Raw genomic sequence first — 144179 nt, 5'->3', positions numbered from 1 at the left:
TTTGTGATGATTGCATTCTACTCACAGAGTTGAACCTTCCTTTTGATAGAACAGTTTTGAAACACTCTTTTGGCAGAATCTGCTAGTGGCTATTTGGAGCGCTTTGAGGCCTATGTTGGAAAAGGAAGAATCTTCACATAAAAACTAGGCAGAAGAATTCTCAGAAACTTCTTCCGATGGGCACATTCAACTCACAGACTTGAAGCTTCCTTCTGATAGAGAGGATTTGAAACAATCTTTGTCCAGAATCTGCAAGTAGATATTTGGGGTGCTAAGAGGCCAAAACTGCAAAAGAAAATATCACCGCATGAGAACTGGACGGAAGCATTCTCAATAACTTCCATGCACTTTATGCATTCAAATCACATAGTGGAATCTTCCTTTTGATAGCGCAGTTTTGAAACACTCCTTTTGTAGAATTTGCTAGTGGATGTTTGGAGCGATTTGAGGCCTATGCTGGGAATGGAAATATCTTCACATAAAAACCAGACAAAAGCATTCTCAGAAACTTCTTTGTGATGAGTGCATTCAACTCACAGACTTGAACCTTCCTTTTGAAAGAGCAGTTTTGAAACACACTTTTTGTAGAATCTGCAAGTGGATATTTGGAGAGCTTTGAGGCCTATGCTGGAAAATGAAATATCTTCACCTGGAAACCAGACAGAAGCATTCTGAGAATCTTCTTTGTGATGAGTGCATTCAACTCACAGACATGAACGTTCCTTTTGATAGAACAGTTTTGAAACACTAAGTTTGTAGAATCCGCAAGTGTTTATTCGGAGCACCTTGAGGCTTATGTTGGAAAAGGAAATAACTTCACATAAAAACTAAAGAGAAGCATTCTCAGAACCTTCTTTGTGATGAGTGCATTCAACTCGCAGACTTGAACCTTCCTTTTGAACGAGCAGTTTTGAAACACTCTTTTTGTAAAAGCTGCAAATGGATATTTGGAGCACTTTGAGACGTATGCTGGAAAATGGAATATCTTCATCTAAAAACTAGACAGAAGCATTCTCAGAAATTTCTTCTCGATGCGTGCATTCAACTCACAGAGTTGAACCTGTCTTTTGATAGAGCAGTTTGGCAGCACTGTTTTTGTGAAATCTGCAAGTGGATATTTCCAGCAAATTGAGGCCTATGCAAAGAAAAGGAAATATCTTCACATAAAAACTAGGTAGCGGCATTCTCAGAAACTTCTTTGTGAGGAGCGTATTCAACTCACAGACTTGAATGTTCCTTTTGATAGAACAGTTTTGAAACACTCCTTTTGTACAATCTGCAAGTGTTTATTCGGAGCGCTTTGAGGACTATGTTGGAAAAGGAAATATCTTCACATGAAAACTAGACACAAGCATTCTCAGAAACTTCTTTGTGATGAGTGCATTCTACTCACAGAGTTGAACCTTCCTTTTGATAGAACAGTACTGAAGCATTCTTTTTGTAGAATCTGCAATTGGATATTTCGAACGTTTTGAGTCCTATGCTGGAAAAGGTAATATATTCACATAAAAACTAGACAGAAGCATTCTCAGAAACTTCTTTGTGTTGAGTGCATTCAACTCACAGACATGGAGCTTCCTTTTGAAAGAGCAGTTTTGAAACACTCTTTTTGTAAAATCTGCAAGTGGATATTCGGAGCACTTTGAGGCCTATGCTGGGAAATGAAATATCTTCACCGAAAAACTAGACAGAAGCATTCTCAGAAACTTCTTCACGATATGTGCATTCAACTCACAGAGTTGAATCTTTCTTTTCAAAGAGCAGTTTTGAAACACACTTTTGGTAAAATCTGCAAGTGGATATTTGGAGCGATTTCAGGCCTATGCTGGAAAAGGAAATATCCTCACATAAATACTAGACAGAAGCATTCTCAGAAATTTCTGTGTGATGAGTGCCTTCAACTCACAGACTTGAACGTTCCTTTTGAGGGAACGGTTTTGAAACAGTCCTTTGGTAGAATCTGCAAGTGTTTATTTGGAGCGCTTTGAGGCCTATGTTGGAAAAGGAAATATCTTCACATAAAAACTAGACAGAAGCATTCTCCGAAACTTCTTTGTGATGATTGCATTCTACTCACAGAGTGGAACCTTCCTTTTGAAAGAACAGTTTGGAAACACTCTTTTGGTAGAATCTGCAAGTGGATATTTGGAGCGATTTGAGGCCTATGCTGGAAAAGGAGATATCCTCACATAAAAACTAGACAGAAGCATCCTCAGAAACTTTTTCTGATGTGCGCATTCAACTCACCGAGTTGAACCTTCCTTTTGATAGAGAGGTTTTGAAACACTCTTTGTCTAGAATCTGCAGGTGAATATTTGGAGTGCTAAGAGGCCAACACTGGAAAAGGAAATATCTTCACATGAGAACTAGATGGAAGCATTCTCAGAAAACTTCCGTGGCTTTATGCACTCAACTCACATAGTGGAAACTTCCTTTTGATAGCCAGTTTTGGAAACACTCCTTTTGTAGAATTTGCTAGTGGATGTTTGGAGCGATTTGAGGCCTATGCTGGAAATGGAAATATCTTCACATAAAAACTAGACAGAAGCATTCTCAGAAACTTCTTTGTGATGAATGCATTCAACTCAAAGACTTGAACTTTCCTTTTGAAAGAGCAGTTTTGAAACAATCTTTATGTAGAATCTGCAAGTGGATATTTGGAGCGCTTTGAGGCCTATGCTGGGAAATGAAATAATTTCACCTGAAAACTAGACAGAAGCCTTCTGAGAAACTTCTTTGTGATGAGTGCATTCAACTCACAGACATGAACGTTCCTTTTCTTGGAACAGTTTTGAAACACTGAGTTTGTAGAATCCGCAAGTGTTTATTCGGAGCACCTTGAGGCCTATGCTGGTAAAGGAAATATCTTCACATAAAAATTCGACAGAAGCATTCTCAGAAACTTCTTTGCGTTGAGTGCATTCAACTCCCAGACTTGAACCTTCTTTTTGAACGAGCAGCTTTGAAACACTCTTCTTGTAAAATCTGCAAATGGATATTTGGAGCACTTTGAGGCGTATGCTGGAAAATGGAATATCTTCACCTGAAAACTAGACGGAAGCATTCTCAGAAAGTTCTTCTCGATGCGTGCATTCAACTCACAGGGTTGAACCTGTCTTTTGATAGAGCAGTTTGGAAACACTCTTTTTGTGAGATCAGCAAGTGGATATTTCCAGCGATTTGAGGCCTATGCAAGGAAAACGAAATATCTTCACATAAAAACTAGATAGCAGCATTCTCAGAAACTTCTTTGTGAGGAGCGCATTCAGCTCACAGACTGGAACGTTCCTTTTGATAGAACAGTTTTGAACCACTCCTTTTGTACTATCTGTAAGTGTTTATTCGGAGCGCTTTGGGGCCTATGTTGGAAAAGGAATTATCTTCACTTAAAAACTAGACAGAAGCATTCTCAGAAACTTCTTTGTGATGATTGCATTCTACTCACAGAGTTGAACCTTCCTTTTGATAGAACAGTTTTGAAACACTCTTTTGGCAGAATCTGCTAGTGGCTATTTGGAGCGCTTTGAGGCCTATGTTGGAAAAGGAAGAATCTTCACATAAAAACTAGGCAGAAGACTTCTCAGAAACTTCTTCCGATGGGCACATTCAACTCACAGACTTGAAGCTTCCTTCTGATAGAGAGGATTTGAAACAATCTTTGTCCAGAATCTGCAAGTAGATATTTGGGGTGCTAAGAGGCCAAAACTGCAAAAGAAAATATCACCGCATGAGAACTGGACGGAAGCATTCTCAATAACTTCCATGCACTTTATGCATTCAAATCACATAGTGGAATCTTCCTTTTGATAGCGCAGTTTTGAAACACTCCTTTTGTAGAATTTGCTAGTGGATGTTTGGAGCGATTTGAGGCCTATGCTGGGAATGGAAATATCTTCACATAAAAACCAGACAAAAGCATTCTCAGAACCTTCTTTGTGAGGAGTGCATTCAACTCAGAGACTTGAACCTTCCTTTTGAAAGAGCAGTTTTGAAACACACTTTTTGTAGAATCTGCAAGTGGATATTTGGAGAGCTTTGAGGCCTATGCTGGAAAATGAAATATCTTCACCTGGAAACCAGACAGAAGCATTCTGAGAATCTTCTTTGTGATGAGTGCATTCAACTCACAGACATGAACGTTCCTTTTGATAGAACAGTTTTGAAACACTAAGTTTGTAGAATCCGCACGTGTTTATTCGGAGCACCTTGAGGCTTATGTTGGAAAAGGAAATAACTTCACATAAAAACTAGAGAGAAGCATTCTCAGAACCTTCTTTGTGATGAGTGCATTCAACTCGCAGACTTGAACCTTCCTTTTGAACGAGCAGTTTTGAAACACTCTTTTTGTAAAAGCTGCAAATGGATATTTGGAGCACTTTGAGACGTATGCTGGAAAATGGAATATCTTCATCTAAAAACTAGACAGAAGCATTCTCAGAAATTTCTTCCCGATGCGTGCATTCAACTCACAGAGTTGAACCTGTCTTTTGATAGAGCAGTTTGGCAGCACTGTTTTTGTGAAATCTGCAAGTGGATATTTCCAGCAAATTGAGGCCTATGCAAAGAAAAGGAAATATCTTCACATAAAAACTAGGTAGCGGCATTCTCAGAAACTTCTTTGTGAGGAGCATATTCAACTCACAGACTTGAATGTTCCTTTTGATAGAACAGTTTTGAAACCCTCCTTTTGTACAATCTGCAAGTGTTTATTCGGAGCGCTTTGAGGACTATGTTGGAAAAGGAAATATCTTCACATGGAAACTAGACACAAGCATTCTCAGAAACTTCTTTGTGATGAGTGCATTCTACTCACAGAGTTGAACCTTCCTTTTGATAGAACAGTACTGAAGCATTCTTTTTGTAGAATCTGCAATTGGATATTTCGAACGTTTTGAGTCCTATGCTGGAAAAGGTAATATATTCACATAAAAACTAGACAGAAGCATTCTCAGAAACTTCTTTGTGTTGAGTGCATTCAACTCACAGACATGGAGCTTCCTTTTGAAAGAGCAGTTTTGAAACACTCTTTTTGTAAAATCTGCAAGTGGATATTCGGAGCACTTTGAGGCCTATGCTGGGAAATGGACTATCTTCACCTAAAAACTAAACAGAACCTTTCTCAGAAAGCTCTTCTCGATGCATGCTTTCAACTCACAGAGTTGAACCTGCCTTTTGATAGAGCAGTTTGCAATCCCTCTTTTTATAGAATCTGCAAGTGTATATTTGGAGCGCTTTGAGGCCTATGCTGCAAAAGGAAATATCATTGCCTAAAAGCTAGACGGAAGCATTCTCAGAAACTTCTTTGTAATGAGTGCATTCAACTCACAGAGTTGAACCTTCCTTTTGATAGACCAGTTTTGAAACACTGTTTCTGTGGAATCCGCAAGCGGATATTTGGAGCTCTTTGACACTTATGCTGGAAAAGGAGATATCTTCATATACAAAGCAGACAGAAGCATTCTCAGAAACTTCTATGTCATGTGGGGATTGAACTCACAGAGTTGAACTTTCCTTTTTATGGAGCAGTTCTGCAACACTCTTTTTGTGGAAACTGCAAGTGGATATTTTGTGCGATTGCGGCATCTAGTGGAAAAGGAAATATATACAGATGAAAACAAGAGAGAATCATTCTCAGAAACTTCTTTCTGATGAGTGCATTCAACTCACAGACTTGAACCTTCCTTTTCAAAGAGCAGTTTTGAAACACTCTTTTTGTAGGATCTGCAAGTGGATATTTGGATCGCTTTGACGCCTATGCTGGGAAATGAAATATCTTCACCGAAAAACTAGACAGAAGCATTCTCAAAAACTTCTTCACGATATGTGCATTCAACTCACAGAGTTGAATCTTTCTTTTCAAAGAGCAGTTTTGAAACACACTTTTGGTAAAATCTGCAAGTGGATATTTGGAGCGATTTCAGGCCTATGCTGGAAAAGGAAATATCCTCACATAAATACTAGACAGAAGCATTCTCAGAAATTTCTGTGTGATGAGTGCCTTCAACTCACAGACTTGAACGTTCCTTTTGAGGGAACGGTTTTGAAACAGTCCTTTGGTAGAATCTGCAAGTGTTTATTTGGAGCGCTTTGAGGCCTATGTTGGAAAAGGAAATATCTTCACATAAAAACTAGACAGAAGCATTCTCCGAAACTTCTTTGTGATGATTGCATTCTACTCACAGAGTGGAACCTTCCTTTTGAAAGAACAGTTTGGAAACACTCTTTTGGTAGAATCTGCAAGTGGATATTTGGAGCGATTTGAGGCCTATGCTGGAAAAGGAGATATCTTCACATAAAAACTAGACAGAAGCATCCTCAGAAACTTTTTCTGATGTGCGCATTCAACTCACCGAGTTGAACCTTCCTTTTGATAGAGAGGTTTTGAAACACTCTTTGTCTAGAATCTGCAGGTGAATATTTGGAGTGCTAAGAGGCCAACACTGGAAAAGGAAATATCTTCACATGAGAACTAGATGGAAGCATTCTCAGAAAACTTCCGTGGCTTTATGCACTCAACTCACATAGTGGAAACTTCCTTTTGATAGCCAGTTTTGGAAACACTCCTTTTGTAGAATTTGCTAGTGGATGTTTGGAGCGATTTGAGGCCTATGCTGGAAATGGAAATATCTTCACATAAAAACTAGACAGAAGCATTCTCAGAAACTTCTTTGTGATGAACGCATTCAACTCAAAGACTTGAACTTTCCTTTTGAAAGAGCAGTTTTGAAACAATCTTTATGTAGAATCTGCAAGTGGATATTTGGAGCGCTTTGAGGCCTATGCTGGGAAATGAAATAATTTCACCTGAAAACTAGACAGAAGCCTTCTGAGAAACTTCTTTGTGATGAGTGCATTCAACTCACAGACATGAACGTTCCTTTTCTTGGAACAGTTTTGAAACACTGAGTTTGTAGAATCCGCAAGTGTTTATTCGGAGCACCTTGAGGCCTATGCTGGTAAAGGAAATATCTTCACATAAAAATTCGACAGAAGCATTCTCAGAAACTTCTTTGCGTTGAGTGCATTCAACTCCCAGACTTGAACCTTCTTTTTGAACGAGCAGCTTTGAAACACTCTTCTTGTAAAATCTGCAAATGGATATTTGGAGCACTTTGAGGCGTATGCTGGAAAATGGAATATCTTCACCTGAAAACTAGACGGAAGCATTCTCAGAAAGTTCTTCTCGATGCGTGCATTCAACTCACAGAGTTGAACCTGTCTTTTGATAGAGCAGTTTGGAAACACTCTTTTTGTGAGATCAGCAAGTGGATATTTCCAGCGATTTGAGGCCTATGCAAGGAAAACGAAATATCTTCACCTAAAAACTAGATAGCAGCATTCTCAGAAACTTCTTTGTGAGGAGCGCATTCAGCTCACAGACTGGAACGTTCCTTTTGATAGAACAGTTTTGAACCACTCCTTTTGTACTATCTGTAAGTGTTTATTCGGAGCGCTTTGGGGCCTATGTTGGAAAAGGAATTATCTTCACTTAAAAACTAGACAGAAGCATTCTCAGAAACTTCTTTGTGATGATTGCATTCTACTCACAGAGTTGAACCTTCCTTTTGATAGAACAGTTTTGAAACACTCTTTTGGCAGAATCTGCTAGTGGCTATTTGGAGCGCTTTGAGGCCTATGTTGGAAAAGGAAGAATCTTCACATAAAAACTAGGCAGAAGAATTCTCAGAAACTTCTTCCGATGGGCACATTCAACTCACAGACTTGAAGCTTCCTTCTGATAGAGAGGATTTGAAACAATCTTTGTCCAGAATCTGCAAGTAGATATTTGGGGTGCTAAGAGGCCAAAACTGCAAAAGAAAATATCACCGCATGAGAACTGGACGGAAGCATTCTCAATAACTTCCATGCACTTTATGCATTCAAATCACATAGTGGAATCTTCCTTTTGATAGCGCAGTTTTGAAACACTCCTTTTGTAGAATTTGCTAGTGGATGTTTGGAGCGATTTGAGGCCTATGCTGGGAATGGAAATATCTTCACATAAAAACCAGACAAAAGCATTCTCAGAAACTTCTTTGTGATGAGTGCATTCAACTCACAGACTTGAACCTTCCTTTTGAAAGAGCAGTTTTGAAACACACTTTTTGTAGAATCTGCAAGTGGATATTTGGAGAGCTTTGAGGCCTATGCTGGAAAATGAAATATCTTCACCTGGAAACCAGACAGAAGCATTCTGAGAATCTTCTTTGTGATGAGTGCATTCAACTCACAGACATGAACGTTCCTTTTGATAGAACAGTTTTGAAACACTAAGTTTGTAGAATCCGCAAGTGTTTATTCGGAGCACCTTGAGGCTTATGTTGGAAAAGGAAATAACTTCACATAAAAACTAAAGAGAAGCATTCTCAGAACCTTCTTTGTGATGAGTGCATTCAACTCGCAGACTTGAACCTTCCTTTTGAACGAGCAGTTTTGAAACACTCTTTTTGTAAAAGCTGCAAATGGATATTTGGAGCACTTTGAGACGTATCCTGGAAAATGGAATATCTTCATCTAAAAACTAGACAGAAGCATTCTCAGAAATTTCTTCTCGATGCGTGCATTCAACTCACAGAGTTGAACCTGTCTTTTGATAGAGCAGTTTGGCAGCACTGTTTTTGTGAAATCTGCAAGTGGATATTTCCAGCAAATTGAGGCCTATGCAAAGAAAAGGAAATATCTTCACATAAAAACTAGGTAGCGGCATTCTCAGAAACTTCTTTGTGAGGAGCGTATTCAACTCACAGACTTGAATGTTCCTTTTGATAGAACAGTTTTGAAACACTCCTTTTGTACAATCTGCAAGTGTTTATTCGGAGCGCTTTGAGGACTATGTTGGAAAAGGAAATATCTTCACATGAAAACTAGACACAAGCATTCTCAGAAACTTCTTTGTGATGAGTGCATTCTACTCACAGAGTTGAACCTTCCTTTTGATAGAACAGTACTGAAGCATTCTTTTTGTAGAATCTGCAATTGGATATTTCGAACGTTTTGAGTCCTATGCTGGAAAAGGTAATATATTCACATAAAAACTAGACAGAAGCATTCTCAGAAACTTCTTTGTGTTGAGTGCATTCAACTCACAGACATGGAGCTTCCTTTTGAAAGAGCAGTTTTGAAACACTCTTTTTGTAAAATCTGCAAGTGGATATTCGGAGCACTTTGAGGCCTATGCTGGGAAATGAAATATCTTCACCGAAAAACTAGACAGAAGCATTCTCAGAAACTTCTTCACGATATGTGCATTCAACTCACAGAGTTGAATCTTTCTTTTCAAAGAGCAGTTTTGAAACACACTTTTGGTAAAATCTGCAAGTGGATATTTGGAGCGATTTCAGGCCTATGCTGGAAAAGGAAATATCCTCACATAAATACTAGACAGAAGCATTCTCAGAAATTTCTGTGTGATGAGTGCCTTCAACTCACAGACTTGAACGTTCCTTTTGAGGGAACGGTTTTGAAACAGTCCTTTGGTAGAATCTGCAAGTGTTTATTTGGAGCGCTTTGAGGCCTATGTTGGAAAAGGAAATATCTTCACATAAAAACTAGACAGAAGCATTCTCCGAAACTTCTTTGTGATGATTGCATTCTACTCACAGAGTGGAACCTTCCTTTTGAAAGAACAGTTTGGAAACACTCTTTTGGTAGAATCTGCAAGTGGATATTTGGAGCGATTTGAGGCCTATGCTGGAAAAGGAGATATCTTCACATAAAAACTAGACAGAAGCATCCTCAGAAACTTTTTCTGATGTGCGCATTCAACTCACCGAGTTGAACCTTCCTTTTGATAGAGAGGTTTTGAAACACTCTTTGTCTAGAATCTGCAGGTGAATATTTGGAGTGCTAAGAGGCCAACACTGGAAAAGGAAATATCTTCACATGAGAACTAGGTGGAAGCATTCTCAGAAAACTTCCGTGGCTTTATGCACTCAACTCACATAGTGGAAACTTCCTTTTGATAGCCAGTTTTGGAAACACTCCTTTTGTAGAATTTGCTAGTGGATGTTTGGAGCGATTTGAGGCCTATGCTGGAAATGGAAATATCTTCACATAAAAACTAGACAGAAGCATTCTCAGAAACTTCTTTGTGATGAACGCATTCAACTCAAAGACTTGAACTTTCCTTTTGAAAGAGCAGTTTTGAAACAATCTTTATGTAGAATCTGCAAGTGGATATTTGGAGCGCTTTGAGGCCTATGCTGGGAAATGAAATAATTTCACCTGAAAACTAGACAGAAGCCTTCTGAGAAACTTCTTTGTGATGAGTGCATTCAACTCACAGACATGAACGTTCTTTTTCTTGGAACAGTTTTGAAACACTGAGTTTGTAGAATCCGCAAGTGTTTATTCGGAGCACCTTGAGGCCTATGCTGGTAAAGGAAATATCTTCACATAAAAATTCGACAGAAGCATTCTCAGAAACTTCTTTGCGTTGAGTGCATTCAACTCCCAGACTTGAACCTTCTTTTTGAACGAGCAGCTTTGAAACACTCTTCTTGTAAAATCTGCAAATGGATATTTGGAGCACTTTGAGGCGTATGCTGGAAAATGGAATATCTTCACCTGAAAACTAGACGGAAGCATTCTCAGAAAGTTCTTCTCGATGCGTGCATTCAACTCACAGAGTTGAACCTGTCTTTTGATAGAGCAGTTTGGAAACACTCTTTTTGTGAGATCAGCAAGTGGATATTTCCAGCGATTTGAGGCCTATGCAAGGAAAACGAAATATCTTCACATAAAAACTAGATAGCAGCATTCTCAGAAACTTCTTTGTGAGGAGCGCATTCAGCTCACAGACTGGAACGTTCCTTTTGATAGAACAGTTTTGAACCACTCCTTTTGTACAATCTGTAAGTGTTTATTCGGAGCGCTTTGGGGCCTAAGTTGGAAAAGGAATTATCTTCACTTAAAAACTAGACAGAAGCATTCTCAGAAACTTCTTTGAGATGAGTGCATTCTACTCACACAATTCAACCTTCCTTTGCATAGAACAGTATTGAAGCACTCTTTTTGTAGAATCTGCAAGTGGATATTTGGAGCTCTTTGAGGCCTCTGCTGGAAAAGGAATTATCTTCACATAAAAACTAGACAGAAGCATTCTCAGAAACTTCTTTGTGTTGAGTGCATTCAACTCACAGACTTGAAGCTTCGTTTTGAAAGAGCACTTTTGAAACACTCTTTTTGTAGAATCTGCAAGTGGATATTTGGAACGCTTGGGGGCCTATGCTTTAAAAGGAATTCTCTTCACACAAAAACTAGACAGAATCATTCTCAGAAATATTTTCTGATGTGCGCGTTCAAATCACCGAGTTGAACCTTCCTTTTGATAGAGAGGTTTTGAAACACTCCCTGTCTAGAATGTGCAAGTGGATATTTGGAGTGCTAAGAGGCCAACACTGGAAAAGGAAATATCTTCACCTGAGAACTAGACGGAAGCATTCTCAGAAACTTCCGCGTGCTTTATGCATTCAAGTCACATAGTGGAAACTTCCTTTTGCTAGCGTAGTTTTGAAACACTCCTTTTGTAGAATTTGCTAGTGGATGTTTGGAGCGATTTGAGGCCTATGCTGGAAATGGAAATATCTTCACATAAAAACTAGACAGAAGCATTCTCAGATACTGCTTTGTGATGATTGCATTCAGCTCACAGACTTGAACCTTCCCTTTGAAAGAGCAGTTTTGAAACACTCTTTATGTAGAATCTGCAAGTGGATATTTGGATCGCTTTGAGGCCTATGCTGGGAAATGAAATATCTTCACCGAAAAACTAGACGGAAGCATTCTCAGAAACTTCTTCACGATATGTGCATTCAACTCACAGAGTTGAATCTTTCTTTTCAAAGAGAAGTTTTGAAACACACTTTTGGTAAAATCTGCAAGTGGATATTTGGAGCGATTTCAGGCCTATGCTGGAAAAGGAAATATCTTCACATAAATACTAGACAGAAGAATACTCAGAAATTTCTGTGTGATGAGTGCATTCAACTCACAGACTTGAACGTTCCTTTTGAGGGAAGAGTTTTGAAACACTCCTTTGGTAGAATCTGCAAGTGTTTATTTGGAGCGCTTTGAGGCCTATGTTGGAAAAGGAAATATCTTCACATAAAAACTAGACAGAAGCATTCTCCGAAACTTCTTTGTGATGATTGCATTCTACTCACAGAGTTGAACCTTCCTTTTGATAGAACAGTTTTGAAACACTCTTTTTGCAGAATCTGCTAGTGGCTATTTGGAGCGCTTTGAGGCCTATGTTGGAAAAGGAAGAATCTTCACATAAAAACTAGGCAGAAGACTTCTCAGAAACTTCTTCCGATGGGCACATTCAACTCACAGACTTGAAGCTTCCTTCTGATAGAGAGGATTTGAAACAATCTTTGTCCAGAATCTGCAAGGAGATATTTGGGGTGCTAAGAGGCCAAAACTGCAAAAGAAAATATCACCACATGAGAACCGGACGGAAGCATTCTCAATAACTTCCATGCACTTTATGCATTCAAATCACATAGTGGAATCTTCCTTTTGATAGCGCAGTTTTGAAACACTCCTTTTGTAGAATTTGCTAGTGGATGTTTGGAGCGATTTGAGGCCTATGCTGGGAATGGAAATATCTTCACATAAAAACCAGACAAAAGCATTCTCAGAAACTTCTTTGTGATGAGTGCATTCAACTCACAGACTTGAACCTTCCTTTTGAAAGAGCAGTTTTGAAACACACTTTTTGTAGAATCTGCAAGTGGATATTTGGAGAGCTTTGAGGCCTATGCTGGAAAATGAAATATCTTCACCTGGAAACCAGACAGAAGCATTCTGAGAATCTTCTTTGTGAGGAGTGCATTCAACTCACAGACATGAACGTTCCTTTTGATAGAACAGTTTTGAAACACTAAGTTTGTAGAATCCGCAAGTGTTTATTCGGAGCACCTTGAGGCTTATGTTGGAAAAGGAAATAACTTCACATAAAAACTAGAGAGAAGCTTTCTCAGAACCTTCTTTGTGATGAGTGCATTCAACTCGCAGACTTGAACCTTCCTTTTGAACGAGCAGTTTTGAAACACTCTTTTTGTAAAAGCTGCAAATGGATATTTGGAGCACTTTGAGACGTATGCTGGAAAATGGAATATCTTCATCTAAAAACTAGACAGAAGCATTCTCAGAAATTTCTTCTCGATGCGTGCATTCAACTCACAGAGTTGAACCTGTCTTTTGATAGAGCAGTTTGGCAGCACTGTTTTTGTGAAATCTGCAAGTGGATATTTCCAGCAAATTGAGGCCTATGCAAAGAAAAGGAAATATCTTCACATAAAAACTAGGTAGCGGCATTCTCAGAAACTTCTTTGTGAGGAGCGTATTCAACTCACAGACTTGAATGTTCCTTTTGATAGAACAGTTTTGAAACACTCCTTTTGTACAATCTGCAAGTGTTTATTCGGAGCGCTTTGAGGACTATGTTGGAAAAGGAAATATCTTCACATGAAAACTAGACACAAGCATTCTCAGAAACTTCTTTGTGATGAGTGCATTCTACTCACAGAGTTGAACCTTCCTTTTGATAGAACAGTACTGAAGCATTCTTTTTGTAGAATCTGCAATTGGATATTTCGAACGTTTTGAGTCCTATGCTGGAAAAGGTAATATATTCACATAAAAACTAGACAGAAGCATTCTCAGAAACTTCTTTGTGTTGAGTGCATTCAACTCACAGACATGGAGCTTCCTTTTGAAAGAGCAGTTTTGAAACACTCTTTTTGTAAAATCTGCAAGTGGATATTCGGAGCACTTTGAGGCCTATGCTGGGAAATGGACTATCTTCACCTAAAAACTAAACAGAACCTTTCTCAGAAAGCTCTTCTCGATGCATGCTTTCAACTCACAGAGTTGAACCTGCCTTTTGATAGAGCAGTTTGCAATCCCTCTTTTTATAGAATCTGCAAGTGTATATTTGGAGCGCTTTGAGGCCTATGCTGCAAAAGGAAATATCATTGCCTAAAAGCTAGACGGAAGCATTCTCAGAAACTTCTTTGTAATGAGTGCATTCAACTCACAGAGTTGAACCTTCCTTTTGATAGACCAGTTTTGAAACACTGTTTCTGTGGAATCCGCAAGCGGATATTTGGAGCTCTTTGACACTTATGCTGGAAAAGGAGATATCTTCATATACAAAGCAGACAGAAGCATTCTCAGAAACTTCTATGTCATGTGGGGATTGAACTCACAGAGTTGAACTTTCCTTTTTATGGAGCAGTTCTGCAACCCTCTTTTAGTGGAAACTGCAAGTGGATATTTGGTGCGATTGCGGCATCTAGTGGAAAAGGAAATATATACAGATGAAAACAAGAGAGAATCATTCTCAGAAACTTCTTTCTGATGAGTGCATTCAACTCACAGACTTGAACCTTCCTTTTCAAAGAGCAGTTTTGAAACACTCTTTTTGTAGGATCTGCAAGTGGATATTTGGATCGCTTTGACGCCTATGCTGGGAAATGAAATATCTTCACCGAAAAACTAGACAGAAGCATTCTCAGAAACTTCTTCACGATATGTGCATTCAACTCACAGAGTTGAATCTTTCTTTTCAAAGAGCAGTTTTGAAACACACTTTTGGTAAAATCTGCAAGTGGATATTTGGAGCGATTTCAGGCCTATGCTGGAAAAGGAAATATCCTCACATAAATACAAGACAGAAGCATTCTCAGAAATTTCTGTGTGATGAGTGCCTTCAACTCACTGACTTGAACGTTCCTTTTGAGGGAACGGTTTTGAAACAGTCCTTTGGTAGAATCTGCAAGTGTTTATTTGGAGCGCTTTGAGGCCTATGTTGGAAAAGGAAATATCTTCACATAAAAACTAGACAGAAGCATTCTCCGAAACTTCTTTGTGATGATTGCATTCTACTCACAGAGTGGAACCTTCCTTTTGAAAGAACAGTTTTGAAACACTCTTTTGGTAGAATCTGCAAGTGGATATTTGGAGCGATTTGAGGCCTATGCTGGAAAAGGAGATATCTTCACATAAAAACTAGACAGAAGCATCCTCAGAAACTTTTTCTGATGTGCGCATTCAACTCAACCGAGTTGAACCTTCCTTTTGATAGAGAGGTTTTGAAACACTCTTTGTCTAGAATCTGCAGGTGAATATTTGGAGTGCTAAGAGGCCAACACTGGAAAAGGAAATATCTTCACATGAGAACTAGATGGAAGCATTCTCAGAAAACTTCCGTGGCTTTATGCACTCAACTCACATAGTGGAAACTTCCTTTTGATAGCCAGTTTTGGAAACACTCCTTTTGTAGAATTTGCTAGTGGATGTTTGGAGCGATTTGAGGCCTATGCTGGAAATGGAAATATCTTCACATAAAAACTAGACAGAAGCATTCTCAGAAACTTCTTTGTGATGAATGCATTCAACTCAAAGACTTGAACTTTCCTTTTGAAAGAGCAGTTTTGAAACAATCTTTATGTAGAATCTGCAAGTGGATATTTGGAGCGCTTTGAGGCCTATGCTGGGAAATGAAATAATTTCACCTGAAAACTAGACAGAAGCCTTCTGAGAAACTTCTTTGTGATGAGTGCATTCAACTCACAGACATGAACGTTCCTTTTCTTGGAACAGTTTTGAAACACTGAGTTTGTAGAATCCGCAAGTGTTTATTCGGAGCACCTTGAGGCCTATGCTGGTAAAGGAAATATCTTCACATAAAAATTCGACAGAAGCATTCTCAGAAACTTCTTTGCGTTGAGTGCATTCAACTCCCAGACTTGAACCTTCTTTTTGAACGAGCAGCTTTGAAACACTCTTCTTGTAAAATCTGCAAATGGATATTTGGAGCACTTTGAGGCGTATGCTGGAACATGGAATATCTTCACCTGAAAACTAGACGGAAGCATTCTCAGAAAGTTCTTCTCGATGCGTGCATTCAACTCACAGAGTTGAACCTGTCTTTTGATAGAGCAGTTTGGAAACACTCTTTTTGTGAGATCAGCAAGTGGATATTTCCAGCGATTTGAGGCCTATGCAAGGAAAACGAAATATCTTCACCTAAAAACTAGATAGCAGCATTCTCAGAAACTTCTTTGTGAGGAGCGCATTCAGCTCACAGACTGGAACGTTCCTTTTGATAGAACAGTTTTGAACCACTCCTTTTGTACTATCTGTAAGTGTTTATTCGGAGCGCTTTGGGGCCTATGTTGGAAAAGGAATTATCTTCACTTAAAAACTAGACAGAAGCATTCTCAGAAACTTCTTTGTGATGATTGCATTCTACTCACAGAGTTGAACCTTCCTTTTGATAGAACAGTTTTGAAACACTCTTTTTGCAGAATCTGCTAGTGGCTATTTGGAGCGCTTTGAGGCCTATGTTGGAAAAGGAAGAATCTTCACATAAAAACTAGGCAGAAGACTTCTCAGAAACTTCTTCCGATGGGCACATTCAACTCACAGACTTGAAGCTTCCTTCTGATAGAGAGGATTTGAAACAATCTTTGTCCAGAATCTGCAAGTAGATATTTGGGGTGCTAAGAGGCCAAAACTGCAAAAGAAAATATCACCACATGAGAACTGGACGGAAGCATTCTCAATAACTTCCATGCACTTTATGCATTCAAATCACATAGTGGAATCTTCCTTTTGATAGCGCAGTTTTGAAACACTCCTTTTGGCGAATTTGCTAGTGGATGTTTGGAGCGATTTGAGGCCTATGCTGGGAATGGAAATATCTTCACATAAAAACCAGACAAAAGCATTCTCAGAAACTTCCTTGTGATGAGTGCATTCAACTCACAGACTTGAACCTTCCTTTTGAAAGAGCAGTTTTGAAACACACTTTTTGTAGAATCTGCAAGTGGATATTTGGAGAGCTTTGAGGCCTATGCTGGAAAATGAAATATCTTCACCTGGAAACCAGACAGAAGCATTCTGAGAATCTTCTTTGTGAGGAGTGCATTCAACTCACAGACATGAACGTTCCTTTTGATAGAACAGTTTTGAAACACTAAGTTTGTAGAATCCGCAAGTGTTTATTCGGAGCACCTTGAGGCTTATGTTGGAAAAGGAAATAACTTCACATAAAAACTAGAGAGAAGCATTCTCAGAACCTTCTTTGTGATGAGTGCATTCAACTCGCAGACTTGAACCTTCCTTTTGAACGAGCAGTTTTGAAACACTCTTTTTGTAAAAGCTGCAAATGGATATTTGGAGCACTTTGAGACGTATGCTGGAAAATGGAATATCTTCATCTAAAAACTAGACAGAAGCATTCTCAGAAATTTCTTCTCGATGCGTGCATTCAACTCACAGAGTTGAACCTGTCTTTTGATAGAGCAGTTTGGCAGCACTGTTTTTGTGAAATCTGCAAGTGGATATTTCCAGCAAATTGAGGCCTATGCAAAGAAAAGGAAATATCTTCACATAAAAACTAGGTAGCGGCATTCTCAGAAACTTCTTTGTGAGGAGCGTATTCAACTCACAGACTTGAATGTTCCTTTTGATAGAACAGTTTTGAAACACTCCTTTTGTACAATCTGCAAGTGTTTATTCGGAGCGCTTTGAGGACTATGTTGGAAAAGGAAATATCTTCACATGAAAACTAGACACAAGCATTCTCAGAAACTTCTTTGTGATGAGTGCATTCTACTCACAGAGTTGAACCTTCCTTTTGATAGAACAGTACTGAAGCATTCTTTTTGTAGAATCTGCAATTGGATATTTCGAACGTTTTGAGTCCTATGCTGGAAAAGGTAATATATTCACATAAAAACTAGACAGAAGCATTCTCAGAAACTTCTTTGTGTTGAGTGCATTCAACTCACAGACATGGAGCTTCCTTTTGAAAGAGCAGTTTTGAAACACTCTTTTTGTAAAATCTGCAAGTGGATATTCGGAGCACTTTGAGGCCTAGGCTGGGAAATGGACTATCTTCACCTAAAAACTAAACAGAACCTTTCTCAGAAAGCTCTTCTCGATGCATGCTTTCAACTCACAGAGTTGAACCTGCCTTTTGATAGAGCAGTTTGCAATCCCTCTTTTTATAGAATCTGCAAGTGTATATTTGGAGCGCTTTGAGGCCTATGCTGCAAAAGGAAATATCATTGCCTAAAAGCTAGACGGAAGCATTCTCAGAAACTTCTTTGTAATGAGTGCATTCAACTCACAGAGTTGAACCTTCCTTTTGATAGACCAGTTTTGAAACACTGTTTCTGTGGAATCCGCAAGCGGATATTTGGAGCTCTTTGACACTTATGCTGGAAAAGGAGATATCTTCATATACAAAGCAGACAGAAGCATTCTCAGAAACTTCTATGTCATGTGGGGATTGAACTCACAGAGTTGAACTTTCCTTTTTATGGAGCAGTTCTGCAACCCTCTTTTTGTGGAAACTGCAAGTGGATATTTGGTGCGATTGCGGCATCTAGTGGAAAAGGAAATATATACAGATGAAAACAAGAGAGAATCATTCTCAGAAACTTCTTTCTGATGAGTGCATTCAACTCACAGACTTGAACCTTCCTTTTCAAAGAGCAGTTTTGAAACACTCTTTTTGTAGGATCTGCAAGTGGATATTTGGATCGCTTTGACGCCTATGCTGGGAAATGAAATATCTTCACCGAAAAACTAGACAGAAGCATTCTCAGAAACTTCTTCACGATATGTGCATTCAACTCACAGAGTTGAATCTTTCTTTTCAAAGAGCAGTTTTGAAACACACTTTTGGTAAAATCTGCAAGTGGATATTTGGAGCGATTTCAGGCCTATGCTGGAAAAGGAAATATCCTCACATAAATACAAGACAGAAGCATTCTCAGAAATTTCTGTGTGATGAGTGCCTTCAACTCACTGACTTGAACGTTCCTTTTGAGGGAACGGTTTTGAAACAGTCCTTTGGTAGAATCTGCAAGTGTTTATTTGGAGCGCTTTGAGGCCTATGTTGGAAAAGGAAATATCTTCACATAAAAACTAGACAGAAGCATTCTCCGAAACTTCTTTGTGATGATTGCATTCTACTCACAGAGTGGAACCTTCCTTTTGAAAGAACAGTTTGGAAACACTCTTTTGGTAGAATCTGCAAGTGGATATTTGGAGCGATTTGAGGCCTATGCTGGAAAAGGAGATATCTTCACATAAAAACTAGACAGAAGCATCCTCAGAAACTTTTTCTGATGTGCGCATTCAACTCAACCGAGTTGAACCTTCCTTTTGATAGAGAGGTTTTGAAACACTCTTTGTCTAGAATCTGCAGGTGAATATTTGGAGTGCTAAGAGGCCAACACTGGAAAAGGAAATATCTTCACATGAGAACTAGATGGAAGCATTCTCAGAAAACTTCCGTGGCTTTATGCACTCAACTCACATAGTGGAAACTTCCTTTTGATAGCCAGTTTTGGAAACACTCCTTTTGTAGAATTTGCTAGTGGATGTTTGGAGCGATTTGAGGCCTATGCTGGAAATGGAAATATCTTCACATAAAAACTAGACAGAAGCATTCTCAGAAACTTCTTTGTGATGAATGCATTCAACTCAAAGACTTGAACTTTCCTTTTGAAAGAGCAGTTTTGAAACAATCTTTATGTAGAATCTGCAAGTGGATATTTGGAGCGCTTTGAGGCCTATGCTGGGAAATGAAATAATTTCACCTGAAAACTAGACAGAAGCCTTCTGAGAAACTTCTTTGTGATGAGTGCATTCAACTCACAGACATGAACGTTCCTTTTCTTGGAACAGTTTTGAAACACTGAGTTTGTAGAATCCGCAAGTGTTTATTCGGAGCACCTTGAGGCCTATGCTGGTAAAGGAAATATCTTCACATAAAAATTCGACAGAAGCATTCTCAGAAACTTCTTTGCGTTGAGTGCATTCAACTCCCAGACTTGAACCTTCTTTTTGAACGAGCAGCTTTGAAACACTCTTCTTGTAAAATCTGCAAATGGATATTTGGAGCACTTTGAGGCGTATGCTGGAAAATGGAATATCTTCACCTGAAAACTAGACGGAAGCATTCTCAGAAAGTTCTTCTCGATGCGTGCATTCAACTCACAGAGTTGAACCTGTCTTTTGATAGAGCAGTTTGGAAACACTCTTTTTGTGAGATCAGCAAGTGGATATTTCCAGCGATTTGAGGCCTATGCAAGGAAAACGAAATATCTTCACCTAAAAACTAGATAGCAGCATTCTCAGAAACTTCTTTGTGAGGAGCGCATTCAGCTCACAGACTGGAACGTTCCTTTTGATAGAACAGTTTTGAACCACTCCTTTTGTACTATCTGTAAGTGTTTATTCGGAGCGCTTTGGGGCCTATGTTGGAAAAGGAATTATCTTCACTTAAAAACTAGACAGAAGCATTCTCAGAAACTTCTTTGTGATGATTGCATTCTACTCACAGAGTTGAACCTTCCTTTTGATAGAACAGTTTTGAAACACTCTTTTTGCAGAATCTGCTAGTGGCTATTTGGAGCGCTTTGAGGCCTATGTTGGAAAAGGAAGAATCTTCACATAAAAACTAGGCAGAAGACTTCTCAGAAACTTCTTCCGATGGGCACATTCAACTCACAGACTTGAAGCTTCCTTCTGATAGAGAGGATTTGAAACAATCTTTGTCCAGAATCTGCAAGTAGATATTTGGGGTGCTAAGAGGCCAAAACTGCAAAAGAAAATATCACCACATGAGAACTGGACGGAAGCATTCTCAATAACTTCCATGCACTTTATGCATTCAAATCACATAGTGGAATCTTCCTTTTGATAGCGCAGTTTTGAAACACTCCTTTTGGCGAATTTGCTAGTGGATGTTTGGAGCGATTTGAGGCCTATGCTGGGAATGGAAATATCTTCACATAAAAACCAGACAAAAGCATTCTCAGAAACTTCCTTGTGATGAGTGCATTCAACTCACAGACTTGAACCTTCCTTTTGAAAGAGCAGTTTTGAAACACACTTTTTGTAGAATCTGCAAGTGGATATTTGGAGAGCTTTGAGGCCTATGCTGGAAAATGAAATATCTTCACCTGGAAACCAGACAGAAGCATTCTGAGAATCTTCTTTGTGAGGAGTGCATTCAACTCACAGACATGAACGTTCCTTTTGATAGAACAGTTTTGAAACACTAAGTTTGTAGAATCCGCACGTGTTTATTCGGAGCACCTTGAGGCTTATGTTGGAAAAGGAAATAACTTCACATAAAAACTAGAGAGAAGCATTCTCAGAACCTTCTTTGTGATGAGTGCATTCAACTCGCAGACTTGAACCTTCCTTTTGAACGAGCAGTTTTGAAACACTCTTTTTGTAAAAGCTGCAAATGGATATTTGGAGCACTTTGAGACGTATGCTGGAAAATGGAATATCTTCATCTAAAAACTAGACAGAAGCATTCTCAGAAATTTCTTCTCGATGCGTGCATTCAACTCACAGAGTTGAACCTGTCTTTTGATAGACCAGTTTGGCAGCACTGTTTTTGTGAAATCTGCAAGTGGATATTTCCAGCAAATTGAGGCCTATGCAAAGAAAAGGAAATATCTTCACATAAAAACTAGGTAGCGGCATTCTCAGAAACTTCTTTGTGAGGAGCGTATTCAACTCACAGACTTGAATGTTCCTTTTGATAGAACAGTTTTGAAACACTCCTTTTGTACAATCTGCAAGTGTTTATTCGGAGCGCTTTGAGGACTATGTTGGAAAAGGAAATATCTTCACATGAAAACTAGACACAAGCATTCTCAGAAACTTCTTTGTGATGAGTGCATTCTACTCACAGAGTTGAACCTTCCTTTTGATAGAACAGTACTGAAGCATTCTTTTTGTAGAATCTGCAATTGGATATTTCGAACGTTTTGAGTCCTATGCTGGAAAAGGTAATATATTCACATAAAAACTAGACAGAAGCATTCTCAGAAACTTCTTTGTGTTGAGTGCATTCAACTCACAGACATGGAGCTTCCTTTTGAAAGAGCAGTTTTGAAACACTCTTTTTGTAAAATCTGCAAGTGGATATTCGGAGCACTTTGAGGCCTAGGCTGGGAAATGGACTATCTTCACCTAAAAACTAAACAGAACCTTTCTCAGAAAGCTCTTCTCGATGCATGCTTTCAACTCACAGAGTTGAACCTGCCTTTTGATAGAGCAGTTTGCAATCCCTCTTTTTATAGAATCTGCAAGTGTATATTTGGAGCGCTTTGAGGCCTATGCTGCAAAAGGAAATATCATTGCCTAAAAGCTAGACGGAAGCATTCTCAGAAACTTCTTTGTAATGAGTGCATTCAACTCACAGAGTTGAACCTTCCTTTTGATAGACCAGTTTTGAAACACTGTTTCTGTGGAATCCGCAAGCGGATATTTGGAGCTCTTTGACACTTATGCTGGAAAAGGAGATATCTTCATATACAAAGCAGACAGAAGCATTCTCAGAAACTTCTATGTCATGTGGGGATTGAACTCACAGAGTTGAACTTTCCTTTTTATGGAGCAGTTCTGCAACCCTCTTTTTGTGGAAACTGCAAGTGGATATTTGGTGCGATTGCGGCATCTAGTGGAAAAGGAAATATATACAGATGAAAACAAGAGAGAATCATTCTCAGAAACTTCTTTCTGATGAGTGCATTCAACTCACAGACTTGAACCTTCCTTTTCAAAGAGCAGTTTTGAAACACTCTTTTTGTAGGATCTGCAAGTGGATATTTGGATCGCTTTGACGCCTATGCTGGGAAATGAAATATCTTCACCGAAAAACTAGACAGAAGCATTCTCAGAAACTTCTTCACGATATGTGCATTCAACTCACAGAGTTGAATCTTTCTTTTCAAAGAGCAGTTTTGAAACACACTTTTGGTAAAATCTGCAAGTGGATATTTGGAGCGATTTCAGGCCTATGCTGGAAAAGGAAATATCCTCACATAAATACAAGACAGAAGCATTCTCAGAAATTTCTGTGTGATGAGTGCCTTCAACTCACTGACTTGAACGTTCCTTTTGAGGGAACGGTTTTGAAACAGTCCTTTGGTAGAATCTGCAAGTGTTTATTTGGAGCGCTTTGAGGCCTATGTTGGAAAAGGAAATATCTTCACATAAAAACTAGACAGAAGCATTCTCCGAAACTTCTTTGTGATGATTGCATTCTACTCACAGAGTGGAACCTTCCTTTTGAAAGAACAGTTTTGAAACACTCTTTTGGTAGAATCTGCAAGTGGATATTTGGAGCGATTTGAGGCCTATGCTGGAAAAGGAGATATCTTCACATAAAAACTAGACAGAAGCATCCTCAGAAACTTTTTCTGATGTGCGCATTCAACTCAACCGAGTTGAACCTTCCTTTTGATAGAGAGGTTTTGAAACACTCTTTGTCTAGAATCTGCAGGTGAATATTTGGAGTGCTAAGAGGCCAACACTGGAAAAGGAAATATCTTCACATGAGAACTAGATGGAAGCATTCTCAGAAAACTTCCGTGGCTTTATGCACTCAACTCACATAGTGGAAACTTCCTTTTGATAGCCAGTTTTGGAAACACTCCTTTTGTAGAATTTGCTAGTGGATGTTTGGAGCGATTTGAGGCCTATGCTGGAAATGGAAATATCTTCACATAAAAACTAGACAGAAGCATTCTCAGAAACTTCTTTGTGATGAATGCATTCAACTCAAAGACTTGAACTTTCCTTTTGAAAGAGCAGTTTTGAAACAATCTTTATGTAGAATCTGCAAGTGGATATTTGGAGCGCTTTGAGGCCTATGCTGGGAAATGAAATAATTTCACCTGAAAACTAGACAGAAGCCTTCTGAGAAACTTCTTTGTGATGAGTGCATTCAACTCACAGACATGAACGTTCCTTTTCTTGGAACAGTTTTGAAACACTGAGTTTGTAGAATCCGCAAGTGTTTATTCGGAGCACCTTGAGGCCTATGCTGGTAAAGGAAATATCTTCACATAAAAATTCGACAGAAGCATTCTCAGAAACTTCTTTGCGTTGAGTGCATTCAACTCCCAGACTTGAACCTTCTTTTTGAACGAGCAGCTTTGAAACACTCTTCTTGTAAAATCTGCAAATGGATATTTGGAGCACTTTGAGGCGTATGCTGGAAAATGGAATATCTTCACCTGAAAACTAGACGGAAGCATTCTCAGAAAGTTCTTCTCGATGCGTGCATTCAACTCACAGAGTTGAACCTGTCTTTTGATAGAGCAGTTTGGAAACACTCTTTTTGTGAGATCAGCAAGTGGATATTTCCAGCGATTTGAGGCCTATGCAAGGAAAACGAAATATCTTCACCTAAAAACTAGATAGCAGCATTCTCAGAAACTTCTTTGTGAGGAGCGCATTCAGCTCACAGACTGGAACGTTCCTTTTGATAGAACAGTTTTGAACCACTCCTTTTGTACTATCTGTAAGTGTTTATTCGGAGCGCTTTGGGGCCTATGTTGGAAAAGGAATTATCTTCACTTAAAAACTAGACAGAAGCATTCTCAGAAACTTCTTTGTGATGATTGCATTCTACTCACAGAGTTGAACCTTCCTTTTGATAGAACAGTTTTGAAACACTCTTTTTGCAGAATCTGCTAGTGGCTATTTGGAGCGCTTTGAGGCCTATGTTGGAAAAGGAAGAATCTTCACATAAAAACTAGGCAGAAGACTTCTCAGAAACTTCTTCCGATGGGCACATTCAACTCACAGACTTGAAGCTTCCTTCTGATAGAGAGGATTTGAAACAATCTTTGTCCAGAATCTGCAAGTAGATATTTGGGGTGCTAAGAGGCCAAAACTGCAAAAGAAAATATCACCACATGAGAACTGGACGGAAGCATTCTCAATAACTTCCATGCACTTTATGCATTCAAATCACATAGTGGAATCTTCCTTTTGATAGCGCAGTTTTGAAACACTCCTTTTGGCGAATTTGCTAGTGGATGTTTGGAGCGATTTGAGGCCTATGCTGGGAATGGAAATATCTTCACATAAAAACCAGACAAAAGCATTCTCAGAAACTTCCTTGTGATGAGTGCATTCAACTCACAGACTTGAACCTTCCTTTTGAAAGAGCAGTTTTGAAACACACTTTTTGTAGAATCTGCAAGTGGATATTTGGAGAGCTTTGAGGCCTATGCTGGAAAATGAAATATCTTCACCTGGAAACCAGACAGAAGCATTCTGAGAATCTTCTTTGTGAGGAGTGCATTCAACTCACAGACATGAACGTTCCTTTTGATAGAACAGTTTTGAAACACTAAGTTTGTAGAATCCGCACGTGTTTATTCGGAGCACCTTGAGGCTTATGTTGGAAAAGGAAATAACTTCACATAAAAACTAGAGAGAAGCATTCTCAGAACCTTCTTTGTGATGAGTGCATTCAACTCGCAGACTTGAACCTTCCTTTTGAACGAGCAGTTTTGAAACACTCTTTTTGTAAAAGCTGCAAATGGATATTTGGAGCACTTTGAGACGTATGCTGGAAAATGGAATATCTTCATCTAAAAACTAGACAGAAGCATTCTCAGAAATTTCTTCTCGATGCGTGCATTCAACTCACAGAGTTGAACCTGTCTTTTGATAGACCAGTTTGGCAGCACTGTTTTTGTGAAATCTGCAAGTGGATATTTCCAGCAAATTGAGGCCTATGCAAAGAAAAGGAAATATCTTCACATAAAAACTAGGTAGCGGCATTCTCAGAAACTTCTTTGTGAGGAGCGTATACAACTCACAGACTTGAATGTTCCTTTTGATAGAACAGTTTTGAAACACTCCTTTTGTACAATCTGCAAGTGTTTATTCGGAGCGCTTTGAGGACTATGTTGGAAAAGGAAATATCTTCACATGAAAACTAGACACAAGCATTCTCAGAAACTTCTTTGTGATGAGTGCATTCTACTCACAGAGTTGAACCTTCCTTTTGATAGAACAGTACTGAAGCATTCTTTTTGTAGAATCTGCAATTGGATATTTCGAACGTTTTGAGTCCTATGCTGGAAAAGGTAATATATTCACATAAAAACTAGACAGAAGCATTCTCAGAAACTTCTTTGTGTTGAGTGCATTCAACTCACAGACATGGAGCTTCCTTTTGAAAGAGCAGTTTTGAAACACTCTTTTTGTAAAATCTGCAAGTGGATATTCGGAGCACTTTGAGGCCTAGGCTGGGAAATGGACTATCTTCACCTAAAAACTAAACAGAACCTTTCTCAGAAAGCTCTTCTCGATGCATGCTTTCAACTCACAGAGTTGAACCTGCCTTTTGATAGAGCAGTTTGCAATCCCTCTTTTTATAGAATCTGCAAGTGTATATTTGGAGCGCTTTGAGGCCTATGCTGCAAAAGGAAATATCATTGCCTAAAAGCTAGACGGAAGCATTCTCAGAAACTTCTTTGTAATGAGTGCATTCAACTCACAGAGTTGAACCTTCCTTTTGATAGACCAGTTTTGAAACACTGTTTCTGTGGAATCCGCAAGCGGATATTTGGAGCTCTTTGACACTTATGCTGGAAAAGGAGATATCTTCATATACAAAGCAGACAGAAGCATTCTCAGAAACTTCTATGTCATGTGGGGATTGAACTCACAGAGTTGAACTTTCCTTTTTATGGAGCAGTTCTGCAACCCTCTTTTTGTGGAAACTGCAAGTGGATATTTGGTGCGATTGCGGCATCTAGTGGAAAAGGAAATATATACAGATGAAAACAAGAGAGAATCATTCTCAGAAACTTCTTTCTGATGAGTGCATTCAACTCACAGACTTGAACCTTCCTTTTCAAAGAGCAGTTTTGAAACACTCTTTTTGTAGGATCTGCAAGTGGATATTTGGATCGCTTTGACGCCTATGCTGGGAAATGAAATATCTTCACCGAAAAACTAGACAGAAGCATTCTCAGAAACTTCTTCACGATATGTGCATTCAACTCACAGAGTTGAATCTTTCTTTTCAAAGAGCAGTTTTGAAACACACTTTTGGTAAAATCTGCAAGTGGATATTTGGAGCGATTTCAGGCCTATGCTGGAAAAGGAAATATCCTCACATAAATACAAGACAGAAGCATTCTCAGAAATTTCTGTGTGATGAGTGCCTTCAACTCACTGACTTGAACGTTCCTTTTGAGGGAACGGTTTTGAAACAGTCCTTTGGTAGAATCTGCAAGTGTTTATTTGGAGCGCTTTGAGGCCTATGTTGGAAAAGGAAATATCTTCACATAAAAACTAGACAGAAGCATTCTCCGAAACTTCTTTGTGATGATTGCATTCTACTCACAGAGTGGAACCTTCCTTTTGAAAGAACAGTTTGGAAACACTCTTTTGGTAGAATCTGCAAGTGGATATTTGGAGCGATTTGAGGCCTATGCTGGAAAAGGAGATATCTTCACATAAAAACTAGACAGAAGCATCCTCAGAAACTTTTTCTGATGTGCGCATTCAACTCAACCGAGTTGAACCTTCCTTTTGATAGAGAGGTTTTGAAACACTCTTTGTCTAGAATCTGCAGGTGAATATTTGGAGTGCTAAGAGGCCAACACTGGAAAAGGAAATATCTTCACATGAGAACTAGATGGAAGCATTCTCAGAAAACTTCCGTGGCTTTATGCACTCAACTCACATAGTGGAAACTTCCTTTTGATAGCCAGTTTTGGAAACACTCCTTTTGTAGAATTTGCTAGTGGATGTTTGGAGCGATTTGAGGCCTATGCTGGAAATGGAAATATCTTCACATAAAAACTAGACAGAAGCATTCTCAGAAACTTCTTTGTGATGAATGCATTCAACTCAAAGACTTGAACTTTCCTTTTGAAAGAGCAGTTTTGAAACAATCTTTATGTAGAATCTGCAAGTGGATATTTGGAGCGCTTTGAGGCCTATGCTGGGAAATGAAATAATTTCACCTGAAAACTAGACAGAAGCCTTCTGAGAAACTTCTTTGTGATGAGTGCATTCAACTCACAGACATGAACGTTCCTTTTCTTGGAACAGTTTTGAAACACTGAGTTTGTAGAATCCGCAAGTGTTTATTCGGAGCACCTTGAGGCCTATGCTGGTAAAGGAAATATCTTCACATAAAAATTCGACAGAAGCATTCTCAGAAACTTCTTTGCGTTGAGTGCATTCAACTCCCAGACTTGAACCTTCTTTTTGAACGAGCAGCTTTGAAACACTCTTCTTGTAAAATCTGCAAATGGATATTTGGAGCACTTTGAGGCGTATGCTGGAAAATGGAATATCTTCACCTGAAAACTAGACGGAAGCATTCTCAGAAAGTTCTTCTCGATGCGTGCATTCAACTCACAGAGTTGAACCTGTCTTTTGATAGAGCAGTTTGGAAACACTCTTTTTATGAGATCAGCAAGTGGATATTTCCAGCGATTTGAGGCCTATGCAAGGAAAACGAAATATCTTCACCTAAAAACTAGATAGCAGCATTCTCAGAAACTTCTTTGTGAGGAGCGCATTCAGCTCACAGACTGGAACGTTCCTTTTGATAGAACAGTTTTGAACCACTCCTTTTGTACTATCTGTAAGTGTTTATTCGGAGCGCTTTGGGGCCTATGTTGGAAAAGGAATTATCTTCACTTAAAAACTAGACAGAAGCATTCTCAGAAACTTCTTTGTGATGATTGCATTCTACTCAGAGTTGAACCTTCCTTTTGATAGAACAGTTTTGAAACACTCTTTTTGCAGAATCTGCTAGTGGCTATTTGGAGCGCTTTGAGGCCTATGTTGGAAAAGGAAGAATCTTCACATAAAAACTAGGCAGAAGACTTCTCAGAAACTTCTTCCGATGGGCACATTCAACTCACAGACTTGAAGCTTCCTTCTGATAGAGAGGATTTGAAACAATCTTTGTCCAGAATCTGCAAGTAGATATTTGGGGTGCTAAGAGGCCAAAACTGCAAAAGAAAATATCACCACATGAGAACTGGACGGAAGCATTCTCAATAACTTCCATGCACTTTATGCATTCAAATCACATAGTGGAATCTTCCTTTTGATAGCGCAGTTTTGAAACACTCCTTTTGTAGAATTTGCTAGTGGATGTTTGGAGCGATTTGAGGCCTATGCTGGGAATGGAAATATCTTCACATAAAAACCAGACAAAAGCATTCTCAGAAACTTCTTTGTGATGAGTGCATTCAACTCACAGACTTGAACCTTCCTTTTGAAAGAGCAGTTTTGAAACACACTTTTTGTAGAATCTGCAAGTGGATATTTGGAGAGCTTTGAGGCCTATGCTGGAAAATGAAATATCTTCACCTGGAAACCAGACAGAAGCATTCTGAGAATCTTCTTTGTGATGAGTGCATTCAACTCACAGACATGAACGTTCCTTTTGATAGAACAGTTTTGAAACACTAAGTTTGTAGAATCCGCAAGTGTTTATTCGGAGCACCTTGAGGCTTATGTTGGAAAAGGAAATAACTTCACATAAAAACTAGAGAGAAGCATTCTCAGAACCTTCTTTGTGATGAGTGCATTCAACTCGCAGACTTGAACCTTCCTTTTGAACGAGCAGTTTTGAAACACTCTTTTTGTAAAAGCTGCAAATGGATATTTGGAGCACTTTGAGACGTATGCTGGAAAATGGAATAACTTCATCTAACAACTAGACAGAAGCATTCTCAGAAATTTCTTCTCGATGCGTGCATTCAACTCACAGAGTTGAACCTGTCTTTTGATAGAGCAGTTTGGCAGCACTGTTTTTGTGAAATCTGCAAGTGGATATTTCCAGCAAATTGAGGCCTATGCAAAGAAAAGGAAATATCTTCACATAAAAACTAGGTAGCGGCATTCTCAGAAACTTCTTTGTGAGGAGCGTATTCAACTCACAGACTTGAATGTTCCTTTTGATAGAACAGTTTTGAAACACTCCTTTTGTACAATCTGCAAGTGTTTATTCGGAGCGCTTTGAGGACTATGTTGGAAAAGGAAATATCTTCACATGAAAACTAGACACAAGCATTCTCAGAAACTTCTTTGTGATGAGTGCATTCTACTCACAGAGTTGAACCTTCCTTTTGATAGAACAGTACTGAAGCATTCTTTTTGTAGAATCTGCAATTGGATATTTCGAACGTTTTGAGTCCTATGCTGGAAAAGGTAATATATTCACATAAAAACTAGACAGAAGCATTCTCAGAAACTTCTTTGTGTTGAGTGCATTCAACTCACAGACATGGAGCTTCCTTTTGAAAGAGCAGTTTTGAAACACTCTTTTTGTAAAATCTGCAAGTGGATATTCGGAGCACTTTGAGGCCTATGCTGGGAAATGGAATATCTTCACCTAAAAACTAAACAGAACCTTTCTCAGAAAGCTCTTCTCGATGCATGCTTTCAACTCACAGAGTTGAACCTGCCTTTTGATAGAGCAGTTTGCAATCCCTCTTTTTATAGAATCTGCAAGTGTATATTTGGAGCGCTTTGAGGCCTATGCTGCAAAAGGAAATATCATTGCCTAAAAGCTAGACGGAAGCATTCTCAGAAACTTCTTTGTAATGAGTGCATTCAACTCACAGAGTTGAACCTTCCTTTTGATAGACCAGTTTTGAAACACTGTTTCTGTGGAATCCGCAAGCGGATATTTGGAGCTCTTTGACACTTATGCTGGAAAAGGAGATATCTTCATATACAAAGCAGACAGAAGCATTCTCAGAAACTTCTATGTCATGTGGGGATTGAACTCACAGAGTTGAACTTTCCTTTTTATGGAGCAGTTCTGCAACACTCTTTTTGTGGAAACTGCAAGTGGATATTTGGTGCGATTGCGGCATCTAGTGGAAAAGGAAATATATACAGATGAAAACAAGAGAGAATCATTCTCAGAAACTTCTTTCTGATGAGTGCATTCAACTCACAGACTTGAACCTTCCTTTTCAAAGAGCAGTTTTGAAACACTCTTTTTGTAGGATCTGCAAGTGGATATTTGGATCGCTTTGACGCCTATGCTGGGAAATGAAATATCTTCACCGAAAAACTAGACAGAAGCATTCTCAGAAACTTCTTCACGATATGTGCATTCAACTCACAGAGTTGAATCTTTCTTTTCAAAGAGCAGTTTTGAAACACACTTTTGGTAAAATCTGCAAGTGGATATTTGGAGCGATTTCAGGCCTATGCTGGAAAAGGAAATATCCTGACATAAATACAAGACAGAAGCATTCTCAGAAATTTCTGTGTGATGAGTGCCTTCAACTCACTGACTTGAACGTTCCTTTTGAGGGAACGGTTTTGAAACAGTCCTTTGGTAGAATCTGCAAGTGTTTATTTGGAGCGCTTTGAGGCCTATGTTGGAAAAGGAAATATCTTCACATAAAAACTAGACAGAAGCATTCTCCGAAACTTCTTTGTGATGATTGCATTCTACTCACAGAGTGGAACCTTCCTTTTGAAAGAACAGTTTTGAAACACTCTTTTGGTAGAATCTGCAAGTGGATATTTGGAGCGATTTGAGGCCTATGCTGGAAAAGGAGATATCTTCACATAAAAACTAGACAGAAGCATCCTCAGAAACTTTTTCTGATGTGCGCATTCAACTCAACCGAGTTGAACCTTCCTTTTGATAGAGAGGTTTTGAAACACTCTTTGTCTAGAATCTGCAGGTGAATATTTGGAGTGCTAAGAGGCCAACACTGGAAAAGGAAATATCTTCACATGAGAACTAGATGGAAGCATTCTCAGAAAACTTCCGTGGCTTTATGCACTCAACTCACATAGTGGAAACTTCCTTTTGATAGCCAGTTTTGGAAACACTCCTTTTGTAGAATTTGCTAGTGGATGTTTGGAGCGATTTGAGGCCTATGCTGGAAATGGAAATATCTTCACATAAAAACTAGACAGAAGCATTCTCAGAAACTTCTTTGTGATGAATGCATTCAACTCAAAGACTTGAACTTTCCTTTTGAAAGAGCAGTTTTGAAACAATCTTTATGTAGAATCTGCAGTGGATATTTGGAGCGCTTTGAGGCCTATGCTGGGAAATGAAATAATTTCACCTGAAAACTAGACAGAAGCCTTCTGAGAAACTTCTTTGTGATGAGTGCATTCAACTCACAGACATGAACGTTCCTTTTCTTGGAACAGTTTTGAAACACTGAGTTTGTAGAATCCGCAAGTGTTTATTCGGAGCACCTTGAGGCCTATGCTGGTAAAGGAAATATCTTCACATAAAAATTCGACAGAAGCATTCTCAGAAACTTCTTTGCGTTGAGTGCATTCAACTCCCAGACTTGAACCTTCTTTTTGAACGAGCAGCTTTGAAACACTCTTCTTGTAAAATCTGCAAATGGATATTTGGAGCACTTTGAGGCGTATGCTGGAAAATGGAATATCTTCACCTGAAAACTAGACGGAAGCATTCTCAGAAAGTTCTTCTCGATGCGTGCATTCAACTCACAGAGTTGAACCTGTCTTTTGATAGAGCAGTTTGGAAACACTCTTTTTGTGAGATCAGCAAGTGGATATTTCCAGCGATTTGAGGCCTATGCAAGGAAAACGAAATATCTTCACCTAAAAACTAGATAGCAGCATTCTCAGAAACTTCTTTGTGAGGAGCGCATTCAGCTCACAGACTGGAACGTTCCTTTTGATAGAACAGTTTTGAACCACTCCTTTTGTACTATCTGTAAGTGTTTATTCGGAGCGCTTTGGGGCCTATGTTGGAAAAGGAATTATCTTCACTTAAAAACTAGACAGAAGCATTCTCAGAAACTTCTTTGTGATGATTGCATTCTACTCACAGAGTTGAACCTTCCTTTTGATAGAACAGTTTTGAAACACTCTTTTTGCAGAATCTGCTAGTGGCTATTTGGAGCGCTTTGAGGCCTATGTTGGAAAAGGAAGAATCTTCACATAAAAACTAGGCAGAAGACTTCTCAGAAACTTCTTCCGATGGGCACATTCAACTCACAGACTTGAAGCTTCCTTCTGATAGAGAGGATTTGAAACAATCTTTGTCCAGAATCTGCAAGTAGATATTTGGGGTGCTAAGAGGCCAAAACTGCAAAAGAAAATATCACCACATGAGAACTGGACGCAAGCATTCTCAATAACTTCCATGCACTTTATGCATTCAAATCACATAGTGGAATCTTCCTTTTGATAGCGCAGTTTTGAAACACTCCTTTTGTAGAATTTGCTAGTGGATGTTTGGAGCGATTTGAGGCCTATGCTGGGAATGGAAATATCTTCACATAAAAACCCGACAAAAGCATTCTCAGAAACTTCTTTGTGAGGAGTGCATTCAACTCACAGACTTGAACCTTCCTTTTGAAAGAGCAGTTTTGAAACACACTTTTTGTAAAATCTGCAAGTGGATATTTGGAGAGCTTTGAGGCCTATGCTGGAAAATGAAATATCTTCACCTGGAAACCAGACAGAAGCATTCTGAGAATCTTCTTTGTGAGGAGTGCATTCAACTCACAGACATGAACGTTCCTTTTGATAGAACAGTTTTGAAACACTAAGTTTGTAGAATCCGCAAGTGTTTATTCGGAGCACCTTGAGGCTTATGTTGGAAAAGGAAATAACTTCACATAAAAACTAGAGAGAAGCATTCTCAGAACCTTCTTTGTGATGAGTGCATTCAACTCGCAGACTTGAACCTTCCTTTTGAACGAGCAGTTTTGAAACACTCTTTTTGTAAAAGCTGCAAATGGATATTTGGAGCACTTTGAGACGTATGCTGGAAAATGGAATATCTTCATCTAAAAACTAGACAGAAGCATTCTCAGAAATTTCTTCTCGATGCGTGCATTCAACTCACAGAGTTGAACCTGTCTTTTGATAGAGCAGTTTGGCAGCACTGTTTTTGTGAAATCTGCAAGTGGATATTTCCAGCAAATTGAGGCCTATGCAAAGAAAAGGAAATATCTTCACATAAAAACTAGGTAGCGGCATTCTCAGAAACTTCTTTGTGAGGAGCGTATTCAACTCACAGACTTGAATGTTCCTTTTGATAGAACAGTTTTGAAACACTCCTTTTGTACAATCTGCAAGTGTTTATTCGGAGCGCTTTGAGGACTATGTTGGAAAAGGAAATATCTTCACATGAAAACTAGACACAAGCATTCTCAGAAACTTCTTTGTGATGAGTGCATTCTACTCACAGAGTTGAACCTTCCTTTTGATAGAACAGTACTGAAGCATTCTTTTTGTAGAATCAGCAATTGGATATTTCGAACGTTTTGAGTCCTATGCTGGAAAAGGTAATATATTCACATAAAAACTAGACAGAAGCATTCTCAGAAACTTCTTTGTGTTGAGTGCATTCAACTCACAGACATGGAGCTTCCTTTTGAAAGAGCAGTTTTGAAACACTCTTTTTGTAAAATCTGCAAGTGGATATTCGGAGCACTTTGAGGCCTATGCTGGGAAATGGACTATCTTCACCTAAAAACTAAACAGAACCTTTCTCAGAAAGCTCTTCTCGATGCATGCTTTCAACTCACAGAGTTGAACCTGCCTTTTGATAGAGCAGTTTGCAATCCCTCTTTTTATAGAATCTGCAAGTGTATATTTGGAGCGCTTTGAGGCCTATGCTGCAAAAGGAAATATCATTGCCTAAAAGCTAGACGGAAGCATTCTCAGAAACTTCTTTGTAATGAGTGCATTCAACTCACAGAGTTGAACCTTCCTTTTGATAGACCAGTTTTGAAACACTGTTTCTGTGGAATCCGCAAGCGGATATTTGGAGCTCTTTGACACTTATGCTGGAAAAGGAGATATCTTCATATACAAAGCAGACAGAAGCATTCTCAGAAACTTCTATGTCATGTGGGGATTGAACTCACAGAGTTGAACTTTCCTTTTTATGGAGCAGTTCTGCAACACTCTTTTTGTGGAAACTGCAAGTGGATATTTGGTGCGATTGCGGCATCTAGTGGAAAAGGAAATATATACAGATGAAAACTAGAGAGAATCATTCTCAGGAACTGCTTTCTGATGAGTGCATTCAACTCACAGACTTGAACCTTCCTTTTCAAAGAGCAGTTTTGAAACACTCTTTTTGTAGGATCTGCAAGTGGATATTTGGATCGCTTTGACGCCTATGCTGGGAAATGAAATATCTTCACCGAAAAACTAGACAGAAGCATTCTCAGAAACTTCTTCACGATATGTGCATTCAACTCACAGAGTTGAATCTTTCTTTTCAAAGAGCAGTTTTGAAACACACTTTTGGTAAAATCTGCAAGTGGATATTTGGAGCGATTTCAGGCCTATGCTGGAAAAGGAAATATCCTCACATAAATACAAGACAGAAGCATTCTCAGAAATTTCTGTGTGATGAGTGCCTTCAACTCACTGACTTGAACGTTCCTTTTGAGGGAACGGTTTTGAAACAGTCCTTTGGTAGAATCTGCAAGTGTTTATTTGGAGCGCTTTGAGGCCTATGTTGGAAAAGGAAATATCTTCACATAAAAACTAGACAGAAGCATTCTCCGAAACTTCTTTGTGATGATTGCATTCTACTCACAGAGTGGAACCTTCCTTTTGAAAGGACAGTTTTGAAACACTCTTTTGGTAGAATCTGCAAGTGGATATTTGGAGCGATTTGAGGCCTATGCTTTAAAAGGAGATATCTTCACATAAAAACTAGACAGAAGCATCCTCAGAAACTTTTTCTGATGTGCGCATTCAACTCAACCGAGTTGAACCTTCCTTTTGATAGAGAGGTTTTGAAACACTCTTTGTCTAGAATCTGCAGGTGAATATTTGGAGTGCTAAGAGGCCAACACTGGAAAAGGAAATATCTTCACATGAGAACTAGATGGAAGCATTCTCAGAAAACTTCCGTGGCTTTATGCACTCAACTCACATAGTGGAAACTTCCTTTTGATAGCCAGTTTTGGAAACACTCCTTTTGTAGAATTTGCTAGTGGATGTTTGGAGCGATTTGAGGCCTATGCTGGAAATGGAAATATCTTCACATAAAAACTAGACAGAAGCATTCTCAGAAACTTCTTTGTGATGAATGCATTCAACTCAAAGACTTGAACTTTCCTTTTGAAAGAGCAGTTTTGAAACAATCTTTATGTAGAATCTGCAAGTGGATATTTGGAGCGCTTTGAGGCCTATGCTGGGAAATGAAATAATTTCACCTGAAAACTAGACAGAAGCCTTCTGAGAAACTTCTTTGTGATGAGTGCATTCAACTCACAGACATGAACGTTCCTTTTCTTGGAACAGTTTTGAAACACTGAGTTTGTAGAATCCGCAAGTGTTTATTCGGAGCACCTTGAGGCCTATGCTGGTAAAGGAAATATCTTCACATAAAAATTCGACAGAAGCATTCTCAGAAACTTCTTTGCGTTGAGTGCATTCAACTCCCAGACTTGAACCTTCTTTTTGAACGAGCAGCTTTGAAACACTCTTCTTGTAAAATCTGCAAATGGATATTTGGAGCACTTTGAGGCGTATGCTGGAAAATGGAATATCTTCACCTGAAAACTAGACGGAAGCATTCTCAGAAAGTTCTTCTCGATGCGTGCATTCAACTCACAGAGTTGAACCTGTCTTTTGATAGAGCAGTTTGGAAACACTCTTTTTGTGAGATCAGCAAGTGGATATTTCCAGCGATTTGAGGCCTATGCAAGGAAAACGAAATATCTTCACATAAAAACTAGATAGCAGCATTCTCAGAAACTTCTTTGTGAGGAGCGCATTCAGCTCACAGACTGGAACGTTCCTTTTGATAGAACAGTTTTGAACCACTCCTTTTGTACTATCTGTAAGTGTTTATTCGGAGCGCTTTGGGGCCTATGTTGGAAAAGGAATTATCTTCACTTAAAAACTAGACAGAAGCATTCTCAGAAACTTCTTTGTGATGATTGCATTCTACTCACAGGGTTGAACCTTCCTTTTGATAGAACAGTTTTGAAACACTCTTTTTGCAGAATCTGCTAGTGGCTATTTGGAGCGCTTTGAGGCCTATGTTGGAAAAGGAAGAATCTTCACATAAAAACTAGGCAGAAGACTTCTCAGAAACTTCTTCCGATGGGCACATTCAACTCACAGACTTGAAGCTTCCTTCTGATAGAGAGGATTTGAAACAATCTTTGTCCAGAATCTGCAAGGAGATATTTGGGGTGCTAAGAGGCCAAAACTGCAAAAGAAAATATCACCACATGAGAACTGGACGCAAGCATTCTCAATAACTTCCATGCACTTTATGCATTCAAATCACATAGTGGAATCTTCCTTTTGATAGCGCAGTTTTGAAACACTCCTTTTGTAGAATTTGCTAGTGGATGTTTGGAGCGATTTGAGGCCTATGCTGGGAATGGAAATATCTTCACATAAAAACCCGACAAAAGCATTCTCAGAAACTTCTTTGTGAGGAGTGCATTCAACTCACAGACTTGAACCTTCCTTTTGAAAGAGCAGTTTTGAAACACACTTTTTGTAAAATCTGCAAGTGGATATTTGGAGAGCTTTGAGGCCTATGCTGGAAAATGAAATATCTTCACCTGGAAACCAGACAGAAGCATTCTGAGAATCTTCTTTGTGAGGAGTGCATTCAACTCACAGACATGAACGTTCCTTTTGATAGAACAGTTTTGAAACACTAAGTTTGTAGAATCCGCAAGTGTTTATTCGGAGCACCTTGAGGCTTATGTTGGAAAAGGAAATAACTTCACATAAAAACTAGAGAGAAGCATTCTCAGAACCTTCTTTGTGATGAGTGCATTCAACTCGCAGACTTGAACCTTCCTTTTGAACGAGCAGTTTTGAAACACTCTTTTTGTAAAAGCTGCAAATGGATATTTGGAGCAATTTGAGACGTATGCTGGAAAATGGAATATCTTCATCTAAAAACTAGACAGAAGCATTCTCAGAAATTTCTTCTCGATGCGTGCATTCAACTCACAGAGTTGAACCTGTCTTTTGATAGAGCAGTTTGGCAGCACTGTTTTTGTGAAATCTGCAAGTGGATATTTCCAGCAAATTGAGGCCTATGCAAAGAAAAGGAAATATCTTCACATAAAAACTAGGTAGCGGCATTCTCAGAAACTTCTTTGTGAGGAGCGTATTCAACTCACAGACTTGAATGTTCCTTTTGATAGAACAGTTTTGAAACACTCCTTTTGTACAATCTGCAAGTGTTTATTCGGAGCGCTTTGAGGACTATGTTGGAAAAGGAAATATCTTCACATGAAAACTAGACACAAGCATTCTCAGAAACTTCTTTGTGATGAGTGCATTCTACTCACAGAGTTGAACCTTCCTTTTGATAGAACAGTACTGAAGCATTCTTTTTGTAGAATCTGCAATTGGATATTTCGAACGTTTTGAGTCCTATGCTGGAAAAGGTAATATATTCACATAAAAACTAGACAGAAGCATTCTCAGAAACTTCTTTGTGTTGAGTGCATTCAACTCACAGACATGGAGCTTCCTTTTGAAAGAGCAGTTTTGAAACACTCTTTTTGTAAAATCTGCAAGTGGATATTCGGAGCACTTTGAGGCCTATGCTGGGAAATGGACTATCTTCACCTAAAAACTAAACAGAACCTTTCTCAGAAAGCTCTTCCGGATGCATGCTTTCAACTCACAGAGTTGAACCTGCCTTTTGATAGAGCAGTTTGCAATCCCTCTTTTTATAGAATCTGCAAGTGTATATTTGGAGCGCTTTGAGGCCTATGCTGCAAAAGGAAATATCATTGCCTAAAAGCTAGACGGAAGCATTCTCAGAAACTTCTTTGTAATGAGTGCATTCAACTCACAGAGTTGAACCTTCCTTTTGATAGACTAGTTTTGAAACACTGTTTCTGTGGAATCCGCAAGCGGATATTTGGAGCTCTTTGACACTTATGCTGGAAAAGGAGATATCTTCATATACAAAGCAGACAGAAGCATTCTCAGAAACTTCTGTGTCATGTGGGGATTGAACTCACAGAGTTGAACTTTCCTTTTTATGGAGCAGTTCTGCAACACTCTTTTTGTGGAAACTGCAAGTGGATATTTGGTGCGATTGCGGCATCTAGTGGAAAAGGAAATATATACAGATGAAAACAAGAGAGAATCATTCTCAGAAACTGCTTTCTGATGAGTGCATTCAACTCACAGACTTGAACCTTCCTTTTCAAAGAGCAGTTTTGAAACACTCTTTTTGTAGGATCTGCAAGTGGATATTTGGATCGCTTTGACGCCTATGCTGGGAAATGAAATATCTTCACCGAAAAACTAGACAGAAGCATTCTCAGAAACTTCTTCACGATATGTGCATTCAACTCACAGAGTTGAATCTTTCTTTTCAAAGAGCAGTTTTGAAACACACTTTTGGTAAAATCTGCAAGTGGATATTTGGAGCGATTTCAGGCCTATGCTGGAAAAGGAAATATCCTCACATAAATACAAGACAGAAGCGTTCTCAGAAATTTCTGTGTGATGAGTGCCTTCAACTCACTGACTTGAACGTTCCTTTTGAGGGAACGGTTTTGAAACAGTCCTTTGGTAGAATCTGCAAGTGTTTATTTGGAGCGCTTAGAGGCCTATGTTGGAAAAGGAAATATCTTCACATAAAAACTAGACAGAAGCATTCTCCGAAACTTCTTTGTGATGATTGCATTCTACTCACAGAGTGGAACCTTCCTTTTGAAAGAACAGTTTTGAAACACTCTTTTGGTAGAATCTGCAAGTGGATATTTGGAGCGATTTGAGGCCTATGCTGGAAAAGGAGATATCTTCACATAAAAACTAGACAGAAGCATCCTCAGAAACCTTTTCTGATGTGCGCATTCAACTCAACCGAGTTGAACCTTCCTTTTGATAGAGAGGTTTTGAAACACTCTTTGTCTAGAATCTGCAGGTGAATATTTGGAGTGCTAAGAGGCCAACACTGGAAAAGGAAATATCTTCACATGAGAACTAGATGGAAGCATTCTCAGAAAACTTCCGTGGCTTTATGCACTCAACTCACATAGTGGAAACTTCCTTTTGATAGCCAGTTTTGGAAACACTCCTTTTGTAGAATTTGCTAGTGGATGTTTGGAGCGATTTGAGGCCTATGCTGGAAATGGAAATATCTTCACATAAAAACTAGACAGAAGCATTCTCAGAAACTTCTTTGTGATGAATGCATTCAACACAAAGACTTGAACTTTCCTTTTGAAAGAGCAGTTTTGAAACATTCTTTATGTAGAATCTGCAAGTGGATATTTGGAGCGCTTTGAGGCCTATGCTGGGAAATGAAATAATTTCACCTGAAAACTAGACAGAAGCCTTCTGAGAAACTTCTTTGTGATGAGTGCATTCAACTCACAGACATGAACGTTCCTTTTCTTGGAACAGTTTTGAAACACTGAGTTTGTAGAATCCGCAAGTGTTTATTCGGAGCACCTTGAGGCCTATGCTGGTAAAGGAAATATCTTCACATAAAAATTCGACAGAAGCATTCTCAGAAACTTCTTTGCGTTGAGTGCATTCAACTCCCAGACTTGAACCTTCTTTTTGAACGAGCAGCTTTGAAACACTCTTCTTGTAAAATCTGCAAATGGATATTTGGAGCACTTTGAGGCGTATGCTGGAAAATGGAATATCTTCACCTGAAAACTAGACGGAAGCATTCTCAGAAAGTTCTTCTCGATGCGTGCATTCAACTCACAGAGTTGAACCTGTCTTTTGATAGAGCAGTTTGGAAACACTCTTTTTGTGAGATCAGCAAGTGGATATTTCCAGCGATTTGAGGCCTATGCAAGGAAAACGAAATATCTTCACCTAAAAACTAGATAGCAGCATTCTCAGAAACTTCTTTGTGAGGAGCGCATTCAACTCACAGACTGGAACGTTCCTTTTGATAGAACAGTTTTGAACCACTCCTTTTGTACTATCTGTAAGTGTTTATTCGGAGCGCTTTGGGGCCTATGTTGGAAAAGGAATTATCTTCACTTAAAAACTAGACAGAAGCATTCTCAGAAACTTCTTTGTGATGATTGCATTCTACTCACAGGGTTGAACCTTCCTTTTGATAGAACAGTTTTGAAACACTCTTTTGGCAGAATCTGCTAGTGGCTATTTGGAGCGCTTTGAGGCCTATGTTGGAAAAGGAAGAATCTTCACATAAAAACTAGGCAGAAGACTTCTCAGAAACTTCTTCCGATGGGCACATTCAACTCACAGACTTGAAGCTTCCTTCTGATAGAGGGGATTTGAAACAATCTTTGTCCAGAATCTGCAAGGAGATATTTGGGGTGCTAAGAGGCCAAAACTGCAAAAGAAAATATCACCACATGAGAACTGGACGGAAGCATTCTCAATAACTTCCATGCACTTTATGCATTCAAATCACATAGTGGAATCTTCCTTTTGATAGCGCAGTTTTGAAACACTCCTTTTGTAGAATTTGCTAGTGGATGTTTGGAGCGATTTGAGGCCTATGCTGGGAATGGAAATATCTTCACATAAAAACCAGACAAAAGCATTCTCAGAAACTTCTTTGTGATGAGTGCATTCAACTCACAGACTTGAACCTTCCTTTTGAAAGAGCAGTTTTGAAACACACTTTTTGTAGAATCTGCAAGTGGATATTTGGAGAGCTTTGAGGCCTATGCTGGAAAATGAAATATCTTCACCTGGAAACCAGACAGAAGCATTCTGAGAATCTTCTTTGTGATGAGTGCATTCAACTCACAGACATGAACGTTCCTTTTGATAGAACAGTTTTGAAACACTAAGTTTGTAGAATCCGCAAGTGTTTATTCGGAGCACCTTGAGGCTTATGTTGGAAAAGGAAATAACTTCACATAAAAACTAGAGAGAAGCATTCTCAGAACCTTCTTTGTGATGAGTGCATTCAACTCGCAGACTTGAACCTTCCTTTTGAACGAGCAGTTTTGAAACACTCTTTTTGTAAAAGCTGCAAATGGATATTTGGAGCACTTTGAGACGTATGCTGGAAAATGGAATATCTTCATCTAAAAACTAGACAGAAGCATTCTCAGAAATTTCTTCTCGATGCGTGCATTCAACTCACAGAGTTGAACCTGTCTTTTGATAGAGCAGTTTGGCAGCACTGTTTTTGTGAAATCTGCAAGTGGATATTTCCAGCAAATTGAGGCCTATGCAAAGAAAAGGAAATATCTTCACATAAAAACTAGGTAGCGGCATTCTCAGAAACTTCTTTGTGAGGAGCGTATTCAACTCACAGACTTGAATGTTCCTTTTGATAGAACAGTTTTGAAACACTCCTTTTGTACAATCTGCAAGTGTTTATTCGGAGCGCTTTGAGGACTATGTTGGAAAAGGAAATATCTTCACATGAAAACTAGACACAAGCATTCTCAGAAACTTCTTTGTGATGAGTGCATTCTACTCACAGAGTTGAACCTTCCTTTTGATAGAACAGTACTGAAGCATTCTTTTTGTAGAATCTGCAATTGGATATTTCGAACGTTTTGAGTCCTATGCTGGAAAAGGTAATATATTCACATAAAAACTAGACAGAAGCATTCTCAGAAACTTCTTTGTGTTGAGTGCATTCAACTCACAGACATGGAGCTTCCTTTTGAAAGAGCAGTTTTGAAACACTCTTTTTGTAAAATCTGCAAGTGGATATTCGGAGCACTTTGAGGCCTATGCTGGGAAATGGAATATCTTCACCTAAAAACTAAACAGAACCTTTCTCAGAAAGCTCTTCTCGATGCATGCTTTCAACTCACAGAGTTGAACCTGCCTTTTGATAGAGCAGTTTGCAATCCCTCTTTTTATAGAATCTGCAAGTGTATATTTGGAGCGCTTTGAGGCCTATGCTGCAAAAGGAAATATCATTGCCTAAAAGCTAGACGGAAGCATTCTCAGAAACTTCTTTGTAATGAGTGCATTCAACTCACAGAGTTGAACCTTCCTTTTGATAGACCAGTTTTGAAACACTGTTTCTGTGGAATCCGCAAGCGGATATTTGGAGCTCTTTGACACTTATGCTGGAAAAGGAGATATCTTCATATACAAAGCAGACAGAAGCATTCTCAGAAACTTCTGTGTCATGTGGGGATTGAACTCACAGAGTTGAACTTTCCTTTTTATGGAGCAGTTCTGCAACACTCTTTTTGCGGAAACTGCAAGTGGATATTTGGTGCGATTGCGGCATCTAGTGGAAAAGGAAATATATACAGATGAAAACAAGAGAGAATCATTCTCAGAAACTGCTTTCTGATGAGTGCATTCAACTGACAGACTTGAACCTTCCTTTTCAAAGAGCAGATTTGAAACACTCTTTTTGTAGGATCTGCAAGTGGATATTTGGATCGCTTTGACGCCTATGCTGGGAAATGAAATATCTTCACCGAAAAACTAGACAGAAGCATTCTCAGAAACTTCTTCACGATATGTGCATTCAACTCAGAGAGTTGAATCTTTCTTTTCAAAGAGCAGTTTTGAAACACACTTTTGGTAAAATCTGCAAGTGGATATTTGGAGCGGTTTCAGGCCTATGCTGGAAAAGGAAATATCCTCACATAAATACTAGACAGAAGCGTTCTCAGAAATTTCTGTGTGATGAGTGCCTTCAACTCACAGACTTGAACGTTCCTTTTGAGGGAACGGTTTTGAAACAGTCCTTTGGTAGAATCTGCAAGTGTTTATTTGGAGCGCTTTGAGGCCTATGTTGGAAAAGGAAATATCTTCACATAAAAACTAGACAGAAGCATTCTCCGAAACTTCTTTGTGATGATTGCATTCTACTCACAGAGTGGAACCTTCCTTTTGAAAGAACAGTTTTGAAACACTCTTTTGGTAGAATCTGCAAGTGGATATTTGGAGCGATTTGAGGCCTATGCTGGAAAAGGAGATATCTTCACATAAAAACTAGACAGAAGCATCCTCAGAAACTTTTTCTGATGTGCGCATTCAACTCAACCGAGTTGAACCTTCCTTTTGATAGAGAGGTTTTGAAACACTCTTTGTCTAGAATCTGCAGGTGAATATTTGGAGTGCTAAGAGGCCAACACTGGAAAAGGAAATATCTTCACATGAGAACTAGATGGAAGCATTCTCAGAAAACTTCCGTGGCTTTATGCACTCAACTCACATAGTGGAAACTTCCTTTTGATAGCCAGTTTTGGAAACACTCCTTTTGTAGAATTTGCTAGTGGATGTTTGGAGCGATTTGAGGCCTATGCTGGAAATGGAAATATCTTCACATAAAAACTAGACAGAAGCATTCTCAGAAACTTCTTTGTGATGAATGCATTCAACACAAAGACTTGAACTTTCCTTTTGAAAGAGCAGTTTTGAAACATTCTTTATGTAGAATCTGCAAGTGGATATTTGGAGCGCTTTGAGGCCTATGCTGGGAAATGAAATAATTTCACCTGAAAACTAGACAGAAGCCTTCTGAGAAACTTCTTTGTGATGAGTGCATTCAACTCACAGACATGAACGTTCCTTTTCTTGGAACAGTTTTGAAACACTGAGTTTGTAGAATCCGCAAGTGTTTATTCGGAGCACCTTGAGGCCTATGCTGGTAAAGGAAATATCTTCACATAAAAATTCGACAGAAGCATTCTCAGAAACTTCTTTGCGTTGAGTGCATTCAACTCCCAGACTTGAACCTTCTTTTTGAACGAGCAGCTTTGAAACACTCTTCTTGTAAAATCTGCAAATGGATATTTGGAGCACTTTGAGGCGTATGCTGGAAAATGGAATATCTTCACCTGAAAACTAGACGGAAGCATTCTCAGAAAGTTCTTCTCGATGCGTGCATTCAACTCACAGAGTTGAACCTGTCTTTTGATAGAGCAGTTTGGAAACACTCTTTTTGTGAGATCAGCAAGTGGATATTTCCAGCGATTTGAGGCCTATGCAAGGAAAACGAAATATCTTCACCTAAAAACTAGATAGCAGCATTCTCAGAAACTTCTTTGTGAGGAGCGCATTCAACTCACAGACTGGAACGTTCCTTTTGATAGAACAGTTTTGAACCACTCCTTTTGTACTATCTGTAAGTGTTTATTCGGAGCGCTTTGGGGCCTATGTTGGAAAAGGAATTATCTTCACTTAAAAACTAGACAGAAGCATTCTCAGAAACTTCTTTGTGATGATTGCATTCTACTCACAGGGTTGAACCTTCCTTTTGATAGAACAGTTTTGAAACACTCTTTTGGCAGAATCTGCTAGTGGCTATTTGGAGCGCTTTGAGGCCTATGTTGGAAAAGGAAGAATCTTCACATAAAAACTAGGCAGAAGACTTCTCAGAAACTTCTTCCGATGGGCACATTCAACTCACAGACTTGAAGCTTCCTTCTGATAGAGGGGATTTGAAACAATCTTTGTCCAGAATCTGCAAGGAGATATTTGGGGTGCTAAGAGGCCAAAACTGCAAAAGAAAATATCACCACATGAGAACTGGACGGAAGCATTCTCAATAACTTCCATGCACTTTATGCATTCAAATCACATAGTGGAATCTTCCTTTTGATAGCGCAGTTTTGAAACACTCCTTTTGTAGAATTTGCTAGTGGATGTTTGGAGCGATTTGAGGCCTATGCTGGGAATGGAAATATCTTCACATAAAAACCAGACAAAAGCATTCTCAGAAACTTCTTTGTGATGAGTGCATTCAACTCACAGACTTGAACCTTCCTTTTGAAAGAGCAGTTTTGAAACACACTTTTTGTAGAATCTGCAAGTGGATATTTGGAGAGCTTTGAGGCCTATGCTGGAAAATGAAATATCTTCACCTGGAAACCAGACAGAAGCATTCTGAGAATCTTCTTTGTGATGAGTGCATTCAACTCACAGACATGAACGTTCCTTTTGATAGAACAGTTTTGAAACACTAAGTTTGTAGAATCCGCAAGTGTTTATTCGGAGCACCTTGAGGCTTATGTTGGAAAAGGAAATAACTTCACATAAAAACTAGAGAGAAGCATTCTCAGAACCTTCTTTGTGATGAGTGCATTCAACTCGCAGACTTGAACCTTCCTTTTGAACGAGCAGTTTTGAAACACTCTTTTTGTAAAAGCTGCAAATGGATATTTGGAGCACTTTGAGACGTATGCTGGAAAATGGAATATCTTCATCTAAAAACTAGACAGAAGCATTCTCAGAAATTTCTTCTCGATGCGTGCATTCAACTCACAGAGTTGAACCTGTCTTTTGATAGAGCAGTTTGGCAGCACTGTTTTTGTGAAATCTGCAAGTGGATATTTCCAGCAAATTGAGGCCTATGCAAAGAAAAGGAAATATCTTCACATAAAAACTAGGTAGCGGCATTCTCAGAAACTTCTTTGTGAGGAGCGTATTCAACTCACAGACTTGAATGTTCCTTTTGATAGAACAGTTTTGAAACACTCCTTTTGTACAATCTGCAAGTGTTTATTCGGAGCGCTTTGAGGACTATGTTGGAAAAGGAAATATCTTCACATGAAAACTAGACACAAGCATTCTCAGAAACTTCTTTGTGATGAGTGCATTCTACTCACAGAGTTGAACCTTCCTTTTGATAGAACAGTACTGAAGCATTCTTTTTGTAGAATCTGCAATTGGATATTTCGAACGTTTTGAGTCCTATGCTGGAAAAGGTAATATATTCACATAAAAACTAGACAGAAGCATTCTCAGAAACTTCTTTGTGTTGAGTGCATTCAACTCACAGACATGGAGCTTCCTTTTGAAAGAGCAGTTTTGAAACACTCTTTTTGTAAAATCTGCAAGTGGATATTCGGAGCACTTTGAGGCCTATGCTGGGAAATGGAATATCTTCACCTAAAAACTAAACAGAACCTTTCTCAGAAAGCTCTTCTCGATGCATGCTTTCAACTCACAGAGTTGAACCTGCCTTTTGATAGAGCAGTTTGCAATCCCTCTTTTTATAGAATCTGCAAGTGTATATTTGGAGCGCTTTGAGGCCTATGCTGCAAAAGGAAATATCATTGCCTAAAAGCTAGACGGAAGCATTCTCAGAAACTTCTTTGTAATGAGTGCATTCAACTCACAGAGTTGAACCTTCCTTTTGATAGACCAGTTTTGAAACACTGTTTCTGTGGAATCCGCAAGCGGATATTTGGAGCTCTTTGACACTTATGCTGGAAAAGGAGATATCTTCATATACAAAGCAGACAGAAGCATTCTCAGAAACTTCTGTGTCATGTGGGGATTGAACTCACAGAGTTGAACTTTCCTTTTTATGGAGCAGTTCTGCAACACTCTTTTTGCGGAAACTGCAAGTGGATATTTGGTGCGATTGCGGCATCTAGTGGAAAAGGAAATATATACAGATGAAAACAAGAGAGAATCATTCTCAGAAACTGCTTTCTGATGAGTGCATTCAACTGACAGACTTGAACCTTCCTTTTCAAAGAGCAGATTTGAAACACTCTTTTTGTAGGATCTGCAAGTGGATATTTGGATCGCTTTGACGCCTATGCTGGGAAATGAAATATCTTCACCGAAAAACTAGACAGAAGCATTCTCAGAAACTTCTTCACGATATGTGCATTCAACTCAGAGAGTTGAATCTTTCTTTTCAAAGAGCAGTTTTGAAACACACTTTTGGTAAAATCTGCAAGTGGATATTTGGAGCGGTTTCAGGCCTATGCTGGAAAAGGAAATATCCTCACATAAATACTAGACAGAAGCGTTCTCAGAAATTTCTGTGTGATGAGTGCCTTCAACTCACAGACTTGAACGTTCCTTTTGAGGGAACGGTTTTGAAACAGTCCTTTGGTAGAATCTGCAAGTGTTTATTTGGAGCGCTTTGAGGCCTATGTTGGAAAAGGAAATATCTTCACATAAAAACTAGACAGAAGCATTCTCCGAAACTTCTTTGTGATGATTGCATTCTACTCACAGAGTGGAACCTTCCTTTTGAAAGAACAGTTTTGAAACACTCTTTTGGTAGAATCTGCAAGTGGATATTTGGAGCGATTTGAGGCCTATGCTGGAAAAGGAGATATCTTCACATAAAAACTAGACAGAAGCATCCTCAGAAACTTTTTCTGATGTGCGCATTCAACTCACCGAGTTGAACCTTCCTTTTGATAGAGAGGTTTTGAAACACTCTTTGTCTAGAATCTGCAGGTGAATATTTGGAGTGCTAAGAGGCCAACACTGGAAAAGGAAATATCTTCACATGAGAACTAGATGGAAGCATTCTCAGAAAATTTCCGTGGCTTTATGCACTCAACTCACATAGTGGAAACTTCCTTTTGATAGCCAGTTTTGGAAACACTCCTTTTGTAGAATTTGCTAGTGGATGTTTGGAGCGATTTGAGGCCTATGCTGGAAATGGAAATATCTTCACATAAAAACTAGACAGAAGCATTCTCAGAAACTTCTTTGTGATGAATGCATTCAACTCAAAGACTTGAACTTTCCTTTTGAAAGAGCAGTTTTGAAACAGTCTTTATGTAGAATCTGCAAGTGGATATTTGGAGCGCTTTGAGGCCTATGCTGGGAAATGAAATAATTTCACCTGAAAACTAGACAGAAGCCTTCTGAGAAACTTCTTTGTGATGAGTGCATTCAACTCACAGACATGAACGTTCCTTTTCTTGGAACAGTTTTGAAACACTGAGTTTGTAGAATCCGCAAGTGTTTATTCGGAGCACCTTGAGGCCTATGCTGGTAAAGGAAATATCTTCACATAAAAATTCGACAGAAGCATTCTCAGAAACTTCTTTGCGTTGAGTGCATTCAACTCCCAGACTTGAACCTTCTTTTTGAACGAGCAGCTTTGAAACACTCTTCTTGTAAAATCTGCAAATGGATATTTGGAGCACTTTGAGGCGTATGCTGGAAAATGGAATATCTTCACCTGAAAACTAGACGGAAGCATTCTCAGAAAGTTCTTCTCGATGCGTGCATTCAACTCACAGAGTTGAACCTGTCTTTTGATAGAGCAGTTTGGAAACACTCTTTTTGTGAGATCAGCAAGTGGATATTTCCAGCGATTTGAGGCCTATGCAAGGAAAACGAAATATCTTCACCTAAAAACTAGATAGCAGCATTCTCAGAAACTTCTTTGTGAGGAGCGCATTCAACTCACAGACTGGAACGTTCCTTTTGATAGAACAGTTTTGAACCACTCCTTTTGTACTATCTGTAAGTGTTTATTCGGAGCGCTTTGGGGCCTATGTTGGAAAAGGAATTATCTTCACTTAAAAACTAGACAGAAGCATTCTCAGAAACTTCTTTGTGATGATTGCATTCTACTCACAGGGTTGAACCTTCCTTTTGATAGAACAGTTTTGAAACACTCTTTTTGCAGAATCTGCTAGTGGCTATTTGGAGCGCTTTGAGGCCTATGTTGGAAAAGGAAGAATCTTCACATAAAAACTAGGCAGAAGACTTCTCAGAAACTTCTTCCGATGGGCACATTCAACTCACAGACTTGAAGCTTCCTTCTGATAGAGGGGATTTGAAACAATCTTTGTCCAGAATCTGCAAGGAGATATTTGGGGTGCTAAGAGGCCAAAACTGCAAAAGAAAATATCACCACATGAGAACTGGACGGAAGCATTCTCAATAACTTCCATGCACTTTATGCATTCAAATCACATAGTGGAATCTTCCTTTTGATAGCGCAGTTTTGAAACACTCCTTTTGTAGAATTTGCTAGTGGATGTTTGGAGCGATTTGAGGCCTATGCTGGGAATGGAAATATCTTCACATAAAAACCAGACAAAAGCATTCTCAGAAACTTCTTTGTGATGAGTGCATTCAACTCACAGACTTGAACCTTCCTTTTGAAAGAGCAGTTTTGAAACACACTTTTTGTAGAATCTGCAAGTGGATATTTGGAGAGCTTTGAGGCCTATGCTGGAAAATGAAATATCTTCACCTGGAAACCAGACAGAAGCATTCTGAGAATCTTCTTTGTGATGAGTGCATTCAACTCACAGACATGAACGTTCCTTTTGATAGAACAGTTTTGAAACACTAAGTTTGTAGAATCCGCAAGTGTTTATTCGGAGCACCTTGAGGCTTATGTTGGAAAAGGAAATAACTTCACATAAAAACTAGAGAGAAGCATTCTCAGAACCTTCTTTGTGATGAGTGCATTCAACTCGCAGACTTGAACCTTCCTTTTGAACGAGCAGTTTTGAAACACTCTTTTTGTAAAAGCTGCAAATGGATATTTGGAGCACTTTGAGACGTATGCTGGAAAATGGAATATCTTCATCTAAAAACTAGACAGAAGCATTCTCAGAAATTTCTTCTCGATGCGTGCATTCAACTCACAGAGTTGAACCTGTCTTTTGATAGAGCAGTTTGGCAGCACTGTTTTTGTGAAATCTGCAAGTGGATATTTCCAGCAAATTGAGGCCTATGCAAAGAAAAGGAAATATCTTCACATAAAAACTAGGTAGCGGCATTCTCAGAAACTTCTTTGTGAGGAGCGTATTCAACTCACAGACTTGAATGTTCCTTTTGATAGAACAAGTTTGAAACACTCCTTTTGTACAATCTGCAAGTGTTTATTCGGAGCGCTTTGAGGACTATGTTGGAAAAGGAAATATCTTCACATGAAAACTAGACACAAGCATTCTCAGAAACTTCTTTGTGATGAGTGCATTCTACTCACAGAGTTGAACCTTCCTTTTGATAGAACAGTACTGAAGCATTCTTTTTGTAGAATCTGCAATTGGATATTTCGAACGTTTTGAGTCCTATGCTGGAAAAGGTAATATATTCACATAAAAATTAGACAGAAGCATTCTCAGAAACTTCTTTGTGTTGAGTGCATTCAACTCACAGACATGGAGCTTCCTTTTGAAAGAGCAGTTTTGAAACACTCTTTTTGTAAAATCTGCAAGTGGATATTCGGAGCACTTTGAGGCCTATGCTGGGAAATGGAATATCTTCACCTAAAAACTAAACAGAACCTTTCTCAGAAAGCTCTTCTCGATGCATGCTTTCAACTCACAGAGTTGAACCTGCCTTTTGATAGAGCAGTTTGCAATCCCTCTTTTTATAGAATCTGCAAGTGTATATTTGGAGCGCTTTGAGGCCTGTGCTGCAAAAGGACATATCATTGCCTAAAAGCTAGACGGAAGCATTCTCAGAAACTTCTTTGTAATGAGTGCATTCAACTCACAGAGTTGAACCTTCCTTTTGATAGACCAGTTTTGAAACACTGTTTCTGTGGAATCCGCAAGCGGATATTTGGAGCTCTTTGACACTTATGCTGGAAAAGGAGATATCTTCATATACAAAGCAGACAGAAGCATTCTCAGAAACTTCTATGTCATGTGGGGATTGAACTCACAGAGTTGAACTTTCCTTTTTATGGAGCAGTTCTGCAACACTCTTTTTGTGGAAACTGCAAGTGGATATTTGGTGCGATTGCGGCATCTAGTGGAAAAGGAAATATATACAGATGAAAACAAGAGAGAATCATTCTCAGAAACTTCTTTCTGATGAGTGCATTCAACTCACAGACTTGAACCTTCCTTTTCAAAGAGCAGTTTTGAAACACTCTTTTTGTAGGATCTGCAAGTGGATATTTGGATCGCTTTGACGCCTATGCTGGGAAATGAAATATCTTCACCGAAAAACTAGACAGAAGCATTCTCAGAAACTTCTTCACGATATGTGCATTCAACTCACAGAGTTGAATCTTTCTTTTCAAAGAGCAGTTTTGAAACACACTTGTGGTAAAATCTGCAAGCGGATATTTGGAGCGATTTCAGGCCTATGCTGGAAAAGGAAATATCCTCACATAAATACTAGACAGAAGCATTCTCAGAAATTTCTGTGTGATGAGTGCCTTCAACTCACAGACTTGAACGTTCCTTTTGAGGGAACGGTTTTGAAACAGTCCTTTGGTAGAATCTGCACGTGTTTATTTGGAGCGCTTTGAGGCCTATGTTGGAAAAGGAAATATCTTCACATAAAAACTAGACAGAAGCATTCTCCGAAACTTCTTTGTGATGATTGCATTCTACTCACAGAGTGGAACCTTCCTTTTGAAAGAACAGTTTTGAAACACTCTTTTGGTAGAATCTGCAAGTGGATATTTGGAGCGATTTGAGGCCTATGCTGGAAAAGGAGATATCTTCACATAAAAACTAGACAGAAGCATCCTCAGAAACTTTTTCTGATGTGCGCATTCAACTCACCGAGTTGAACCTTCCTTTTGATAGAGAGGTTTTGAAACACTCTTTGTCTAGAATCTGCATGTGAATATTTGGAGTGCTAAGAGGCCAACACTGGAAAAGGAAATATCTTCACATGAGAACTAGATGGAAGCATTCTCAGAAAACTTCCGTGGCTTTATGCACTCAACTCACATAGTGGAAACTTCCTTTTGATAGCCAGTTTTGGAAACACTCCTTTTGTAGAATTTGCTAGTGGATGTTTGGAGCGATTTGAGGCCTATGCTGGAAATGGAAATATCTTCACATAAAAACTAGACAGAAGCATTCTCAGAAACTTCTTTGTGATGAATGCATTCAACTCAAAGACTTGAACTTTCCTTTTGAAAGAGCAGTTTTGAAACAATCTTTATGTAGAATCTGCAAGTGGATATTTGGAGTGCTTTGAGGCCTATGCTGGGAAATGAAATAATTTCACCTGAAAACTAGACAGAAGCCTTCTGAGAAACTTCTTTGTGATGAGTGCATTCAACTCACAGACATGAACGTTCCTTTTCTTGGAACAGTTTTTAAACACTGAGTTTGTAGAATCCGCAAGTGTTTATTCGGAGCACCTTGAGGCCTATGCTGGTAAAGGAAATATCTTCACATAAAAATTCGACAGAAGCATTCTCAGAAACTTCTTTGCGTTGAGTGCATTCAACTCCCAGACTTGAACCTTCTTTTTGAAAGAGCAGCTTCGAAACACTCTTCTTGTAAAATCTGCAAATGGATATTTGGAGCACTTTGAGGCGTATGCTGGAAAATGGAATATCTTCACCTGAAAACTAGACGGAAGCATTCTCAGAAAGTTCTTCTCGATGCGTGCATTCAACTCACAGAGTTGAACCTGTCTTTTGATAGAGCAGTTTGGAAACACTCTTTTTGTGAGATCAGCAAGTGGATATTTCCAGCGATTTGAGGCCTATGCAAAGAAAACGAAATATCTTCACCTAAAAACTAGATAGCAGCATTCTCAGAAACTTCTTTGTGAGGAGCGCATTCAACTCACAGACTGGAACGTTCCTTTTGATAGAACAGTTTTGAACCACTCCTTTTGTGCTATCTGTAAGTGTTTATTCGGAGCGCTTTGGGGCCTATGTTGGAAAAGGAATTATCTTCACTTAAAAACTAGACAGAAGCATTCTCAGAAACTTCTTTGTGATGATTGCATTGTACTCACAGAGTTGAACCTTCCTTTTGATAGAACAGTTTTGAAACACTCTTTTTGCAGAATCTGCTAGTGGCTATTTGGAGCGCTTTGAAGCCTATGTTGGAAAAGGAAGAATCTTCACATAAAAACTAGGCAGAAGACTTCTCAGAAACTTCTTCCGATGGGCACATTCAACTCACAGACTTGAAGCTTCCTTCTGATAGAGAGGATTTGAAACAATCTTTGTCCAGAATCTGCAAGTAGATATTTGGGGTGCTAAGAGGCCAAAACTGCAAAAGAAAATATCACCACATGAGAACTGGACGGAAGCATTCTCAATAACTTCCATGCACTTTATGCATTCAAATCACATAGTGGAATCTTCCTTTTGATAGCGCAGTTTTGAAACACTCCTTTTGTAGAATTTGCTAGTGGATGTTTGGAGCGATTTGAGGCCTATGCTGGGAATGGAAATATCTTCACATAAAAACCAGACAAAAGCATTCTCAGAAACTTCTTTGTGAGGAGTGCATTCAACTCACAGACTTGAACCTTCCTTTTGAAAGAGCAGTTTTGAAACACACTTTTTGTCAAATCTGCAAGTGGATATTTGGAGAGCTTTGAGGCCTATGCTGGAAAATGAAATATCTTCACCTGAAAACCAGACAGAAGCATTCTGAGAATCTTCTTTGTGATGAGTGCATTCAACTCACAGACATGAACGTTCCTTTTGATAGAACAGTTTTGAAACACTAAGTTTGTAGAATCCGCAAGTGTTTATTCGGAGCACCTTGAGGCTTATGTTGGAAAAGGAAATAACTTCACATAAAAACTAGAGAGAAGCATTCTCGGAACCTTCTTTGTGATGAGTGCATTCAACTCCCAGACTTGAACCTTCCTTTTGAACGAGCAGTTTTGAAACACTCTTTTTGTAAAAGCTGCAAATGGATATTTGGAGCACTTTGAGACGTATGCTGGAAAATGGAATATCTTCATCTAAAAACTAGACAGAAGCATTCTCAGAAATTTCTTCTCGATGCGTGCATTCAACTCACAGAGTTGAACCTGTCTTTTGATAGAGCAGTTTGGCAGCACTGTTTTTGTGAAATCTGCAAGTGGATATTTCCAGCAAATTGAGGCCTATGCAAAGAAAAGGAAATATCTTCACATAAAAACTAGATAGCGGCATTCTCAGAAACTTCTTTGTGAGGAGCGTATTCAACTCACAGACTTGAATGTTCCTTTTGATAGAACAATTTTGAAACACTCCTTTTGTACAATCTGCAAGTGTTTATTCGGAGCGCTTTGAGGACTATGTTGGAAAAGGAAATATCTTCACATAAAAACTAGACACAAGCATTCTCAGAAACTTCTTTGTGATGAGTGCATTCTACTCACAGAGTTGAACCTTCCTTTTGATAGAACAGTATTGAAGCATTCTTTTTGTAGAATCTGCAATTGGATATTTCGAACGTTTTGAGTCCTATGCTGGAAAAGGAAATATATTCACATAAAAACTAGACAGAAGCATTCTCAGAAACTTCTTTGTGTTGAGTGCATTCAACTCACCGACATGAAGCTTCCTTTTGAAAGAGCAGTTTTGAAACACTCTTTTTGTAAAATCTGCAAGTGGATATTCGGAGCACTTTGAGGCCTATGCTGGGAAATGGAATATCTTCACCTAAAAACTAAACAGAACCTTTCTCAGAAAGCTCTTCTCGATGCATGCTTTCAACTCACAGAGTTGAACCTGCCTTTTGATAGAGCAGTTTGCAATCCCTCTTTTTAAAGAATCTGCAAGTGTATATTTGGAGCGCTTTGAGGCCTATGCTGCAAAAGGAAATATCATTGCCTAAAAGCTAGACGGAAGCATTCTCAGAAACTTCTTTGTAATGAGTGCATTCAACTCACAGAGTTGAACCTTCCTTTTGATAGACCAGTTTTGAAACACTGTTTCTGTGGAATCCGCAAGCGGATATTTGGAGCTCTTTGACACTTATGCTGGAAAAGGAGATATCTTCATATACAAAGCAGACAGAAGCATTCTCAGAAACTTCTATGTCATGTGGGGATTGAACTCACAGAGTTGAAATTTCCTTTTTATGGAGCAGTTCTGCAACACTTTTTTGTGGAAACTGCAAGTGGATATTTGGTGCGATTGCGGCATCTAGTGGAAAAGGAAATATATACAGATGAAAACAAGAGAGAATCATTCTCAGAAACTTCTTTCTGATGAGTGCATTCAACTCACAGACTTGAACCTTCCTTTTCAAAGAGCAGTTTTGAAACACTCTTTTTGTAGGATCTGCAAGTGGATATTTGGATCGCTTTGACGCCTATGCTGGGAAATGAAATATCTTCACCGAAAAACTAGACAGAAGCATTCTCAAAAACTTCTTCACGATATGTGCATTCAACTCACAGAGTTGAATCTTTCTTTTCAAAGAGCAGTTTTGAAACACACTTTTGGTAAAATCTGCAAGTGGATATTTGGAGCGATTTCAGGCCTATGCTGGAAAAGGAAATATCCTCACATAAATACTAGACAGAAGCATTCTCAGAAATTTCTGTGTGATGAGTGCCTTCAACTCACAGACTTGAACGTTCCTTTTGAGGGAACGGTTTTGAAACAGTCCTTTGGTAGAATCTGCAAGTGTTTATTTGGAGCGCTTTGAGGCCTATGTTGGAAAAGGAAATATCTTCACATAAAAACTAGACAGAAGCATTCTCCGAAACTTCTTTGTGATGATTGCATTCTACTCACAGAGTGGAACCTTCCTTTTGAAAGAACAGTTTTGAAACACTCTTTTGGTAGAATCTGCAAGTGGATATTTGGAGCGATTTGAGGCCTATGCTGGAAAAGGAGATATCTTCACATAAAAACTAGACAGAAGCATCCTCAGAAACTTTTTCTGATGTGCGCATTCAACTCACCGAGTTGAACCTTCCTTTTGATAGAGAGGTTTTGAAACACTCTTTGTCTAGAATCTGCAGGTGAATATTTGGAGTGCTAAGAGGCCAACACTGGAAAAGGAAATATCTTCACATGAGAACTAGATGGAAGCATTCTCAGAAAACTTCCGTGGCTTTATGCACTCAACTCACATAGTGGAAACTTCCTTTTGATAGCCAGTTTTGGAAACACTCCTTTTGTAGAATTTGCTAGTGGATGTTTGGAGCGATTTGAGGCCTATGCTGGAAATGGAAATATCTTCACATAAAAACTAGACAGAAGCATTCTCAGAAACTTCTTTGTGATGAATGCATTCAACTCAAAGACTTGAACTTTCCTTTTGAAAGAGCAGTTTTGAAACAATCTTTATGTAGAATCTGCAAGTGGATATTTGGAGCGCTTTGAGGCCTATGCTGGGAAATGAAATAATTTCACCTGAAAACTAGACAGAAGCCTTCTGAGAAACTTCTTTGTGATGAGTGCATTCAACTCACAGACATGAACGTTCCTTTTCTTGGAACAGTTTTGAAACACTGAGTTTGTAGAATCCGCAAGTGTTTATTCGGAGCACCTTGAGGCCTATGCTGGTAAAGGAAATATCTTCACATAAAAATTCGACAGAAGCATTCTCAGAAACTTCTTTGCGTTGAGTGCATTCAACTCCCAGACTTGAACCTTCTTTTTGAACGAGCAGCTTTGAAACACTCTTCTTGTAAAATCTGCAAATGGATATTTGGAGCACTTTGAGGCGTATGCTGGAAAATGGAATATCTTCACCTGAAAACTAGACGGAAGCATTCTCAGAAAGTTCTTCTCGATGCGTGCATTCAACTCACAGGGTTGAACCTGTCTTTTGATAGAGCAGTTTGGAAACACTCTTTTTGTGAGATCAGCAAGTGGATATTTCCAGCGATTTGAGGCCTATGCAAGGAAAACGAAATATCTTCACATAAAAACTAGATAGCAGCATTCTCAGAAACTTCTTTGTGAGGAGCGCATTCAGCTCACAGACTGGAACGTTCCTTTTGATAGAACAGTTTTGAACCACTCCTTTTGTACTATCTGTAAGTGTTTATTCGGAGCGCTTTGGGGCCTATGTTGGAAAAGGAATTATCTTCACTTAAAAACTAGACAGAAGCATTCTCAGAAACTTCTTTGTGATGATTGCATTCTACTCACAGAGTTGAACCTTCCTTTTGATAGAACAGTTTTGAAACACTCTTTTTGCAGAATCTGCTAGTGGCTATTTGGAGCGCTTTGAAGCCTATGTTGGAAAAGGAAGAATCTTCACATAAAAACTAGGCAGAAGACTTCTCAGAAACTTCTTCCGATGGGCACATTCAACTCACAGACTTGAAGCTTCCTTCTGATAGAGAGGATTTGAAACAATCTTTGTCCAGAATCTGCAAGTAGATATTTGGGGTGCTAAGAGGCCAAAACTGCAAAAGAAAATATCACCACATGAGAACTGGACGGAAGCATTCTCAATAACTTCCATGCACTTTATGCATTCAAATCACATAGTGGAATCTTCCTTTTGATAGCGCAGTTTTGAAACACTCCTTTTGTAGAATTTGCTAGTGGATGTTTGGAGCGATTTGAGGCCTATGCTGGGAATGGAAATATCTTCACATAAAAACCAGACAAAAGCATTCTCAGAAACTTCTTTGTGATGAGTGCATTCAACTCACAGACTTGAACCTTCCTTTTGAAAGAGCAGTTTTGAAACACACTTTTTGTAGAATCTGCAAGTGGATATTTGGAGAGCTTTGAGGCCTATGCTGGAAAATGAAATATCTTCACCTGGAAACCAGACAGAAGCATTCTGAGAATCTTCTTTGTGATGAGTGCATTCAACTCACAGACATGAACGTTCCTTTTGATAGAACAGTTTTGAAACCCTAAGTTTGTAGAATCCGCAAGTGTTTATTCGGAGCACCTTGAGGCTTATGTTGGAAAAGGAAATAACTTCACATAAAAACTAGAGAGAAGCATTCTCAGAACCTTCTTTGTGATGAGTGCATTCAACTCGCAGACTTGAACCTTCCTTTTGAACGAGCAGTTTTGAAACACTCTTTTTGTAAAAGCTGCAAATGGATATTTGGAGCACTTTGAGACGTATGCTGGAAAATGGAATATCTTCATCTAAAAACTAGACAGAAGCATTCTCAGAAATTTCTTCTCGATGCGTGCATTCAACTCACAGAGTTGAACCTGTCTTTTGATAGAGCAGTTTGGCAGCACTGTTTTTGTGAAATCTGCAAGTGGATATTTCCAGCAAATTGAGGCCTACGCAAAGAAAAGGAAATATCTTCACATAAAAACTAGGTAGCGGCATTCTCAGAAACTTCTTTGTGAGGAGCGTATTCAACTCACAGACTTGAATGTTCCTTTTGATAGAACAAGTTTGAAACACTCCTTTTGTACAATCTGCAAGTGTTTATTCGGAGCGCTTTGAGGACTATGTTGGAAAAGGAAATATCTTCACATGAAAACTAGACACAAGCATTCTCAGAAACTTCTTTGTGATGAGTGCATTCTACTCACAGAGTTGAACCTTCCTTTTGATAGAACAGTACTGAAGCATTCTTTTTGTAGAATCAGCAATTGGATATTTCGAACGTTTTGAGTCCTATGCTGGAAAAGGTAATATATTCACATAAAAACTAGACAGAAGCATTCTCAGAAACTTCTTTGTGTTGAGTGCATTCAACTCACAGACATGGAGCTTCCTTTTGAAAGAGCAGTTTTGAAACACTCTTTTTGTAAAATCTGCAAGTGGATATTCGGAGCACTTTGAGGCCTATGCTGGGAAATGGAATATCTTCACCTAAAAACTAAACAGAACCTTTCTCAGAAAGCTCTTCTCGATGCATGCTTTCGACTCACAGAGTTGAACCTGCCTTTTGATAGAGCAGTTTGCAATCCCTCTTTTTATAGAATCTGCAAGTGTATATTTGGAGCGCTTTGAGGCCTGTGCTGCAAAAGGAAATATCATTGCCTAAAAGCTAGACGGAAGCATTCTCAGAAACTTCTTTGTAATGAGTGCATTCAACTCACAGAGTTGAACCTTCCTTTTGATAGACCAGTTTTGAAACACTGTTTCTGTGGAATCCGCAAGCGGATATTTGGAGCTCTTTGACACTTATGCTGGAAAATTAGATATCTTCATATACAAAGCAGACAGAAGCATTTTCAGAAACTTCTATGTCATGTGGGGATTGAACTCACAGAGTTGAACTTTCCTTTTTATGGAGCAGTTCTGCAACACTCTTTTTGTGGAAACTGCAAGTGGATATTTGGTGCGATTGCGGCATCTAGTGGAAAAGGAAATATATACAGATGAAAACAAGAGAGAATCATTCTCAGAAACTTCCTTCTGATGAGTGCATTCAACTCACAGACTTGAACTTTCCTTTTCAAAGAGCAGTTTTGAAACACTCTTTTTGTAGGATCTGCAAGTGGATATTTGGATCGCTTTGACGCCTATGCTGGGAAATGAAATATCTTCACCGAAAAACTAGACAGAAGCATTCTCAGAAACTTCTTCACGATATGTGCATTCAACTCACAGAGTTGAATCTTTCTTTTCAAAGAGCAGTTTTGAAACACACTTTTGGTAAAATCTGCAAGCGGATATTTGGAGCGATTTCAGGCCTATGCTGGAAAAGGAAATATCCTCACATCAATACTAGACAGAAGCATTCTCAGAAATTTCTGTGTGATGAGTGCCTTCAACTCACAGACTTGAACGTTCCTTTTGAGGGAACGGTTTTGAAACAGTCCTTTGGTAGAATCTGCAAGTGTTTATTTGGAGCGCTTTGAGGCCTATGTTGGAAAAGGAAATATCTTCACATAAAAACTAGACAGAAGCATTCTCCGAAACTTCTTTGTGATGATTGCATTCTACTCACGGAGTGGAACCTTCCTTTTGAAAGAACAGTTTTGAAACACTCTTTTGGTAGAATCTGCAAGTGGATATTTGGAGCGATTTGAGGCCTATGCTGGAAAAGGAGATATCTTCACATAAAAACTAGACAGAAGCATCCTCAGAAACTTTTTCTGATGTGCGCATTCAACTCACCGAGTTGAACCTTCCTTTTGATAGAGAGGTTTTGAAACACTCTTTGTCTAGAATCTGCAGGTGAATATTTGGAGTGCTAAGAGGCCAACACTGGAAAAGGAAATATCTTCACATGAGAACTAGATGGAAGCATTCTCAGAAAACTTCCGTGGCTTTATGCACTCAACTCACATAGTGGAAACTTCCTTTTGATAGCCAGTTTTGGAAACACTCCTTTTGTAGAATTTGCTAGTGGATGTTTGGAGCGATTTGAGGCCTATGCTGGAAATGGAAATATCTTCACATAAAAACTAGACAGAAGCATTCTCAGAAACTTCTTTGTGATGAATGCATTCAACTCAAAGACTTGAACTTTCCTTTTGAAAGAGCAGTTTTGAAACACTCTTTATGTAGGATCTGCAAGTGGATATTTGGAGCGCTTTGAGGCCTATGCTGGGAAATGAAATAATTTCACCTGAAAACTAGACAGAAGCCTTCTGAGAAACTTCTTTGTGATGAGTGCATTCAACTCACAGACATGAACGTTCCTTTTCTTGGAACAGTTTTGAAACACTGAGTTTGTAGAATCCGCAAGTGTTTATTCGGAGCACCTTGAGGCCTATGCTGGTAAAGGAAATATCTTCACATAAAAATTCGACAGAAGCATTCTCAGAAACTTCTTTGCGTTGAGTGCATTCAACTCCCAGACTTGAACCTTCTTTTTGAACGAGCAGCTTTGAAACACTCTTCTTGTAAAATCTGCAAATGGATACTTGGAGCACTTTGAGGCGTATGCTGGAAAATGGAATATCTTCACCTGAAAACTAGACGGAAGCATTCTCAGAAAGTTCTTCTCGATGCGTGCATTCAACTCACAGGGTTGAACCTGTCTTTTGATAGAGCAGTTTGGAAACACTCTTTTTGTGAGATCAGCAAGTGGATATTTCCAGCGATTTGAGGCCTATGCAAGGAAAACGAAATATCTTCACATAAAAACTAGATAGCAGCATTCTCAGAAACTTCTTTGTGAGGAGCGCATTCAGCTCACAGACTGGAACGTTCCTTTTGATAGAACAGTTTTGAACCACTCCTTTTGTACTATCTGTAAGTGTTTATTCGGAGCGCTTTGGGGCCTATGTTGGAAAAGGAATTATCTTCACTTAAAAACTAGACAGAAGCATTCTCAGAAACTTCTTTGTGATGATTGCATTCTACTCACAGAGTTGAACCTTCCTTTTGATAGAACAGTTTTGAAACACTCTTTTTGCAGAATCTGCTAGTGGCTATTTGGAGCGCTTTGAGGCCTATGTTGGAAAAGGAAGAATCTTCACATAAAAACTAGGCAGAAGACTTCTCAGAAACTTCTTCCGATGGGCACATTCAACTCACAGACTTGAAGCTTCCTTCTGATAGAGAGGATTTGAAACAATCTTTGTCCAGAATCTGCAAGTAGATATTTGGGGTGCTAAGAGGCCAAAACTGCAAAAGAAAATATCACCACATGAGAACTGGACGGAAGCATTCTCAATAACTTCCATGCACTTTATGCATTCAAATCACATAGTGGAATCTTCCTTTTGATAGCGCAGTTTTGAAACACTCCTTTTGTAGAATTTGCTAGTGGATGTTTGGAGCGATTTGAGGCCTATGCTGGGAATGGAAATATCTTCACATAAAAACCAGACAAAAGCATTCTCAGAAACTTCTTTGTGAGGAGTGCATTCAACTCACAGACTTGAACCTTCCTTTTGAAAGAGCAGTTTTGAAACACACTTTTTGTAGAATCTGCAAGTGGATATTTGGAGAGCTTTGAGGCCTATGCTGGAAAATGAAATATCTTCACCTGGAAACCAGACAGAAGCATTCTGAGAATCTTCTTTGTGATGAGTGCATTCAACTCACAGACATGAACGTTCCTTTTGATAGAACAGTTTTGAAACACTAAGTTTGTAGAATCCGCAAGTGTTTATTCGGAGCACCTTGAGGCTTATGTTGGAAAAGGAAATAACTTCACATAAAAACTAGAGAGAAGCATTCTCAGAACCTTCTTTGTGATGAGTGCATTCAACTCGCAGACTTGAACCTTCCTTTTGGACGAGCAGTTTTGAAGCACTCTTTTTGTAAAAGCTGCAAATGGATATTTGGAGCACTTTGAGACGTATGCTGGAAAATTTAATATCTTCATCTAAAAACTAGACAGAAGCATTCTCAGAAATTTCTTCTCGATGCGTGCATTCAACTCACAGAGTTGAACCTGTCTTTTGATAGGGCAGTTTGGCAGCACTGTTTTTGTGAAATCTGTAAGTGGATATTTCCAGCAAATTGAGGCCTATGCAAAGAAAAGGAAATATCTTCACATAAAAACTAGGTAGCGGCATTCTCAGAAACTTCTTTGTGAGGAGCGTATTCAACTCACAGACTTGAATGTTCCTTTTGATAGAACAGTTTTGAAACACTCCTTTTGTACAATCTGCAAGTGTTTATTCGGAGCGCTTTGAGGACTATGTTGGAAAAGGAAATATCTTCACATGAAAACTAGACACAAGCATTCTCAGAAACTTCTTTGTGATGAGTGCATTCTACTCACAGAGTTGAACCTTCCTTTTGATAGAACAGTACTGAAGCATTCTTTTTGTAGAATCTGCAATTGGATATTTCGAACGTTTTGAGTCCTAAGCTGGAAAAGGTAATATATTCACATAAAAACTAGACAGAAGCATTCTCAGAAACTTCTTTGTGTTGAGTGCATTCAACTCACAGACATGGAGCTTCCTTTTGAAAGAGCAGTTTTGAAACACTCTTTTTGTAAAATCTGCAAGTGGATATTCGGAGCACTTTGAGGCCTATGCTGGGAAATGGAATATCTTCACCTAAAAACTAAACAGAACCTTTCTCAGAAAGCTCTTCTCGATGCATGCTTTCGACTCACAGAGTTGAACCTGCCTTTTGATAGAGCAGTTTGCAATCCCTCTTTTTATAGAATCTGCAAGTGTATATTTGGAGCGCTTTGAGGCCTGTGCTGCAAAAGGAAATATCATTGCCTAAAAGCTAGACGGAAGCATTCTCAGAAACTTCTTTGTAATGAGTGCATTCAACTCACAGAGTTGAACCTTCCTTTTGATAGACCAGTTTTGAAACACTGTTTCTGTGGAATCCGCAAGCGGATATTTGGAGCTCTTTGACACTTATGCTGGAAAATTAGATATCTTCATATACGAAGCAGACAGAAGCATTCTCAGAAACTTCTATGTCATGTGGGGATTGAACTCACAGAGTTGAACTTTCCTTTTTATGGAGCAGTTCTGCAACACTCTTTTTGTGGAAACTGCAAGTGGATATTTGGTGCGATTGCGGCATCTAGTGGAAAAGGAAATATATACAGATGAAAACAAGAGAGAATCATTCTCAGAAACTTCCTTCTGATGAGTGCATTCAACTCACAGACTTGAACTTTCCTTTTCAAAGAGCAGTTTTGAAACACTCTTTTTGTAGGATCTGCAAGTGGATATTTGGATCGCTTTGACGCCTATGCTGGGAAATGAAATATCTTCACCGAAAAACTAGACAGAAGCATTCTCAGAAACTTCTTCACGATATGTGCATTCAACTCACAGAGTTGAATCTTTCTTTTCAAAGAGCAGTTTTGAAACACACTTTTGGTAAAATCTGCAAGCGGATATTTGGAGCGATTTCAGGCCTATGCTGAAAAAGGAAATATCCTCACATCAATACTAGACAGAAGCATTCTCAGAAATTTCTGTGTGATGAGTGCCTTCAACTCACAGACTTGAACGTTCCTTTTGAGGGAACGGTTTTGAAACAGTCCTTTGGTAGAATCTGCAAGTGTTTATTTGGAGCGCTTTGAGGCCTATGTTGGAAAAGGAAATATCTTCACATAAAAACTAGACAGAAGCATTCTCCGAAACTTCTTTGTGATGATTGCATTCTACTCACGGAGTGGCACCTTCCTTTTGAAAGAACAGTTTTGAAACACTCTTTTGGTAGAATCTGCAAGTGGATATTTGGAGCGATTTGAGGCCTATGCTGGAAAAGGAGATATCTTCACATAAAAACTAGACAGAAGCATCCTCAGAAACTTTTTCTGATGTGCGCATTCAACTCACCGAGTTGAACCTTCCTTTTGATAGAGAGGTTTTGAAACACTCTTTGTCTAGAATCTGCAGGTGAATATTTGGAGTGCTAAGAGGCCAACACTGGAAAAGGAAATATCTTCACATGAGAACTAGATGGAAGCATTCTCAGAAAACTTCCGTGGCTTTATGCACTCAACTCACATAGTGGAAACTTCCTTTTGATAGCCAGTTTTGGAAACACTCCTTTTGTAGAATTTGCTAGTGGATGTTTGGAGCGATTTGAGGCCTATGCTGGAAATGGAAATATCTTCACATAAAAACTAGACAGAAGCATTCTCAGAAACTTCTTTGTGATGAATGCATTCAACACAAAGACTTGAACTTTCCTTTTGAAAGAGCAGTTTTGAAACATTCTTTATGTAGAATCTGCAAGTGGATATTTGGAGCGCTTTGAGGCCTATGCTGGGAAATGAAATAATTTCACCTGAAAACTAGACAGAAGCCTTCTGAGAAACTTCTTTGTGATGAGTGCATTCAACTCACAGACATGAACGTTCCTTTTCTTGGAACAGTTTTGAAACACTGAGTTTGTAGAATCCGCAAGTGTTTATTCGGAGCACCTTGAGGCCTATGCTGGTAAAGGAAATATCTTCACATAAAAATTCGACAGAAGCATTCTCAGAAACTTCTTTGCGTTGAGTGCATTCAACTCCCAGACTTGAACCTTCTTTTTGAACGAGCAGCTTTGAAACACTCTTCTTGTAAAATCTGCAAATGGATATTTGGAGCACTTTGAGGCGTATGCTGGAAAATGGAATATCTTCACCTGAAAACTAGACGGAAGCATTCTCAGAAAGTTCTTCTCGATGCGTGCATTCAACTCACAGAGTTGAACCTGTCTTTTGATAGAGCAGTTTGGAAACACTCTTTTTGTGAGATCAGCAAGTGGATATTTCCAGCGATTTGAGGCCTATGCAAGGAAAACGAAATATCTTCACCTAAAAACTAGATAGCAGCATTCTCAGAAACTTCTTTGTGAGGAGCGCATTCAACTCACAGACTGGAACGTTCCTTTTGATAGAACAGTTTTGAACCACTCCTTTTGTACTATCTGTAAGTGTTTATTCGGAGCGCTTTGGGGCCTATGTTGGAAAAGGAATTATCTTCACTTAAAAACTAGACAGAAGCATTCTCAGAAACTTCTTTGTGATGATTGCATTCTACTCACAGGGTTGAACCTTCCTTTTGATAGAACAGTTTTGAAACACTCTTTTGGCAGAATCTGCTAGTGGCTATTTGGAGCGCTTTGAGGCCTATGTTGGAAAAGGAAGAATCTTCACATAAAAACTAGGCAGAAGACTTCTCAGAAACTTCTTCCGATGGGCACATTCAACTCACAGACTTGAAGCTTCCTTCTGATAGAGGGGATTTGAAACAATCTTTGTCCAGAATCTGCAAGGAGATATTTGGGGTGCTAAGAGGCCAAAACTGCAAAAGAAAATATCACCACATGAGAACTGGACGGAAGCATTCTCAATAACTTCCATGCACTTTATGCATTCAAATCACATAGTGGAATCTTCCTTTTGATAGCGCAGTTTTGAAACACTCCTTTTGTAGAATTTGCTAGTGGATGTTTGGAGCGATTTGAGGCCTATGCTGGGAATGGAAATATCTTCACATAAAAACCAGACAAAAGCATTCTCAGAAACTTCTTTGTGATGAGTGCATTCAACTCACAGACTTGAACCTTCCTTTTGAAAGAGCAGTTTTGAAACACACTTTTTGTAGAATCTGCAAGTGGATATTTGGAGAGCTTTGAGGCCTATGCTGGAAAATGAAATATCTTCACCTGGAAACCAGACAGAAGCATTCTGAGAATCTTCTTTGTGATGAGTGCATTCAACTCACAGACATGAACGTTCCTTTTGATAGAACAGTTTTGAAACACTAAGTTTGTAGAATCCGCAAGTGTTTATTCGGAGCACCTTGAGGCTTATGTTGGAAAAGGAAATAACTTCACATAAAAACTAGAGAGAAGCATTCTCAGAACCTTCTTTGTGATGAGTGCATTCAACTCGCAGACTTGAACCTTCCTTTTGAACGAGCAGTTTTGAAACACTCTTTTTGTAAAAGCTGCAAATGGATATTTGGAGCACTTTGAGACGTATGCTGGAAAATGGAATATCTTCATCTAAAAACTAGACAGAAGCATTCTCAGAAATTTCTTCTCGATGCGTGCATTCAACTCACAGAGTTGAACCTGTCTTTTGATAGAGCAGTTTGGCAGCACTGTTTTTGTGAAATCTGCAAGTGGATATTTCCAGCAAATTGAGGCCTATGCAAAGAAAAGGAAATATCTTCACATAAAAACTAGGTAGCGGCATTCTCAGAAACTTCTTTGTGAGGAGCGTATTCAACTCACAGACTTGAATGTTCCTTTTGATAGAACAGTTTTGAAACACTCCTTTTGTACAATCTGCAAGTGTTTATTCGGAGCGCTTTGAGGACTATGTTGGAAAAGGAAATATCTTCACATGAAAACTAGACACAAGCATTCTCAGAAACTTCTTTGTGATGAGTGCATTCTACTCACAGAGTTGAACCTTCCTTTTGATAGAACAGTACTGAAGCATTCTTTTTGTAGAATCTGCAATTGGATATTTCGAACGTTTTGAGTCCTATGCTGGAAAAGGTAATATATTCACATAAAAACTAGACAGAAGCATTCTCAGAAACTTCTTTGTGTTGAGTGCATTCAACTCACAGACATGGAGCTTCCTTTTGAAAGAGCAGTTTTGAAACACTCTTTTTGTAAAATCTGCAAGTGGATATTCGGAGCACTTTGAGGCCTATGCTGGGAAATGGAATATCTTCACCTAAAAACTAAACAGAACCTTTCTCAGAAAGCTCTTCTCGATGCATGCTTTCAACTCACAGAGTTGAACCTGCCTTTTGATAGAGCAGTTTGCAATCCCTCTTTTTATAGAATCTGCAAGTGTATATTTGGAGCGCTTTGAGGCCTATGCTGCAAAAGGAAATATCATTGCCTAAAAGCTAGACGGAAGCATTCTCAGAAACTTCTTTGTAATGAGTGCATTCAACTCACAGAGTTGAACCTTCCTTTTGATAGACCAGTTTTGAAACACTGTTTCTGTGGAATCCGCAAGCGGATATTTGGAGCTCTTTGACACTTATGCTGGAAAAGGAGATATCTTCATATACAAAGCAGACAGAAGCATTCTCAGAAACTTCTGTGTCATGTGGGGATTGAACTCACAGAGTTGAACTTTCCTTTTTATGGAGCAGTTCTGCAACACTCTTTTTGCGGAAACTGCAAGTGGATATTTGGTGCGATTGCGGCATCTAGTGGAAAAGGAAATATATACAGATGAAAACAAGAGAGAATCATTCTCAGAAACTGCTTTCTGATGAGTGCATTCAACTGACAGACTTGAACCTTCCTTTTCAAAGAGCAGATTTGAAACACTCTTTTTGTAGGATCTGCAAGTGGATATTTGGATCGCTTTGACGCCTATGCTGGGAAATGAAATATCTTCACCGAAAAACTAGACAGAAGCATTCTCAGAAACTTCTTCACGATATGTGCATTCAACTCAGAGAGTTGAATCTTTCTTTTCAAAGAGCAGTTTTGAAACACACTTTTGGTAAAATCTGCAAGTGGATATTTGGAGCGGTTTCAGGCCTATGCTGGAAAAGGAAATATCCTCACATAAATACTAGACAGAAGCGTTCTCAGAAATTTCTGTGTGATGAGTGCCTTCAACTCACAGACTTGAACGTTCCTTTTGAGGGAACGGTTTTGAAACAGTCCTTTGGTAGAATCTGCAAGTGTTTATTTGGAGCGCTTTGAGGCCTATGTTGGAAAAGGAAATATCTTCACATAAAAACTAGACAGAAGCATTCTCCGAAACTTCTTTGTGATGATTGCATTCTACTCACAGAGTGGAACCTTCCTTTTGAAAGAACAGTTTTGAAACACTCTTTTGGTAGAATCTGCAAGTGGATATTTGGAGCGATTTGAGGCCTATGCTGGAAAAGGAGATATCTTCACATAAAAACTAGACAGAAGCATCCTCAGAAACTTTTTCTGATGTGCGCATTCAACTCACCGAGTTGAACCTTCCTTTTGATAGAGAGGTTTTGAAACACTCTTTGTCTAGAATCTGCAGGTGAATATTTGGAGTGCTAAGAGGCCAACACTGGAAAAGGAAATATCTTCACATGAGAACTAGATGGAAGCATTCTCAGAAAATTTCCGTGGCTTTATGCACTCAACTCACATAGTGGAAACTTCCTTTTGATAGCCAGTTTTGGAAACACTCCTTTTGTAGAATTTGCTAGTGGATGTTTGGAGCGATTTGAGGCCTATGCTGGAAATGGAAATATCTTCACATAAAAACTAGACAGAAGCATTCTCAGAAACTTCTTTGTGATGAATGCATTCAACTCAAAGACTTGAACTTTCCTTTTGAAAGAGCAGTTTTGAAACAGTCTTTATGTAGAATCTGCAAGTGGATATTTGGAGCGCTTTGAGGCCTATGCTGGGAAATGAAATAATTTCACCTGAAAACTAGACAGAAGCCTTCTGAGAAACTTCTTTGTGATGAGTGCATTCAACTCACAGACATGAACGTTCCTTTTCTTGGAACAGTTTTGAAACACTGAGTTTGTAGAATCCGCAAGTGTTTATTCGGAGCACCTTGAGGCCTATGCTGGTAAAGGAAATATCTTCACATAAAAATTCGACAGAAGCATTCTCAGAAACTTCTTTGCGTTGAGTGCATTCAACTCCCAGACTTGAACCTTCTTTTTGAACGAGCAGCTTTGAAACACTCTTCTTGTAAAATCTGCAAATGGATATTTGGAGCACTTTGAGGCGTATGCTGGAAAATGGAATATCTTCACCTGAAAACTAGACGGAAGCATTCTCAGAAAGTTCTTCTCGATGCGTGCATTCAACTCACAGAGTTGAACCTGTCTTTTGATAGAGCAGTTTGGAAACACTCTTTTTGTGAGATCAGCAAGTGGATATTTCCAGCGATTTGAGGCCTATGCAAGGAAAACGAAATATCTTCACCTAAAAACTAGATAGCAGCATTCTCAGAAACTTCTTTGTGAGGAGCGCATTCAGCTCACAGACTGGAACGTTCCTTTTGATAGAACAGTTTTGAACCACTCCTTTTGTACTATCTGTAAGTGTTTATTCGGAGCGCTTTGGGGCCTATGTTGGAAAAGGAATTATCTTCACTTAAAAACTAGACAGAAGCATTCTCAGAAACTTCTTTGTGATGATTGCATTCTACTCACAGAGTTGAACCTTCCTTTTGATAGAACAGTTTTGAAACACTCTTTTTGCAGAATCTGCTAGTGGCTATTTGGAGCGCTTTGAGGCCTATGTTGGAAAAGGAAGAATCTTCACATAAAAACTAGGCAGAAGACTTCTCAGAAACTTCTTCCGATGGGCACATTCAACTCACAGACTTGAAGCTTCCTTCTGATAGAGGGGATTTGAAACAATCTTTGTCCAGAATCTGCAAGTAGATATTTGGGGTGCTAAGAGGCCAAAACTGCAAAAGAAAATATCACCACATGAGAACTGGACGGAAGCATTCTCAATAACTTCCATGCACTTTATGCATTCAAATCACATAGTGGAATCTTCCTTTTGATAGCGCAGTTTTGAAACACTCCTTTTGTAGAATTTGCTAGTGGATGTTTGGAGCGATTTGAGGCCTATGCTGGGAATGGAAATATCTTCACATAAAAACCAGACAAAAGCATTCTCAGAAACTTCTTTGTGATGAGTGCATTCAACTCACAGACTTGAACCTTCCTTTTGAAAGAGCAGTTTTGAAACACACTTTTTGTAGAATCTGCAAGTGGATATTTGGAGAGCTTTGAGGCCTATGCTGGAAAATGAAATATCTTCACCTGGAAACCAGACAGAAGCATTCTGAGAATCTTCTTTGTGATGAGTGCATTCAACTCACAGACATGAACGTTCCTTTTGATAGAACAGTTTTGAAACACTAAGTTTGTAGAATCCGCAAGTGTTTATTCGGAGCACCTTGAGGCTTATGTTGGAAAAGGAAATAACTTCACATAAAAACTAGAGAGAAGCATTCTCAGAACCTTCTTTGTGATGAGTGCATTCAACTCGCAGACTTGAACCTTCCTTTTGAACGAGCAGTTTTGAAACACTCTTTTTGTAAAAGCTGCAAATGGATATTTGGAGCACTTTGAGACGTATGCTGGAAAATGGAATATCTTCATCTAAAAACTAGACAGAAGCATTCTCAGAAATTTCTTCTCGATGCGTGCATTCAACTCACAGAGTTGAACCTGTCTTTTGATAGAGCAGTTTGGCAGCACTGTTTTTGTGAAATCTGCAAGTGGATATTTCCAGCAAATTGAGGCCTACGCAAAGAAAAGGAAATATCTTCACATAAAAACTAGGTAGCGGCATTCTCAGAAACTTCTTTGTGAGGAGCGTATTCAACTCACAGACTTGAATGTTCCTTTTGATAGAACAAGTTTGAAACACTCCTTTTGTACAATCTGCAAGTGTTTATTCGGAGCGCTTTGAGGACTATGTTGGAAAAGGAAATATCTTCACATGAAAACTAGACACAAGCATTCTCAGAAACTTCTTTGTGATGAGTGCATTCTACTCACAGAGTTGAACCTTCCTTTTGATAGAACAGTACTGAAGCATTCTTTTTGTAGAATCAGCAATTGGATATTTCGAACGTTTTGAGTCCTATGCTGGAAAAGGTAATATATTCACATAAAAATTAGACAGAAGCATTCTCAGAAACTTCTTTGTGTTGAGTGCATTCAACTCACAGACATGGAGCTTCCTTTTGAAAGAGCAGTTTTGAAACACTCTTTTTGTAAAATCTGCAAGTGGATATTCGGAGCACTTTGAGGCCTATGCTGGGAAATGGAATATCTTCACCTAAAAACTAAACAGAACCTTTCTCAGAAAGCTCTTCTCGATGCATGCTTTCAACTCACAGAGTTGAACCTGCCTTTTGATAGAGCAGTTTGCAATCCCTCTTTTTATAGAATCTGCAAGTGTATATTTGGAGCGCTTTGAGGCCTGTGCTGCAAAAGGACATATCATTGCCTAAAAGCTAGACGGAAGCATTCTCAGAAACTTCTTTGTAATGAGTGCATTCAACTCACAGAGTTGAACCTTCCTTTTGATAGACCAGTTTTGAAACACTGTTTCTGTGGAATCCGCAAGCGGATATTTGGAGCTCTTTGACACTTATGCTGGAAAAGGAGATATCTTCATATACAAAGCAGACAGAAGCATTCTCAGAAACTTCTATGTCATGTGGGGATTGAACTCACAGAGTTGAACTTTCCTTTTTATGGAGCAGTTCTGCAACACTCTTTTTGTGGAAACTGCAAGTGGATATTTGGTGCGATTGCGGCATCTAGTGGAAAAGGAAATATATACAGATGAAAACAAGAGAGAATCATTCTCAGAAACTTCTTTCTGATGAGTGCATTCAACTCACAGACTTGAACCTTCCTTTTCAAAGAGCAGTTTTGAAACACTCTTTTTGTAGGATCTGCAAGTGGATATTTGGATCGCTTTGACGCCTATGCTGGGAAATGAAATATCTTCACCGAAAAACTAGACAGAAGCATTCTCAGAAACTTCTTCACGATATGTGCATTCAACTCACAGAGTTGAATCTTTCTTTTCAAAGAGCAGTTTTGAAACACACTTGTGGTAAAATCTGCAAGCGGATATTTGGAGCGATTTCAGGCCTATGCTGGAAAAGGAAATATCCTCACATAAATACTAGACAGAAGCATTCTCAGAAATTTCTGTGTGATGAGTGCCTTCAACTCACAGACTTGAACGTTCCTTTTGAGGGAACGGTTTTGAAACAGTCCTTTGGTAGAATCTGCACGTGTTTATTTGGAGCGCTTTGAGGCCTATGTTGGAAAAGGAAATATCTTCACATAAAAACTAGACAGAAGCATTCTCCGAAACTTCTTTGTGATGATTGCATTCTACTCACAGAGTGGAACCTTCCTTTTGAAAGAACAGTTTTGAAACACTCTTTTGGTAGAATCTGCAAGTGGATATTTGGAGCGATTTGAGGCCTATGCTGGAAAAGGAGATATCTTCACATAAAAACTAGACAGAAGCATCCTCAGAAACTTTTTCTGATGTGCGCATTCAACTCACCGAGTTGAACCTTCCTTTTGATAGAGAGGTTTTGAAACACTCTTTGTCTAGAATCTGCATGTGAATATTTGGAGTGCTAAGAGGCCAACACTGGAAAAGGAAATATCTTCACATGAGAACTAGATGGAAGCATTCTCAGAAAACTTCCGTGGCTTTATGCACTCAACTCACATAGTGGAAACTTCCTTTTGATAGCCAGTTTTGGAAACACTCCTTTTGTAGAATTTGCTAGTGGATGTTTGGAGCGATTTGAGGCCTATGCTGGAAATGGAAATATCTTCACATAAAAACTAGACAGAAGCATTCTCAGAAACTTCTTTGTGATGAATGCATTCAACTCAAAGACTTGAACTTTCCTTTTGAAAGAGCAGTTTTGAAACAATCTTTATGTAGAATCTGCAAGTGGATATTTGGAGTGCTTTGAGGCCTATGCTGGGAAATGAAATAATTTCACCTGAAAACTAGACAGAAGCCTTCTGAGAAACTTCTTTGTGATGAGTGCATTCAACTCACAGACATGAACGTTCCTTTTCTTGGAACAGTTTTGAAACACTGAGTTTGTAGAATCCGCAAGTGTTTATTCGGAGCACCTTGAGGCCTATGCTGGTAAAGGAAATATCTTCACATAAAAATTCGACAGAAGCATTCTCAGAAACTTCTTTGCGTTGAGTGCATTCAACTCCCAGACTTGAACCTTCTTTTTGAAAGAGCAGCTTCGAAACACTCTTCTTGTAAAATCTGCAAATGGATATTTGGAGCACTTTGAGGCGTATGCTGGAAAATGGAATATCTTCACCTGAAAACTAGACGGAAGCATTCTCAGAAAGTTCTTCTCGATGCGTGCATTCAACTCACAGAGTTGAACCTGTCTTTTGATAGAGCAGTTTGGAAACACTCTTTTTGTGAGATCAGCAAGTGGATATTTCCAGCGATTTGAGGCCTATGCAAAGAAAACGAAATATCTTCACCTAAAAACTAGATAGCAGCATTCTCAGAAACTTCTTTGTGAGGAGCGCATTCAACTCACAGACTGGAACGTTCCTTTTGATAGAACAGTTTTGAACCACTCCTTTTGTGCTATCTGTAAGTGTTTATTCGGAGCGCTTTGGGGCCTATGTTGGAAAAGGAATTATCTTCACTTAAAAACTAGACAGAAGCATTCTCAGAAACTTCTTTGTGATGATTGCATTGTACTCACAGAGTTGAACCTTCCTTTTGATAGAACAGTTTTGAAACACTCTTTTTGCAGAATCTGCTAGTGGCTATTTGGAGCGCTTTGAAGCCTATGTTGGAAAAGGAAGAATCTTCACATAAAAACTAGGCAGAAGACTTCTCAGAAACTTCTTCCGATGGGCACATTCAACTCACAGACTTGAAGCTTCCTTCTGATAGAGAGGATTTGAAACAATCTTTGTCCAGAATCTGCAAGTAGATATTTGGGGTGCTAAGAGGCCAAAACTGCAAAAGAAAATATCACCACATGAGAACTGGACGGAAGCATTCTCAATAACTTCCATGCACTTTATGCATTCAAATCACATAGTGGAATCTTCCTTTTGATAGCGCAGTTTTGAAACACTCCTTTTGTAGAATTTGCTAGTGGATGTTTGGAGCGATTTGAGGCCTATGCTGGGAATGGAAATATCTTCACATAAAAACCAGACAAAAGCATTCTCAGAAACTTCTTTGTGAGGAGTGCATTCAACTCACAGACTTGAACCTTCCTTTTGAAAGAGCAGTTTTGAAACACACTTTTTGTCAAATCTGCAAGTGGATATTTGGAGAGCTTTGAGGCCTATGCTGGAAAATGAAATATCTTCACCTGAAAACCAGACAGAAGCATTCTGAGAATCTTCTTTGTGATGAGTGCATTCAACTCACAGACATGAACGTTCCTTTTGATAGAACAGTTTTGAAACACTAAGTTTGTAGAATCCGCAAGTGTTTATTCGGAGCACCTTGAGGCTTATGTTGGAAAAGGAAATAACTTCACATAAAAACTAGAGAGAAGCATTCTCGGAACCTTCTTTGTGATGAGTGCATTCAACTCCCAGACTTGAACCTTCCTTTTGAACGAGCAGTTTTGAAACACTCTTTTTGTAAAAGCTGCAAATGGATATTTGGAGCACTTTGAGACGTATGCTGGAAAATGGAATATCTTCATCTAAAAACTAGACAGAAGCATTCTCAGAAATTTCTTCTCGATGCGTGCATTCAACTCACAGAGTTGAACCTGTCTTTTGATAGAGCAGTTTGGCAGCACTGTTTTTGTGAAATCTGCAAGTGGATATTTCCAGCAAATTGAGGCCTATGCAAAGAAAAGGAAATATCTTCACATAAAAACTAGATAGCGGCATTCTCAGAAACTTCTTTGTGAGGAGCGTATTCAACTCACAGACTTGAATGTTCCTTTTGATAGAACAATTTTGAAACACTCCTTTTGTACAATCTGCAAGTGTTTATTCGGAGCGCTTTGAGGACTATGTTGGAAAAGGAAATATCTTCACATAAAAACTAGACACAAGCATTCTCAGAAACTTCTTTGTGATGAGTGCATTCTACTCACAGAGTTGAACCTTCCTTTTGATAGAACAGTATTGAAGCATTCTTTTTGTAGAATCTGCAATTGGATATTTCGAACGTTTTGAGTCCTATGCTGGAAAAGGAAATATATTCACATAAAAACTAGACAGAAGCATTCTCAGAAACTTCTTTGTGTTGAGTGCATTCAACTCACCGACATGAAGCTTCCTTTTGAAAGAGCAGTTTTGAAACACTCTTTTTGTAAAATCTGCAAGTGGATATTCGGAGCACTTTGAGGCCTATGCTGGGAAATGGAATATCTTCACCTAAAAACTAAACAGAACCTTTCTCAGAAAGCTCTTCTCGATGCATGCTTTCGACTCACAGAGTTGAACCTGCCTTTTGATAGAGCAGTTTGCAATCCCTCTTTTTAAAGAATCTGCAAGTGTATATTTGGAGCGCTTTGAGGCCTATGCTGCAAAAGGAAATATCATTGCCTAAAAGCTAGACGGAAGCATTCTCAGAAACTTCTTTGTAATGAGTGCATTCAACTCACAGAGTTGAACCTTCCTTTTGATAGACCAGTTTTGAAACACTGTTTCTGTGGAATCCGCAAGCGGATATTTGGAGCTCTTTGACACTTATGCTGGAAAAGGAGATATCTTCATATACAAAGCAGACAGAAGCATTCTCAGAAACTTCTATGTCATGTGGGGATTGAACTCACAGAGTTGAAATTTCCTTTTTATGGAGCAGTTCTGCAACACTTTTTTGTGGAAACTGCAAGTGGATATTTGGTGCGATTGCGGCATCTAGTGGAAAAGGAAATATATACAGATGAAAACAAGAGAGAATCATTCTCAGAAACTTCTTTCTGATGAGTGCATTCAACTCACAGACTTGAACCTTCCTTTTCAAAGAGCAGTTTTGAAACACTCTTTTTGTAGGATCTGCAAGTGGATATTTGGATCGCTTTGACGCCTATGCTGGGAAATGAAATATCTTCACCGAAAAACTAGACAGAAGCATTCTCAAAAACTTCTTCACGATATGTGCATTCAACTCACAGAGTTGAATCTTTCTTTTCAAAGAGCAGTTTTGAAACACACTTTTGGTAAAATCTGCAAGTGGATATTTGGAGCGATTTCAGGCCTATGCTGGAAAAGGAAATATCCTCACATAAATACTAGACAGAAGCATTCTCAGAAATTTCTGTGTGATGAGTGCCTTCAACTCACAGACTTGAACGTTCCTTTTGAGGGAACGGTTTTGAAACAGTCCTTTGGTAGAATCTGCAAGTGTTTATTTGGAGCGCTTTGAGGCCTATGTTGGAAAAGGAAATATCTTCACATAAAAACTAGACAGAAGCATTCTCCGAAACTTCTTTGTGATGATTGCATTCTACTCACAGAGTGGAACCTTCCTTTTGAAAGAACAGTTTTGAAACACTCTTTTGGTAGAATCTGCAAGTGGATATTTGGAGCGATTTGAGGCCTATGCTGGAAAAGGAGATATCTTCACATAAAAACTAGACAGAAGCATCCTCAGAAACTTTTTCTGATGTGCGCATTCAACTCACCGAGTTGAACCTTCCTTTTGATAGAGAGGTTTTGAAACACTCTTTGTCTAGAATCTGCAGGTGAATATTTGGAGTGCTAAGAGGCCAACACTGGAAAAGGAAATATCTTCACATGAGAACTAGATGGAAGCATTCTCAGAAAACTTCCGTGGCTTTATGCACTCAACTCACATAGTGGAAACTTCCTTTTGATAGCCAGTTTTGGAAACACTCCTTTTGTAGAATTTGCTAGTGGATGTTTGGAGCGATTTGAGGCCTATGCTGGAAATGGAAATATCTTCACATAAAAACTAGACAGAAGCATTCTCAGAAACTTCTTTGTGATGAATGCATTCAACTCAAAGACTTGAACTTTCCTTTTGAAAGAGCAGTTTTGAAACAATCTTTATGTAGAATCTGCAAGTGGATATTTGGAGCGCTTTGAGGCCTATGCTGGGAAATGAAATAATTTCACCTGAAAACTAGACAGAAGCCTTCTGAGAAACTTCTTTGTGATGAGTGCATTCAACTCACAGACATGAACGTTCCTTTTCTTGGAACAGTTTTGAAACACTGAGTTTGTAGAATCCGCAAGTGTTTATTCGGAGCACCTTGAGGCCTATGCTGGTAAAGGAAATATCTTCACATAAAAATTCGACAGAAGCATTCTCAGAAACTTCTTTGCGTTGAGTGCATTCAACTCCCAGACTTGAACCTTCTTTTTGAACGAGCAGCTTTGAAACACTCTTCTTGTAAAATCTGCAAATGGATATTTGGAGCACTTTGAGGCGTATGCTGGAAAATGGAATATCTTCACCTGAAAACTAGACGGAAGCATTCTCAGAAAGTTCTTCTCGATGCGTGCATTCAACTCACAGGGTTGAACCTGTCTTTTGATAGAGCAGTTTGGAAACACTCTTTTTGTGAGATCAGCAAGTGGATATTTCCAGCGATTTGAGGCCTATGCAAGGAAAACGAAATATCTTCACATAAAAACTAGATAGCAGCATTCTCAGAAACTTCTTTGTGAGGAGCGCATTCAGCTCACAGACTGGAACGTTCCTTTTGATAGAACAGTTTTGAACCACTCCTTTTGTACTATCTGTAAGTGTTTATTCGGAGCGCTTTGGGGCCTATGTTGGAAAAGGAATTATCTTCACTTAAAAACTAGACAGAAGCATTCTCAGAAACTTCTTTGTGATGATTGCATTCTACTCACAGAGTTGAACCTTCCTTTTGATAGAACAGTTTTGAAACACTCTTTTTGCAGAATCTGCTAGTGGCTATTTGGAGCGCTTTGAAGCCTATGTTGGAAAAGGAAGAATCTTCACATAAAAACTAGGCAGAAGACTTCTCAGAAACTTCTTCCGATGGGCACATTCAACTCACAGACTTGAAGCTTCCTTCTGATAGAGAGGATTTGAAACAATCTTTGTCCAGAATCTGCAAGTAGATATTTGGGGTGCTAAGAGGCCAAAACTGCAAAAGAAAATATCACCACATGAGAACTGGACGGAAGCATTCTCAATAACTTCCATGCACTTTATGCATTCAAATCACATAGTGGAATCTTCCTTTTGATAGCGCAGTTTTGAAACACTCCTTTTGTAGAATTTGCTAGTGGATGTTTGGAGCGATTTGAGGCCTATGCTGGGAATGGAAATATCTTCACATAAAAACCAGACAAAAGCATTCTCAGAAACTTCTTTGTGATGAGTGCATTCAACTCACAGACTTGAACCTTCCTTTTGAAAGAGCAGTTTTGAAACACACTTTTTGTAGAATCTGCAAGTGGATATTTGGAGAGCTTTGAGGCCTATGCTGGAAAATGAAATATCTTCACCTGGAAACCAGACAGAAGCATTCTGAGAATCTTCTTTGTGATGAGTGCATTCAACTCACAGACATGAACGTTCCTTTTGATAGAACAGTTTTGAAACACTAAGTTTGTAGAATCCGCAAGTGTTTATTCGGAGCACCTTGAGGCTTATGTTGGAAAAGGAAATAACTTCACATAAAAACTAGAGAGAAGCATTCTCAGAACCTTCTTTGTGATGAGTGCATTCAACTCGCAGACTTGAACCTTCCTTTTGAACGAGCAGTTTTGAAACACTCTTTTTGTAAAAGCTGCAAATGGATATTTGGAGCACTTTGAGACGTATGCTGGAAAATGGAATATCTTCATCTAAAAACTAGACAGAAGCATTCTCAGAAATTTCTTCTCGATGCGTGCATTCAACTCACAGAGTTGAACCTGTCTTTTGATAGAGCAGTTTGGCAGCACTGTTTTTGTGAAATCTGCAAGTGGATATTTCCAGCAAATTGAGGCCTACGCAAAGAAAAGGAAATATCTTCACATAAAAACTAGGTAGCGGCATTCTCAGAAACTTCTTTGTGAGGAGCGTATTCAACTCACAGACTTGAATGTTCCTTTTGATAGAACAAGTTTGAAACACTCCTTTTGTACAATCTGCAAGTGTTTATTCGGAGCGCTTTGAGGACTATGTTGGAAAAGGAAATATCTTCACATGAAAACTAGACACAAGCATTCTCAGAAACTTCTTTGTGATGAGTGCATTCTACTCACAGAGTTGAACCTTCCTTTTGATAGAACAGTACTGAAGCATTCTTTTTGTAGAATCAGCAATTGGATATTTCGAACGTTTTGAGTCCTATGCTGGAAAAGGTAATATATTCACATAAAAACTAGACAGAAGCATTCTCAGAAACTTCTTTGTGTTGAGTGCATTCAACTCACAGACATGGAGCTTCCTTTTGAAAGAGCAGTTTTGAAACACTCTTTTTGTAAAATCTGCAAGTGGATATTCGGAGCACTTTGAGGCCTATGCTGGGAAATGGAATATCTTCACCTAAAAACTAAACAGAACCTTTCTCAGAAAGCTCTTCTCGATGCATGCTTTCGACTCACAGAGTTGAACCTGCCTTTTGATAGAGCAGTTTGCAATCCCTCTTTTTATAGAATCTGCAAGTGTATATTTGGAGCGCTTTGAGGCCTGTGCTGCAAAAGGAAATATCATTGCCTAAAAGCTAGACGGAAGCATTCTCAGAAACTTCTTTGTAATGAGTGCATTCAACTCACAGAGTTGAACCTTCCTTTTGATAGACCAGTTTTGAAACACTGTTTCTGTGGAATCCGCAAGCGGATATTTGGAGCTCTTTGACACTTATGCTGGAAAATTAGATATCTTCATATACAAAGCAGACAGAAGCATTTTCAGAAACTTCTATGTCATGTGGGGATTGAACTCACAGAGTTGAACTTTCCTTTTTATGGAGCAGTTCTGCAACACTCTTTTTGTGGAAACTGCAAGTGGATATTTGGTGCGATTGCGGCATCTAGTGGAAAAGGAAATATATACAGATGAAAACAAGAGAGAATCATTCTCAGAAACTTCCTTCTGATGAGTGCATTCAACTCACAGACTTGAACTTTCCTTTTCAAAGAGCAGTTTTGAAACACTCTTTTTGTAGGATCTGCAAGTGGATATTTGGATCGCTTTGACGCCTATGCTGGGAAATGAAATATCTTCACCGAAAAACTAGACAGAAGCATTCTCAGAAACTTCTTCACGATATGTGCATTCAACTCACAGAGTTGAATCTTTCTTTTCAAAGAGCAGTTTTGAAACACACTTTTGGTAAAATCTGCAAGCGGATATTTGGAGCGATTTCAGGCCTATGCTGGAAAAGGAAATATCCTCACATCAATACTAGACAGAAGCATTCTCAGAAATTTCTGTGTGATGAGTGCCTTCAACTCACAGACTTGAACGTTCCTTTTGAGGGAACGGTTTTGAAACAGTCCTTTGGTAGAATCTGCAAGTGTTTATTTGGAGCGCTTTGAGGCCTATGTTGGAAAAGGAAATATCTTCACATAAAAACTAGACAGAAGCATTCTCCGAAACTTCTTTGTGATGATTGCATTCTACTCACGGAGTGGAACCTTCCTTTTGAAAGAACAGTTTTGAAACACTCTTTTGGTAGAATCTGCAAGTGGATATTTGGAGCGATTTGAGGCCTATGCTGGAAAAGGAGATATCTTCACATAAAAACTAGACAGAAGCATCCTCAGAAACTTTTTCTGATGTGCGCATTCAACTCACCGAGTTGAACCTTCCTTTTGATAGAGAGGTTTTGAAACACTCTTTGTCTAGAATCTGCAGGTGAATATTTGGAGTGCTAAGAGGCCAACACTGGAAAAGGAAATATCTTCACATGAGAACTAGATGGAAGCATTCTCAGAAAACTTCCGTGGCTTTATGCACTCAACTCACATAGTGGAAACTTCCTTTTGATAGCCAGTTTTGGAAACACTCCTTTTGTAGAATTTGCTAGTGGATGTTTGGAGCGATTTGAGGCCTATGCTGGAAATGGAAATATCTTCACATAAAAACTAGACAGAAGCATTCTCAGAAACTTCTTTGTGATGAATGCATTCAACTCAAAGACTTGAACTTTCCTTTTGAAAGAGCAGTTTTGAAACAATCTTTATGTAGAATCTGCAAGTGGATATTTGGAGCGCTTTGAGGCCTATGCTGGGAAATGAAATAATTTCACCTGAAAACTAGACAGAAGCCTTCTGAGAAACTTCTTTGTGATGAGTGCATTCAACTCACAGACATGAACGTTCCTTTTCTTGGAACAGTTTTGAAACACTGAGTTTGTAGAATCCGCAAGTGTTTATTCGGAGCACCTTGAGGCCTATGCTGGTAAAGGAAATATCTTCACATAAAAATTCGACAGAAGCATTCTCAGAAACTTCTTTGCGTTGAGTGCATTCAACTCCCAGACTTGAACCTTCTTTTTGAACGAGCAGCTTTGAAACACTCTTCTTGTAAAATCTGCAAATGGATACTTGGAGCACTTTGAGGCGTATGCTGGAAAATGGAATATCTTCACCTGAAAACTAGACGGAAGCATTCTCAGAAAGTTCTTCTCGATGCGTGCATTCAACTCACAGGGTTGAACCTGTCTTTTGATAGAGCAGTTTGGAAACACTCTTTTTGTGAGATCAGCAAGTGGATATTTCCAGCGATTTGAGGCCTATGCAAGGAAAACGAAATATCTTCACATAAAAACTAGATAGCAGCATTCTCAGAAACTTCTTTGTGAGGAGCGCATTCAGCTCACAGACTGGAACGTTCCTTTTGATAGAACAGTTTTGAACCACTCCTTTTGTACTATCTGTAAGTGTTTATTCGGAGCGCTTTGGGGCCTATGTTGGAAAAGGAATTATCTTCACTTAAAAACTAGACAGAAGCATTCTCAGAAACTTCTTTGTGATGATTGCATTCTACTCACAGAGTTGAACCTTCCTTTTGATAGAACAGTTTTGAAACACTCTTTTTGCAGAATCTGCTAGTGGCTATTTGGAGCGCTTTGAGGCCTATGTTGGAAAAGGAAGAATCTTCACATAAAAACTAGGCAGAAGACTTCTCAGAAACTTCTTCCGATGGGCACATTCAACTCACAGACTTGAAGCTTCCTTCTGATAGAGAGGATTTGAAACAATCTTTGTCCAGAATCTGCAAGTAGATATTTGGGGTGCTAAGAGGCCAAAACTGCAAAAGAAAATATCACCACATGAGAACTGGACGGAAGCATTCTCAATAACTTCCATGCACTTTATGCATTCAAATCACATAGTGGAATCTTCCTTTTGATAGCGCAGTTTTGAAACACTCCTTTTGTAGAATTTGCTAGTGGATGTTTGGAGCGATTTGAGGCCTATGCTGGGAATGGAAATATCTTCACATAAAAACCAGACAAAAGCATTCTCAGAAACTTCTTTGTGAGGAGTGCATTCAACTCACAGACTTGAACCTTCCTTTTGAAAGAGCAGTTTTGAAACACACTTTTTGTAGAATCTGCAAGTGGATATTTGGAGAGCTTTGAGGCCTATGCTGGAAAATGAAATATCTTCACCTGGAAACCAGACAGAAGCATTCTGAGAATCTTCTTTGTGATGAGTGCATTCAACTCACAGACATGAACGTTCCTTTTGATAGAACAGTTTTGAAACACTAAGTTTGTAGAATCCGCAAGTGTTTATTCGGAGCACCTTGAGGCTTATGTTGGAAAAGGAAATAACTTCACATAAAAACTAGAGAGAAGCATTCTCAGAACCTACTTTGTGATGAGTGCATTCAACTCGCAGACTTGAACCTTCCTTTTGGACGAGCAGTTTTGAAGCACTCTTTTTGTAAAAGCTGCAAATGGATATTTGGAGCACTTTGAGACGTATGCTGGAAAATTTAATATCTTCATCTAAAAACTAGACAGAAGCATTCTCAGAAATTTCTTCTCGATGCGTGCATTCAACTCACAGAGTTGAACCTGTCTTTTGATAGGGCAGTTTGGCAGCACTGTTTTTGTGAAATCTGTAAGTGGATATTTCCAGCAAATTGAGGCCTATGCAAAGAAAAGGAAATATCTTCACATAAAAACTAGGTAGCGGCATTCTCAGAAACTTCTTTGTGAGGAGCGTATTCAACTCACAGACTTGAATGTTCCTTTTGATAGAACAGTTTTGAAACACTCCTTTTGTACAATCTGCAAGTGTTTATTCGGAGCGCTTTGAGGACTATGTTGGAAAAGGAAATATCTTCACATGAAAACTAGACACAAGCATTCTCAGAAACTTCTTTGTGATGAGTGCATTCTACTCACAGAGTTGAACCTTCCTTTTGATAGAACAGTACTGAAGCATTCTTTTTGTAGAATCTGCAATTGGATATTTCGAACGTTTTGAGTCCTAAGCTGGAAAAGGTAATATATTCACATAAAAACTAGACAGAAGCATTCTCAGAAACTTCTTTGTGTTGAGTGCATTCAACTCACAGACATGGAGCTTCCTTTTGAAAGAGCAGTTTTGAAACACTCTTTTTGTAAAATCTGCAAGTGGATATTCGGAGCACTTTGAGGCCTATGCTGGGAAATGGAATATCTTCACCTAAAAACTAAACAGAACCTTTCTCAGAAAGCTCTTCTCGATGCATGCTTTCGACTCACAGAGTTGAACCTGCCTTTTGATAGAGCAGTTTGCAATCCCTCTTTTTATAGAATCTGCAAGTGTATATTTGGAGCGCTTTGAGGCCTGTGCTGCAAAAGGAAATATCATTGCCTAAAAGCTAGACGGAAGCATTCTCAGAAACTTCTTTGTAATGAGTGCATTCAACTCACAGAGTTGAACCTTCCTTTTGATAGACCAGTTTTGAAACACTGTTTCTGTGGAATCCGCAAGCGGATATTTGGAGCTCTTTGACACTTATGCTGGAAAATTAGATATCTTCATATACGAAGCAGACAGAAGCATTCTCAGAAACTTCTATGTCATGTGGGGATTGAACTCACAGAGTTGAACTTTCCTTTTTATGGAGCAGTTCTGCAACACTCTTTTTGTGGAAACTGCAAGTGGATATTTGGTGCGATTGCGGCATCTAGTGGAAAAGGAAATATATACAGATGAAAACAAGAGAGAATCATTCTCAGAAACTTCCTTCTGATGAGTGCATTCAACTCACAGACTTGAACTTTCCTTTTCAAAGAGCAGTTTTGAAACACTCTTTTTGTAGGATCTGCAAGTGGATATTTGGATCGCTTTGACGCCTATGCTGGGAAATGAAATATCTTCACCGAAAAACTAGACAGAAGCATTCTCAGAAACTTCTTCACGATATGTGCATTCAACTCACAGAGTTGAATCTTTCTTTTCAAAGAGCAGTTTTGAAACACACTTTTGGTAAAATCTGCAAGCGGATATTTGGAGCGATTTCAGGCCTATGCTGAAAAAGGAAATATCCTCACATCAATACTAGACAGAAGCATTCTCAGAAATTTCTGTGTGATGAGTGCCTTCAACTCACAGACTTGAACGTTCCTTTTGAGGGAACGGTTTTGAAACAGTCCTTTGGTAGAATCTGCAAGTGTTTATTTGGAGCGCTTTGAGGCCTATGTTGGAAAAGGAAATATCTTCACATAAAAACTAGACAGAAGCATTCTCCGAAACTTCTTTGTGATGATTGCATTCTACTCACGGAGTGGCACCTTCCTTTTGAAAGAACAGTTTTGAAACACTCTTTTGGTAGAATCTGCAAGTGGATATTTGGAGCGATTTGAGGCCTATGCTGGAAAAGGAGATATCTTCACATAAAAACTAGACAGAAGCATCCTCAGAAACTTTTTCTGATGTGCGCATTCAACTCACCGAGTTGAACCTTCCTTTTGATAGAGAGGTTTTGAAACACTCTTTGTCTAGAATCTGCAGGTGAATATTTGGAGTGCTAAGAGGCCAACACTGGAAAAGGAAATATCTTCACATGAGAACTAGATGGAAGCATTCTCAGAAAACTTCCGTGGCTTTATGCACTCAACTCACATAGTGGAAACTTCCTTTTGATAGCCAGTTTTGGAAACACTCCTTTTGTAGAATTTGCTAGTGGATGTTTGGAGCGATTTGAGGCCTATGCTGGAAATGGAAATATCTTCACATAAAAACTAGACAGAAGCATTCTCAGAAACTTCTTTGTGATGAATGCATTCAACTCAAAGACTTGAACTTTCCTTTTGAAAGAGCAGTTTTGAAACAATCTTTATGTAGAATCTGCAAGTGGATATTTGGAGCGCTTTGAGGCCTATGCTGGGAAATGAAATAATTTCACCTGAAAACTAGACAGAAGCCTTCTGAGAAACTTCTTTGTGATGAGTGCATTCAACTCACAGACATGAACGTTCCTTTTCTTGGAACAGTTTTGAAACACTGAGTTTGTAGAATCCGCAAGTGTTTATTCGGAGCACCTTGAGGCCTATGCTGGTAAAGGAAATATCTTCACATAAAAATTCGACAGAAGCATTCTCAGAAACTTCTTTGCGTTGAGTGCATTCAACTCCCAGACTTGAACCTTCTTTTTGAACGAGCAGCTTTGAAACACTCTTCTTGTAAAATCTGCAAATGGATACTTGGAGCACTTTGAGGCGTATGCTGGAAAATGGAATATCTTCACCTGAAAACTAGACGGAAGCATTCTCAGAAAGTTCTTCTCGATGCGTGCATTCAACTCACAGAGTTGAACCTGTCTTTTGATAGAGCAGTTTGGAAACACTCTTTTTGTGAGATCAGCAAGTGGATATTTCCAGCGATTTGAGGCCTATGCAAGGAAAACGAAATATCTTCACATAAAAACTAGATAGCAGCATTCTCAGAAACTTCTTTGTGAGGAGCGCATTCAGCTCACAGACTGGAACGTTCCTTTTGATAGAACAGTTTTGAACCACTCCTTTTGTACTATCTGTAAGTGTTTATTCGGAGCGCTTTGGGGCCTATGTTGGAAAAGGAATTATCTTCACTTAAAAACTAGACAGAAGCATTCTCAGAAACTTCTTTGTGATGATTGCATTCTACTCACAGAGTTGAACCTTCCTTTTGATAGAACAGTTTTGAAACACTCTTTTTGCAGAATCTGCTAGTGGCTATTTGGAGCGCTTTGAGGCCTATGTTGGAAAAGGAAGAATCTTCACATAAAAACTAGGCAGAAGACTTCTCAGAAACTTCTTCCGATGGGCACATTCAACTCACAGACTTGAAGCTTCCTTCTGATAGAGAGGATTTGAAACAATCTTTGTCCAGAATCTGCAAGTAGATATTTGGGGTGCTAAGAGGCCAAAACTGCAAAAGAAAATATCACCACATGAGAACTGGACGGAAGCATTCTCAATAACTTCCATGCACTTTATGCATTCAAATCACATAGTGGAATCTTCCTTTTGATAGCGCAGTTTTGAAACACTCCTTTTGTAGAATTTGCTAGTGGATGTTTGGAGCGATTTGAGGCCTATGCTGGGAATGGAAATATCTTCACATAAAAACCAGACAAAAGCATTCTCAGAAACTTCTTTGTGAGGAGTGCATTCAACTCACAGACTTGAACCTTCCTTTTGAAAGAGCAGTTTTGAAACACACTTTTTGTAGAATCTGCAAGTGGATATTTGGAGAGCTTTGAGGCCTATGCTGGAAAATGAAATATCTTCACCTGGAAACCAGACAGAAGCATTCTGAGAATCTTCTTTGTGATGAGTGCATTCAACTCACAGACATGAACGTTCCTTTTGATAGAACAGTTTTGAAACACTAAGTTTGTAGAATCCGCAAGTGTTTATTCGGAGCACCTTGAGGCTTATGTTGGAAAAGGAAATAACTTCACATAAAAACTAGAGAGAAGCATTCTCGGAACCATCTTTGTGATGAGTGCATTCAACTCGCAGACTTGAACCTTCCTTTTGGACGAGCAGTTTTGAAGCACTCTTTTTGTAAAAGCTGCAAATGGATATTTGGAGCAATTTGAGACGTATGCTGGAAAATTTAATATCTTCATCTAAAAACTAGACAGAAGCATTCTCAGAAATTTCTTCTCGATGCGTGCATTCAACTCACAGAGTTGAACCTGTCTTTTGATAGAGCAGTTTGGCAGCACTGTTTTTGTGAAATCTGCAAGTGGATATTTCCAGCAAATTGAGGCCTATGCAAAGAAAAGGAAATATCTTCACATAAAAACTAGATAGCGGCATTCTCAGAAACTTCTTTGTGAGGAGCGTATTCAACTCACAGACTTGAATGTTCCTTTTGATAGAACAATTTTGAAACACTCCTTTTGTACAATCTGCAAGTGTTTATTCGGAGCGCTTTGAGGACTATGTTGGAAAAGGAAATATCTTCACATAAAAACTAGACACAAGCATTCTCAGAAACTTCTTTGTGATGAGTGCATTCTACTCACAGAGTTGAACCTTCCTTTTGATAGAACAGTATTGAAGCATTCTTTTTGTAGAATCTGCAATTGGATATTTCGAACGTTTTGAGTCCTATGCTGGAAAAGGAAATATATTCACATAAAAACTAGACAGAAGCATTCTCAGAAACTTCTTTGTGTTGAGTGCATTCAACTCACCGACATGAAGCTTCCTTTTGAAAGAGCAGTTTTGAAACACTCTTTTTGTAAAATCTGCAAGTGGATATTCGGAGCACTTTGAGGCCTATGCTGGGAAATGGAATATCTTCACCTAAAAACTAAACAGAACCTTTCTCAGAAAGCTCTTCTCGATGCATGCTTTCAACTCACAGAGTTGAACCTGCCTTTTGATAGAGCAGTTTGCAATCCCTCTTTTTATAGAATCTGCAAGTGTATATTTGGAGCGCTTTGAGGCCTATGCTGCAAAAGGAAATATCATTGCCTAAAAGCTAGACGGAAGCATTCTCAGAAACTTCTTTGTAATGAGTGCATTCAACTCACAGAGTTGAACCTTCCTTTTGATAGACCAGTTTTGAAACACTGTTTCTGTGGAATCCGCAAGCGGATATTTGGAGCTCTTTGACACTTATGCTGGAAAAGGAGATATCTTCATATACAAAGCAGACAGAAGCATTCTCAGAAACTTCTATGTCATGTGGGGATTGAACTCACAGAGTTGAACTTTCCTTTTTATGGAGCAGTTCTGCAACACTCTTTTTGTGGAAACTGCAAGTGGATATTTGGTGCGATTGCGGCATCTAGTGGAAAAGGAAATATATACAGATGAAAACAAGAGAGAATCATTCTCAGAAACTGCTTTCTGATGAGTGCATTCAACTCACAGACTTGAACCTTCCTTTTCAAAGAGCAGTTTTGAAACACTCTTTTTGTAGGATCTGCAAGTGGATATTTGGATCGCTTTGACGCCTATGCTGGGAAATGAAATATCTTCACCGAAAAACTAGACAGAAGCATTCTCAGAAACTTCTTCACGATATGTGCATTCAACTCACAGAGTTGAATCTTTCTTTTCAAAGAGCAGTTTTGAAACACACTTTTGGTAAAATCTGCAAGTGGATATTTGGAGCGATTTCAGGCCTATGCTGGAAAAGGAAATATCCTCACATAAATACTAGACAGAAGCATTCTCAGAAATTTCTGTGTGATGAGTGCCTTCAACTCACAGACTTGAACGTTCCTTTTGAGGGAACAGTTTTGAAACAGTCCTTTGGTAGAATCTGCAAGTGTTTATTTGGAGCGCTTTGAGGCCTATGTTGGAAAAGGAAATATCTTCACATAAAAACTAGACAGAAGCATTCTCCGAAACTTCTTTGTGATGATTGCATTCTACTCACAGAGTGGAACCTTCCTTTTGAAAGAACAGTTTTGAAACACTCTTTTGGTAGAATCTGCAAGTGGATATTTGGAGCGATTTGAGGCCTATGCTGGAAAAGGAGATATCTTCACATAAAAACTAGACAGAAGCATCCTCAGAAACTTTTTCTGATGTGCGCATTCAACTCACCGAGTTGAACCTTCCTTTTGATAGAGAGGTTTTGAAACACTCTTTGTCTAGAATCTGCAGGTGAATATTTGGAGTGCTAAGAGGCCAACACTGGAAAAGGAAATATCTTCACATGAGAACTAGATGGAAGCATTCTCAGAAAACTTCCGTGGCTTTATGCACTCAACTCACATAGTGGAAACTTCCTTTTGATAGCCAGTTTTGGAAACACTCCTTTTGTAGAATTTGCTAGTGGATGTTTGGAGCGATTTGAGGCCTATGCTGGAAATGGAAATATCTTCACATAAAAACTAGACAGAAGCATTCTCAGAAACTTCTTTGTGATGAATGCATTCAACTCAAAGACTTGAACTTTCCTTTTGAAAGAGCAGTTTTGAAACAATCTTTATGTAGAATCTGCAAGTGGATATTTGGAGCGCTTTGAGGCCTATGCTGGGAAATGAAATAATTTCACCTGAAAACTAGACAGAAGCCTTCTGAGAAACTTCTTTGTGATGAGTGCATTCAACTCACAGACATGAACGTTCCTTTTCTTGGAACAGTTTTTAAACACTGAGTTTGTAGAATCCGCAAGTGTTTATTCGGAGCACCTTGAGGCCTATGCTGGTAAAGGAAATATCTTCACATAAAAATTCGACAGAAGCATTCTCAGAAACTTCTTTGCGTTGAGTGCATTCAACTCCCAGACTTGAACCTTCTTTTTGAACGAGCAGCTTTGAAACACTCTTCTTGTAAAATCTGCAAATGGATATTTGGAGCACTTTGAGGCGTATGCTGGAAAATGGAATATCTTCACCTGAAAACTAGACGGAAGCATTCTCAGAAAGTTCTTCTCGATGCGTGCATTCAACTCACAGGGTTGAACCTGTCTTTTGATAGAGCAGTTTGGAAACACTCTTTTTGTGAGATCAGCAAGTGGATATTTCCAGCGATTTGAGGCCTATGCAAGGAAAACGAAATATCTTCACATAAAAACTAGATAGCAGCATTCTCAGAAACTTCTTTGTGAGGAGCGCATTCAGCTCACAGACTGGAACGTTCCTTTTGATAGAACAGTTTTGAACCACTCCTTTTGTACTATCTGTAAGTGTTTATTCGGAGCGCTTTGGGGCCTATGTTGGAAAAGGAATTATCTTCACTTAAAAACTAGACAGAAGCATTCTCAGAAACTTCTTTGTGATGATTGCATTCTACTCACAGAGTTGAACCTTCCTTTTGATAGAACAGTTTTGAAACACTCTTTTTGCAGAATCTGCTAGTGGCTATTTGGAGCGCTTTGAAGCCTATGTTGGAAAAGGAAGAATCTTCACATAAAAACTAGGCAGAAGACTTCTCAGAAACTTCTTCCGATGGGCACATTCAACTCACAGACTTGAAGCTTCCTTCTGATAGAGAGGATTTGAAACAATCTTTGTCCAGAATCTGCAAGTAGATATTTGGGGTGCTAAGAGGCCAAAACTGCAAAAGAAAATATCACCACATGAGAACTGGACGGAAGCATTCTCAATAACTTCCATGCACTTTATGCATTCAAATCACATAGTGGAATCTTCCTTTTGATAGCGCAGTTTTGAAACACTCCTTTTGTAGAATTTGCTAGTGGATGTTTGGAGCGATTTGAGGCCTATGCTGGGAATGGAAATATCTTCACATAAAAACCAGACAAAAGCATTCTCAGAAACTTCTTTGTGAGGAGTGCATTCAACTCACAGACTTGAACCTTCCTTTTGAAAGAGCAGTTTTGAAACACACTTTTTGTCAAATCTGCAAGTGGATATTTGGAGAGCTTTGAGGCCTATGCTGGAAAATGAAATATCTTCACCTGAAAACCAGACAGAAGCATTCTGAGAATCTTCTTTGTGATGAGTGCATTCAACTCACAGACATGAACGTTCCTTTTGATAGAACAGTTTTGAAACACTAAGTTTGTAGAATCCGCAAGTGTTTATTCGGAGCACCTTGAGGCTTATGTTGGAAAAGGAAATAACTTCACATAAAAACTAGAGAGAAGCATTCTCGGAACCTTCTTTGTGATGAGTGCATTCAACTCCCAGACTTGAACCTTCCTTTTGAACGAGCAGTTTTGAAACACTCTTTTTGTAAAAGCTGCAAATGGATATTTGGAGCACTTTGAGACGTATGCTGGAAAATGGAATATCTTCATCTAAAAACTAGACAGAAGCATTCTCAGAAATTTCTTCTCGATGCGTGCATTCAACTCACAGAGTTGAACCTGTCTTTTGATAGAGCAGTTTGGCAGCACTGTTTTTGTGAAATCTGCAAGTGGATATTTCCAGCAAATTGAGGCCTATGCAAAGAAAAGGAAATATCTTCACATAAAAACTAGATAGCGGCATTCTCAGAAACTTCTTTGTGAGGAGCGTATTCAACTCACAGACTTGAATGTTCCTTTTGATAGAACAATTTTGAAACACTCCTTTTATACAATCTGCAAGTGTTTATTCGGAGCGCTTTGAGGACTATGTTGGAAAAGGAAATATCTTCACATAAAAACTAGACACAAGCATTCTCAGAAACTTCTTTGTGATGAGTGCATTCTACTCACAGAGTTGAACCTTCCTTTTGATAGAACAGTATTGAAGCATTCTTTTTGTAGAATCTGCAATTGGATATTTCGAACGTTTTGAGTCCTATGCTGGAAAAGGAAATATATTCACATAAAAACTAGACAGAAGCATTCTCAGAAACTTCTTTGTGTTGAGTGCATTCAACTCACCGACATGACGCTTCCTTTTGAAAGAGCAGTTTTGAAACACTCTTTTTGTAAAATCTGCAAGTGGATATTCGGAGCACTTTGAGGCCTATGCTGGGAAATGGAATATCTTCACCTAAAAACTAAACAGAACCTTTCTCAGAAAGCTCTTCTCGATGCATGCTTTCAACTCACAGAGTTGAACCTGCCTTTTGATAGAGCAGTTTGCAATCCCTCTTTTTATAGAATCTGCAAGTGTATATTTGGAGCGCTTTGAGGCCTATGCTGCAAAAGGAAATATCATTGCCTAAAAGCTAGACGGAAGCATTCTCAGAAACTTCTTTGTAATGAGTGCATTCAACTCACAGAGTTGAACCTTCCTTTTGATAGACCAGTTTTGAAACACTGTTTCTGTGGAATCCGCAAGCGGATATTTGGAGCTCTTTGACACTTATGCTGGAAAAGGAGATATCTTCATATACAAAGCAGACAGAAGCATTCTCAGAAACTTCTATGTCATGTGGGGATTGAACTCACAGAGTTGAAATTTCCTTTTTATGGAGCAGTTCTGCAACACTCTTTTTGTGGAAACTGCAAGTGGATATTTGGTGCGATTGCGGCATCTAGTGGAAAAGGAAATATATACAGATGAAAACAAGAGAGAATCATTCTCAGAAACTTCTTTCTGATGAGTGCATTCAACTCACAGACTTGAACCTTCCTTTTCAAAGAGCAGTTTTGAAACACTCTTTTTGTAGGATCTGCAAGTGGATATTTGGATCGCTTTGACGCCTATGCTGGGAAATGAAATATCTTCACCGAAAAACTAGACAGAAGCATTCTCAAAAACTTCTTCACGATATGTGCATTCAACTCACAGAGTTGAATCTTTCTTTTCAAAGAGCAGTTTTGAAACACACTTTTGGTAAAATCTGCAAGTGGATATTTGGAGCGATTTCAGGCCTATGCTGGAAAAGGAAATATCCTCACATAAATACTAGACAGAAGCATTCTCAGAAATTTCTGTGTGATGAGTGCCTTCAACTCACAGACTTGAACGTTCCTTTTGAGGGAACAGTTTTGAAACAGTCCTTTGGTAGAATCTGCAAGTGTTTATTTGGAGCGCTTTGAGGCCTATGTTGGAAAAGGAAATATCTTCACATAAAAACTAGACAGAAGCATTCTCCGAAACTTCTTTGTGATGATTGCATTCTACTCACAGAGTGGAACCTTCCTTTTGAAAGAACAGTTTTGAAACACTCTTTTGGTAGAATCTGCAAGTGGATATTTGGAGCGATTTGAGGCCTATGCTGGAAAAGGAGATATCTTCACATAAAAACTAGACAGAAGCATCCTCAGAAACTTTTTCTGATGTGCGCATTCAACTCACCGAGTTGAACCTTCCTTTTGATAGAGAGGTTTTGAAACACTCTTTGTCTAGAATCTGCAGGTGAATATTTGGAGTGCTAAGAGGCCAACACTGGAAAAGGAAATATCTTCACATGAGAACTAGATGGAAGCATTCTCAGAAAACTTCCGTGGCTTTATGCACTCAACTCACATAGTGGAAACTTCCTTCTGATAGCCAGTTTTGGAAACACTCCTTTTGTAGAATTTGCTAGTGGATGTTTGGAGCGATTTGAGGCCTATGCTGGAAATGGAAATATCTTCACATAAAAACTAGACAGAAGCATTCTCAGAAACTTCTTTGTGATGAATGCATTCAACTCAAAGACTTGAACTTTCCTTTTGAAAGAGCAGTTTTGAAACAATCTTTATGTAGAATCTGCCAGTGGATATTTGGAGCGCTTTGAGGCCTATGCTGGGAAATGAAATAATTTCACCTGAAAACTAGACAGAAGCCTTCTGAGAAACTTCTTTGTGATGAGTGCATTCAACTCACAGACATGAACGTTCCTTTTCTTGGAACAGTTTTGAAACACTGAGTTTGTAGAATCCGCAAGTGTTTATTCGGAGCACCTTGAGGCCTATGCTGGTAAAGGAAATATCTTCACATAAAAATTCGACAGAAGCATTCTCAGAAACTTCTTTGCGTTGAGTGCATTCAACTCCCAGACTTGAACCTTCTTTTTGAACGAGCAGCTTTGAAACACTCTTCTTGTAAAATCTGCAAATGGATATTTGGAGCACTTTGAGGCGTATGCTGGAAAATGGAATATCTTCACCTGAAAACTAGACGGAAGCATTCTCAGAAAGTTCTTCTCGATGCGTGCATTCAACTCACAGGGTTGAACCTGTCTTTTGATAGAGCAGTTTGGAAACACTCTTTTTGTGAGATCAGCAAGTGGATATTTCCAGCGATTTGAGGCCTATGCAAGGAAAACGAAATATCTTCACATAAAAACTAGATAGCAGCATTCTCAGAAACTTCTTTGTGAGGAGCGCATTCAGCTCACAGACTGGAACGTTCCTTTTGATAGAACAGTTTTGAACCACTCCTTTTGTACTATCTGTAAGTGTTTATTCGGAGCGCTTTGGGGCCTATGTTGGAAAAGGAATTATCTTCACTTAAAAACTAGACAGAAGCATTCTCAGAAACTTCTTTGTGATGATTGCATTCTACTCACAGAGTTGAACCTTCCTTTTGATAGAACAGTTTTGAAACTCTCTTTTTGCAGAATCTGCTAGTGGATATTTGGAGCGCTTTGAGGCCTATGTTGGAAAAGGAAGAATCTTCACATAAAAACTAGGCAGAAGACTTCTCAGAAACTTCTTCCGATGGGCACATTCAACTCACAGACTTGAAGCTTCCTTCTGATAGAGAGGATTTGAAACAATCTTTGTCCAGAATCTGCAAGTAGATATTTGGGGTGCTAAGAGGCCAAAACTGCAAAAGAAAATATCACCACATGAGAACTGGACGGAAGCATTCTCAATAACTTCCATGCACTTTATGCATTCAAATCACATAGTGGAATCTTCCTTTTGATAGCGCAGTTTTGAAACACTCCTTTTGTAGAATTTGCTAGTGGATGTTTGGAGCGATTTGAGGCCTATGCTGGGAATGGAAATATCTTCACATAAAAACCAGACAAAAGCATTCTCAGAAACTTCTTTGTGAGGAGTGCATTCAACTCACAGACTTGAACCTTCCTTTTGAAAGAGCAGCTTTGAAACACACTTTTTGTAGAATCTGCAAGTGGATATTTGGAGAGCTTTGAGGCCTATGCTGGAAAATGAAATATCTTCACCTGGAAACCAGACAGAAGCATTCTGAGAATCTTCTTTGTGATGAGTGCATTCAACTCACAGACATGAACGTTCCTTTTGATAGAACAGTTTTGAAACACTAAGTTTGTAGAATCCGCAAGTGTTTATTCGGAGCACCTTGAGGCTTATGTTGGAAAAGGAAATAACTTCACATAAAAACTAGAGAGAAGCATTCTCAGAACCTTCTTTGTGATGAGTGCATTCAACTCGCAGACTTGAACCTTCCTTTTGAACGAGCAGTTTTGAAACACTCTTTTTGTAAAAGCTGCAAATGGATATTTGGAGCACTTTGAGACGTATGCTGGAAAATGGAATATCTTCATCTAAAAACTAGATAGAAGCATTCTCAGAAATTTCTTCTCGGTGCGTGCATTCAACTCACAGAGTTGAACCTGCCTTTTGATAGAGCAGTTTGGCAGCACTGTTTTCGTGAAATCTGCAAGTGGATATTTCCAGCAAATTGAGGCCTATGCAAAGAAAAGGAAATATCTTCACATAAAAACTAGATAGCGGCATTCTCAGAAACTTCTTTGTGAGGAGCGTATTCAACTCACAGACTTGAATGTTCCTTTTGATAGAACAATTTTGAAACACTCCTTTTGTACAATCTGCAAGTGTTTATTCGGAGCGCTTTGAGGACTATGTTGGAAAAGGAAATATCTTCACATGAAAACTAGACACAAGCATTCTCAGAAACTTCTTTGTGATGAGTGCATTCTACTCACAGAGTTGAACCTTCCTTTTGATAGAACAGTATTGAAGCATTCTTTTTGTAGAATCTGCAATTGGATATTTCGAACGTTTTGAGTCCTATGCTGGAAAAGGAAATATATTCACATAAAAACTAGACAGAAGCATTCTCAGAAACTTCTTTGTGTTGAGTGCATTCAACTCACCGACATGGAGCTTCCTTTTGAAAGAGCAGTTTTGAAACACTCTTTTTGTAAAATCTGCAAGTGGATATTCGGAGCACTTTGAGGCCTATGCTGGGAAATGGAATATCTTCACCTAAAAACTAAACAGAACCTTTCTCAGAAAGCTCTTCTCGATGCATGCTTTCAACTCACAGAGTTGAACCTGCCTTTTGATAGAGCAGTTTGCAATCCCTCTTTTTATAGAATCTGCAAGTGTATATTTGGAGCGCTTTGAGGCCTATGCTGCAAAAGGAAATATCATTGCCTAAAAGCTAGACGGAAGCATTCTCAGAAACTTCTTTGTAATGAGTGCATTCAACTCACAGAGTTGAACCTTCCTTTTGATAGACCAGTTTTGAAACACTGTTTCTGTGGAATCCGCAAGCGGATATTTGGAGCTCTTTGACACTTATGCTGGAAAAGGAGATATCTTCATATACAAAGCAGACAGAAGCATTCTCAGAAACTTCTATGTCATGTGGGGATTGAACTCACAGAGTTGAAATTTCCTTTTTATGGAGCAGTTCTGCAACACTCTTTTTGTGGAAACTGCAAGTGGATATTTGGTGCGATTGCGGCATCTAGTGGAAAAGGAAATATATACAGATGAAAACAAGAGAGAATCATTCTCAGAAACTTCTTTCTGATGAGTGCATTCAACTCACAGACTTGAACCTTCCTTTTCAAAGAGCAGTTTTGAAACACTCTTTTTGTAGGATCTGCAAGTGGATATTTGGATCGCTTTGACGCCTATGCTGGGAAATGAAATATCTTCACCGAAAAACTAGACAGAAGCATTCTCAAAAACTTCTTCACGATATGTGCATTCAACTCACAGAGTTGAATCTTTCTTTTCAAAGAGCAGTTTTGAAACACACTTTTGGTAAAATCTGCAAGTGGATATTTGGAGCGATTTCAGGCCTATGCTGGAAAAGGAAATATCCTCACATAAATACTAGACAGAAGCATTCTCAGAAATTTCTGTGTGATGAGTGCCTTCAACTCACAGACTTGAACGTTCCTTTTGAGGGAACAGTTTTGAAACAGTCCTTTGGTAGAATCTGCAAGTGTTTATTTGGAGCGCTTTGAGGCCTATGTTGGAAAAGGAAATATCTTCACATAAAAACTAGACAGAAGCATTCTCCGAAACTTCTTTGTGATGATTGCATTCTACTCACAGAGTGGAACCTTCCTTTTGAAAGAACAGTTTTGAAACACTCTTTTGGTAGAATCTGCAAGTGGATATTTGGAGCGATTTGAGGCCTATGCTGGAAAAGGAGATATCTTCACATAAAAACTAGACAGAAGCATCCTCAGAAACTTTTTCTGATGTGCGCATTCAACTCACCGAGTTGAACCTTCCTTTTGATAGAGAGGTTTTGAAACACTCTTTGTCTAGAATCTGCAGGTGAATATTTGGAGTGCTAAGAGGCCAACACTGGAAAAGGAAATATCTTCACATGAGAACTAGATGGAAGCATTCTCAGAAAACTTCCGTGGCTTTATGCACTCAACTCACATAGTGGAAACTTCCTTCTGATAGCCAGTTTTGGAAACACTCCTTTTGTAGAATTTGCTAGTGGATGTTTGGAGCGATTTGAGGCCTATGCTGGAAATGGAAATATCTTCACATAAAAACTAGACAGAAGCATTCTCAGAAACTTCTTTGTGATGAATGCATTCAACTCAAAGACTTGAACTTTCCTTTTGAAAGAGCAGTTTTGAAACAATCTTTATGTAGAATCTGCCAGTGGATATTTGGAGCGCTTTGAGGCCTATGCTGGGAAATGAAATAATTTCACCTGAAAACTAGACAGAAGCCTTCTGAGAAACTTCTTTGTGATGAGTGCATTCAACTCACAGACATGAACGTTCCTTTTCTTGGAACAGTTTTGAAACACTGAGTTTGTAGAATCCGCAAGTGTTTATTCGGAGCACCTTGAGGCCTATGCTGGTAAAGGAAATATCTTCACATAAAAATTCGACAGAAGCATTCTCAGAAACTTCTTTGCGTTGAGTGCATTCAACTCCCAGACTTGAACCTTCTTTTTGAACGAGCAGCTTTGAAACACTCTTCTTGTAAAATCTGCAAATGGATATTTGGAGCACTTTGAGGCGTATGCTGGAAAATGGAATATCTTCACCTGAAAACTAGACGGAAGCATTCTCAGAAAGTTCTTCTCGATGCGTGCATTCAACTCACAGGGTTGAACCTGTCTTTTGATAGAGCAGTTTGGAAACACTCTTTTTGTGAGATCAGCAAGTGGATATTTCCAGCGATTTGAGGCCTATGCAAGGAAAACGAAATATCTTCACATAAAAACTAGATAGCAGCATTCTCAGAAACTTCTTTGTGAGGAGCGCATTCAGCTCACAGACTGGAACGTTCCTTTTGATAGAACAGTTTTGAACCACTCCTTTTGTACTATCTGTAAGTGTTTATTCGGAGCGCTTTGGGGCCTATGTTGGAAAAGGAATTATCTTCACTTAAAAACTAGACAGAAGCATTCTCAGAAACTTCTTTGTGATGATTGCATTCTACTCACAGAGTTGAACCTTCCTTTTGATAGAACAGTTTTGAAACTCTCTTTTTGCAGAATCTGCTAGTGGATATTTGGAGCGCTTTGAGGCCTATGTTGGAAAAGGAAGAATCTTCACATAAAAACTAGGCAGAAGACTTCTCAGAAACTTCTTCCGATGGGCACATTCAACTCACAGACTTGAAGCTTCCTTCTGATAGAGAGGATTTGAAACAATCTTTGTCCAGAATCTGCAAGTAGATATTTGGGGTGCTAAGAGGCCAAAACTGCAAAAGAAAATATCACCACATGAGAACTGGACGGAAGCATTCTCAATAACTTCCATGCACTTTATGCATTCAAATCACATAGTGGAATCTTCCTTTTGATAGCGCAGTTTTGAAACACTCCTTTTGTAGAATTTGCTAGTGGATGTTTGGAGCGATTTGAGGCCTATGCTGGGAATGGAAATATCTTCACATAAAAACCAGACAAAAGCATTCTCAGAAACTTCTTTGTGAGGAGTGCATTCAACTCACAGACTTGAACCTTCCTTTTGAAAGAGCAGCTTTGAAACACACTTTTTGTAGAATCTGCAAGTGGATATTTGGAGAGCTTTGAGGCCTATGCTGGAAAATGAAATATCTTCACCTGGAAACCAGACAGAAGCATTCTGAGAATCTTCTTTGTGATGAGTGCATTCAACTCACAGACATGAACGTTCCTTTTGATAGAACAGTTTTGAAACACTAAGTTTGTAGAATCCGCAAGTGTTTATTCGGAGCACCTTGAGGCTTATGTTGGAAAAGGAAATAACTTCACATAAAAACTAGAGAGAAGCATTCTCAGAACCTTCTTTGTGATGAGTGCATTCAACTCGCAGACTTGAACCTTCCTTTTGAACGAGCAGTTTTGAAACACTCTTTTTGTAAAAGCTGCAAATGGATATTTGGAGCACTTTGAGACGTATGCTGGAAAATGGAATATCTTCATCTAAAAACTAGATAGAAGCATTCTCAGAAATTTCTTCTCGGTGCGTGCATTCAACTCACAGAGTTGAACCTGCCTTTTGATAGAGCAGTTTGGCAGCACTGTTTTCGTGAAATCTGCAAGTGGATATTTCCAGCAAATTGAGGCCTATGCAAAGAAAAGGAAATATCTTCACATAAAAACTAGGTAGCGGCATTCTCAGAAACTTCTTTGTGAGGAGCGTATTCAACTCACAGACTTGAATGTTCCTTTTGATAGAACAGTTTTGAAACACTCCTTTTGTACAATCTGCAAGTGTTTATTCGGAGTGCTTTGAGGACTATGTTGGAAAAGGAAATATCTTCACATGAAAACTAGACACAAGCATTCTCAGAAACTTCTTTGTGATGAGTGCATTCTACTCACAGAGTTGAACCTTCCTTTTCATAGAACAGTACTGAAGCATTCTTTTTGTAGAATCAGCAATTGGATATTTCGAACGTTTTGAGTCCTATGCTGGAAAAGGAAATATATTCACATAAAAACTAGACAGAAGCATTCTCAGAAACTTCTTTGTGTTGAGTGCATTCAACTCACAGACATGGAGCTTCCTTTTGAAAGAGCAGTTTTGAAACACTCTTTTTGTAAAATCTGCAAGTGGATATTCGGAGCACTTTGAGGCCTATGCTGGGAAATGGAATATCTTCACCTAAAAACTAAACAGAACCTTTCTCAGAAAGCTCTTCTCGATGCATGCTTTCAACTCACAGAGTTGAACCTGCCTTTTGATAGAGCAGTTTGCAATCCCTCTTTTTATAGAATCTGCAAGTGTATATTTGGAGCGCTTTGAGGCCTATGCTGCAAAAGGAAATATCATTGCCTAAAAGCTAGACGGAAGCATTCTCAGAAACTTCTTTGTAATGAGTGCATTCAACTCACAGAGTTGAACCTTCCTTTTGATAGACCAGTTTTGAAACACTGTTTCTGTGGAATCCGCAAGCGGATATTTGGAGCTCTTTGACACTTATGCTGGAAAAGGAGATATCTTCATATACAAAGCAGACAGAAGCATTCTCAGAAACTTCTATGTCATGTGGGGATTGAACTCACAGAGTTGAACTTTCCTTTTTATGGAGCAGTTCTGCAACACTCTTTTTGTGGAAACTGCAAGTGGATATTTGGTGCGATTGCGGCATCTAGTGGAAAAGGAAATATATACAGATGAAAACAAGAGAGAATCATTCTCAGAAACTTCTTTCTGATGAGTGCATTCAACTCACAGACTTGAACCTTCCTTTTCAAAGAGCAGTTTTGAAACACTCTTTTTGTAGGATCTGCAAGTGGATATTTGGATCGCTTTGACGCCTATGCTGGGAAATGAAATATCTTCACCGAAAAACTAGACAGAAGCATTCTCAGAAACTTCTTCACGATATGTGCATTCAACTCACAGAGTTGAATCTTTCTTTTCAAAGAGCAGTTTTGAAACACACTTTTGGTAAAATCTGCAAGTGGATATTTGGAGCGATTTCAGGCCTATGCTGGAAAAGGAAATATCTTCACATAAATACTAGACAGAAGCATTCTCAGAAATTTCTGTGTGATGAGTGCATTCAACTCACAGACCTGAACGTTCCTTTTGAGGGAACGGTTTTGAAACAGTCCTTTGGTAGAATCTGCAAGTGTTTATTTGGAGCGCTTTGAGGCCTATGTTGGAAAAGGAAATATCTTCACATAAAAACTAGACAGAAGCATTCTCCGAAACTTCTTTGTGATGATTGCATTCTACTCACAGAATGGAACCTTCCTTTTGAAAGAACAGTTTTGAAACACTCTTTTGGTAGAATCTGCAAGTGGATATTTGGAGCGATTTGAGGCCTATGCTGGAAAAGGAGATATCTTCACATAAAAACTAGACAGAAGCATTCTCAGAAACTTTTTCTGATGTGCGCATTCAACTCACCGAGTTGAACCTTCCTTTTGATAGAGAGGTTTTGAAACACTCTTTGTCTAGAATCTGCAGGTGAATATTTGGAGTGCTAAGAGGCCAACACTGGAAAAGGAAATATCTTCACATGAGAACTAGATGGAAGCATTCTCAGAAAACTTCCGTGGCTTTATGCACTCAACTCACATAGTGGAAACTTCCTTTTGATAGGCAGTTTTGAAACACTCCTTTCGTAGAATTTGCTAGTGGATGTTTGGAGCGATTTGAGGCCTATGCTGGGAATGGAAATATCTTCACATAAAAACTAGACAGAAGCATTCTCAGAAACTTCTTTGTGATGAGTGCATTCAACTCAAAGACTTGAACTTTCCTTTTGAAAGAGCAGTTTTGAAACACTCTTTATGTAGGATCTGCAAGTGGATATTTGGAGCGCTTTGAGGCCTATGCTGGGAAGTGAAATAATTTCACCTGAAAACTAGACAGAAGCCTTCTGAGAAACTTCTTTGTGATGAGTGCATTCAACTCACAGACATGAACGTTCCTTTTCTTGGAACAGTTTTGAAACACTAAGTTTGTAGAATCCGCAAGTGTTTATTCGGAGCACCTTGAGGCCTCTGCTGGTAAAGGAAATATCTTCACATAAAAATTCGACAGAAGCATTCTCAGAAACTTCTTTGCGTTGAGTGCATTCAACTCCCAGACTTGAACCTTCTTTTTGAACGAGCAGCTTTGAAACACTCTTCTTGTAAAATCTGCAAATGGATATTTGGAGCACTTTGAGGCGTATGCTGGAAAATGGAATATCTTCACCTGAAAACTAGACGGAAGCATTCTCAGAAAGTTCTTCTCGATGCGTGCATTCAACTCACAGAGTTGAACCTGTCTTTTGATAGAGCAGTTTGGAAACACTCTTTTTGTGAGATCAGCAAGTGGATATTTCCAGCGATTTGAGGCCTATGCAAGGAAAACGAAGTATCTTCACCTAAAAACTAGATAGCAGCATTCTCAGAAACTTCTTTGTGAGGAGCGCATTCAACTCACAGACTGGAACGTTCCTTTTGATAGAACAGTTTTGAACCACTCCTTTTGTACTATCTGTAAGTGTTTATTCGGAGCGCTTTGGGGCCTATGTTGGAAAAGGAATTATCTTCACTTAAAAACTAGACAGAAGCATTCTCAGAAACTTCTTTGTGATGATTGCATTCTACTCACAGAGTTGAACCTTCCTTTTGATAGAACAGTTTTGAAACACTCTTTTTGCAGAATCTGCTAGTGGCTATTTGGAGCGCTTTGAGGCCTATGTTGGAAAAGGAAGAATCTTCACATAAAAACTAGGCAGAAGATTTCTCAGAAACTTCTTCCGATGGGCACATTCAACTCACAGACTTGAAGCTTCCTTCTGATAGAGAGGATTTGAAACAATCTTTGTCCAGAATCTGCAAGTAGATATTTGGGGTGCTAAGAGGCCAAAACTGCAAAAGAAAATATCACCACATGAGAACTGGACGGAAGCATTCTCAATAACTTCCATGCACTTTATGCATTCAAATCACATAGTGGAATCTTCCTTTTGATAGCGCAGTTTTGAAACACTCCTTTTGTAGAATTTGCTAGTGGATGTTTGGAGCGATTTGAGGCCTATGCTGGGAATGGAAATATCTTCACATAAAAACCAGACAAAAGCATTCTCAGAAACTTCTTTGTGATGAGTGCATTCAACTCACAGACTTGAACCTTCCTTTTGAAAGAGCAGTTTTGAAACACACTTTTTGTAGAATCTGCAAGTGGATATTTGGAGAGCTTTGAGGCCTATGCTGGAAAATGAAATATCTTCACCTGAAAACCAGACAGAAGCATTCTGAGAATCTTCTTTGTGATGAGTGCATTCAACTCACAGACATGAACGTTCCTTTTGATAGAACAGTTTTGAAACACTAAGTTTGTAGAATCCGCAAGTGTTTATTCGGAGCACCTTGAGGCTTATTTTGGAAAAGGAAATAACTTCACATGAAAACTAGAGAGAAGCATTCTCGGAACCTTCTTTGTGATGAGTGCATTCAACTCCCAGACTTGAACCTTCCTTTTGAACGAGCAGTTTTGAAACACTCTTTTTGTAAAAGCTGCAAATGGATATTTGGAGCACTTTGAGACGTATGCTGGAAAATGGAATATCTTCATCTAAAAACTAGACAGAAGCATTCTCAGAAATTTCTTCTCGATGCGTGCATTCAACTCACAGAGTTGAACCTGTCTTTTGATAGAGCAGTTTGGCAGCACTGTTTTTGTGAAATCTGCAAGTGGATATTTCCAGCAAATTGAGGCCTATGCAAAGAAAAGGAAATATCTTCACCTAAAAACTAGATAGCGGCATTCTCAGAAACTTCTTTGTGAGGAGCGTATTCAACTCACAGACTTGAATGTTCCTTTTGATAGAACAGTTTTGAAACACTCCTTTTGTACAATCTGCAAGTGTTTATTCGGAGCGCTTTGAGGACTATGTTGGAAAAGGAAATATCTTCACATAAAAACTAGACACAAGCATTCTCAGAAACTTCTTTGTGATGAGTGCATTCTACTCACAGAGTTGAACCTTCCTTTTGATAGAACAGTATTGAAGCATTCTTTTTGTAGAATCTGCAATTGGATATTTCGAACGTTTTGAGTCCTATGCTGGAAAAGGAAATATATTCATATAAAAACTAGACAGAAGCATTCTCAGAAACTTCTTTGTGTTGAGTGCATTCAACTCACAGACATGAAGCTTCTTTTTGAAAGAGCAGTTTTGAAACACTCTTTTTGTAAAATCTGCAAGTGGATATTCGGAGCACTTTGAGGCCTATGCTGGGAAATGGAATATCTTCACCTCTAAACTAAACAGAACCTTTCTCAGAAAGCTCTTCTCGATGCATGCTTTCAACTCACAGAGTTGAACCTGCCTTTTGATAGAGCAGTTTGCAATCCCTCTTTTTATAGAATCTGCAAGTGTATATTTGGAGCGCTTTGAGGCCTATGCTGCAAAAGGAAATATCATTGCCTAAAAGCTAGACGGAAGCATTCTCAGAAACTTCTTTGTAATGAGTGCATTCAACTCACAGAGTTGAACCTTCCTTTTGATAGACCAGTTTTGAAACACTGTTTCTGTGGAATCCGCAAGCGGATATTTGGAGCTCTTTGACACTTATGCTGGAAAAGGAGATATCTTCATATACAAAGCAGACAGAAGCATTCTCAGAAACTTCTATGTCATGTGGGGATTGAACTCACAGAGTTGAACTTTCCTTTTTATGGAGCAGTTCTGCAACACTCTTTTTGTGGAAACTGCAAGTGGATATTTGGTGCGATTGCGGCATCTAGTGGAAAAGGAAATATATACAGATGAAAACTAGAGAGAATCATTCTCAGAAACTTCTTTCTGATGAGTGCATTCAACTCACAGACTTGAACCTTCCTTTTCAAAGAGCAGTTTTGAAACACTCTTTTTGTAGGATCTGCAAGTGGATATTTGGATCGCTTTGACGCCTATGCTGGGAAATGAAATATCTTCACCGAAAAACTAGACAGAAGCATTCTCAGAAACTTCTTCACGATATGTGCATTCAACTCACAGAGTTGAATCTTTCTTTTCAAAGAGCAGTTTTGAAACACACTTTTGGTAAAATCTGCAAGTGGATATTTGGAGCGATTTCAGGCCTATGCTGGAAAAGGAAATATCTTCACATAAATACTAGACAGAAGCATTCTCAGAAATTTCTGTGTGATGAGTGCATTCAACTCACAGACCTGAACGTTCCTTTTGAGGGAACAGTTTTGAAACAGTCCTTTGGTAGAATCTGCAAGTGTTTATTTGGAGCGCTTTGAGGCCTATGTTGGAAAAGGAAATATCTTCACATAAAAACTAGACAGAAGCATTCTCCGAAACTTCTTTGTGATGATTGCATTCTACTCACAGAGTGGAACCTTCCTTTTGAAAGAACAGTTTTGAAACACTCTTTTGGTAGAATCTGCAAGTGGATATTTGGAGCGATTTGAGGCCTATGCTGGAAAAGGAGATATCTTCACATAAAAACTAGACAGAGGCATCCTCAGAAACTTTTTCCGATGTGCGCATTCAACTCACCGAGTTGAACCTTCCTTTTGATAGAGAGGTTTTGAAACACTCTTTGTCTAGAATCTGCAGGTGAATATTTGGAGTGCTAAGAGGCCAACACTGGAAAAGGAAATATCTTCACATGAGAACTAGATGGAAGCATTCTCAGAAAACTTCCGTGGCTTTATGCACTCAACTCACATAGTGGAAACTTCCTTTTGATAGCCAGTTTTGAAACACTCCTTTCATAGAATTTGCTAGTGGATGTTTGGAGCGATTTGAGGCCTATGCTGGGAATGGAAATATCTTCACATAAAAACTAGACAGAAGCATTCTCAGAAACTTCTTTGTGATGAATGCATTCAACTCAAAGACTTGAACTCTCCTTTTGAAAGAGCAGTTTTGAAACACTCTTTATGTAGGATCTGCAAGTGGATATTTGGAGCGCTTTGAGGCCTATGCTGGGAAATGAAATAATTTCACCTGAAAACTAGACAGAAGCCTTCTGAGAAACTTCTTTGTGATGAGTGCATTCAACTCACAGACATGAACGTTCCTTTTCTTGGAACAGTTTTGAGACACTAAGTTTGTAGAATCCGCAAGTGTTTATTCGGAGCACCTTGAGGCCTATGCTGGTAAAGGAAATATCTTCACATAAAAATTCGACAGAAGCATTCTCAGAAACTTCTTTGCGTTGAGTGCATTCAACTCCCAGACTTGAACCTTCTTTTTGAATGAGCAGCTTCGAAACACTCTTCTTGTAAAATCTGCAAATGGATATTTGGAGCACTTTGAGGCGTATGCTGGAAAATGGAATATCTTCACCTGAAAACTAGACGGAAGCATTCTCAGAAAGTTCTTCTCGATGCGTGCATTCAACTCACAGAGTTGAACCTGTCTTTTGATAGAGCAGTTTGGAAACACTCTTTTTGTGAGATCAGCAAGTGGACATTTCCAGCGATTTGAGGCCTATGCAAGGAAAACGAAATATCTTCACATAAAAACTAGATAGCAGCATTCTCAGAAACTTCTTTGTGAGGAGCGCATTCAACTCACAGACTGGAACGTTCCTTTTGATAGAACAGTTTTGAACCACTCCTTTTGTACTATCTGTAAGTGTTTATTCGGAGCGCTTTGGGGCCTATGTTGGAAAAGGAATTATCTTCACTTAAAAACTAGACAGAAGCATTCTCAGAAACTTCTTTGTGATGATTGCATTCTACTCACAGAGTTGAAGCTTCCTTTTGATAGAACAGTTTTGAAACACTCTTTTTGCAGAATCTGCTAGTGGATATTTGGAGCGCTTTGAGGCCTATGTTGGAAAAGGAAGAATCTTCACATAAAAACTAGGCAGAAGATTTCTCAGAAACTTCTTCCGATGGGCACATTCAACTCACAGACTTGAAGCTTCCTTCTGATAGAGAGGATTTGAAACAATCTTTGTCCAGAATCTGCAAGTAGATATTTGGGGTGCTAAGAGGCCAAAACTGCAAAAGAAAATATCACCACATGAGAACTGGACGGAAGCATTCTCAATAACTTCCATGCACTTTATGCATTCAAATCACATAGTGGAATCTTCCTTTTGATAGCGCAGTTTTGAAACACTCCTTTTGTAGAATTTGCTAGTGGATGTTTGGAGCGATTTGAGGCCTATGCTGGGAATGGAAATATCTTCACATAAAAACCAGACAAAAGCATTCTCAGAAACTTCTTTGTGAGGAGTGCATTCAACTCACAGACTTGAACCTTCCTTTTGAAAGAGCAGTTTTGAAACACACTTTTTGTAGAATCTGCAAGTGGATATTTGGAGAGCTTTGAGGCCTACGCTGGAAAATGAAATATCTTCACCTGAAAACCAGACAGAAGCATTCTGAGAATCTTCTTTGTGATGAGTGCATTCAACTCACAGACATGAACGTTCCTTTTGATAGAACAGTTTTGAAACACTAAGTTTGTAGAATCCGCAAGTGTTTATTCGGAGCACCTTGAGGCTTATGTTGGAAAAGGAAATAACTTCACATAAAAACTAGAGAGAAGCATTCTCGGAACCTTCTTTGTGATGAGTGCATTCAACTCCCAGACTTGAACCTTCCTTTTGAACGAGCAGTTTTGAAACACTCTTTTTGTAAAAGCTGCAAATGGATATTTGGAGCACTTTGAGACGTATGCTGGAAAATGGAATATCTTCATCTAAAAACTAGACAGAAGCATTCTCAGAAATTTCTTCTCGATGCGTGCATTCAACTCACAGAGTTGAACCTGTCTTTTGATAGAGCAGTTTGGCAGCACTGTTTTTGTGAAATCTGCAAGTGGATATTTCCAGCAAATTGAGGCCTATGCAAAGAAAAGGAAATATCTTCACATAAAAACTAGACAGCGGCATTCTCAGAAACTTCTTTGTGAGGAGCGTATTCAACTCACAGACTTGAATGTTCCTTTTGATAGAACAGTTTTGAAACACTCCTTTTGTACAATCTGCAAGTGTTTATTCGGAGCGCTTTGAGGACTATGTTGGAAAAGGAAATATCTTCACATAAAAACTAGACACAAGCATTCTCAGAAACTTCTTTGTGATGAGTGCATTCTACTCACAGAGTTGAACCTTCCTTTTGATAGAACAGTATTGAAGCATTCTTTTTGTAGAATCTGCAATTGGATATTTCGAACGTTTTGAGTCCTATGCTGGAAAAGGAAATATATTCACATAAAAACTAGACAGAAGCATTCTCAGAAACTTCTTTGTGTTGAGTGCATTCAACTCACAGACATGAAGCTTCCTTTTGAAAGAGCAGTTTTGAAACACTCTTTTTGTAAAATCTGCAAGTGGATATTCGGAGCACTTTGAGGCCTATGCTGGGAAATGGAATATCTTCACCTAAAAACTAAACAGAACCTTTCTCAGAAAGCTCTTCTCGATGCATGCTTTCAACTCACAGAGTTGAACCTGCCTTTTGATAGAGCAGTTTGCAATCCCTCTTTTTATAGAATCTGCAAGTGTATATTTGGAGCGCTTTGAGGCCTATGCTGCAAAAGGAAATATCATTGCCTAAAAGCTAGACGGAAGCATTCTCAGAAACTTCTTTGTAATGAGTGCATTCAGCTCACAGAGTTGAACCTTCCTTTTGATAGACCAGTTTTGAAACACTGTTTCTGTGGAATCCGCAAGCGGATATTTGGAGCTCTTTGACACTTATGCTGGAAAAGGAGATATCTTCATATACAAAGCAGACAGAAGCATTCTCAGAAACTTCTATGTCATGTGGGGATTGAACTCACAGAGTTGAACTTTCCTTTTTATGGAGCAGTTCTGCAACACTCTTTTTGTGGAAACTGCAAGTGGATATTTGGTGCGATTGCGGCATCTAGTGGAAAAGGAAGTATATACAGATGAAAACAAGAGAGAATCATTCTCAGAAACTTCTTTCTGATGAGTGCATTCAACTCACAGACTTGAACCTTCCTTTTCAAAGAGCAGTTTTGAAACACTCTTTTTGTAGGATCTGCAAGTGGATATTTGGATCGCTTTGACGCCTATGCTGGGAAATGAAATATCTTCACCGAAAAACTAGACAGAAGCATTCTCAGAAACTTCTTCACGATATGTGCATTCAACTCACAGAGTTGAATCTTTCTTTTCAAAGAGCAGTTTTGAAACACACTTTTGGTAAAATCTGCAAGTGGATATTTGGAGCGATTTCAGGCCTATGCTGGAAAAGGAAATATCTTCACATAAATACTAGACAGAAGCATTCTCAGAAATTTCTGTGTGATGAGTGCATTCAACTCACAGACCTGAACGTTCCTTTTGAGGGAACAGTTTTGAAACAGTCCTTTGGTAGAATCTGCAAGTGTTTATTTGGAGCGCTTTGAGGCCTATGTTGGAAAAGGAAATATCTTCACATAAAAACTAGACAGAAGCATTCTCCGAAACTTCTTTGTGATGATTGCATTCTACTCACAGAGTGGAACCTTCCTTTTGAAAGAACAGTTTTGAAACACTCTTTTGGTAGAATCTGCAAGTGGATATTTGGAGCGATTTGAGGCCTATGCTGGAAAAGGAGATATCTTCACATAAAAACTAGACAGAGGCATCCTCAGAAACTTTTTCCGATGTGCGCATTCAACTCACCGAGTTGAACCTTCCTTTTGATAGAGAGGTTTTGAAACACTCTTTGTCTAGAATCTGCAGGTGAATATTTGGAGTGGTAAGAGGCCAACACTGGAAAAGGAAATATCTTCACATGAGAACTAGATGGAAGCATTCTCAGAAAACTTCCGTGGCTTTATGCACTCAACTCACATAGTGGAAACTTCCTTTTGATAGCCAGTTTTGAAACACTCCTTTTGTAGAATTTGCTAGTGGATGTTTGGAGCGATTTGAGGCCTATGCTGGGAATGGAAATATCTTCACATAAAAACTAGACAGAAGCATTCTCAGAAACTTCTTTGTGATGAATGCATTCAACTCAGAGACTTGAACTTTCCTTTTGAAAGAGCAGTTTTGAAACACTCTTTATGTAGGATCTGCAAGTGGATATTTGGAGCGCTTTGAGGCCTATGCTGGGAAATGAAATAATTTCACCTGAAAACTAGACAGAAGCCTTCTGAGAAACTTCTTTGTGATGAGTGCATTCAACTCACAGACATGAACGTTCCTTTTCTTGGAACAGTTTTGAAACACTAAGTTTGTAGAATCCGCAAGTGTTTATTCGGAGCACCTTGAGGCCTATGCTGGTAAAGGAAATATCTTCACATAAAAATTCGACAGAAGCATTCTCAGAAACTTCTTTGCGTTGAGTGCATTCAACTCCCAGACTTGAACCTTCTTTTTGAACGAGCAGCTTCGAAACACTCTTCTTGTAAAATCTGCAAATGGTTATTTGGAGCACTTTGAGGCGTATGCTGGAAAATGGAATATCTTCACCTGAAAACTAGACGGAAGCATTCTCAGAAAGTTCTTCTCGATGCGTGCATTCAACTCACAGAGTTGAACCTGTCTTTTGATAGAGCAGTTTGGAAACACTCTTTTTGTGAGATCAGCAAGTGGACATTTCCAGCGATTTGAGGCCTATGCAAGGAAAACGAAATATCTTCACATAAAAACTAGATAGCAGCATTCTCAGAAACTTCTTTGTGAGGAGCGCATTCAACTCACAGACTGGAACGTTCCTTTTGATAGAACAGTTTTGAACCACTCCTTTTGTACTATCTGTAAGTGTTTATTCGGAGCGCTTTGGGGCCTATGTTGGAAAAGGAATTATCTTCACTTAAAAACTAGACAGAAGCATTCTCAGAAACTTCTTTGTGATGATTGCATTCTACTCACAGAGTTGAAGCTTCCTTTTGATAGAACAGTTTTGAAACACTCTTTTTGCAGAATCTGCTAGTGGATATTTGGAGCGCTTTGAGGCCTATGTTGGAAAAGGAAGAATCTTCACATAAAAACTAGGCAGAAGATTTCTCAGAAACTTCTTCCGATGGGCACATTCAACTCACAGACTTGAAGCTTCCTTCTGATAGAGAGGATTTGAAACAATCTTTGTCCAGAATCTGCAAGTAGATATTTGGGGTGCTAAGAGGCCAAAACTGCAAAAGAAAATATCACCACATGAGAACTGGACGGAAGCATTCTCAATAACTTCCATGCACTTTATGCATTCAAATCACATAGTGGAATCTTCCTTTTGATAGCGCAGTTTTGAAACACTCCTTTTGTAGAATTTGCTAGTGGATGTTTGGAGCGATTTGAGGCCTATGCTGGGAATGGAAATATCTTCACATAAAAACCAGACAAAAGCATTCTCAGAAACTTCTTTGTGAGGAGTGCATTCAACTCACAGACTTGAACCTTCCTTTTGAAAGAGCAGTTTTGAAACACACTTTTTGTAGAATCTGCAAGTGGATATTTGGAGAGCTTTGAGGCCTACGCTGGAAAATGAAATATCTTCACCTGAAAACCAGACAGAAGCATTCTGAGAATCTTCTTTGTGATGAGTGCATTCAACTCACAGACATGAACGTTCCTTTTGATAGAACAGTTTTGAAACACTAAGTTTGTAGAATCCGCAAGTGTTTATTCGGAGCACCTTGAGGCTTATGTTGGAAAAGGAAATAACTTCACATAAAAACTAGAGAGAAGCATCCTCGGAACCTTCTTTGTGATGAGTGCATTCAACTCCCAGACTTGAACCTTCCTTTTGAACGAGCAGTTTTGAAACACTCTTTTTGTAAAAGCTGCAAATGGATATTTGGAGCACTTTGAGACGTATGCTGGAAAATGGAATATCTTCATCTAAAAACTAGACAGAAGCATTCTCAGAAATTTCTTCTCGATGCGTGCATTCAACTCACAGAGTTGAACCTGTCTTTTGATAGAGCAGTTTGGCAGCACTGTTTTTGTGAAATCTGCAAGTGGATATTTCCAGCAAATTGAGGCCTATGCAAAGAAAAGGAAATATCTTCACATAAAAACTAGACAGCGGCATTCTCAGAAACTTCTTTGTGAGGAGCGTATTCAACTCACAGACTTGAATGTTCCTTTTGATAGAACAGTTTTGAAACACTCCTTTTGTACAATCTGCAAGTGTTTATTCGGAGCGCTTTGAGGACTATGTTGGAAAAGGAAATATCTTCACATAAAAACTAGACACAAGCATTCTCAGAAACTTCTTTGTGATGAGTGCATTCTACTCACAGAGTTGAACCTTCCTTTTGATAGAACAGTATTGAAGCATTCTTTTTGTAGAATCTGCAATTGGATATTTCGAACGTTTTGAGTCCTATGCTGGAAAAGGAAATATATTCACATAAAAACTAGACAGAAGCATTCTCAGAAACTTCTTTGTGTTGAGTGCATTCAACTCACAGACATGAAGCTTCCTTTTGAAAGAGCAGTTTTGAAACACTCTTTTTGTAAAATCTGCAAGTGGATATTCGGAGCACTTTGAGGCCTATGCTGGGAAATGGAATATCTTCACCTAAAAACTAAACAGAACCTTTCTCAGAAAGCTCTTCTCGATGCATGCTTTCAACTCACAGAGTTGAACCTGCCTTTTGATAGAGCAGTTTGCAATCCCTCTTTTAATAGAATCTGCAAGTGTATATTTGGAGCGCTTTGAGGCCTATGCTGCAAAAGGAAATATCATTGCCTAAAAGCTAGACGGAAGCATTCTCAGAAACTTCTTTGTAATGAGTGCATTCAGCTCACAGAGTTGAACCTTCCTTTTGATAGACCAGTTTTGAAACACTGTTTCTGTGGAATCCGCAAGCGGATATTTGGAGCTCTTTGACACTTATGCTGGAAAAGGAGATATCTTCATATACAAAGCAGACAGAAGCATTCTCAGAAACTTCTATGTCATGTGGGGATTGAACTCACAGAGTTGAACTTTCCTTTTTATGGAGCAGTTCTGCAACACTCTTTTTGTGGAAACTGCAAGTGGATATTTGGTGCGATTGCGGCATCTAGTGGAAAAGGAAGTATATACAGATGAAAACAAGAGAGAATCATTCTCAGAAACTTCTTTCTGATGAGTGCATTCAACTCACAGACTTGAACCTTCCTTTTCAAAGAGCAGTTTTGAAACACTCTTTTTGTAGGATCTGCAAGTGGATATTTGGATCGCTTTGACGCCTATGCTGGGAAATGAAATATCTTCACCGAAAAACTAGACAGAAGCATTCTCAGAAACTTCTTCACGATATGTGCATTCAACTCACAGAGTTGAATCTTTCTTTTCAAAGAGCAGTTTTGAAACACACTTTTGGTAAAATCTGCAAGTGGATATTTGGAGCGATTTCAGGCCTATGCTGGAAAAGGAAATATCTTCACATAAATACTAGACAGAAGCATTCTCAGAAATTTCTGTGTGATGAGTGCATTCAACTCACAGACCTGAACGTTCCTTTTGAGGGAACAGTTTTGAAACAGTCCTTTGGTAGAATCTGCAAGTGTTTATTTGGAGCGCTTTGAGGCCTATGTTGGAAAAGGAAATATCTTCACATAAAAACTAGACAGAAGCATTCTCCGAAACTTCTTTGTGATGATTGCATTCTACTCACAGAGTGGAACCTTCCTTTTGAAAGAACAGTTTTGAAACACTCTTTTGGTAGAATCTGCAAGTGGATATTTGGAGCGATTTGAGGCCTATGCTGGAAAAGGAGATATCTTCACATAAAAACTAGACAGAAGCATCCTCAGAAACTTTTTCCGATGTGCGCATTCAACTCACCGAGTTGAACCTTCCTTTTGATAGAGAGGTTTTGAAACACTCTTTGTCTAGAATCTGCAGGTGAATATTTGGAGTGGTAAGAGGCCAACACTGGAAAAGGAAATATCTTCACATGAGAACTAGATGGAAGCATTCTCAGAAAACTTCCGTGGCTTTATGCACTCAACTCACATAGTGGAAACTTCCTTTTGATAGCCAGTTTTGAAACACTCCTTTTGTAGAATTTGCTAGTGGATGTTTGGAGCGATTTGAGGCCTATGCTGGGAATGGAAATATCTTCACATAAAAACTAGACAGAAGCATTCTCAGAAACTTCTTTGTGATGAATGCATTCAACTCAAAGACTTGAACTTTCCTTTTGAAAGAGCAGTTTTGAAACACTCTTTATGTAGGATCTGCAAGTGGATATTTGGAGCGCTTTGAGGCCTATGCTGGGAAATGAAATAATTTCACCTGAAAACTAGACAGAAGCCTTCTGAGAAACTTCTTTGTGATGAGTGCATTCAACTCACAGACATGAACGTTCCTTTTCTTGGAACAGTTTTGAAACACTAAGTTTGTAGAATCCGCAAGTGTTTATTCGGAGCACCTTGAGGCCTATGCTGGTAAAGGAAATATCTTCACATAAAAATCCGACAGAAGCATTCTCAGAAACTTCTTTGCGTTGAGTGCATTCAACTCCCAGACTTGAACCTTCTTTTTGAACGAGCAGCTTCGAAACACTCTTCTTGTAAAATCTGCAAATGGTTATTTGGAGCACTTTGAGGCGTATGCTGGAAAATGGAATATCTTCACCTGAAAACTAGACGGAAGCATTCTCAGAAAGTTCTTCTCGATGCGTGCATTCAACTCACAGAGTTGAACCTGTCTTTTGATAGAGCAGTTTGGAAACACTCTTTTTGTGAGATCAGCAAGTGGACATTTCCAGCGATTTGAGGCCTATGCAAGGAAAACGAAATATCTTCACATAAAAACTAGATAGCAGCATTCTCAGAAACTTCTTTGTGAGGAGCGCATTCAACTCACAGACTGGAACGTTCCTTTTGATAGAACAGTTTTGAACCACTCCTTTTGTACTATCTGTAAGTGTTTATTCGGAGCGCTTTGGGGCCTATGTTGGAAAAGGAATTATCTTCACTTAAAAACTAGACAGAAGCATTCTCAGAAACTTCTTTGTGATGATTGCATTCTACTCACAGAGTTGAAGCTTCCTTTTGATAGAACAGTTTTGAAACACTCTTTTTGCAGAATCTGCTAGTGGATATTTGGAGCGCTTTGAGGCCTATGTTGGAAAAGGAAGAATCTTCACATAAAAACTAGGCAGAAGATTTCTCAGAAACTTCTTCCGATGGGCACATTCAACTCACAGACTTGAAGCTTCCTTCTGATAGAGAGGATTTGAAACAATCTTTGTCCAGAATCTGCAAGTAGATATTTGGGGTGCTAAGAGGCCAAAACTGCAAAAGAAAATATCACCACATGAGAACTGGACGGAAGCATTCTCAATAACTTCCATGCACTTTATGCATTCAAATCACATAGTGGAATCTTCCTTTTGATAGCGCAGTTTTGAAACACTCCTTTTGTAGAATTTGCTAGTGGATGTTTGGAGCGATTTGAGGCCTATGCTGGGAATGGAAATATCTTCACATAAAAACCAGACAAAAGCATTCTCAGAAACTTCTTTGTGAGGAGTGCATTCAACTCACAGACTTGAACCTTCCTTTTGAAAGAGCAGTTTTGAAACACACTTTTTGTAGAATCTGCAAGTGGATATTTGGAGAGCTTTGAGGCCTACGCTGGAAAATGAAATATCTTCACCTGAAAACCAGACAGAAGCATTCTGAGAATCTTCTTTGTGATGAGTGCATTCAACTCACAGACATGAACGTTCCTTTTGATAGAACAGTTTTGAAACACTAAGTTTGTAGAATCCGCAAGTGTTTATTCGGAGCACCTTGAGGCTTATGTTGGAAAAGGAAATAACTTCACATAAAAACTAGAGAGAAGCATTCTCAGAACCTTCTTTGTGATGAGTGCATTCAACTCGCAGACTTGAACCTTCCTTTTGAACGAGCAGTTTTGAAACACTCTTTTTGTAAAAGCTGCAAATGGATATTTGGAGCACTTTGAGACGTATGCTGGAAAATGGAATATCTTCATCTAAAAACTAGATAGAAGCATTCTCAGAAATTTCTTCTCGGTGCGTGCATTCAACTCACAGAGTTGAACCTGCCTTTTGATAGAGCAGTTTGGCAGCACTGTTTTCGTGAAATCTGCAAGTGGATATTTCCAGCAAATTGAGGCCTATGCAAAGAAAAGGAAATATCTTCACATAAAAACTAGGTAGCGGCATTCTCAGAAACTTCTTTGTGAGGAGCGTATTCAACTCACAGACTTGAATGTTCCTTTTGATAGAACAGTTTTGAAACACTCCTTTTGTACAATCTGCAAGTGTTTATTCGGAGTGCTTTGAGGACTATGTTGGAAAAGGAAATATCTTCACATGAAAACTAGACACAAGCATTCTCAGAAACTTCTTTGTGATGAGTGCATTCTACTCACAGAGTTGAACCTTCCTTTTCATAGAACAGTACTGAAGCATTCTTTTTGTAGAATCAGCAATTGGATATTTCGAACGTTTTGAGTCCTATGCTGGAAAAGGAAATATATTCACATAAAAACTAGACAGAAGCATTCTCAGAAACTTCTTTGTGTTGAGTGCATTCAACTCACAGACATGGAGCTTCCTTTTGAAAGAGCAGTTTTGAAACACTCTTTTTGTAAAATCTGCAAGTGGATATTCGGAGCACTTTGAGGCCTATGCTGGGAAATGGAATATCTTCACCTAAAAACTAAACAGAACCTTTCTCAGAAAGCTCTTCTCGATGCATGCTTTCAACTCACAGAGTTGAACCTGCCTTTTGATAGAGCAGTTTGCAATCCCTCTTTTTATAGAATCTGCAAGTGTATATTTGGAGCGCTTTGAGGCCTATGCTGCAAAAGGAAATATCATTGCCTAAAAGCTAGACGGAAGCATTCTCAGAAACTTCTTTGTAATGAGTGCATTCAACTCACAGAGTTGAACCTTCCTTTTGATAGACCAGTTTTGAAACACTGTTTCTGTGGAATCCGCAAGCGGATATTTGGAGCTCTTTGACACTTATGCTGGAAAAGGAGATATCTTCATATACAAAGCAGACAGAAGCATTCTCAGAAACTTCTATGTCATGTGGGGATTGAACTCACAGAGTTGAACTTTCCTTTTTATGGAGCAGTTCTGCAACACTCTTTTTGTGGAAACTGCAAGTGGATATTTGGTGCGATTGCGGCATCTAGTGGAAAAGGAAATATATACAGATGAAAACAAGAGAGAATCATTCTCAGAAACTTCTTTCTGATGAGTGCATTCAACTCACAGACTTGAACCTTCCTTTTCAAAGAGCAGTTTTGAAACACTCTTTTTGTAGGATCTGCAAGTGGATATTTGGATCGCTTTGACGCCTATGCTGGGAAATGAAATATCTTCACCGAAAAACTAGACAGAAGCATTCTCAGAAACTTCTTCACGATATGTGCATTCAACTCACAGAGTTGAATCTTTCTTTTCAAAGAGCAGTTTTGAAACACACTTTTGGTAAAATCTGCAAGTGGATATTTGGAGCGATTTCAGGCCTATGCTGGAAAAGGAAATATCTTCACATAAATACTAGACAGAAGCATTCTCAGAAATTTCTGTGTGATGAGTGCATTCAACTCACAGACCTGAACGTTCCTTTTGAGGGAACGGTTTTGAAACAGTCCTTTGGTAGAATCTGCAAGTGTTTATTTGGAGCGCTTTGAGGCCTATGTTGGAAAAGGAAATATCTTCACATAAAAACTAGACAGAAGCATTCTCCGAAACTTCTTTGTGATGATTGCATTCTACTCACAGAATGGAACCTTCCTTTTGAAAGAACAGTTTTGAAACACTCTTTTGGTAGAATCTGCAAGTGGATATTTGGAGCGATTTGAGGCCTATGCTGGAAAAGGAGATATCTTCACATAAAAACTAGACAGAAGCATTCTCAGAAACTTTTTCTGATGTGCGCATTCAACTCACCGAGTTGAACCTTCCTTTTGATAGAGAGGTTTTGAAACACTCTTTGTCTAGAATCTGCAGGTGAATATTTGGAGTGCTAAGAGGCCAACACTGGAAAAGGAAATATCTTCACATGAGAACTAGATGGAAGCATTCTCAGAAAACTTCCGTGGCTTTATGCACTCAACTCACATAGTGGAAACTTCCTTTTGATAGGCAGTTTTGAAACACTCCTTTCGTAGAATTTGCTAGTGGATGTTTGGAGCGATTTGAGGCCTATGCTGGGAATGGAAATATCTTCACATAAAAACTAGACAGAAGCATTCTCAGAAACTTCTTTGTGATGAGTGCATTCAACTCAAAGACTTGAACTTTCCTTTTGAAAGAGCAGTTTTGAAACACTCTTTATGTAGGATCTGCAAGTGGATATTTGGAGCGCTTTGAGGCCTATGCTGGGAAGTGAAATAATTTCACCTGAAAACTAGACAGAAGCCTTCTGAGAAACTTCTTTGTGATGAGTGCATTCAACTCACAGACATGAACGTTCCTTTTCTTGGAACAGTTTTGAAACACTAAGTTTGTAGAATCCGCAAGTGTTTATTCGGAGCACCTTGAGGCCTCTGCTGGTAAAGGAAATATCTTCACATAAAAATTCGACAGAAGCATTCTCAGAAACTTCTTTGCGTTGAGTGCATTCAACTCCCAGACTTGAACCTTCTTTTTGAACGAGCAGCTTTGAAACACTCTTCTTGTAAAATCTGCAAATGGATATTTGGAGCACTTTGAGGCGTATGCTGGAAAATGGAATATCTTCACCTGAAAACTAGACGGAAGCATTCTCAGAAAGTTCTTCTCGATGCGTGCATTCAACTCACAGAGTTGAACCTGTCTTTTGATAGAGCAGTTTGGAAACACTCTTTTTGTGAGATCAGCAAGTGGATATTTCCAGCGATTTGAGGCCTATGCAAGGAAAACGAAGTATCTTCACCTAAAAACTAGATAGCAGCATTCTCAGAAACTTCTTTGTGAGGAGCGCATTCAACTCACAGACTGGAACGTTCCTTTTGATAGAACAGTTTTGAACCACTCCTTTTGTACTATCTGTAAGTGTTTATTCGGAGCGCTTTGGGGCCTATGTTGGAAAAGGAATTATCTTCACTTAAAAACTAGACAGAAGCATTCTCAGAAACTTCTTTGTGATGATTGCATTCTACTCACAGAGTTGAACCTTCCTTTTGATAGAACAGTTTTGAAACACTCTTTTTGCAGAATCTGCTAGTGGCTATTTGGAGCGCTTTGAGGCCTATGTTGGAAAAGGAAGAATCTTCACATAAAAACTAGGCAGAAGATTTCTCAGAAACTTCTTCCGATGGGCACATTCAACTCACAGACTTGAAGCTTCCTTCTGATAGAGAGGATTTGAAACAATCTTTGTCCAGAATCTGCAAGTAGATATTTGGGGTGCTAAGAGGCCAAAACTGCAAAAGAAAATATCACCACATGAGAACTGGACGGAAGCATTCTCAATAACTTCCATGCACTTTATGCATTCAAATCACATAGTGGAATCTTCCTTTTGATAGCGCAGTTTTGAAACACTCCTTTTGTAGAATTTGCTAGTGGATGTTTGGAGCGATTTGAGGCCTATGCTGGGAATGGAAATATCTTCACATAAAAACCAGACAAAAGCATTCTCAGAAACTTCTTTGTGATGAGTGCATTCAACTCACAGACTTGAACCTTCCTTTTGAAAGAGCAGTTTTGAAACACACTTTTTGTAGAATCTGCAAGTGGATATTTGGAGAGCTTTGAGGCCTATGCTGGAAAATGAAATATCTTCACCTGAAAACCAGACAGAAGCATTCTGAGAATCTTCTTTGTGATGAGTGCATTCAACTCACAGACATGAACGTTCCTTTTGATAGAACAGTTTTGAAACACTAAGTTTGTAGAATCCGCAAGTGTTTATTCGGAGCACCTTGAGGCTTATTTTGGAAAAGGAAATAACTTCACATGAAAACTAGAGAGAAGCATTCTCGGAACCTTCTTTGTGATGAGTGCATTCAACTCCCAGACTTGAACCTTCCTTTTGAACGAGCAGTTTTGAAACACTCTTTTTGTAAAAGCTGCAAATGGATATTTGGAGCACTTTGAGACGTATGCTGGAAAATGGAATATCTTCATCTAAAAACTAGACAGAAGCATTCTCAGAAATTTCTTCTCGATGCGTGCATTCAACTCACAGAGTTGAACCTGTCTTTTGATAGAGCAGTTTGGCAGCACTGTTTTTGTGAAATCTGCAAGTGGATATTTCCAGCAAATTGAGGCCTATGCAAAGAAAAGGAAATATCTTCACCTAAAAACTAGATAGCGGCATTCTCAGAAACTTCTTTGTGAGGAGCGTATTCAACTCACAGACTTGAATGTTCCTTTTGATAGAACAGTTTTGAAACACTCCTTTTGTACAATCTGCAAGTGTTTATTCGGAGCGCTTTGAGGACTATGTTGGAAAAGGAAATATCTTCACATAAAAACTAGACACAAGCATTCTCAGAAACTTCTTTGTGATGAGTGCATTCTACTCACAGAGTTGAACCTTCCTTTTGATAGAACAGTATTGAAGCATTCTTTTTGTAGAATCTGCAATTGGATATTTCGAACGTTTTGAGTCCTATGCTGGAAAAGGAAATATATTCATATAAAAACTAGACAGAAGCATTCTCAGAAACTTCTTTGTGTTGAGTGCATTCAACTCACAGACATGAAGCTTCTTTTTGAAAGAGCAGTTTTGAAACACTCTTTTTGTAAAATCTGCAAGTGGATATTCGGAGCACTTTGAGGCCTATGCTGGGAAATGGAATATCTTCACCTCTAAACTAAACAGAACCTTTCTCAGAAAGCTCTTCTCGATGCATGCTTTCAACTCACAGAGTTGAACCTGCCTTTTGATAGAGCAGTTTGCAATCCCTCTTTTTATAGAATCTGCAAGTGTATATTTGGAGCGCTTTGAGGCCTATGCTGCAAAAGGAAATATCATTGCCTAAAAGCTAGACGGAAGCATTCTCAGAAACTTCTTTGTAATGAGTGCATTCAACTCACAGAGTTGAACCTTCCTTTTGATAGACCAGTTTTGAAACACTGTTTCTGTGGAATCCGCAAGCGGATATTTGGAGCTCTTTGACACTTATGCTGGAAAAGGAGATATCTTCATATACAAAGCAGACAGAAGCATTCTCAGAAACTTCTATGTCATGTGGGGATTGAACTCACAGAGTTGAACTTTCCTTTTTATGGAGCAGTTCTGCAACACTCTTTTTGTGGAAACTGCAAGTGGATATTTGGTGCGATTGCGGCATCTAGTGGAAAAGGAAATATATACAGATGAAAACTAGAGAGAATCATTCTCAGAAACTTCTTTCTGATGAGTGCATTCAACTCACAGACTTGAACCTTCCTTTTCAAAGAGCAGTTTTGAAACACTCTTTTTGTAGGATCTGCAAGTGGATATTTGGATCGCTTTGACGCCTATGCTGGGAAATGAAATATCTTCACCGAAAAACTAGACAGAAGCATTCTCAGAAACTTCTTCACGATATGTGCATTCAACTCACAGAGTTGAATCTTTCTTTTCAAAGAGCAGTTTTGAAACACACTTTTGGTAAAATCTGCAAGTGGATATTTGGAGCGATTTCAGGCCTATGCTGGAAAAGGAAATATCTTCACATAAATACTAGACAGAAGCATTCTCAGAAATTTCTGTGTGATGAGTGCATTCAACTCACAGACCTGAACGTTCCTTTTGAGGGAACAGTTTTGAAACAGTCCTTTGGTAGAATCTGCAAGTGTTTATTTGGAGCGCTTTGAGGCCTATGTTGGAAAAGGAAATATCTTCACATAAAAACTAGACAGAAGCATTCTCCGAAACTTCTTTGTGATGATTGCATTCTACTCACAGAGTGGAACCTTCCTTTTGAAAGAACAGTTTTGAAACACTCTTTTGGTAGAATCTGCAAGTGGATATTTGGAGCGATTTGAGGCCTATGCTGGAAAAGGAGATATCTTCACATAAAAACTAGACAGAGGCATCCTCAGAAACTTTTTCCGATGTGCGCATTCAACTCACCGAGTTGAACCTTCCTTTTGATAGAGAGGTTTTGAAACACTCTTTGTCTAGAATCTGCAGGTGAATATTTGGAGTGCTAAGAGGCCAACACTGGAAAAGGAAATATCTTCACATGAGAACTAGATGGAAGCATTCTCAGAAAACTTCCGTGGCTTTATGCACTCAACTCACATAGTGGAAACTTCCTTTTGATAGCCAGTTTTGAAACACTCCTTTCATAGAATTTGCTAGTGGATGTTTGGAGCGATTTGAGGCCTATGCTGGGAATGGAAATATCTTCACATAAAAACTAGACAGAAGCATTCTCAGAAACTTCTTTGTGATGAATGCATTCAACTCAAAGACTTGAACTCTCCTTTTGAAAGAGCAGTTTTGAAACACTCTTTATGTAGGATCTGCAAGTGGATATTTGGAGCGCTTTGAGGCCTATGCTGGGAAATGAAATAATTTCACCTGAAAACTAGACAGAAGCCTTCTGAGAAACTTCTTTGTGATGAGTGCATTCAACTCACAGACATGAACGTTCCTTTTCTTGGAACAGTTTTGAGACACTAAGTTTGTAGAATCCGCAAGTGTTTATTCGGAGCACCTTGAGGCCTATGCTGGTAAAGGAAATATCTTCACATAAAAATTCGACAGAAGCATTCTCAGAAACTTCTTTGCGTTGAGTGCATTCAACTCCCAGACTTGAACCTTCTTTTTGAATGAGCAGCTTCGAAACACTCTTCTTGTAAAATCTGCAAATGGATATTTGGAGCACTTTGAGGCGTATGCTGGAAAATGGAATATCTTCACCTGAAAACTAGACGGAAGCATTCTCAGAAAGTTCTTCTCGATGCGTGCATTCAACTCACAGAGTTGAACCTGTCTTTTGATAGAGCAGTTTGGAAACACTCTTTTTGTGAGATCAGCAAGTGGACATTTCCAGCGATTTGAGGCCTATGCAAGGAAAACGAAATATCTTCACATAAAAACTAGATAGCAGCATTCTCAGAAACTTCTTTGTGAGGAGCGCATTCAACTCACAGACTGGAACGTTCCTTTTGATAGAACAGTTTTGAACCACTCCTTTTGTACTATCTGTAAGTGTTTATTCGGAGCGCTTTGGGGCCTATGTTGGAAAAGGAATTATCTTCACTTAAAAACTAGACAGAAGCATTCTCAGAAACTTCTTTGTGATGATTGCATTCTACTCACAGAGTTGAAGCTTCCTTTTGATAGAACAGTTTTGAAACACTCTTTTTGCAGAATCTGCTAGTGGATATTTGGAGCGCTTTGAGGCCTATGTTGGAAAAGGAAGAATCTTCACATAAAAACTAGGCAGAAGATTTCTCAGAAACTTCTTCCGATGGGCACATTCAACTCACAGACTTGAAGCTTCCTTCTGATAGAGAGGATTTGAAACAATCTTTGTCCAGAATCTGCAAGTAGATATTTGGGGTGCTAAGAGGCCAAAACTGCAAAAGAAAATATCACCACATGAGAACTGGACGGAAGCATTCTCAATAACTTCCATGCACTTTATGCATTCAAATCACATAGTGGAATCTTCCTTTTGATAGCGCAGTTTTGAAACACTCCTTTTGTAGAATTTGCTAGTGGATGTTTGGAGCGATTTGAGGCCTATGCTGGGAATGGAAATATCTTCACATAAAAACCAGACAAAAGCATTCTCAGAAACTTCTTTGTGAGGAGTGCATTCAACTCACAGACTTGAACCTTCCTTTTGAAAGAGCAGTTTTGAAACACACTTTTTGTAGAATCTGCAAGTGGATATTTGGAGAGCTTTGAGGCCTACGCTGGAAAATGAAATATCTTCACCTGAAAACCAGACAGAAGCATTCTGAGAATCTTCTTTGTGATGAGTGCATTCAACTCACAGACATGAACGTTCCTTTTGATAGAACAGTTTTGAAACACTAAGTTTGTAGAATCCGCAAGTGTTTATTCGGAGCACCTTGAGGCTTATGTTGGAAAAGGAAATAACTTCACATAAAAACTAGAGAGAAGCATTCTCGGAACCTTCTTTGTGATGAGTGCATTCAACTCCCAGACTTGAACCTTCCTTTTGAACGAGCAGTTTTGAAACACTCTTTTTGTAAAAGCTGCAAATGGATATTTGGAGCACTTTGAGACGTATGCTGGAAAATGGAATATCTTCATCTAAAAACTAGACAGAAGCATTCTCAGAAATTTCTTCTCGATGCGTGCATTCAACTCACAGAGTTGAACCTGTCTTTTGATAGAGCAGTTTGGCAGCACTGTTTTTGTGAAATCTGCAAGTGGATATTTCCAGCAAATTGAGGCCTATGCAAAGAAAAGGAAATATCTTCACATAAAAACTAGACAGCGGCATTCTCAGAAACTTCTTTGTGAGGAGCGTATTCAACTCACAGACTTGAATGTTCCTTTTGATAGAACAGTTTTGAAACACTCCTTTTGTACAATCTGCAAGTGTTTATTCGGAGCGCTTTGAGGACTATGTTGGAAAAGGAAATATCTTCACATAAAAACTAGACACAAGCATTCTCAGAAACTTCTTTGTGATGAGTGCATTCTACTCACAGAGTTGAACCTTCCTTTTGATAGAACAGTATTGAAGCATTCTTTTTGTAGAATCTGCAATTGGATATTTCGAACGTTTTGAGTCCTATGCTGGAAAAGGAAATATATTCACATAAAAACTAGACAGAAGCATTCTCAGAAACTTCTTTGTGTTGAGTGCATTCAACTCACAGACATGAAGCTTCCTTTTGAAAGAGCAGTTTTGAAACACTCTTTTTGTAAAATCTGCAAGTGGATATTCGGAGCACTTTGAGGCCTATGCTGGGAAATGGAATATCTTCACCTAAAAACTAAACAGAACCTTTCTCAGAAAGCTCTTCTCGATGCATGCTTTCAACTCACAGAGTTGAACCTGCCTTTTGATAGAGCAGTTTGCAATCCCTCTTTTTATAGAATCTGCAAGTGTATATTTGGAGCGCTTTGAGGCCTATGCTGCAAAAGGAAATATCATTGCCTAAAAGCTAGACGGAAGCATTCTCAGAAACTTCTTTGTAATGAGTGCATTCAGCTCACAGAGTTGAACCTTCCTTTTGATAGACCAGTTTTGAAACACTGTTTCTGTGGAATCCGCAAGCGGATATTTGGAGCTCTTTGACACTTATGCTGGAAAAGGAGATATCTTCATATACAAAGCAGACAGAAGCATTCTCAGAAACTTCTATGTCATGTGGGGATTGAACTCACAGAGTTGAACTTTCCTTTTTATGGAGCAGTTCTGCAACACTCTTTTTGTGGAAACTGCAAGTGGATATTTGGTGCGATTGCGGCATCTAGTGGAAAAGGAAGTATATACAGATGAAAACAAGAGAGAATCATTCTCAGAAACTTCTTTCTGATGAGTGCATTCAACTCACAGACTTGAACCTTCCTTTTCAAAGAGCAGTTTTGAAACACTCTTTTTGTAGGATCTGCAAGTGGATATTTGGATCGCTTTGACGCCTATGCTGGGAAATGAAATATCTTCACCGAAAAACTAGACAGAAGCATTCTCAGAAACTTCTTCACGATATGTGCATTCAACTCACAGAGTTGAATCTTTCTTTTCAAAGAGCAGTTTTGAAACACACTTTTGGTAAAATCTGCAAGTGGATATTTGGAGCGATTTCAGGCCTATGCTGGAAAAGGAAATATCTTCACATAAATACTAGACAGAAGCATTCTCAGAAATTTCTGTGTGATGAGTGCATTCAACTCACAGACCTGAACGTTCCTTTTGAGGGAACAGTTTTGAAACAGTCCTTTGGTAGAATCTGCAAGTGTTTATTTGGAGCGCTTTGAGGCCTATGTTGGAAAAGGAAATATCTTCACATAAAAACTAGACAGAAGCATTCTCCGAAACTTCTTTGTGATGATTGCATTCTACTCACAGAGTGGAACCTTCCTTTTGAAAGAACAGTTTTGAAACACTCTTTTGGTAGAATCTGCAAGTGGATATTTGGAGCGATTTGAGGCCTATGCTGGAAAAGGAGATATCTTCACATAAAAACTAGACAGAGGCATCCTCAGAAACTTTTTCCGATGTGCGCATTCAACTCACCGAGTTGAACCTTCCTTTTGATAGAGAGGTTTTGAAACACTCTTTGTCTAGAATCTGCAGGTGAATATTTGGAGTGGTAAGAGGCCAACACTGGAAAAGGAAATATCTTCACATGAGAACTAGATGGAAGCATTCTCAGAAAACTTCCGTGGCTTTATGCACTCAACTCACATAGTGGAAACTTCCTTTTGATAGCCAGTTTTGAAACACTCCTTTTGTAGAATTTGCTAGTGGATGTTTGGAGCGATTTGAGGCCTATGCTGGGAATGGAAATATCTTCACATAAAAACTAGACAGAAGCATTCTCAGAAACTTCTTTGTGATGAATGCATTCAACTCAGAGACTTGAACTTTCCTTTTGAAAGAGCAGTTTTGAAACACTCTTTATGTAGGATCTGCAAGTGGATATTTGGAGCGCTTTGAGGCCTATGCTGGGAAATGAAATAATTTCACCTGAAAACTAGACAGAAGCCTTCTGAGAAACTTCTTTGTGATGAGTGCATTCAACTCACAGACATGAACGTTCCTTTTCTTGGAACAGTTTTGAAACACTAAGTTTGTAGAATCCGCAAGTGTTTATTCGGAGCACCTTGAGGCCTATGCTGGTAAAGGAAATATCTTCACATAAAAATTCGACAGAAGCATTCTCAGAAACTTCTTTGCGTTGAGTGCATTCAACTCCCAGACTTGAACCTTCTTTTTGAACGAGCAGCTTCGAAACACTCTTCTTGTAAAATCTGCAAATGGTTATTTGGAGCACTTTGAGGCGTATGCTGGAAAATGGAATATCTTCACCTGAAAACTAGACGGAAGCATTCTCAGAAAGTTCTTCTCGATGCGTGCATTCAACTCACAGAGTTGAACCTGTCTTTTGATAGAGCAGTTTGGAAACACTCTTTTTGTGAGATCAGCAAGTGGACATTTCCAGCGATTTGAGGCCTATGCAAGGAAAACGAAATATCTTCACATAAAAACTAGATAGCAGCATTCTCAGAAACTTCTTTGTGAGGAGCGCATTCAACTCACAGACTGGAACGTTCCTTTTGATAGAACAGTTTTGAACCACTCCTTTTGTACTATCTGTAAGTGTTTATTCGGAGCGCTTTGGGGCCTATGTTGGAAAAGGAATTATCTTCACTTAAAAACTAGACAGAAGCATTCTCAGAAACTTCTTTGTGATGATTGCATTCTACTCACAGAGTTGAAGCTTCCTTTTGATAGAACAGTTTTGAAACACTCTTTTTGCAGAATCTGCTAGTGGATATTTGGAGCGCTTTGAGGCCTATGTTGGAAAAGGAAGAATCTTCACATAAAAACTAGGCAGAAGATTTCTCAGAAACTTCTTCCGATGGGCACATTCAACTCACAGACTTGAAGCTTCCTTCTGATAGAGAGGATTTGAAACAATCTTTGTCCAGAATCTGCAAGTAGATATTTGGGGTGCTAAGAGGCCAAAACTGCAAAAGAAAATATCACCACATGAGAACTGGACGGAAGCATTCTCAATAACTTCCATGCACTTTATGCATTCAAATCACATAGTGGAATCTTCCTTTTGATAGCGCAGTTTTGAAACACTCCTTTTGTAGAATTTGCTAGTGGATGTTTGGAGCGATTTGAGGCCTATGCTGGGAATGGAAATATCTTCACATAAAAACCAGACAAAAGCATTCTCAGAAACTTCTTTGTGAGGAGTGCATTCAACTCACAGACTTGAACCTTCCTTTTGAAAGAGCAGTTTTGAAACACACTTTTTGTAGAATCTGCAAGTGGATATTTGGAGAGCTTTGAGGCCTACGCTGGAAAATGAAATATCTTCACCTGAAAACCAGACAGAAGCATTCTGAGAATCTTCTTTGTGATGAGTGCATTCAACTCACAGACATGAACGTTCCTTTTGATAGAACAGTTTTGAAACACTAAGTTTGTAGAATCCGCAAGTGTTTATTCGGAGCACCTTGAGGCTTATGTTGGAAAAGGAAATAACTTCACATAAAAACTAGAGAGAAGCATCCTCGGAACCTTCTTTGTGATGAGTGCATTCAACTCCCAGACTTGAACCTTCCTTTTGAACGAGCAGTTTTGAAACACTCTTTTTGTAAAAGCTGCAAATGGATATTTGGAGCACTTTGAGACGTATGCTGGAAAATGGAATATCTTCATCTAAAAACTAGACAGAAGCATTCTCAGAAATTTCTTCTCGATGCGTGCATTCAACTCACAGAGTTGAACCTGTCTTTTGATAGAGCAGTTTGGCAGCACTGTTTTTGTGAAATCTGCAAGTGGATATTTCCAGCAAATTGAGGCCTATGCAAAGAAAAGGAAATATCTTCACATAAAAACTAGACAGCGGCATTCTCAGAAACTTCTTTGTGAGGAGCGTATTCAACTCACAGACTTGAATGTTCCTTTTGATAGAACAGTTTTGAAACACTCCTTTTGTACAATCTGCAAGTGTTTATTCGGAGCGCTTTGAGGACTATGTTGGAAAAGGAAATATCTTCACATAAAAACTAGACACAAGCATTCTCAGAAACTTCTTTGTGATGAGTGCATTCTACTCACAGAGTTGAACCTTCCTTTTGATAGAACAGTATTGAAGCATTCTTTTTGTAGAATCTGCAATTGGATATTTCGAACGTTTTGAGTCCTATGCTGGAAAAGGAAATATATTCACATAAAAACTAGACAGAAGCATTCTCAGAAACTTCTTTGTGTTGAGTGCATTCAACTCACAGACATGAAGCTTCCTTTTGAAAGAGCAGTTTTGAAACACTCTTTTTGTAAAATCTGCAAGTGGATATTCGGAGCACTTTGAGGCCTATGCTGGGAAATGGAATATCTTCACCTAAAAACTAAACAGAACCTTTCTCAGAAAGCTCTTCTCGATGCATGCTTTCAACTCACAGAGTTGAACCTGCCTTTTGATAGAGCAGTTTGCAATCCCTCTTTTAATAGAATCTGCAAGTGTATATTTGGAGCGCTTTGAGGCCTATGCTGCAAAAGGAAATATCATTGCCTAAAAGCTAGACGGAAGCATTCTCAGAAACTTCTTTGTAATGAGTGCATTCAGCTCACAGAGTTGAACCTTCCTTTTGATAGACCAGTTTTGAAACACTGTTTCTGTGGAATCCGCAAGCGGATATTTGGAGCTCTTTGACACTTATGCTGGAAAAGGAGATATCTTCATATACAAAGCAGACAGAAGCATTCTCAGAAACTTCTATGTCATGTGGGGATTGAACTCACAGAGTTGAACTTTCCTTTTTATGGAGCAGTTCTGCAACACTCTTTTTGTGGAAACTGCAAGTGGATATTTGGTGCGATTGCGGCATCTAGTGGAAAAGGAAGTATATACAGATGAAAACAAGAGAGAATCATTCTCAGAAACTTCTTTCTGATGAGTGCATTCAACTCACAGACTTGAACCTTCCTTTTCAAAGAGCAGTTTTGAAACACTCTTTTTGTAGGATCTGCAAGTGGATATTTGGATCGCTTTGACGCCTATGCTGGGAAATGAAATATCTTCACCGAAAAACTAGACAGAAGCATTCTCAGAAACTTCTTCACGATATGTGCATTCAACTCACAGAGTTGAATCTTTCTTTTCAAAGAGCAGTTTTGAAACACACTTTTGGTAAAATCTGCAAGTGGATATTTGGAGCGATTTCAGGCCTATGCTGGAAAAGGAAATATCTTCACATAAATACTAGACAGAAGCATTCTCAGAAATTTCTGTGTGATGAGTGCATTCAACTCACAGACCTGAACGTTCCTTTTGAGGGAACAGTTTTGAAACAGTCCTTTGGTAGAATCTGCAAGTGTTTATTTGGAGCGCTTTGAGGCCTATGTTGGAAAAGGAAATATCTTCACATAAAAACTAGACAGAAGCATTCTCCGAAACTTCTTTGTGATGATTGCATTCTACTCACAGAGTGGAACCTTCCTTTTGAAAGAACAGTTTTGAAACACTCTTTTGGTAGAATCTGCAAGTGGATATTTGGAGCGATTTGAGGCCTATGCTGGAAAAGGAGATATCTTCACATAAAAACTAGACAGAAGCATCCTCAGAAACTTTTTCCGATGTGCGCATTCAACTCACCGAGTTGAACCTTCCTTTTGATAGAGAGGTTTTGAAACACTCTTTGTCTAGAATCTGCAGGTGAATATTTGGAGTGGTAAGAGGCCAACACTGGAAAAGGAAATATCTTCACATGAGAACTAGATGGAAGCATTCTCAGAAAACTTCCGTGGCTTTATGCACTCAACTCACATAGTGGAAACTTCCTTTTGATAGCCAGTTTTGAAACACTCCTTTTGTAGAATTTGCTAGTGGATGTTTGGAGCGATTTGAGGCCTATGCTGGGAATGGAAATATCTTCACATAAAAACTAGACAGAAGCATTCTCAGAAACTTCTTTGTGATGAATGCATTCAACTCAAAGACTTGAACTTTCCTTTTGAAAGAGCAGTTTTGAAACACTCTTTATGTAGGATCTGCAAGTGGATATTTGGAGCGCTTTGAGGCCTATGCTGGGAAATGAAATAATTTCACCTGAAAACTAGACAGAAGCCTTCTGAGAAACTTCTTTGTGATGAGTGCATTCAACTCACAGACATGAACGTTCCTTTTCTTGGAACAGTTTTGAAACACTAAGTTTGTAGAATCCGCAAGTGTTTATTCGGAGCACCTTGAGGCCTATGCTGGTAAAGGAAATATCTTCACATAAAAATCCGACAGAAGCATTCTCAGAAACTTCTTTGCGTTGAGTGCATTCAACTCCCAGACTTGAACCTTCTTTTTGAACGAGCAGCTTCGAAACACTCTTCTTGTAAAATCTGCAAATGGTTATTTGGAGCACTTTGAGGCGTATGCTGGAAAATGGAATATCTTCACCTGAAAACTAGACGGAAGCATTCTCAGAAAGTTCTTCTCGATGCGTGCATTCAACTCACAGAGTTGAACCTGTCTTTTGATAGAGCAGTTTGGAAACACTCTTTTTGTGAGATCAGCAAGTGGACATTTCCAGCGATTTGAGGCCTATGCAAGGAAAACGAAATATCTTCACATAAAAACTAGATAGCAGCATTCTCAGAAACTTCTTTGTGAGGAGCGCATTCAACTCACAGACTGGAACGTTCCTTTTGATAGAACAGTTTTGAACCACTCCTTTTGTACTATCTGTAAGTGTTTATTCGGAGCGCTTTGGGGCCTATGTTGGAAAAGGAATTATCTTCACTTAAAAACTAGACAGAAGCATTCTCAGAAACTTCTTTGTGATGATTGCATTCTACTCACAGAGTTGAAGCTTCCTTTTGATAGAACAGTTTTGAAACACTCTTTTTGCAGAATCTGCTAGTGGATATTTGGAGCGCTTTGAGGCCTATGTTGGAAAAGGAAGAATCTTCACATAAAAACTAGGCAGAAGATTTCTCAGAAACTTCTTCCGATGGGCACATTCAACTCACAGACTTGAAGCTTCCTTCTGATAGAGAGGATTTGAAACAATCTTTGTCCAGAATCTGCAAGTAGATATTTGGGGTGCTAAGAGGCCAAAACTGCAAAAGAAAATATCACCACATGAGAACTGGACGGAAGCATTCTCAATAACTTCCATGCACTTTATGCATTCAAATCACATAGTGGAATCTTCCTTTTGATAGCGCAGTTTTGAAACACTCCTTTTGTAGAATTTGCTAGTGGATGTTTGGAGCGATTTGAGGCCTATGCTGGGAATGGAAATATCTTCACATAAAAACCAGACAAAAGCATTCTCAGAAACTTCTTTGTGAGGAGTGCATTCAACTCACAGACTTGAACCTTCCTTTTGAAAGAGCAGTTTTGAAACACACTTTTTGTAGAATCTGCAAGTGGATATTTGGAGAGCTTTGAGGCCTACGCTGGAAAATGAAATATCTTCACCTGAAAACCAGACAGAAGCATTCTGAGAATCTTCTTTGTGATGAGTGCATTCAACTCACAGACATGAACGTTCCTTTTGATAGAACAGTTTTGAAACACTAAGTTTGTAGAATCCGCAAGTGTTTATTCGGAGCACCTTGAGGCTTATGTTGGAAAAGGAAATAACTTCACATAAAAACTAGAGAGAAGCATTCTCGGAACCTTCTTTGTGATGAGTGCATTCAACTCCCAGACTTGAACCTTCCTTTTGAACGAGCAGTTTTGAAACACTCTTTTTGTAAAAGCTGCAAATGGATATTTGGAGCACTTTGAGACGTATGCTGGAAAATGGAATATCTTCATCTAAAAACTAGACAGAAGCATTCTCAGAAATTTCTTCTCGATGCGTGCATTCAACTCACAGAGTTGAACCTGTCTTTTGATAGAGCAGTTTGGCAGCACTGTTTTTGTGAAATCTGCAAGTGGATATTTCCAGCAAATTGAGGCCTATGCAAAGAAAAGGAAATATCTTCACATAAAAACTAGACAGCGGCATTCTCAGAAACTTCTTTGTGAGGAGCGTATTCAACTCACAGACTTGAATGTTCCTTTTGATAGAACAGTTTTGAAACACTCCTTTTGTACAATCTGCAAGTGTTTATTCGGAGCGCTTTGAGGACTATGTTGGAAAAGGAAATATCTTCACATAAAAACTAGACACAAGCATTCTCAGAAACTTCTTTGTGATGAGTGCATTCTACTCACAGAGTTGAACCTTCCTTTTGATAGAACAGTATTGAAGCATTCTTTTTGTAGAATCTGCAATTGGATATTTCGAACGTTTTGAGTCCTATGCTGGAAAAGGAAATATATTCACATAAAAACTAGACAGAAGCATTCTCAGAAACTTCTTTGTGTTGAGTGCATTCAACTCACAGACATGAAGCTTCCTTTTGAAAGAGCAGTTTTGAAACACTCTTTTTGTAAAATCTGCAAGTGGATATTCGGAGCACTTTGAGGCCTATGCTGGGAAATGGAATATCTTCACCTAAAAACTAAACAGAACCTTTCTCAGAAAGCTCTTCTCGATGCATGCTTTCAACTCACAGAGTTGAACCTGCCTTTTGATAGAGCAGTTTGCAATCCCTCTTTTAATAGAATCTGCAAGTGTATATTTGGAGCGCTTTGAGGCCTATGCTGCAAAAGGAAATATCATTGCCTAAAAGCTAGACGGAAGCATTCTCAGAAACTTCTTTGTAATGAGTGCATTCAGCTCACAGAGTTGAACCTTCCTTTTGATAGACCAGTTTTGAAACACTGTTTCTGTGGAATCCGCAAGCGGATATTTGGAGCTCTTTGACACTTATGCTGGAAAAGGAGATATCTTCATATACAAAGCAGACAGAAGCATTCTCAGAAACTTCTATGTCATGTGGGGATTGAACTCACAGAGTTGAACTTTCCTTTTTATGGAGCAGTTCTGCAACACTCTTTTTGTGGAAACTGCAAGTGGATATTTGGTGCGATTGCGGCATCTAGTGGAAAAGGAAGTATATACAGATGAAAACAAGAGAGAATCATTCTCAGAAACTTCTTTCTGATGAGTGCATTCAACTCACAGACTTGAACCTTCCTTTTCAAAGAGCAGTTTTGAAACACTCTTTTTGTAGGATCTGCAAGTGGATATTTGGATCGCTTTGACGCCTATGCTGGGAAATGAAATATCTTCACCGAAAAACTAGACAGAAGCATTCTCAGAAACTTCTTCACGATATGTGCATTCAACTCACAGAGTTGAATCTTTCTTTTCAAAGAGCAGTTTTGAAACACACTTTTGGTAAAATCTGCAAGTGGATATTTGGAGCGATTTCAGGCCTATGCTGGAAAAGGAAATATCTTCACATAAATACTAGACAGAAGCATTCTCAGAAATTTCTGTGTGATGAGTGCATTCAACTCACAGACCTGAACGTTCCTTTTGAGGGAACAGTTTTGAAACAGTCCTTTGGTAGAATCTGCAAGTGTTTATTTGGAGCGCTTTGAGGCCTATGTTGGAAAAGGAAATATCTTCACATAAAAACTAGACAGAAGCATTCTCCGAAACTTCTTTGTGATGATTGCATTCTACTCACAGAGTGGAACCTTCCTTTTGAAAGAACAGTTTTGAAACACTCTTTTGGTAGAATCTGCAAGTGGATATTTGGAGCGATTTGAGGCCTATGCTGGAAAAGGAGATATCTTCACATAAAAACTAGACAGAGGCATCCTCAGAAACTTTTTCCGATGTGCGCATTCAACTCACCGAGTTGAACCTTCCTTTTGATAGAGAGGTTTTGAAACACTCTTTGTCTAGAATCTGCAGGTGAATATTTGGAGTGCTAAGAGGCCAACACTGGAAAAGGAAATATCTTCACATGAGAACTAGATGGAAGCATTCTCAGAAAACTTCCGTGGCTTTAGGCACTCAACTCACATAGTGGAAACTTCCTTTTGATAGCCAGTTTTGAAACACTCCTTTCGTAGAATTTGCTAGTGGATATTTGGAGCGATTTGAGGCCTATGCTGGGAATGGAAATATCTTCACATAAAAACTAGACAGAAGCATTCTCAGAAACTTCTTTGTGATGAATGCATTCAACTCAAAGACTTGAACTCTCCTTTTGAAAGAGCAGTTTTGAAACACTCTTTATGTAGGATCTGCAAGTGGATATTTGGAGCGCTTTGAGGCCTATGCTGGGAAATGAAATAATTTCACCTGAAAACTAGACAGAAGCCTTCTGAGAAACTTCTTTGTGATGAGTGCATTCAACTCACAGACATGAACGTTCCTTTTCTTGGAACAGTTTTGAAACACTAAGTTTGTAGAATCCGCAAGTGTTTATTCGGAGCACCTTGAGGCCTATGCTGGTAAAGGAAATATCTTCACATAAAAATTCGACAGAAGCATTCTCAGAAACTTCTTTGCGTTGAGTGCATTCAACTCCCAGACTTGAACCTTCTTTTTGAACGAGCAGCTTCGAAACACTCTTCTTGTAAAATCTGCAAATGGATATTTGGAGCACTTTGAGGCGTATGCTGGAAAATGGAATATCTTCACCTGAAAACTAGACGGAAGCATTCTCAGAAAGTTCTTCTCGATGCGTGCATTCAACTCACAGAGTTGAACCTGTCTTTTGATAGAGCAGTTTGGAAACACTCTTTTTGTGAGATCAGCAAGTGGACATTTCCAGCGATTTGAGGCCTATGCAAGGAAAACGAAATATCTTCACATAAAAACTAGATAGCAGCATTCTCAGAAACTTCTTTGTGAGGAGCGCATTCAACTCACAGACTGGAACGTTCCTTTTGATAGAACAGTTTTGAACCACTCCTTTTGTACTATCTGTAAGTGTTTATTCGGAGCGCTTTGGGGCCTATGTTGGAAAAGGAATTATCTTCACTTAAAAACTAGACAGAAGCATTCTCAGAAACTTCTTTGTGATGATTGCATTCTACTCACAGAGTTGAAGCTTCCTTTTGATAGAACAGTTTTGAAACACTCTTTTTGCAGAATCTGCTAGTGGATATTTGGAGCGCTTTGAGGCCTATGTTGGAAAAGGAAGAATCTTCACATAAAAACTAGGCAGAAGATTTCTCAGAAACTTCTTCCGATGGGCACATTCAACTCACAGACTTGAAGCTTCCTTCTGATAGAGAGGATTTGAAACAATCTTTGTCCAGAATCTGCAAGTAGATATTTGGGGTGCTAAGAGGCCAAAACTGCAAAAGAAAATATCACCACATGAGAACTGGACGGAAGCATTCTCAATAACTTCCATGCACTTTATGCATTCAAATCACATAGTGGAATCTTCCTTTTGATAGCGCAGTTTTGAAACACTCCTTTTGTAGAATTTGCTAGTGGATGTTTGGAGCGATTTGAGGCCTATGCTGGGAATGGAAATATCTTCACATAAAAACCAGACAAAAGCATTCTCAGAAACTTCTTTGTGAGGAGTGCATTCAACTCACAGACTTGAACCTTCCTTTTGAAAGAGCAGTTTTGAAACACACTTTTTGTAGAATCTGCAAGTGGATATTTGGAGAGCTTTGAGGCCTACGCTGGAAAATGAAATATCTTCACCTGAAAACCAGACAGAAGCATTCTGAGAATCTTCTTTGTGATGAGTGCATTCAACTCACAGACATGAACGTTCCTTTTGATAGAACAGTTTTGAAACACTAAGTTTGTAGAATCCGCAAGTGTTTATTCGGAGCACCTTGAGGCTTATGTTGGAAAAGGAAATAACTTCACATAAAAACTAGAGAGAAGCATTCTCGGAACCTTCTTTGTGATGAGTGCATTCAACTCCCAGACTTGAACCTTCCTTTTGAACGAGCAGTTTTGAAACACTCTTTTTGTAAAAGCTGCAAATGGATATTTGGAGCACTTTGAGACGTATGCTGGAAAATGGAATATCTTCATCTAAAAACTAGACAGAAGCATTCTCAGAAATTTCTTCTCGATGCGTGCATTCAACTCACAGAGTTGAACCTGTCTTTTGATAGAGCAGTTTGGCAGCACTGTTTTTGTGAAATCTGCAAGTGGATATTTCCAGCAAATTGAGGCCTATGCAAAGAAAAGGAAATATCTTCACATAAAAACTAGACAGCGGCATTCTCAGAAACTTCTTTGTGAGGAGCGTATTCAACTCACAGACTTGAATGTTCCTTTTGATAGAACAGTTTTGAAACACTCCTTTTGTACAATCTGCAAGTGTTTATTCGGAGCGCTTTGAGGACTATGTTGGAAAAGGAAATATCTTCACATAAAAACTAGACACAAGCATTCTCAGAAACTTCTTTGTGATGAGTGCATTCTACTCACAGAGTTGAACCTTCCTTTTGATAGAACAGTATTGAAGCATTCTTTTTGTAGAATCTGCAATTGGATATTTCGAACGTTTTGAGTCCTATGCTGGAAAAGGAAATATATTCACATAAAAACTAGACAGAAGCATTCTCAGAAACTTCTTTGTGTTGAGTGCATTCAACTCACAGACATGAAGCTTCCTTTTGAAAGAGCAGTTTTGAAACACTCTTTTTGTAAAATCTGCAAGTGGATATTCGGAGCACTTTGAGGCCTATGCTGGGAAATGGAATATCTTCACCTAAAAACTAAACAGAACCTTTCTCAGAAAGCTCTTCTCGATGCATGCTTTCAACTCACAGAGTTGAACCTGCCTTTTGATAGAGCAGTTTGCAATCCCTCTTTTAATAGAATCTGCAAGTGTATATTTGGAGCGCTTTGAGGCCTATGCTGCAAAAGGAAATATCATTGCCTAAAAGCTAGACGGAAGCATTCTCAGAAACTTCTTTGTAATGAGTGCATTCAGCTCACAGAGTTGAACCTTCCTTTTGATAGACCAGTTTTGAAACACTGTTTCTGTGGAATCCGCAAGCGGATATTTGGAGCTCTTTGACACTTATGCTGGAAAAGGAGATATCTTCATATACAAAGCAGACAGAAGCATTCTCAGAAACTTCTATGTCATGTGGGGATTGAACTCACAGAGTTGAACTTTCCTTTTTATGGAGCAGTTCTGCAACACTCTTTTTGTGGAAACTGCAAGTGGATATTTGGTGCGATTGCGGCATCTAGTGGAAAAGGAAGTATATACAGATGAAAACAAGAGAGAATCATTCTCAGAAACTTCTTTCTGATGAGTGCATTCAACTCACAGACTTGAACCTTCCTTTTCAAAGAGCAGTTTTGAAACACTCTTTTTGTAGGATCTGCAAGTGGATATTTGGATCGCTTTGACGCCTATGCTGGGAAATGAAATATCTTCACCGAAAAACTAGACAGAAGCATTCTCAGAAACTTCTTCACGATATGTGCATTCAACTCACAGAGTTGAATCTTTCTTTTCAAAGAGCAGTTTTGAAACACACTTTTGGTAAAATCTGCAAGTGGATATTTGGAGCGATTTCAGGCCTATGCTGGAAAAGGAAATATCTTCACATAAATACTAGACAGAAGCATTCTCAGAAATTTCTGTGTGATGAGTGCATTCAACTCACAGACCTGAACGTTCCTTTTGAGGGAACAGTTTTGAAACAGTCCTTTGGTAGAATCTGCAAGTGTTTATTTGGAGCGCTTTGAGGCCTATGTTGGAAAAGGAAATATCTTCACATAAAAACTAGACAGAAGCATTCTCCGAAACTTCTTTGTGATGATTGCATTCTACTCACAGAGTGGAACCTTCCTTTTGAAAGAACAGTTTTGAAACACTCTTTTGGTAGAATCTGCAAGTGGATATTTGGAGCGATTTGAGGCCTATGCTGGAAAAGGAGATATCTTCACATAAAAACTAGACAGAAGCATCCTCAGAAACTTTTTCCGATGTGCGCATTCAACTCACCGAGTTGAACCTTCCTTTTGATAGAGAGGTTTTGAAACACTCTTTGTCTAGAATCTGCAGGTGAATATTTGGAGTGGTAAGAGGCCAACACTGGAAAAGGAAATATCTTCACATGAGAACTAGATGGAAGCATTCTCAGAAAACTTCCGTGGCTTTATGCACTCAACTCACATAGTGGAAACTTCCTTTTGATAGCCAGTTTTGAAACACTCCTTTTGTAGAATTTGCTAGTGGATGTTTGGAGCGATTTGAGGCCTATGCTGGGAATGGAAATATCTTCACATAAAAACTAGACAGAAGCATTCTCAGAAACTTCTTTGTGATGAATGCATTCAACTCAAAGACTTGAACTTTCCTTTTGAAAGAGCAGTTTTGAAACACTCTTTATGTAGGATCTGCAAGTGGATATTTGGAGCGCTTTGAGGCCTATGCTGGGAAATGAAATAATTTCACCTGAAAACTAGACAGAAGCCTTCTGAGAAACTTCTTTGTGATGAGTGCATTCAACTCACAGACATGAACGTTCCTTTTCTTGGAACAGTTTTGAAACACTAAGTTTGTAGAATCCGCAAGTGTTTATTCGGAGCACCTTGAGGCCTATGCTGGTAAAGGAAATATCTTCACATAAAAATCCGACAGAAGCATTCTCAGAAACTTCTTTGCGTTGAGTGCATTCAACTCCCAGACTTGAACCTTCTTTTTGAACGAGCAGCTTCGAAACACTCTTCTTGTAAAATCTGCAAATGGTTATTTGGAGCACTTTGAGGCGTATGCTGGAAAATGGAATATCTTCACCTGAAAACTAGACGGAAGCATTCTCAGAAAGTTCTTCTCGATGCGTGCATTCAACTCACAGAGTTGAACCTGTCTTTTGATAGAGCAGTTTGGAAACACTCTTTTTGTGAGATCAGCAAGTGGACATTTCCAGCGATTTGAGGCCTATGCAAGGAAAACGAAATATCTTCACATAAAAACTAGATAGCAGCATTCTCAGAAACTTCTTTGTGAGGAGCGCATTCAACTCACAGACTGGAACGTTCCTTTTGATAGAACAGTTTTGAACCACTCCTTTTGTACTATCTGTAAGTGTTTATTCGGAGCGCTTTGGGGCCTATGTTGGAAAAGGAATTATCTTCACTTAAAAACTAGACAGAAGCATTCTCAGAAACTTCTTTGTGATGATTGCATTCTACTCACAGAGTTGAAGCTTCCTTTTGATAGAACAGTTTTGAAACACTCTTTTTGCAGAATCTGCTAGTGGATATTTGGAGCGCTTTGAGGCCTATGTTGGAAAAGGAAGAATCTTCACATAAAAACTAGGCAGAAGATTTCTCAGAAACTTCTTCCGATGGGCACATTCAACTCACAGACTTGAAGCTTCCTTCTGATAGAGAGGATTTGAAACAATCTTTGTCCAGAATCTGCAAGTAGATATTTGGGGTGCTAAGAGGCCAAAACTGCAAAAGAAAATATCACCACATGAGAACTGGACGGAAGCATTCTCAATAACTTCCATGCACTTTATGCATTCAAATCACATAGTGGAATCTTCCTTTTGATAGCGCAGTTTTGAAACACTGCTTTTGTAGAATTTGCTAGTGGATGTTTGGAGCGATTTGAGGCCTATGCTGGGAATGGAAATATCTTCACATAAAAACCAGACAAAAGCATTCTCAGAAACTTCTTTGTGAGGAGTGCATTCAACTCACAGACTTGAACCTTCCTTTTGAAAGAGCAGTTTTGAAACACACTTTTTGTAGAATCTGCAAGTGGATATTTGGAGAGCTTTGAGGCCTACGCTGGAAAATGAAATATCTTCACCTGAAAACCAGACAGAAGCATTCTGAGAATCTTCTTTGTGATGAGTGCATTCAACTCACAGACATGAACGTTCCTTTTGATAGAACAGTTTTGAAACACTAAGTTTGTAGAATCCGCAAGTGTTTATTCGGAGCACCTTGAGGCTTATGTTGGAAAAGGAAATAACTTCACATAAAAACTAGAGAGAAGCATTCTCGGAACCTTCTTTGTGATGAGTGCATTCAACTCCCAGACTTGAACCTTCCTTTTGAACGAGCAGTTTTGAAACACTCTTTTTGTAAAAGCTGCAAATGGATATTTGGAGCACTTTGAGACGTATGCTGGAAAATGGAATATCTTCATCTAAAAACTAGACAGAAGCATTCTCAGAAATTTCTTCTCGATGCGTGCATTCAACTCACAGAGTTGAACCTGTCTTTTGATAGAGCAGTTTGGCAGCACTGTTTTTGTGAAATCTGCAAGTGGATATTTCCAGCAAATTGAGGCCTATGCAAAGAAAAGGAAATATCTTCACATAAAAACTAGACAGCGGCATTCTCAGAAACTTCTTTGTGAGGAGCGTATTCAACTCACAGACTTGAATGTTCCTTTTGATAGAACAGTTTTGAAACACTCCTTTTGTACAATCTGCAAGTGTTTATTCGGAGCGCTTTGAGGACTATGTTGGAAAAGGAAATATCTTCACATAAAAACTAGACACAAGCATTCTCAGAAACTTCTTTGTGATGAGTGCATTCTACTCACAGAGTTGAACCTTCCTTTTGATAGAACAGTATTGAAGCATTCTTTTTGTAGAATCTGCAATTGGATATTTCGAACGTTTTGAGTCCTATGCTGGAAAAGGAAATATATTCACATAAAAACTAGACAGAAGCATTCTCAGAAACTTCTTTGTGTTGAGTGCATTCAACTCACAGACATGAAGCTTCCTTTTGAAAGAGCAGTTTTGAAACACTCTTTTTGTAAAATCTGCAAGTGGATATTCGGAGCACTTTGAGGCCTATGCTGGGAAATGGAATATCTTCACCTAAAAACTAAACAGAACCTTTCTCAGAAAGCTCTTCTCGATGCATGCTTTCAACTCACAGAGTTGAACCTGCCTTTTGATAGAGCAGTTTGCAATCCCTCTTTTAATAGAATCTGCAAGTGTATATTTGGAGCGCTTTGAGGCCTATGCTGCAAAAGGAAATATCATTGCCTAAAAGCTAGACGGAAGCATTCTCAGAAACTTCTTTGTAATGAGTGCATTCAGCTCACAGAGTTGAACCTTCCTTTTGATAGACCAGTTTTGAAACACTGTTTCTGTGGAATCCGCAAGCGGATATTTGGAGCTCTTTGACACTTATGCTGGAAAAGGAGATATCTTCATATACAAAGCAGACAGAAGCATTCTCAGAAACTTCTATGTCATGTGGGGATTGAACTCACAGAGTTGAACTTTCCTTTTTATGGAGCAGTTCTGCAACACTCTTTTTGTGGAAACTGCAAGTGGATATTTGGTGCGATTGCGGCATCTAGTGGAAAAGGAAGTATATACAGATGAAAACAAGAGAGAATCATTCTCAGAAACTTCTTTCTGATGAGTGCATTCAACTCACAGACTTGAACCTTCCTTTTCAAAGAGCAGTTTTGAAACACTCTTTTTGTAGGATCTGCAAGTGGATATTTGGATCGCTTTGACGCCTATGCTGGGAAATGAAATATCTTCACCGAAAAACTAGACAGAAGCATTCTCAGAAACTTCTTCACGATATGTGCATTCAACTCACAGAGTTGAATCTTTCTTTTCAAAGAGCAGTTTTGAAACACACTTTTGGTAAAATCTGCAAGTGGATATTTGGAGCGATTTCAGGCCTATGCTGGAAAAGGAAATATCTTCACATAAATACTAGACAGAAGCATTCTCAGAAATTTCTGTGTGATGAGTGCATTCAACTCACAGACCTGAACGTTCCTTTTGAGGGAACAGTTTTGAAACAGTCCTTTGGTAGAATCTGCAAGTGTTTATTTGGAGCGCTTTGAGGCCTATGTTGGAAAAGGAAATATCTTCACATAAAAACTAGACAGAAGCATTCTCCGAAACTTCTTTGTGATGATTGCATTCTACTCACAGAGTGGAACCTTCCTTTTGAAAGAACAGTTTTGAAACACTCTTTTGGTAGAATCTGCAAGTGGATATTTGGAGCGATTTGAGGCCTATGCTGGAAAAGGAGATATCTTCACATAAAAACTAGACAGAGGCATCCTCAGAAACTTTTTCCGATGTGCGCATTCAACTCACCGAGTTGAACCTTCCTTTTGATAGAGAGGTTTTGAAACACTCTTTGTCTAGAATCTGCAGGTGAATATTTGGAGTGCTAAGAGGCCAACACTGGAAAAGGAAATATCTTCACATGAGAACTAGATGGAAGCATTCTCAGAAAACTTCCGTGGCTTTAGGCACTCAACTCACATAGTGGAAACTTCCTTTTGATAGCCAGTTTTGAAACACTCCTTTCGTAGAATTTGCTAGTGGATATTTGGAGCGATTTGAGGCCTATGCTGGGAATGGAAATATCTTCACATAAAAACTAGACAGAAGCATTCTCAGAAACTTCTTTGTGATGAATGCATTCAACTCAAAGACTTGAACTCTCCTTTTGAAAGAGCAGTTTTGAAACACTCTTTATGTAGGATCTGCAAGTGGATATTTGGAGCGCTTTGAGGCCTATGCTGGGAAATGAAATAATTTCACCTGAAAACTAGACAGAAGCCTTCTGAGAAACTTCTTTGTGATGAGTGCATTCAACTCACAGACATGAACGTTCCTTTTCTTGGAACAGTTTTGAAACACTAAGTTTGTAGAATCCGCAAGTGTTTATTCGGAGCACCTTGAGGCCTATGCTGGTAAAGGAAATATCTTCACATAAAAATTCGACAGAAGCATTCTCAGAAACTTCTTTGCGTTGAGTGCATTCAACTCCCAGACTTGAACCTTCTTTTTGAACGAGCAGCTTCGAAACACTCTTCTTGTAAAATCTGCAAATGGATATTTGGAGCACTTTGAGGCGTATGCTGGAAAATGGAATATCTTCACCTGAAAACTAGACGGAAGCATTCTCAGAAAGTTCTTCTCGATGCGTGCATTCAACTCACAGAGTTGAACCTGTCTTTTGATAGAGCAGTTTGGAAACACTCTTTTTGTGAGATCAGCAAGTGGACATTTCCAGCGATTTGAGGCCTATGCAAGGAAAACGAAATATCTTCACATAAAAACTAGATAGCAGCATTCTCAGAAACTTCTTTGTGAGGAGCGCATTCAACTCACAGACTGGAACGTTCCTTTTGATAGAACAGTTTTGAACCACTCCTTTTGTACTATCTGTAAGTGTTTATTCGGAGCGCTTTGGGGCCTATGTTGGAAAAGGAATTATCTTCACTTAAAAACTAGACAGAAGCATTCTCAGAAACTTCTTTGTGATGATTGCATTCTACTCACAGAGTTGAAGCTTCCTTTTGATAGAACAGTTTTGAAACACTCTTTTTGCAGAATCTGCTAGTGGATATTTGGAGCGCTTTGAGGCCTATGTTGGAAAAGGAAGAATCTTCACATAAAAACTAGGCAGAAGATTTCTCAGAAACTTCTTCCGATGGGCACATTCAACTCACAGACTTGAAGCTTCCTTCTGATAGAGAGGATTTGAAACAATCTTTGTCCAGAATCTGCAAGTAGATATTTGGGGTGCTAAGAGGCCAAAACTGCAAAAGAAAATATCACCACATGAGAACTGGACGGAAGCATTCTCAATAACTTCCATGCACTTTATGCATTCAAATCACATAGTGGAATCTTCCTTTTGATAGCGCAGTTTTGAAACACTCCTTTTGTAGAATTTGCTAGTGGATGTTTGGAGCGATTTGAGGCCTATGCTGGGAATGGAAATATCTTCACATAAAAACCAGACAAAAGCATTCTCAGAAACTTCTTTGTGAGGAGTGCATTCAACTCACAGACTTGAACCTTCCTTTTGAAAGAGCAGTTTTGAAACACACTTTTTGTAGAATCTGCAAGTGGATATTTGGAGAGCTTTGAGGCCTACGCTGGAAAATGAAATATCTTCACCTGAAAACCAGACAGAAGCATTCTGAGAATCTTCTTTGTGATGAGTGCATTCAACTCACAGACATGAACGTTCCTTTTGATAGAACAGTTTTGAAACACTAAG

This window comes from Pongo pygmaeus, chromosome 21 (genome assembly GCF_028885625.2).
Source record: "Pongo pygmaeus isolate AG05252 chromosome 21, NHGRI_mPonPyg2-v2.0_pri, whole genome shotgun sequence".
NCBI classification, from domain to species: domain Eukaryota; kingdom Metazoa; phylum Chordata; class Mammalia; order Primates; family Hominidae; genus Pongo; species Pongo pygmaeus.
Note: the sequence above shows the minus strand (reverse complement) of the source record.